The sequence below is a fragment of the Schistocerca gregaria genome, chromosome 1 (assembly GCF_023897955.1).
Source record: "Schistocerca gregaria isolate iqSchGreg1 chromosome 1, iqSchGreg1.2, whole genome shotgun sequence".
NCBI lineage: Eukaryota > Metazoa > Arthropoda > Insecta > Orthoptera > Acrididae > Schistocerca > Schistocerca gregaria.
In genome coordinates, this window is record NC_064920.1 from 537,170,687 (window position 1) to 537,314,865 (window position 144,179).

General features: G+C 41.2%; 1 protein-coding gene and 1 long non-coding RNA gene across 2 annotated transcripts; one reads left to right on the forward strand and one right to left on the reverse strand.

Moving 5' to 3' along the window:
- Positions 1 to 12,174: 12,174 nt before the first annotated feature.
- LOC126355478 (uncharacterized) lies at positions 12,175 to 20,690 on the reverse strand. Its single transcript, XR_007565502.1, has 3 exons — positions 20,604 to 20,690; positions 20,368 to 20,499; positions 12,175 to 12,264 (listed from the first exon to the last, which is right to left on the reverse strand). It is a non-coding gene; the product is annotated as an uncharacterized LOC126355478 (long non-coding RNA).
- A 167-nt stretch (positions 20,691 to 20,857) lies between these two features.
- On the forward strand, positions 20,858 to 112,603 carry LOC126355471 (ras-related GTP-binding protein C). The gene is made up of 9 exons (XM_050005789.1): positions 20,858 to 21,263; positions 53,932 to 54,092; positions 74,565 to 74,793; positions 79,149 to 79,326; positions 81,874 to 82,010; positions 85,180 to 85,322; positions 87,225 to 87,373; positions 93,896 to 94,104; positions 109,315 to 112,603. Exons 1-8 carry the CDS (start codon positions 21,261 to 21,263, stop codon positions 94,069 to 94,071), a joined length of 1,176 nt encoding a protein of 391 aa, XP_049861746.1. The 5' UTR covers positions 20,858 to 21,260; the 3' UTR covers positions 94,072 to 94,104; positions 109,315 to 112,603.
- The last annotated feature ends 31,576 nt before the right edge of the window (positions 112,604 to 144,179 follow it).

Below are 144,179 nucleotides of genomic sequence, written 5' to 3' on the forward strand. Positions count from 1 at the left end.
TATAGGAGGGAGAGCAGCAGGTGTAAGACATAGGAATGTATCACACAGGCACTGGGACTGGTGAGTTCAATCATTGCACAATGATGATAATAAGGGTGAGTGAATTTGGAAGGGATACAGAACAGAGGAAGGAGAGATTGTGGGGAAGAGGGTTTGGGTGCAGGAGGTTAGCAGAGTTTGAGGCCATGTAGTTTACAGGACCAAAGAATGTGCTGCAAGGACAACTGCCATTTCCATAGCTCAGAAAACATGGAGCTGGGATGGAAGGATCCAAATGGCATAGGTTTTGATGCAGTCATTGACATCGAGCAACAGGTTCTCCATCACTGGGTGTCAAATCTACTCCTGGTTAACGTTTAACAATGACCATTTACTTAGATGAACAGATGTTTGGTTGTCATGCCCACATAAAGCACTGTGCAGAGGCTGCAATGTAACTGGTATATGACGTTGCTGCTTTCACAAGTAGCCCTGCCTACAATGGCATTCGATGAGCTTGTGATGCGACTGGAGTCAGACGTGCCGGGTGGGTGAATCAGACAGGTCTTGCATTTGTATCTTCCACAGGGATATGACCCATGTGGAAAGGGGTTGGTAGTGAGTGTGACATGAGAATGAACTAAGTTACTGTACTGGTTGGGTGGGCAGCACAATACCACTTTACGAGGGGTGGGAAGGATTGTGTGTAGGATGTCCATCACTTCCAGGGAAAATCATAGATAGTCCTATTGAAGGACATGGTTCAGGGTGGTGACAGGGGCTAAACCTGTTTGCGGATTAGGTTTAGGGGATAGTGCATGTCTGTCAAGTGCTTAGAGAGATCTTCAGCATATTGGGTAACAGATGCCGGACTATATGGGGCAATTTTTTGTTGTGGAAGGTATGACAGCTGTCAAAATGCTGGAAGTGTCAATGGTTAGTGGCTTAATATGAATAGAAGTAATGATAGAACCATTGGAGACCTATTATTGAGTACTGCTCGAGCGTTTGGGATCCCTATCAGGTCAGATTGAGGGAGGACATAGAAGCAATTCAGAGGCGGGCTGCTAGATTTGTTATTGGTAGGTTTGCTCATAACGCGAGTGTTACAGAAATGCTTCAGGAACAAGGAAAGGAGGCATTCTTTTTGTGAATCACTACTGAGGAAATTTAGAGAACCAGCATTTGAGGCTGACTGCAGTATAATTTTACTGCTGCTGACTCACATTTCCCAGAAAGACCGCAAAGATAAGAGAGATTAGGGCTCGTACAGAGGCATTTAGGCAGTAATTTTTCCCTCGTTCTGTTTGGGAGTGGAACAGAGAGAGAAGATGCTAGTTGTGGTACGAGGTACCCTCCGCCATGCACCGTATGGTTGATTGCGGAGTATGTATGTAGATGATGATATAAAAAGGTATGAGTTTATATTGGGTTGAGGAATAGATGAAGCAAATAGGAAAGGAAGTGTTGAGAGGCTGTGGAGGAATTGCGATAGTATGTATTTGCTCTGGGTCTTGATCATTCAGATGTCATCAATGAACCTGAGCCAGACAAAGTCGTTTGGGGTGTTGGGGGATTATGAAGATTTCCTTTAGATGACCCACAAGCAGGTTGGCATAGGATGGTGCCTTGCTAGTGCCCATGGCTGTACCTTGGGTTTGTTTCTGTATCTCCCTCTCAAATTAGTAGTAGTTTTATTTGTCAGATATTTTACTTGGTTACTTTAGAGTGGCTTTCGTGGTTACACCTTCATTTCTAGGCTTATTTTCAAATTTGACATCATATATTTTTGATAGAACTATACATGAGTGAAAATTACACACACAGTTTTTTCCTTATTCAGTAACAGTGTGTGTTTAAATTTGATGGGTTGGGATAATGTAAGAAAAGCCATTAAAGATTTACACCTTTTTACAAAGTAAGCAATACAGATATTGTGTACAGTTGTAAACCAAACTCTGCAAGGGCATAGACATTAATTTTACATGGTCAGATCAGTCATTTAGATGGTTGCCCCTGTATCTACCAAGATCCATGGGGTGTGTGTAAAAAAATGTGTTTTCATTTCTATTTATGTTCATTTGAGTTAGAAACTTTTTTTTTCCTTTCGTGGAAGGATGTGTAAATTTACTTCCCAATGTTGTTGCTATATGGAAACTGATATGGGAAAATCAAACACTTAGTCAAGACAATGAGTATTTTGTTTTATTAAACAAAGCAATATTTATCACATTAAGTTTTTTACAGAGTAATCAAGGTATACAAGCCATGATTCAAACTGTATATGACTTATCAAAATGCAGATAGAGTAAAAACTATAAAAATAAATATAAAAAATTCAAATCACAATAGATATATGAATTACTGCCTTCAGAGAAAGCTCTTACTCAATATGTCTTTTAAGTACAAATGTGACTATTATAAAAGATTTAAGTACATAAGAAGCAAAACATTAGGCAATGCTGAAATAAGTAGACTTAGAAGAACAGTAAGGATAACCAGCACTGACAATTAAAATCACACATTAAATTATTCTGCAATCAGCCACAATTTGGACACAAATATCACAGACAGCTGCAATATAGGTTTTACATTTGTTGCTTGTTGCAGTGCAATAATAACTATTTGGTGCTACATTCTCACAATATGGAAACTGACTATGGAATATGTAAGAAAACACATCTTAGTTTCACAACCATTAAACATTGGCTTCTCTAAACCCAGCAGAATGTAAATGTTCAAAAATACAACTTCATACAAAAAAAATGTCATTATGAGTATGTAATTCACAACCACCATTTCTATTTAATAGTTTCGGCTAGCCACAGGCAACTGAATTATGAAATTTTCTTAACCCTTTTGGCTCCACTGTCAGACTATGTCCAACATACTGATTTTCCGCTATATGCCAGACACATTTCCATTAGTGTAATAACTATAAATAATACAAGTTCGGAAGAATGCAATGAGTAGAAAAATTGGATTGGAAAGGGTTAAGATGGAAGTTGGGGTCCATACTCACCAAGCAAACAATGCGAAACCACAATCAGCTTAACAAGTTTCTCTTTCTTTGCCTCCAACAGCATCAGGACTTACTTATTTACATCAAGTGAGTAAGTTTATGTACTATACAAAAGAACGCAGCAATCCACGTAGATTTTAATTACTAAAATTTTAATTAGTGAAAACAGCCATTCAGTGTTAAGTGAAGTGGAGGCACCGAGCAATAGATAGGCACATGACAAAAAACTGCAAAAACAGCCAGCCTCAGTTTGCATACTTGTTTACTTCAAAGTAAACGCGCGCAGGCGCACACGCACGCACTGACATAGCAATTTGACAACTGTGTCTTTCATTCTTTCTTACCTACTGCTTAACACTCCATTACACAGTGAGTGGTTTTCTGTTCTCTTTCCATTGTATTCCCACCGGGATTTGGCAGTATTATGTTAGGTAGCAATATCTAAATATGTTCTCTACAATTAAGTTCACTCCTTGTGTCTTATCAATACATTAGTTTGTCATACTATCAAAAAGTGCCACTCCACCAACAAAACAGATGTGTTTTTAAATGAGGTTTTAACAACTACTGTTCTGTGGTACATTATTTTTAAATAATCTAAATTACCAGTAAAATGTGGCACATACATAAATAAATGAAGATAGTGTATCACAATTTAAAATTCTTCAATGTCAACTACTTGGTACTTTGTTTTAGAAGCTAAGGAAATGGTTACACTTAATTGTTATTCTACACATGAACAAATCATTTCATCAAACAGCTCTTCTATGTCGTGAAAATACGACACTGAGCTTATTGAAAAAAGAAACAATTTTCTTCTCAACAAGTAGTAGTGTAACTGCTACATTTAGCTTTCTATAATGGAAATTAATGTACAAACCTATATCAATAAGACTGTGTAACATTATTTAGCTGCATCCAATGAACTTGCTAGTTTCATGTTCTTACAACTATAGTATTGCTGGACTGTCATTCTTTAGAAGTTGCAGAAGAATATGGCACAATTTTCCCTTCTCTAAACCAGCCATCATTCTTCAGTGTGCTGTGTCCCACATGTAACACTTTCATCTAACTTCATGTAAACCACATCTGCAATCTGTATATGCTGCGTCTCTTTCATTACATCATAAATACTGCACAGTTTACCAGCTTCATCTGGCTGACAGGAAATCAAAATGAAAAATACAAAAACAAGATCCTTGTTATGCACACCATCCTTGAAACATTTTTCTGGTGTTGTAGGCTTGATTTATGTGCTATGACTCTGCAAGCTCTGAAATGACTGATGGAGATTGCTAGCTAACATACACAGCAGTGGAGGTAAGTGGATGGGCATAAATCATGTCGAAGCCAGAAGGTACACTCTATAGGACACACAAAAGGTAGTCTGTAGCAACATCAGGCAGAAATGCAGTATGCCTATGCCATATTAATTCACACTGCCTGTGGTACGACTTTGAAGGATTTGGCTGATGTGATGGTGGCAGGAGACATACAAATATTGATCTGTCTAATCACATTCAACATGAGCGCATTTTGAGAAAGATGAACAAATAGATTTTTCACAGGTATGAAGCCAAAGGAAAAGTGAGTATAACGTTCTTTTTTTTATATAATGACTCCTTCTTTGGGTACTAAATGACTTTAGAAAACACACACAATTCTTTACAGAATATTACATAACATGTGTTTTGGGGCTGATCAGAGTTTTGGTGATGGGTTTATATGATTTGCAGACATATGTGACTCAACAGTGACACACTCACTGATTAAGCACCGTTTGCATTTACTGTTCGAGAACTTCATGAAGGTAGAAATTATTGACCTTCAACATTAAGTTCTATAGAGCATAAAGGAAGCCACACTGCTTCAAATGTTATAAAATTAATCTATGGGACTCGCGATTTGTGTGCCATTGCAAACAGAAGTTCTTATTGGCCATTGGTACAAATTCATATTGTCTGCTGTGGCTAGTAAGTGTATGATCTTCAGAGATAATGACATTACTGACACCAAACTGCTTGAAGATGATATGATTGTGTTTTCAATTGTTCCATTCATCTAGGTATAACAGACCCTGTGAAATGAATGAGGTGCTTTATGCCCACAGAAAAAAAGCTAAATTTTTTAATTGTTCTTGAATAATATTAACATATTTTTTTAAAGAACTACTGATGTGTAAGTAGGGACCAGAACCAGAAAATACCTTTCGGCACACTCTCAGCAATATCAATGCACTTTCAATAATGTGCACTACTGACTTCATGACCACCATAACACAATTTTAAAAAATGCAAATTTAGTTTACTGTTGCTGACTTTTACTCTCAACACAATTTTTTAAAGATATGCTGAAATGTAAGTAAGGCTCTGGACCAGGAAATATTGAATATGGCACCATTGGAGAAAACACACATGGAATCTGGTAGAAGAATTCATAAGAAATAATAAATATTCTTTTTCAAAATTTTGAAATACAAAGTAATACACCCCTCCCCCACTCTAAATGTAGAAAAATGTAAGTATATGAGTAGGGGAAAAAATCTGTAATATTCAAATACAGCATTAGTGGTGAAGTTTGACAAAGTCCAGGTGATTAAATATGTAGGCATAACACTGCTAAGTTATGAAATGGAAGGAGCATGTGCAGATGGTGTGGTAAGGAAGACAAAGGGTCAACTTCGGTTGTTCGGAGGATTTTTAGAAAAGTGCAGCTTTGAACCCCACTATGACACATTCTTCAGTACTGCTCAAGTGTTTGGAATCCTGACCCAGTCAGATTAAAGGAAGACACTGAAGCAAATTCAAAGGCAGGCTGCGGGATTTGTTACTGGTAGGTTCGAGCAATACACTTGCATTACAGAGCTGCTTCATGAACTCAAATGGGTATCACTTGCAGGAAGACAACATACTTCTTGCAAATTTAGAGAGAAACAGTACTTGTGACTGCCTGCAGAACAATTCTATTGCTGTTAACATACATTTTGCATAAGGACCATGAACATAAGAGAAATTAGTGCTCCTATGGAGGCATATAGACAGTCATTTTTCCCTCTATTTGTGAGAGGAACAGGAAAGGAAGTGAAAGGTAGTGGTAGAAGGCACCCTTTATCATGCACAATATGGTGGCTTGATAAAAAGCAGCTCGTCACCAATAAAACTGAACTTCTAGTGTTACATCACTAACAACAATACATTCACATCCTTCACTAACATCCACTGAATGTATTAGTCAAATTGTATGTCGTATAAAATTTTATAATTTTTTTCAAAATGTCAATTATAAAGCAAATAAAATATTAACATTATTCTTTAACAATATCATCGAAACTAGTATTGAAAAAATAACACACATTGCAACTGGTGTGCCATAAAAGCAACCATCTAATTTGTATCAACATTTAAGACACAAAAATTCAGTACAATTTGTCACACACTGCAGTGAATTCTCCAGTACATCAAAACAGCTATTTCTGAAAAATGACAGGTTTTTCTCTGTCATACAAAATACTGTGAAAGATTGCGACAAACACAGAATAATCATAAAAGCCCTCTCCATGATGTCCAGTCATCTGTCTTTTGAACCTTGCTAAGGGTTCTCTCTCTGTTTTCTATTGAACAACATTCAAAATTATCTCCTGATTGTCTACTATACATATAGTCCTGTTATATTTAAATATTATTTATTTAATATCATGACATCACTGTAGTGAGAATTATGTTTTACAGAACTGTCAATACTGCAATAATAAAAAAATTTATGTCATGGCAGTCCAGCACAATTGTAACATGCACATACACTGTCTTCTTATGACACCATAGCAGTTCTCCATGGGTAACAGTATCTTTCACGTCTCATCTAGACAATTTAATATTCCATGAGAGGGGCTGTGGAACTGTATAAATAAAAATGGTTGTGTGAGTATAAGAAGTGGGGCGAATCATACCAAAACAAGTCAATAAAATGCAAATAATGAAGCATAATATACTGAATAAAACAATTATTCTTCTGAATGGAGTTGGGTAGAATCAAAAACTAAGTATATGTAGTAAAGACATTACACCTCCACATATAACACAACTGCCAATACTAGTAAAACATATAATAAGACTCTGTTCCAGGACATTGTTACAAATCTGACAGTAGGGTAATTGTGTTCAGCCATTAAGTTACTTCTTCACTTTCCAGTTTGCCTTTTTTTGCATAAAATGGACAAAATTAAGCATGCGACACAAATGTTCCCTGAGTGAAAACAGTGTTTCCAAAGCAGATGTAACAGTCCTAGAAACAAACATCTCCATATAATGTAGGACTTGGAAGGAAGGAATACTACATTATAAATGATCCACAGCAGGGAAGAAAAGATGTTACTTACAAAAGGGCATGTCAAAAGACAATGACATTAGTATTGTACAGATTAAAACATCTTCCAGGGCTGAGGAGTATTTGTTGGTCGGGTAAGTGTTAAGATACATTTAGTGGTGAACAGAGGTCAGTGTCTTTTTGGGCTAATGTATGGTCATTTTCTTAATTTTTCAACACACAAGAATGAACTATGGCTGCAAGAGGCAACAACAAAATTTCCAACTGTCATTTACTTCAACTTATGTGGCAAACATCATTATCCTCTCTTCTCATCTTAATTTTCACCCAATAATTACTCCATTGTGTATCTTCTACTGTTTTCAGTTTTCCATGGTTCACAATGCCTGTTGTGTGTGCAGTGTATAACTTCTTAGTCTTACAGTGCCTCCACTTCACCCTTAGTTCTGAGCAGAGGTAAATCTTCATCTATCTATTTAAATACTATGACTATACATCTCTCTCTCAGTGGCTGTTTTTCATACTCTGAAATAGTGTGTGTACTCAAGGAAAAAAATATCCAATAGGATATTACTTTGGCTGAAAGTGCATTGCTGTGTTTTTTGCCTCAATTTACATAAAGGACCTATCAATTTTCAACTTTAGTTTAGTGGCTAATACATAAATATATTTCAATACTACTACAACATACCATAATCATTTTAACCCCTTCAATGTACAGCAAAATGAATGGTTTCAAAATTATTTTTGGCTTTAACAGAGATCACATCCACCTGTTTAAAAAAATAAACTGTAACACTGTTGTAGCTGTGCATCACTAAATTGAACTGAAACTACTAACCACTTTTTAGGAAACTATTCGGAGTTCTCCGAACTAGTATTAACTTACATAAAATACCTACCTAAACTTCAGCAACTCATAAAATCAGAATCCAGACAAACCATGCAAACGAAAAAGATGAAAAATATAGCTTCAATCCACAAGGAGAAACAAACAATGAGAGGACAAAAAATTGACTGATGGAGGACTTTTTTTTACATATTAGCAGTCTGCCATATAAGTTCTGATACATACAACATCCCCCTTCCAACTGCGGAACAAAAAGTACATTCCGCATATCTAGAAAACATGACTTAAAAATTTCAAGTACAGATCTTTCCTAGAACAACTAGAAGTAAATGTCATCAAAAACCTATAAGTATCAGTACATAATTTACCAGTTACTTGTTGCTCTGGTTAGGATGATTATATATTAAAAGGAGTAGAAAATTTTCTATACTTTTACAATGAAAAATTTTATAAAAACTCTGCTCCTTCAGTTATTGTGATGCTCTTTGGAACATTATAAAACTGTAGATAATACAAAATAATTAAGTACATGAATTGTATAAAATATTAGAAAAATAAATAACTTCAAGAAATTCAGCAAGGAGCGAAGGTATCTGCAATGCTAATAATAGTGTGTACAAACATTCGATACACAAAAAAGAAAACAGCTACCAATATTTATTTATCAGATACCCCATCTCCTGTAACTGCCAAAAGACTAAAAAATTTTAAGTATTTATCAATCTCTGTCTTGGAATCACACGGCTTTGGTACAAAATAACTTATGTGGAAACAATCTCCATTGTACTTTTTTTTTTTTACGTCACACAGTTTATCTTGCACAAACAGAAAAAAAGCTACACTGTGCAAAATGCAGACTGGGTACAATATTGTTTCAAAAATGAAAATTATCAGTCACTATAGTCTTCCTCACCTCCAAACAAAGCATTGTAGCAGCTTACTTGTAGGACTATTGTACAGTTTGTATGCCAAATTTTAAGAAGACTACAATCACAACGCAAAATGTTAGACTGAGATTGAGCTCTTAATATGGTAAAAATTGTTCTCCTTCTTGAATTGCTAATTCTTTCAGTTTCAATTTTCAAGGCTTGATTTGATCAACCACCGATCAAATCTATTACCACTACATCAGGTATAAGACAAAGTCTATCATCCGCAAAAAAGGATGTTCGACTTCTGAACTTACATGCTAAAAACAATTACCTTCGTAATCATTCATCTGTAAAAAAAAACACAACTTAACTAATCATGCTTATAAAAAAGGAGGTTGGTCCAATGAAATAAAATGTAATGTCTTGTAGGAATGCAATCAGACAGCATCTAATTCAATGACATTATATTTCCTTTCTTCCTTGCACAAAATTGGGTAAAAGAGGATGACGTAGTACAGTCCCACTGCAGCAAATATTATTGCCAGCACAATAGCAATAATGCCCCATGCACCAAGTCCAACCCCTGCTCTCATTTTTGGTTTTGCAGCTGAAATGACAGAAATTATCATGTTTACCAGCCTGAAACATAAATCAAGTGTGGAAGAACAAACACACACACAAACAAACACGCACAAACAAACAAACACGCACAAACAAACAAACACGCACGCACAAACAAACACGCACGCACAAACAAACACGCACGCACAAACAAACAAACAAACAAACAAACACACACACACACACACACACACACACACAATTTAATGCCAGTGAACACAATGGAATATCAGAACACAAAGTATACTGACTGACGAAAAGTTGATACATATCAATTTAATAACGTATAGTAACTTTTTTATGTTAAAGTACCCAAGGTGCAAGTAAGGAAGTGGCATTAAAGAATCTCAGAAAATGGAGAACAGAGCAGGAAAATCAGTGAACAGGCTATTTCCTGAAGTTAAAATCTTTGGGGTTATTAGGCCGCATCATGTTTCTTCTAAAATGTTAAATGTTTCCACCCCTCTGCTGGGATCTTCCTCAGGATCTTTTGGTGTCCACTACTGCTAGAGCACTGTCAGAGAAGAGTGTCGCGTCCACTTATAAAGGGGTAATTTTCTGGCATTCGTGCTGAAGAAGTGACAGTATTGGTTCAAATTCATGTGGCTACCATTGGTGGGCCATAGTCATAGGCTAATACAGAAGAAGGGGCATTGCTAGCTCATCTCCTGTGGATACCATTGGTGGTCATCGTCATTGGATAGAAAGGCACTGTTCCACACTTATGTTGGAGAAGGGTTATTGGTTGAAATGCCTGCTACCGCTATTGGCTGGTCGTCATCAGTGGCTAGATTCGAAACGGACAGAGCAAGAGAGGGGGAATGTTTACCCAAAACATTATTATCCGCCTAGGTGACTTGCAGCGCACTGTTTATGCCGCTCACACACCACAGCCGTTTATTTACTTCCTTGATAACGGGGAGCCATGATGCCGAAAGCCTACAGCCGTCCTCTGTATTGAAATTATACGAATTCTTAGAAATTTCAACTGCTTCTTAGACCTTTCTTCTACTTATTCTTTCCGCTACTGCCGATTTTGCACTTAGCGTAGCTAGCAGAACATCATGAGAACTGTGGCTCTGACATCAATTTTAATAACGTACATGTACTGGCTAAAGAAACAAATATTTATAGAAGGAAGGTCCGAGAAGCTGTTGAAATTTCTAAGAATTCATCTAATTTCAATACAGAGGACGGCTATAGGCTTCTGGCATCGTGGCTCCCCGCCATCAAGGAAGTAAATACACGGCCTCTGTGTGCGAGTCGCATAAACAACGCGCTGCAAGTCACCTAGGCAGACAATAATATTTTGGGTAAACATTCCCCCTCTCTTGCTCTGCCCGTTTCGAATCTAGCCACTGATGACACCCAACCAATAGCGGTAGCAGGCATTTCAACCAATAACTCTTCTCCAGCATAAGTGTGGAACAGTGCCTTTCTATCCAATGACGATGACCAAGAATGGTATCCACAGGAGATGAGCTAGCATCGCCCCTTCTTCTGTATTAGCCTATGACTATGGCCCACCAATGGTAGCCACCTGAATTTTAACCAATACTACCACTTCTCCAGCACGAATGCCAGAAAATTACCCCTTTATAAGTGGACGTGACACTCGTCTCTGACAGTGTTCTAGCAGTAGTGGACACCAAAAGATCCTGAGTAAGATCCCAGCAGAGGGGTCGAAACGTCTAACATTTTAGAATAAACATGACGCGCCCTAATGACCCAGAAGATTTTAACTTCAGTGACAACAGCCACGAAAGTCTGCAGACTTACACAAAAGGCTACTTCCTGTTCTTCGACTGGAAGAAGATACCAGCAAATTTGTATAGCAGAAAAAGGGGAAATGAATTAAAATAAAGATGACAATCTATCACCACCTGGTTAAGAGGTATTAGACATATTACAAAAAAAAATGAATGTGAAGAATTAACCAAGTAGGAACATAAATAACAGTGATGAAAATTGTGAATCTGAGTGAAAATAACTGAGACAAAAATGAAAGGGGCAATGAGAACTACAGCACTGATTGAATTTAATAGTAGGTAATAAAAGAAAGCTACCATGGATTAACACTGAATAAAAAACAAAAGGTTGGAAACTCAAACACAATAGTTATATTAACAACACACCAACTAAATGTAAAATTGTTTTATGGCCAGTGGAGAAATGTACAACAGAACATTTTGGAAGCAAACTTTCATTCAATGGAAACCAAGGTGAAATATTATGGAAGGAGAATGTCTGGGAAACATAAGAAGAGCAACATTTTTAGAGCCATTTAAGAAACAATGTTATCATGTAGCTAACTTGAGTGCCATTTCATAACCTTAATGTTATACTGTGCTGCACAGCTGAAATTTATTCGCATAATTAATTATTACAATTTCTGGCTTTTAATTAGGAGCTTTCACTTGCCTACATATATAACACAACTGCCTAATACTTACCAACATTATTATTATTATTATGGTTGTTATTTCTTTTTGGTGCCTGTGTTGTCTCGTCAAATCCTCGATCACCATAGTAACCTCTGAATCCCTGTCTGTTTAGTTTCGAATTCCAGGCTTGACATTCCACTGACAAAATCATACCTAAAAATAGAGATTCTGTAGTAAATTTCAGCTGCAGCTGCAATTATCAGAACAAATTGCAGCCAAGAATAGCACCTTTGTTGTTTTCCTTCTAATTAGACACTGGCACTTAGCATGCCACAACTTACACTTAGCATACATAATGACCTTGCCACCTCTTAGTATCAATTAACACTGATCTGTCTCTACTTGGAGAGCAGATGGTACTTACTACTAAACACAGAGGTGGCTGTATATAGCCACTTTCAGTGATCAAAAGATTACTGACACAGAGCTTTATATACCAAAATCTTTCTTTGGGCAGTTTTATTGGTTACCTGGATAAAAAAATGAAGAATGAACACATAATTAGCACAACACTGGGAGACATAATGATCACCAATTTGTTATATGGTCATCTAAAAACACCATTCATAGCCACTCAAAACCTTAATCCCTTTTACCGGTTTGGATTAGTTACAGCTTCATGAGTTAGAACCAAGACATAATGTTCTCGTTCCTTCATATCAAATGTTTACTATCAATTCTGTTGGGTCTCTTTAGCTCAATGAGCTACTTTCATGGCTGCAGACCTGCATCTTTGACAACACCATGAGAACCTCTATTCATAATGAATAAAGCAATCACCAATAAGAGTTCCACTTATGCATCTACCATGTATACAACACCAAAAACTCTTACCATGAAGTTTTACCACACACAGACATCAGTGATGAGCAGTTTCTCAGCCAGCACTCTGAAGCCCTTGCCAAAGCAATGCCTTCACATGGAAGCTCCAGGGAGCCTACTCAAACTTGGGCAGGTGGGGGTGGAGGGGTGGGGGGGGGTGAATTACAGACATGGGGAGGAAGACGGTGTCACAAAATACTCCTGACAGTGAATCGGGGACATGCCACAATAATGATTTTTCTTTCTTCTCGGCTGAAATATACTACCCATAAGCAGTACTTCACCTACAGTTTTTAATCATCAATAACTTATATTGAATAACATTCATATAATTTACACATTTTGAAATATTAAGTATTTTAAAATTTGTGATTTACAAAACTCAAAAAAATTAAATTTCAATGCTAGGTTAAGAACACTTAAAGCCCCGAGGTTTAATAAAATTCCTAAAATTCCCTAAGATTCTCCCGATTTTTCTAAGGAAAAGGCAAATCCCTGATAATTCCAGGTTTTCCATTAGAATAATCATCATGGGATCTATACTTCGAACACTGCCTGCAACAAATACTCTCTCAATCCACCCACACCCAACAACCAGTTAAAGGAACACCCCCTTATTTCCCATTGCATCAGCAGTGATAAGCAATACTTCGATGCCTTGCCAAGGCCTTGACTGACTGTCACTATAGTCAAGACCTGCTCCACAAATTTCCCATACTCTACAATAACAAACCCTGAACATTTCTACTGAAACTGTTGAGAAAGGTGCAAGCACATGGATTATGTTCCCAGATATGTGAGTGACTTGGAGACTTCGTAAGCAATAGAACCCAATATGTTACCCTCAATGGCGAATGTTTGTCAGTAACAATGGAATCGTCAGGAGTGCCTCAGGGAAATGTGATAAGACTGCTCTTACATGCATAAATGTACATAAATGAACTGACAGAGAGGGTGACCAGCAGTTTACGGCTGTCTGCTGATGAAGCTGTGGTGTACAGGAAGGTGTCATTGTTGAGTGACTGTAGGAGGACAAGAGCATGACTAAGACAAAATTTCCAGTTTGTATGATGAATGGCAGCTTGCTCTATATGTATGAAAGTGTAAGTTAATGTGGATGAATAGGAAAAAGTCCTGTAATATTAGAATACAGTATTAGTGCTGTACCACTTGACACAGCGATTAAATATCTAGGTGCAATGTTGCAAAGTGACATGAAACTCAATGAGCATGTCAGATTCACAGTAGGGAAGGCCAGTGGTACACTTTGTTTTATTAGGAAAATTTTGGGAAAGTGTGGCTCACACATCTATGGAGGAGGTGGCTTATAGAACACTTGGTGACTCATTCTTGAGAACTGCTCGAGTGTTTGGAATCCCCACTGGGATAGATTAATGGAAGACATTGAAGCAATTCAGAGGCATGCTGCTAGATTTGTTACTGGCAGGTTCAGTCACACACGAGCCTTACAGATATGCTTCAAGAACTCAAATGGGAATCCCTGAAGGGAAGACGACATTCTTTTCGTGAGATATCATTGACAAAATGTAGAGAACTGGTGTTTGAGGCCAACTGCAGAATGATTCTACTGCTGCCAATGTACATTTTGTGTTAGGACCACGAAGACAAGATGCAAGAAATTAAGGCTCATACAAACACTTTTAGACGGTCATTTTTTCCCCTCACTCTATTTGCAAGTGGAATAGGAAAGGAAATACCTACTATTGGTACGTGGAACCCTCTGCCATGCATTGTACAATAGCTAGCAGAGAATGTATGTGGATATAGTTACAAGCAACACAAAATGTGCATTTCTGATACTACTGATCATCACCTGGACAGTAATAGCTTAATCTATCATCTGCCAAGAAACAGCTACCTTCCACTGTCCCCTGAAAATAGCAATATCCTCACCAAATCCTTCCCACCTCTTCCAAAGCACTATTCCAGTACCCATAGACCCTATGAAATATTTTGCTTCTTCTTTATGTCACTTCTACTTCCAAATCACTATCACATGACAAAAATCCATGTCTAGGAGCTTGGTATGAGATACATCGCTTCTTCATATTACACTTCAGCCCTGACTCAGTTGTATTATATAGGCACTACCAAGTGGAGGACCCACCTGTGAAAATAGTCATCTTATTGACAATTGCACTGCCACTACTCCAGTCTTTTATGAATGGGTGTCAATATCTGGCCAAGAATAACTATACCATCTAGTGGTAGACATGCCACTGAGCACAACATAGTTAACTGTAATGGCCATTTCACAAACCATTCCACCAGGAAATCACCCTCATACACCATATCCGCTGAAACTTCCTGGCAGATTAAAACTGTGTGCTGGATTGAGACTCGAACTCGGGACCTTTGCCTTTCGTGGGCAAGTGCTCTACCAACTGAGCTACCCGAGCACGACTCACGCCCCGTCCTCAAAGATTTACTTCTCCCAGTACCTCGTCTCCTACCTTCCAAACTTTACAGAAGCTCTCTTGCAAACACTTTGTAGCTCAGTTGGTAGAGCACTTGCCCGCGAAAGGCAAAGGTCCCGAGTTCGAGTCTCGGTCTGGCACACAGTTTTAATCTGTCAGGAAGTTTCATATCTGCTGCAGAGCGAAAATCTCATTCTGGAAGCATATCCTGTGAATCATGCAGATGGGAAATGCACCTAACATATATCATTGGTTCCACTAGCCCCTGTCCCATACCAGTCTCCATCTATTTACAACCCCTGGCCTCACTCTCCCTCCCCAATCATCATCTTACTCCTAGCTCCCTAGTTTCATAGGTCTATGTATCCACTTCCACACTTTTTCTCCCTCTACACTGTATTAGCCACTTGCCTCTTGTATTACCATGTGAACTTCTACCCCAGCCTACATTTAGAGCAAGTTTTCTCTGGTTCTATACTCTTATGCCTTCCCTTGCCATTATATGCTCCTAGCCATTGCCTCTGCCTTGACCATAGCTCCCACGCATGCACTTCATTCAACACAACTCTTCACAACAGTCAGGTAATAGTGCTGGGTTATTGTAGTTGTGAATATGTGGCAAGAAGTGCACGGATTACAGAACTATGAGACTCATGTCTCATACTGGCAAAGCTATTGCTTATGTATTTCTGGTAACAATGGAAAAAGAAAAGATAAAGAAAAACTCATCACAGAAGTAATCTGGATTCAAGAGAGATGGGGAAACAAGAGGCACCACTATATGTGGGAGCTGTTGTTGGAAATAATTACGTAAGTCAACTGAGAGATGTGTGTTTCATTGATTGGGAAAAACCTTTGAGTGAAATGATGTTTTACTCTAGTGAAAGAAATAGGAATAGACTGGAAGAACAATATCTAAGACTGAGGAAGCAGCTGTAAGAATGCAAGATGAAGGAATGAATCAGATAATCTCCATGCAGCAGCCTTGTCCCCAGCTCTTTTTAATGTCTATGGGAACAGATATGGGATGAAGCTTTGAATGAGGGAGGAGGGTGAGGGGAGGGGGGAGATGGGGGAGAGAGGGGGGAGGAATTAGTATAACCATACCAAAGGCAAAAAGTAATTAAAATAGCAGAGACTTACAATTGGTTAAAAATTGGACAAGTTAACTTCACTTATTTGGGAAGGATACCTTATGCTAATTGAAGCTGTACTTGAAAAATTATGAAGAGATTATCGTATGGAGAGCGAGTATTTAGAAAAATAAGAGGGTTACTAGTAATAGTAACAATAGGAATTAATCCAACAAAGAGATTTAAAAGTGTTTTATTTGGCTGAACTTAAACACGTCTCAGAAGCATTGATGTTAATGAAGAGAGGTGTAAAATATGTGGAAAGGTTTGAAATTAAGCTATGAAAAAGAGTGGAAAAAATTACATAGGTTGAAAAAGGAATGAAGAGGAGGAAATTAGTGTTTAATGTCCCGTCGACAAAGACGTCTTTAGAGACCGAGTGCAAGCTCGGATTAGGGAAGGAAATTGGCCATGCCTTGTCAAAAGATACATCCCAGAATTTGCCTGAAGCAATTTAGGGAAACTGTGGAAAATCTAAATCTGGATGGCCGGACCCTGGGTTTGAATCTTTGTCCTCCCAAATGTGAGTCCAATTTGCTAACCACTGCACCACCTTGCTCGGTGGGAAAGGAATGAAGATGCATTTGAAAGAGCAAATGAAACAAAAACTCTCCTGAAGCTTCCTGGCAGATTAAAACTGTGTACTGGACCAAGGATCGAACTCTGGACCTTTGCCTTTTGCGGGCAAGTGCTCTACCATCTGACCTACTCAAGCACGACTCACGGTCCACCCTCACAGCTTTACATCTGCCAGTACCTTGTCTCCTATCTCCCAAACTTCATTCATAGCAGCGCACACACTGCTGCTGAGTGAAAATCTAATTCAAGAACTCTCCTGAACATACCTCAAAAAGGAAAGTGAACTGGGCCAGACATTCTATGAAAAACTGTCTGAAAGATAAAGAGAACCATTGAAGGAAAAATAGAAGGGCAAAGAAGCAGAGTTAGAAGATAATGGGATGCTAGCAGATTTGAGGGTGACATATCTTACAAATAATTACAAGAAACAGCAAAACATTAAGGAATATAACACCGGAGAGGATAAAAGTCAGCTGAAACCTGTCTTTTGACAGATTCATTGATGATGATGATGCTGTAAGCATCCCACTGTGCTCCAGGGGAAAAAAAGAAGTTTTGAAGTTGAACTCTCATTTTCCAGTTGTTTGTGCATGTACCTCCTGATCAACACAGTGAGTGTGAGTGACTGTCTTTACAAATTTCATAATTGGAAACAAGAAATAGCTAGAATGGAAAGTGTGAAGTACTGGTGAACATAAAGCAAGAAATGCAAAAAGATGTATTCAGTAACTACAGTCAAGAAAAGCAAAGGTTACTTCATGTATAGTACAGTAGAGATTTCTCTAGAGAGAGAGAGAGAGAGAGAGAGAGAGAGAGAGAGAGAGAGAGAGAGAGCAGAACCCCAAAGCAATCACACACTGTAAGATGCAGTTAAACTCACTACTGATGAGCTATGAAATGCATTCTGAAATGTTCACTCAATGCTAGTGATCCCATATTGACTGTATTGTAGTGGTCACATCTCTAAATAATCCATTATTCTGACACACACCACTCGGTTGGTGCCCTTACCACACAATGACAAATGTTCTAATAAGCTGATGAAAGCTCAATGTCAAACAGGGAATGAATTGTGCAAACTGAGTGTAGACAAGGAATATGACCAGTTCAAATCAAAATATCATTTTTCTGCATTTTTACACCAATGTAATGCAACATTAACGGTAATATCAATAGGAGCATTTTCAATCAAGTTCAAGAAAGTAGAAGGAGAAATAGACACCTCTCAGAGAAAAAACGTTCCACTGGGCTGATTCACAAGGGCACATAAAAAGTAAATGCCTCCATTGCTGATTCTGTGCAGCCTAATATTAGTCAAGCCCTCCCCCCCCCCCCCCTCCCCTGTACCACTAACACTTAGAGAAAGTGTTTGACAATGTTGACTGGAATACTCTCTTTCAAATTCTGAAGGTGGCAGGGTCAAATACAGGGAGCAAAACGCTATTCACAATTTGTAAATTGTAATAAGAAACCAGATGGCAGTTATAATAAGAGTTGAGGGGCATGAAAGGAAAGCAGGGGTTGGGAAGGGATTGAGACAGGACTGTAGCCTATCACCGATGTTATGAAATCTATTTTTGGAGCAAGCAGTAAAGAAAACAAAAGGAGAAACTTGGAGTAGGAATTAAAATCCTCGGAGAAGAAATAAAAACTTTAGGTTTGTCAATGACATTGTAATTCTGCCAAAGACTGCAAAGGACCTGGAAGAACAGTTGAACAGTGTCTTCAAAGGAGGATATAAGGTAAACACAAACAAAAACAAAATGAGAATAATGGAATGTAGGCTAATTAAATCACTTGATGCTGAGGGAATTAGATTAGGAAATTAAAGAAGTGTATGAGTTTTGCTATTTGGGAAGCAAAATAACTGACGATGGTCGAAGCAGAGAGGATATAAAATGTAGACTGGCAATGACGAGAAAAGTGTTTCTGAAGAAGAGAAGTTTGTTAACATTGAGTACAGATTTAAGTGCCAGGAAGTCTTTTCTAAAAGTATTTGTATGGAGTGTAGCCATGTAAGGATGTGAAACATGGACAACAAATAGTTTAGACAAGAGAATAGAAGCTTTCAGAATGAAGTGCTACAGAAAAATGCTGAAGATTAGTTGGGTAGACCACATAACTAATGAGGATATACTGAACAGAAGGTGGGATTGGTTGGCTGGGCAAGTTCTGAGGCATCAAGGGATCACCAAATTAGTATTGGAGGGCAGCGTGGAGGGTAAAAGTCCTAGAGGGAGACCAAGAGATGAATACACTAAGCAGAGAAGGATGTCAGGTGCAATAGTTACTTGAAGATGAAGAAGCTTGCACAGGATAGAGTAGCATGGAGAGCTGCACAGGATAGAGTAGCATGGAGAGCCGCATCAAACCAGTCTCTGGACTGAAGATGACAACAACAACAGCAATGACAACAACAACATCCGTAACATAGTGACAACAACTTTGCAAAGGTTGAATTTTTCTTACAGTTTAAGGGAGACATTTTGAACTATACCCATTCGTAGTGGATACTATCTCAAATGGGCCTACGCCACTGTTACAAGACTTTCATTCATTCTGAAACATATTTCGCCTAATTTCTTTTGCTTGTTTAAAAGCCAAGTATTAATCAGTCAAAGACACTCATTCATGCCGATTCTGGAATCCCATCATTTTCTCGCCCCCCCCCCCCCTCCCCGGCACTGTTTCCACATTAGCTGTCTTGAAATCTAGTGGAGCTTTCTCTACAATTGAAGACAGACATAACAAAGTTCAATGAAATAACTCATACATGCTCTCATAAACTTGCCAGGTTGCTATACACTTGAACGAGATAACTGATTCAAAATATACAAGGGCAGTAACATTTAAATTAAAACACATGCACTGCTAAATATGTAAAAGTCTAAATACAGAGCAATAAGTGTTTATTGGTACAAGCAATAAAATTAATACTATTACCTTACACAACATGCAACATGAAAATTCTAAGCATAATCTAATTTACTCCACACTATAAAGTACCACATCCATCCATTTCAGAAAGATGAACAGGTGTTTATGTGTAATGCATGATTTTCCGCACGGTGACGTAGCCACCTCTGTTGTGTGGCCACACAGTTCTATTTTTGTTACTAATGTAATTTCGCCGAACAGCTCATCGCAATAGCCACAGCGAGTTCACTCTATTGAATGGCCAGTTGGGAAATATAAGAATGGATTCTAAACACTAATTTTTTTTTCTTTATGGTGTGCGCGCGCCTGACGACAAAAAATCTGACAGAACAGCAAAACATACTTACACATGCATAGCAACAGAAATATAATACTGAAGCGAATCATTCTCCGCTTTGTTAGCGAAGCCGCACCTTACGATGCTGCTAACGCGAACAACTCTCCCGATTAGCGTCATGTACCATTGTTATGTCAAAGTCCTAAAGAAAAAGATATTACAATTAAAACATGTCAGTATTAACATTCTTACAAAAAACAGACTACCAGACTAGTTAGCGTAGGGCAAATTAGTTCCGCTCTCTACCTATGAGTCTTCGACGGTCTTTCGACAACAGCGTTGTCAGCACTCCGTTCTCACGTTGGTACTAATAACTTTGTACTACTACTGTAGCTTTTTGGTGGCGCAGTATGACAGCCTGCTGTATGACGTCATTAAAAAAACGAACATCATGAGCAGAACATCCCGTTTGTGTAGTTAAATAATTGTCTGCATAACAATTACATCAAGCGTGACATGATACGCCTTATTACGAGAGGAAAAGTGAACCAAACACCACTGTCACAAGCACACCGTGGGAGTGTGTGCAGTCAGGAAGAGTAAACGTTGCTTCCGTAATACAACCATAACAAACAAGCACGTGCAAAGTTCATATCAAAATAATGTGAATGAAAATTGTTTCAAATGAGCTATTTGTATTTATGTATTTAGAATATCTCGGCATTGGGGCACGAGAAAGTAAAAGCTAAGAATTATTACTGAAGATAGTGAGTTAGGCTGCTGCTGTGCAGACAGTTGTCGATTCTGCTGTTGATATGGAAAACTGAGTCACCTGTAGTTGCTCTCCGATCATATGACTGTTTGAAGTCCTGAATTCCGTTACTTGGATTTGTTTACTGTTCATTCTATTGGTATCTGGACACTGAGGACGTCTCTGAACGGCTTGTCAAAAGAGAAAGAGGGATGGTAAGTGGTGAAACTGGAATTTTGAAGTAATTAATGACTAGACATTATGTTCTTTTGACAAAAGTTTGGATGCAGCTGGAATATTTTTGTTTTATGTTTTTCGAGCCGAAACGTTTACGAATGAGTGACAGTTTTGGGTTTAGTGTTCAAAGAGATCATTAAATTGTCTTAGAAAACATTGGTGTATTAGCTGTCAAATAAGGAAGCAGTCGGACTTGGAAGGATTGTCACCTTTGCATTACCCCATAAATTTATTGACTCATTGTTCAAAGGTAGACATGGCCGTAAAAACATCTTGACTCTGAAAACATTTGATCAGTTATATTGTTCTGTTTTACAGTATAACGCCTGCCTATCCGTAAGACAGACTTAAAAATTTTGGATCCCCAGATTAATTTCAGAGTTTCAGACGTGTAAAAATTCGTTACTACTAGAAGTTCCGTCGTCGTTCCCATTGAAATATATGAATCATCAGATACAGCTAATTGAAAGCCGAAGATTAATGACAGAGGGACTGATTTTTTGATAAAGGTTTTCAACATCTACTTAAACATGTATTTTGCTGGCAAAGCATGCTAATGGAAAAGGCTGTATAATATTGTAGGTAATTATTCATCGAACTTGTCAAGTATTTAACAGACACTTTTATGTCATAGATTATGCTGACCCAGATATGAGCAAATGGATGCCCTCCATTTTTGTGGTAGAAATAATTTTCTGCGTTCCAATTGGCAATAATAAACATTGTTGGAAAATGTAGTGCCATTTCTGTTAGAAAATACCTTATGACAGAAGTAATTCAATGTTTGTCGTAGACTTCCAATCATTTATTTATCTGTGCGCATGATCTACAAAGTGTCAAACACATAATTGTGATACAATTCCTCAGCATACAGGTGCAGTGGTTGAAATCACCAGCTATTTAACTTAAGCACATTTTAAATGTTGTATGAATGCACCTCCTGGTCAAAGTTTTGAGACACCTCATGAAGGGGTTGTGTATTTTTGTATGACAAGTAATAACTGAGCCACAGTATTCAGTGTTGTAGGATGATTGCATTTAGATGCTGTTGTGTTACTATTGTGTAAAAGACAGTACAGTAAGCAGAGAACTGAAGAAGACACTGTGGACTAATGTTAAGAAGCCATTCTGCTCAAATAAACTACCACAGACTATTCTGAATGTCAGTGCACTGTAGTTAGTTGGTTGCAAAAGCATGGTGCAGTAGCTGTTATGATGTGGAATTTGTCAAGTGCATAAGAAATGCACATGTGAAACAAGATTTTTTTTAATACAGAGTTAAAGAGTAATATTTCTATTATCAACCCCATTCCTTTAAATGGTACAATATGCATATACTATATTTATAGATTTCTTTATTCCTACCCAAGAATTCATCTAAGGTGTAGAAGGAGTTGTCAAGGAGATATGATTTCAATTAATTTTGAAGCTATTACTTCTGTCTGTCAGACATTTTATTACATCTGGTAATTTGTCAAAAATTTTTATAGCAGCATATTTGACCCCTTTCTGTGCCAAAGATGAATGTCACTATTGTTTTTAAACTGGCCCTTGTTATTGAGAACAAATTCCATTAGTGAGTAAATGTACTGTGAGGCTGTTGTAAGAATTCCCAATCTTTTAAAAATATGCCTACAAGATGTGCAACTATGAACCCCACACATTATTCTAACCACTGTCTTTTGAGCAGGGAATACTTTTTGCCTAAATGTTGAGTTACCCCAAAAAATTATTCCACATGACATCAGAGAGTGAAAGTATGTTAACTTGGTAATTTCTATATCCTCAAAGTTGGCAGTTATTCTCATTGCAAAAGTTTCTTAATCTAGTCGCTTTAAAAGATCCAAAATACGAATTTTTCAAATAAGATTGTCATCTATATGTACACCCAAAAACTTAGTATGCTCTACCTTGTCTACTGACTTCTGTTGGGTTATATTTAATGAAGGAACTGTACTTTTTGCAGCAGAAAATTGGGTATAGCGTGTTTTTTTCAATTTGCAGAAAACCAATTAATGACTTTTCCAAAGACTTTATTTGTATCATTTTCAATTGGAGTTCTAGATTAATAATGATGCTTGTATCATCAGTAAACAGTGTCAGTTCAGCTTCCTGTTTCAGATAGGAACGGAGGTTGTTCACATATATCAAGAACAGAAGGTGACCCATGATTGTACCCTGTGGAACACCTAATGTAATTTCACTCCAGTTAGATGAAGTGGCAAACTTATTTAAATTGCTTGGCCCATATAAGGAAATGTTTTGCTTCCTGTTCTGTAGGTTGACTTAAACCACTCATATTCTATTCCATTTATACCGTAGAATTGTAATTTCTATAACATAATGTCATGGCTCACACAATCAAATGCTTTGGACAATTCACAGAAATTTCCTATTGGTGACATTTTACTATTTAAAGACTCCATTATGTGGACAGTAAAAGTGTATTTTGCTGTCTCAGTGGAACAGCATTTTTGAAATCCGAAATGTGATTTACTAAGTATCCCATTACTGTTGATATGGCTAACCACTCTGGAATACGTTTACTTTCTCGAAGATTTTTGAAAATGCTGTAAGCAAGAATACTGGACAATAATTATTGACATCTGTGGTGTCCCCCTTTTGTGTTGAGAGGCCTGACAATGGCATATTTTAACCTGTCTGGGAAAATACCTTGAGTTAGTAATGCATTACATATGTGACTTAGAACATCAGCTGTAATTGCTCGACATTATTTTAATATATTATTAGACATGTTATCAACTCCAACAGAACATTTATTTTTCAAAGATTTAATAATTTTACTTATTTCACAAGAGGCTGTTAGGTGGAACTTAATCTGACTAAATTTTTCCAAAACAGGTTCTTCCAGGCTTTTTCTTTTGAACTATTCTCACCAATTTTTTCTCATACACTTAAGAAATGGTTGTTAAATACATTAGCTACTTGTGTACTGTTGGTTAGGATGGTCTCGTTCTCTGTAATAGTAATACTACCTACCCAAGTGGTTACTTTTCCTGTCTCCCTTCAAACAACATTCCATATTGATTTTATTTTGTTGTTGGAGTTGTTAATTTCTTCTCTAACATACATGTTTCTTGATTTCCTTACAACTTTTCTTGGTATGTTACAATAATTTTTATATTGTAAAACTACTTCTGGATCCTTACTAGTTCTTACTGTCTTGTATAGTTTTCTTTTTCTTTCTGAAGACACTGTGTTCCTAGCAGTGCATGTTCGTTTGCCAGACATGTGATAATGCACAGTTATGAGCTTGGTTTATGGCCATGTAACTTAATTAAATATTATTTTGCAATTATGGCAGTATGCCCTGTTTCAGAGGATCATTCTCAGCCTTCAAGGTCCGGGCAATCGCAGAGGGTGGGCTTATTGGTAGTTGGGAGCTCCAATGTTAGGCGCGTAATGGGGCCCCTTAGGGATACGGCGGCTAAGGAGGGGAAGAAATCCAGTGTGCACTCCGTGTGCATTCCGGGAGGAGTCATTCCTGATGTGGAAAGGGTCCTTCCGGATGCCATGAAGAGCACAGGGTGCAGCCAGCTGCAGGTGGTGGCACATGTCGGCACTAATGACGTGTGTCGCTTTGGATCTGAGGAAATTCTCTCTGGATTCCAGCGGCTATCTGATTTGGTGAAGGCTGCCGGTCTTGCTTACGAGATGAAGGCAGAGCTCACCATCTGCAGCATTGTTGACAGAACCGACTGCGGACCTTTGGTGCAGAGCCGGGTGGAGGGTCTGAATCAGAGGCTCAGACGGTTTTGCGACCGTATTGGCTGCAGATTCCTAGACTTGCGCCATAGGGTGGTGGGGTTTCGGGTTCCGCTGAATAGGTCAGGAGTTCACTACACTCAGCTGGCGGCTACACGGGTAGCGGAGGCTGTGTGGCGTGGACTGGGCAGTTTTTTAGGTTAGAAGGCCTCGGGAAAGTGCGGGATGGGCTGCAATGTCAAAGGGTGCTTGGCAATTACAGGACGTGCTTGGATCAAGGAACAGTCGGAATTTTAGTTGTAAATTGTTGTAGTTGCGCTGGAAAAGTCCCTGAGCTTCAAGCGCTAATAGAAAGCACAGAAGCTGATATCGTTATAGGTACAGAAAGCTGGCTAAAGCCTGAAATAAGTTCTGAAGAAATTTTTACGAAGTCTCAGACGGTGTTCAGGAAAGATAGATTAGGCAGAATTGGTGGTGGAGTGTTTGTGTCTGTCAGTAGTGGTTTATCTTGTAGTGAAGTCGAAGTAGATACTCCGTGCGAATTGGTGTGGGTGGAGGTTATACTTAACAGCCGAATTAAGTTAATAATTGGCTCCTTCTACCGACCCCCAGACTCCGATGATACAGTTGCGGAACAGTTCAGAGAAAGTTTGAGTCTCGTAACAAATAAATACCCCACTCATACAGTTATAGTTGGGGGGACTTCAACCTACCCTCGGTATGTTGGCAAAAATACTTGTTCAAAACCGGTGGTAGGCAGAAAACGTCTTCCGAGATTGTCCTAAATGCATTCTCCGAAAATTATTTCGAGCAGTTAGTCCACGAACCCACGCGAATTGTAAATGGTTGCGAAAACACACTTGACCTCTTGGCCACAAACAATCCAGAGCTGATAGAGAGCATCATGACTGATACAGGGATTAGTGATCACAAGGTCATTGTAGCTAGGCTCAATACCATTTCTTCCAAATCCATCAGAAACAAACGCAAAATAATTTTATTTAAAAAAGGGATAAAGTGCCACTAGAAGCCTTCCTAAAAGACAATTTCCATTCCTTCCGAACTGACTATGCGAATGTAGATGAGATGTGGCTCAAATTCAAAGATATAGTAGCAACAGCAATTGAGATATTCATACCTCATAAATTGGTAAGAGATGGAACGGATCCCCCGTGGTACACAAAAAAGGTCCGAACGCTGTTGCAGAGGCAATGGAAAAAGCATGCGAAGTTCAGAAGAACGCGAAATCCTGAAGATCGGCTAAAATTTACAGACGCGCGAAATTTGGCACGTACTTCGATGCGAGATGCCTTTAATAGGTTCCACAACAAAACATTGTCTCGAAATTTGGTAGAAAATCCGAAGAAATTCTGGTCGTATGTAAAGTACACAAGCGGCAAGACGCAGTCAATACCTTCGCTGCGCAGTGCCGATGGTACTGTTATCGACGACTGTGCCGCTAAAGCGGAGTTATTGAACGCAGTTTTCCGAAATTCCTTCACCAGGGAAGATGAATGGAATATTCCAGAATTTGAAACACGAACATCTGCTAGCATGAGTTTCTTAGAAGTAGATACCTTACGGGTTGCGAAGCAACTCAAATCGCTTGATACGGGTAAGTCTTCAGGTCCAGATTGTATACCGATTAGGTTCCTTTCAGATTACGCTGATACTATAGCTCCCTACTTAGCACTCATGTACAACCGCTCGCTCACAGATAGATCTGTACCTACAGATTGGAAAATTGCGCAGGTCGCACCAGTGTTCAAGAAGGGTAGTAGGAGTAATCCATTTAACTACAGACCTATATCATTGACGTCGGTTTGCAGTAGGGTTTTGGAGCATATACTGTATTCAAACACTATGAATCACCTCGAAGGGAACGATCTATTGACACGTAATCAGCATGGCTTCAGAAAACATCGCTCTTGTGCAACGCAGCTAGCTCTATATTCGCACGAAGTAATGGCCGCTATCGACAGGGGATCTCAAGTTGATTCCGTATTTCTAGATTTCCGGAAAGCTTTTGACACCGTTCCTCACAAGTGACTTCTAATCAAGCTGCGGAGCTATGGGGTAGCGTCTCAGTTGTGCGACTGGATTCGTGATTTCCTGTCAGGAAGGTCGCAGTTCGTAGTAATAGACGGCAAATCATCGAGTAAAACTGAAGTGATATCAGGTGTTTCCCAGGGAAGCGTCCTGGGACCTCTACTGTTCCTGATCTATATAAATGACCTGGGTGACAATCTGAGCAGTTCTCTTAGACTGTTCGCAGATGATGCTGTAATTTACTGTCTAGTAAGGTCATCCGAAGACCAGTATCAGCTGCAAAGCGATTTAGAAAAGATTGCTGTATGGTGTGTCAGGTGACAGTTGACGCTAAATAACGAAAAGTGTGAGATGATCCACATGAGTTCCAAAAGAAATCCGTTGGAATTCGATTACTCGATAAATAGTACAATTCTCAAGGCTGTCAATTCAACTAAGTACCTGGGTGTTAAAATTACGAACAACTTCAGTTGGAAGGACCACATAGATAATATTGTCGGGAAGGCGAGCCAAAGGTTGCGTTTCATTGGCAGGACACTTAGAAGATGCAACAAGTTCACTAAAGAGACAGCTTACACTACACTCGTTCGTCCTCTGTTAGAATATTGCTGCGCGGTGTGGGATCCTTACCAGGTGGGATTGACAGAGGACATCGAGAGGGTGCAAAGAAGGGCAGCTCGTTTTGTATTATCGCGTTATAGGGGAGAGAGTGTGGCAGATATGATACACGAGTTGGGATGGAAGTCATTACAGCATAGACGTTTTTCGTCGCGGCGAGACCTTTTTACGAAATTTCAGTCACCAACTTTCTCTTCCGAATGCGAAAATATTTTGTTGAGCCCAACCTACATAGGTAGGAATGATCATCAAAATAAAATAAGAGAAATCAGAGCTCGAACAGAAAGGTTTAGGTGTTCGTTTTTCCCGCTCGCTGTTCGGGAGTGGAATAGTCGAGAGATAGTATGATTGTGGTTCGATGAACCCTCTGCCAAGCACTTAAATGTGAATTGCACAGTAGTCATGTAGATGTAGATGTATGTTTGCTTACTCTCAGCAATGTAATACAAAATGTTACAACAATAACAAAGATTGCTGTTACCAGCGCGATGTGTTATGGTCTCACAGGTATAGCTTTCAACATGAACACTTATCATTTTTGAGGCTTTTCCTACAAAGGCCTGAACATTCCACCAGCTGTCTGTATAATGTCCCCAGATACAGTTTCGCAATCCTCTACTACCACAACTTTATTTCCATCACATTAATATCCCTCATGTTCCCAAATGTATTTTTCCTCTAGTTATCCCCAATGATGAAATCCTCTGGGATCAAATTGTGACTTCTCAGTCTGCAGAAAATTTATCAAGCAATATGTAACCACATATTTTTATTGAAGGCAATGGATTAGTTAGTCTCTGGTCCATGCTAGTCAGGGATTTAACAAACAGCATGTAGCATTTAAAACAAATAACTTATTTAATAATGCAGTGCCACACTGTTCACTCGTATCTCACTATCAGTCACTGCACACACCACACTATACACACATTGTTTCATAGCACTTCACTCATCACACACACACACACACACACACACACACACACACACACACACACACACACACACACACACTGAGAGAGGGGGGGGGGGGGGGACTCAGCATTCTTCCATAATGAGTGAGATGTTCAACTCAGAAAGAGGAAGAATTGTTAATATTGTGCTATGCGTATTTTAGGGTTAAGTATTTATAGAAAGGAAAAAAACAAAGTCAAGGTGTTATGTGGAATGTTGGATGTTTTATAATCATTATTATTTTTATTTGTATAACATTTTTTTAGCGAACCCCTACTCTGTTTTATCTAAGTAATGCTTCAGTGTATAAAATGTATTGCATAACAGGTACTTTTTTCTGCCTTTTTAAAATAAGTATAGTTTTGCAATTTCTATAATCTCTTTTGGTAATTTACTGTACAGTTTTATTCCTTGGTAGAAAATGTTGTTTTGAGTTTTATGTTTGTTTTTTCTTGGTAAATGTAAGTCGACTCTAGCTCTTGTTTCATGGTCATGGACAGAGCTGTTTGTGCAGTAATTACCAATGTTATTTTTTATCGGTACAACTGAATGGTTAATTGTTAACTTTTCTGTAGCGCCTTGAGACTGTTCTATTTCAAGACCCAAAGTCTACAAGCTGTCACTCATTTCTTTAATGATAATATGAGATTTCAAACACTTCATGAATGTCATAATCATTTCTTCTTCACCAATTGCAACTACATCGTCATCATGAATGCCAATAATCAAATTTCTAGAGAAGAATACACAGGGATCCTTTTCACATTGTTCAAAACCTACTTTTTTCATCACAGAACAGAAGAAATCATTCCAATCTTTGCCTGCCTGTTGAAGCCCATACTAACTGTTATTTAATAAACACACTTTATTACCCACATGAAACAATTTTGGTTGCTCCATGTAAACAGTGCCACTTATGGGCTTTTCAGAAAAGCAGTTTACACATCAATATGTTTAATTTTCCATCCCCTTAATACTGCTGTTGCTAACAGGATCCTCAGGCTACTTCGTCTCATCACTGTGCTACAGCTTTCCCAATAATCAACTCCAAATATCTGACTATAAGCCAGAGCTACTAACCTCGCTTTGAATTTAATAATATCACCCTCTCTGTTTCTCTTCGTTGAGAATACCCACTTACTTCCTATAACTTGGTCAGCTTTTGATCGGTCAACAAGTTGCCATGTGTTGTGAAGTTTTAGGCTACTCACATCTGACTCCATGGCTTTATGCCATTCGTCCCTGTGAATTGAAGCTAAAGCTGCTTCTACTGATGTTGGATCAGATGGATTTACCTGACACAAAGCAGCAAAAAAAACTTTCAGAGAGACACGAACCACACATTTTTGGTTTCACTAGGCGTGAAAACTGTTGTAACCCTACTTCACTATGCGCACTTGAGGTTCTACTTTGCAACACTGTATCACATTCATCACACACACATCAGTATCTTCACTGCCAGGAACATCATCATCTTCTGTGTCATACCTCTCTTCTTCTCCACCACTGGATTGGCCCCCATCTCCCCGAACAGCTATTGATTTGACTGGATCTTCTGTCACTGGTCCTGCATTCCTCAGCGGTGTGTTGTCATCATCTGTTGATGGATCTGGGAAACCCAATTGTACAATACTGGTGTCGTCTGCTGTCACTGAATTGCTTTGTGGCTCAGCTGTTGTCATCTGCCTCAGGTTTACTTCCCCTGGAAGAGACAGTTCTTTGTTTACTGTAGGCTTCAGTGGGAATATTCTTTCGTCAAAGATGACATCTCTTCGCAAAAGTATTTTTCTCTGTCCAAGGCTCCATAGACGATATCCTTTAGATCGTGCCTCCACTCCAAGGTAAACACATTCTTCTGCCAGTTCTCCGAGTTTGTCAGAAGTCAATGTGCTTGTCCAAGCTCTGCAGCCAAACACTCTGTGTGTTCCCAAATCATCTTTAGTTTGTTTTTCCTTCTTCCATACTTCATACGAGATTTTCCCATGAAGGGATCTTGTTGGACATCTATTTCAGATATAGCAGGATAACACTAGAGCTTTCCCCCAAAAGGTATTGGGCAAACCACTCTGAAATAGTAGGCACCTCACAATGGATAAAAGTGTTTGATTCAGGCACTCTGCTTTTCCATTGGATGGAGGAGAGTAAACCGTGCTTTTCCGATGTAGTATGCCCTCTTCCTTGAACAACTCTTCAAATTTGTTGTTGATGTACTCAGTCCCATTGTCTGATTGGAAGCTTTGCAGTTTCCTCCCTGACTCGCATTCCGCACGTCCCTTAAATTCCACAAAAGACTCAAACTCATCACTTTTCTGCTTTAGCACTTTCACTACCGAATACCTTGAGTGATCATCCAGGTAAGTAACATAATAATGTGCTCCATCCAGGGAGGGTCTGTCTAATGTAATCTACGTCACTATGTACTATTTCTAGAATATTATCAGTAGTAGTTTGGCTCGGTTTGAAAGGCTGTCTTTTCATTTTTTCTTGCACACAAATTTCACATTTTCCTTGTAGTTTGTGGCTCCACATACTTCGGGTACGGCTTCTCTGTGTCCAAGTCTTTGGTGCCACAAAACTTCTGCCCTTCTGGCTGTTGCTTCATTTTCAATTTGTTGATGTGTTTTGTCACTGTGTGGCATCACTGTACTGTTGTTCACTTTGTAATATTCACATTGCACTAAATAGGCATTATTTTTTGATGACCTTCCTCTCAATACTTCCTTCTCATCAACAGACACCATTTTTGAATCTGGTGCACATCCCTTTTTGTCCATCTGTTTGACAGACAAAAAGTTCCGATCCAGCTCTTTCACCAAAAGCACTTCTGTTAATTGGATTGTCTTACCACCACATGATTCTGCTGCTTTCATGATAACTGTCCCCTTACCTGTCACTTCAGTAACTTTCCCATCAGCCAGTTTCACTTCTCCACAGATACCCATCTTTAAGTCCTGTAGTATCTCGTGGTGACTAGTCATATGATGTGATGCTCCTGAATCCAAAACCCACACCTTTTCATCAGCACCTTCTTCACATTTGGTCACTGTCATAGCCACTATTTCTTCATCTTCTTTTTCAGTTGCACTTGACGGAACTTCACTGTTTGGGACAGTTTTTAAAACTGTTGAGCTTGTATCCATTTTCCCTGTATGTTGACTTCTTGGTATAATTCTGTTTGCTTGGTGGAGCCCCGCTTGTTTTCCTCGGAAATGTGGACACTCCCTGGCAATGTGGTCTGCTTCACCACAGGAAAAACAGTCTGTTTCTATTGGATGTGTTCTTATCACCTCTTTGGTTTTGCTTGTATCTGTCCTGGCTTCGGAAAAACTTGTTTTTCCGACTTCTGCCTGCTGCTGCATATGCTTTGGCCTCTTCTTGGCAGTTAGTGGATTTGAAATCTGGTTCCAGGCGTTTCTCTGAACCATGAAACCTGCAACTGTCTCCATCAAAGTTGAAACCCCCTTGCTTCACTACTCTGTTGGCAGCAAGGATTTTCGTCACATATTCATCCATAGTCATATCATCATCTTTCTTGATATGTATTAAGCCTCTCATCTTGGATATAGTGTTGAGTAGGCCGTTGTTGCAGTTAATCTTTTCGAGCTTCTCCCATGCTTCCTTTGTTAATTTCAGAGAACCAATTGTTTCTAGGTAGCGGTCTTCGACTAGCATCAGTATGATGGACAAGGCCATTTCATTTTTCTTCCTTTTTTTGCATCACAATGCTGTATCAGTGAACGAACACGGATAGACCATGCAAAATAGTTACTGCTGCACAGGCAATAAATTTTCACAGATTGTTCCGTCATTATGTACTGTTTTCTTCGTCGTCGGCTGTTGTAGAATGTCAAAATACGTAGTCTTCGTCAGTTCCGTCACTTAATGTTCGTTTTCACTTCAAATTTTTAAACACACTTGCCACAGAGTGCCCTGGGCCCATAACCTGTTAACTTTTCTGTTGCGCTTGTCCCCTTGAAATGAGGATAATTATTTGACTAAGAACATAAAGTACATGTCATCACTGTTTACTCGTGTATTAAACCACATGTTTTATTTTATTCTACACAACATACAGTCCACATAACACAAAAAGCCATCACATTTTTGTTCCGCTTAATACCTCAACTCCCCTCCAAAGAGCATCTGTACAAGAAGACAAAACAGAAGGTACAAGCCCTCTGGAAATGGCGCTGTATTCAAACTGATGTCTCACCGAATTAGATCAACTGAATTACAATGTTAATGTATTTACATGGAGCAGTTGAAATCCTCAATGTTTTTAACAGATCTTTACAGAGAGCTCGATTAGTACTTTTGGTTATTATTCTTATGGCTCTTTCCTGGAATCTGAAAATTGTGTGGAGTTTTTTGTTCCCCAAAAAAGAATGCCACAGCTAAGAACTGAGTGTACATAAGAATAATATGTAACTTAAAGACACTGCATGTTACACACTGATGATAGGATTCAAAGTGCGTAACATGCTGATGACATTCTGTTTGCAAATACCTTTGTGTGTTCACACCACAACTGAGAGTCAATGTTCATTGAGAGAAATTTTGCTTTTGTTACACAGTCTGTAGAGGTGCCACCTATAGTTAGTTTAACATTGTCATTTTTCCTCTTCATTGAATTGAAATTCATGGTATTAGTTTTCTTTGTGTTCAATGTCACTTTATTGCTTATTGACCAATCATAAACTTCCTTGAGAGTTTCATTTGCTTTCTCTGCAAGGAGTGCTCTTGTTTTCTCAGCAACTATAATATTGCTGTCATCAGCAAGGAGAATTTTTTCACCATGAGTAACACTACTGCAAAAGTCAAAAGTCATTGCTGTATATCAGGAATAGTATTGGTCTTAATATGCTACCTTGTGGAACCCCTATATTGATGTATTTTGATGTATGTTGATATTGTGGAACACCAGTGACAACCACTGAATGAGATGAATATTCCATATCGCATTTTGTCTTTGTGTCACAGTTCTCTCTGTCAAACAACACAAAAAGAACTTTATTGTAATTGAAGTTATCTCAAGTATGTCCAGCTTGTTCAGATTTTTTAAAAAATGACACAGAATTTTAAATTTTGCCATATTGTCTGAGGAACGTCCACAATAAATTTTCAAGTTTGATCTTAAAAGGTTCAAATCACTATTTATTTATATTGGGTAATGAGTATTGGTTATACAGTTATCCTCAGATGAATTAAGTATCCAGTGTGGTGGAGCATCAGTGAAGTAATGTCTTGAACTAGATATGAGTCTGTCTTGAAGAGCAAAGAACTTGTGTTCTGCTAGAAGGTATTACTTCCTTGATACTGACGATGCTGGCGCACCACTGTGGATATTATGTTATTCTCAGGATTTGAAATATAATCAGATAGTGATTTGTTTTCTTTTAAAATCATTTGTTATACAGAACTGCTTCCAGATGTTTTCTCTTATAAAATCACAGAGAAATACATGCTAGTAGTAGTAGCTGCACTCACTGGACAGTGTGTCTAAGACGTTCAGTCTGACCGAGTTGTCTCCAAACATGTCTCCCACGATTGTCTGATTGAAGGCATATGCGACTGTCATCAGTGAAGAGAATGTGATGCCAATCCTGACCAGTCCATTTGCCATGTTGTTGGGCCCATCTGTACCGCACTGCATGGTGTCGTGGTTGCAAAGATGGACCTCGTCATGGACGTCAGGAGTGAAGTTGCCTATCATGAAACCTATTGTGCACCATTTGAGTCATAACACGACGTCCTGTGGCTGTACGAAAGGCATTGTTCAACATGGTGTCATTGCTGTCAGGGTTCCTTCGAGCCATAATCCATAGGTAGCCGTCATCCACTGCAGTAGTAGCCCTTGGGCAGCCTGAGTGAGGCATGTCATTGACAGTTCCTGTCTCTCTTTATCTCCTCCATGTTCGAACGTCATTTTGGTTCACTCTGAGACGCTGGAACACTTCCCTTGTTGAGAGCCCTTCCTGGCACAAAGTAACAATGCAGACATGATCAAACTGTGGTATCGACCATCTAGACATGGTTGAACTACAGACAACATGAGCCGTGTGTCTCCTTCCTGGTAGAATGACTGGAACTGATCGGTTGTCAGGGTGATGCAAAACTTTTTTGATATGTGTATATAACACAGATGCCTTCACATATGACCTTGTGTTTTATAGGATAGGAAGTGCCTGTGACTGGACTGCAGTAGGTGTTGGAGAGTGGGTGTGTGGAGTAGTTGTTGTACCTGGGTCGACTACAAGGGAATGGCCCATGAGGATAGGATTGGGAGCAAGACTAGAATAGGTATTCTGATTTTAGGTAGGATATCCGTCATCTCAGGACATGATGAGAGGTAGCTAAAGCCTTCTTCATGAATGATGTGGTTCTGCTTTTCAAGGCCACAGTGATACTGGGTAATCAGAGGAGTGCTAGTCAGTGATTGGTTGACAGGTTTCGTAGTGTCAGAGGAGGCAGTGGCACAAAAGATCTGCTCATGAATGAGTTCAATAAGCCCAGCATCCCCACTGCGGGTCCGGGGTAAGAATAGGCCCGAGGTATTCCTGCCTGTCGAAAGAGGCGACTAAAAGAAGTTTCAACCGTTTCGGCCTTCCATGTGATGGTCCCCCTTGGGGTTTGACCTCCATTTTTCAAAATTGTACAGAAGTACGAGCCTTTTGGGGAAGGACGCCTTACGTGGCGTATCACTGGTCCTCAGTGCACTAAGACCTTGGCACTCAGCATTGTAACGGTGTTGTAACCGCACCCACTATTCCTCAAATTGGGTCTAAATGCCTGATGAGTTGCACAAGTTACGCCCATAGTGCGTCCCCATCTGCACCTACGATCATGATGGACTTTCCATGGCACCCGAAATCCAGCACGGTAGCCAGCCCGTTGTGGTGGGGTCATCATGTACCCTCTAGGTTGTAGCCCCCTGACAACACAGGGATCGTACTGCCGATACCTGAGCTGCACCCTCCCCACGTCGGCCAAGGAGTAGATGCCCGTCTCCTTGGGGCATCAGGACACCCGGCAACGGTCATCCTGCCAGGTGGCCCTTGCTGAGACTGGGTGGTGCCCGTGGGGAGAGCCCCTGGTCGGAGTGGGTGGTATCAGGGCGGACGTTTCGCAGATGAAACGTCAACATGTATCAGGTCGATCTGCGGCAGAGTCTTTTAAAAAGAAAGGTACTGTCTCTGGTTCTGGTTCTCCTGCCCTTTCCACCTTGGCCTATCCCTGGGAGAAGGACAGGCCTGCCGGCTTGGGGCGAAGTACTTCCCCCACTATTTAGTCTGTTCTCGCAACGATAGGGGGACGTTCGCCACCTCCAAGCCCATGTTCTTTGTCCAGCACATCGAAGACATCTTCAGGGAAATCGAGGCTCTCAGTAAAATGCGTTCGGGGTCCGTTCTTATAAAGACCACCTCCGCCTCACAGTCGGCGGCGCTCCAGGCGTGCAACCGACTAGGGGACATCCCAGTGTCCATTGTCCCACATCTGGCACTGAATAGGACGCAGGGGGTTATTTTTCATCGGAACCTCCTGCTGCAATCTGATGAGGAGCTCAGGGCCAACCTGGAGCGCCGAGGCGTGCATTTCGTCTGGCGAGTCCAGTGCGGCCCTAAAGACCGTCGGATCAACACTGGGGCCTTTATCCTCACCTTCGAGGGGGACGTTCCCCCAGAGAAGGTAAAGGTGATGTGCTACTGGTGCTACCTTACGTCCCGCTTCCTACGTGGTGCTTTCGGTGTTTGCGCTTCGGGCACATGTCGTCACGGTCTGAGGCTGAGCCCCTTTGTGGCGATTGTGGACGTCCTCTTCGTGAGGAACATACATGCACCCCACCACCTTGGTGCGTCAATTGTCCTGGCCTCCACTCGCCTAGATCTTTAGACTGCCCCGCATATCAGAAGGAGAAGAAGATTCAAGAATTAAAAACTTTGGACCGTCTCTCTTATTCTGAGGCCAGGAAGAAGTATGACCGCCTCCATCCCGTGACGTTGACAACTTCGTTTGCCTCAGTCATGTCCACTCCTTCCACAGTATCCTCACTCCTATCCTGTCCCCCCTCCAACTCCTCACCCCATCCGGGGTCTATCCTCCGCCTCTCAAATCCCTCCCTTCCAAATCCTCCTCCCTCGCGGCCCCTGCACCCTCTGCCCCAGGGGCCACCCTTCCTCCTTCTCTCCCTCCGCCGCCTGAGAAGCGATCCTCTTCTCAGGCGTCCATCGGGGAAATGTTCTGGACCCCGGCTTCCGAGGTCCGGCGTTCCAAAACGGACCCCGCGCATGAGGACCTTCTTTGGGTCCATCCCACCATCCCCGTGCCTCATCGGACTTCCAAGAAGAAGTCTTTATCCCCCTCTCCACCCCGGCGCGTTTCGTCTGACACTCCATCTGTGAGTCGCTGCTCCCGGCCGTCCTCAGTTTCGCCGGGACGCTCTGCTGCTCGGCGCTCAGCTGGCCTGTCGTCGGCGAATGATGCTGCCCCTCCTATGTAACCCAGGAATGCGGCCGCAGCTGACGACGACTGGATGGAACATGATCCGCCTCCCACCGGTTGTAGCATTGTTCCCTCAAAACCTGGCCCTCCGCGGCCGTCGAGGTTACCAGCTCTTCACACGTTTCGTTCCCCCTTTTTTCTGACTAGCGATGGCTTTGTTACATTGGAACTGTCCGCTCGTCCTTGGTCTCCAGGAAACCAAGTTGCGCCCAGCTGACCGTATTGCTTTTACCCACTATACCTCGGAGCGGTCTGACCTCACCCCTGTGGACGGTATTCCAGCTCATGGAGGGTTCATGTTGCTCGTTCGGGACGATGTCTATTACCATCCCATCCCATTGACCATCCCACTCCAAGCAATAGCTGTCCGTATTACTCTTTCTGACTTTACTTTTTCTGTTTGTACTGTCTACACTCCATCGTCATCCGCAGTTAGTCGGGCTGACATGATGCAGCTTCCTCCGCTGTTTTTATTGTTTGGCGGCTTCAATGCCCATCATCCCCTTTGGGGTCTCCTGCATCCTGTCAGAGAGGCTCCCTCTTGGCAGTTGTCTTCAACCATCTCAGTCTTATCTGCCTCAATACTGGTGGCCCGACTTTCCTCTCGGACTCTACTCATACCTACTCCAACTTGGACCTCTCGATCTGTTCTACCACTCTTGCCCATCGGTTCGAGTGGTATGTCCTTTCTGACACCTATTCGAGCGACCATTTCCTCTGTGTCGTTCGTCTCTTGCACCACACCCCATCCCCACGTCCTTCGAGCTGGAACATACCGAAAGCTGACTGGGGACTTTACTCCTCCCTGGCGACCTTTCCGGACCATGATTTTCTCAGTTATGACAGTCAGGTCGAATACCTCACAGCTGTTATCATCAATGCTGCGCAACATTCCATTCCTCGTACTGCCTCTTCTTCACATCGCGTTTCCGTCCCCTGGTGGAATGAGGCTTGTAGAGACCACCCTGCTTTCCTTCCCAGGAAAGAGGCTCGGCGACCTTCCTTCCACTCACTGAATCTGGAAAATTATAATGCCCCCTTTACTATGCGGGAACTCGAACGTGCACTTGCACTGTCCCGGTTCTCTGCTCCGGGGCCAGATGCCATACACGTTTAGATGCTGACTCACCTTTCTCCGGCAGGCAAAAGCTTTCTTCTTCATACCTACAATCGCGTCTGGACCGAAAGTCAAGTCCCCATGCGTTGGCGTGACGCCATCATTGTTCCTATACCCAAACCCGGGAAGGATAGACACCTTCCTTCTAGTTACGGCCTCATTTCTCTTACAAGCTGTGTCTGTAAGGTGATGGAGCGCATGGTTAACGCTCTGTTAGTTTGGATTCCTGAATCTCGACGGCTACTTACCAATGTTCAATGCGGCTTTCGTCGCCGGCGCTCCGCTGTTGACCACCTTGTGACCTTGTCGACGTTCATCATGACCAACTTTTTGAGAAAGCGTCAAACGGTAGCCGTGTTCTTCGATTTGGAGAAGGCTTATGATACCTGTTGGAGAGGAGGTATCCTCCGCACTATGCACAGGTGGGGTCTAAGCGGTCGCCTGCCCCTTTTTATTGATTCCTTTTTAACACATTGAAAGTTTAGGTTACGTGTGGATTCCGTATTGTCCGACGTCTTCCTCCAGGAGAACGGAGTGCCTCAGGGCTCCGTCTTGAGCGTAGCCCTTTTTGCCATAGCGATCAATCCAATTATGGATTGCATTCCACCTAATGTCTCAGGTTCTCTTTTTGTCGATGACTTTGCGATCTACTGCAGTGCCCAGAGAACATGCCTCCTAGAGCGCTGCCTTCAGCGTTGTCTTGACAGCCTATACTCATGGAGTGTGGCTAATGGCTTCTGGTTCTCTGAAGAGAAGACGGTTTGCATCAACTTTTGGCGATATAAAGCGTTCCTTCCGCCATCCTTACATCTTGGTCCCATTTTCTCCCATTCGTGGAAACAACTAAGTTTCTAGGGCTCACATTGGACAGGAAACTTTGTTGGTCTCCGCACGTCTCTCATTTGGCTGCCCGTTGTACACGTTCCCTTAATGTCCTCAGAGTTCTTAGTGGTTCATCTTGGGGAGCAGATTGCACTGTCCTGCTTCGCTTGTATCGGTCCATACTCCGATCAAAGCTGGATTATGGAGGCCTCGTCTGCTCGGCCATCCCTCTTACGCCGTCTCAACTCCATTCACCATCGGGGGTTACGTCTTGCGATCGGAGCATTCTACACTAGTCCCGTCGAGAGTCTTTATGCTGAAGCTGCCGAATTACCATTGACCTACCGGCGCGGCGTACTGCTTTGTCGGTATGCCTGCCAGCTGTTGTCAATGCCCGACCACCCCTCTTATCAGTCCTTCTTCGCCGATTCTCTCGACCATCAGTATGGGTTGTACGTGTCTGCCCTGCTGCCCCCTGGAGTCCGCTTTCGTCGCCTGCTTCGACAATTGGATTTTGCCCTCCCTACCACCTTCAGAGAGGGTGAGAGCCCGACACCACCTTGGCTCCAGGCTCCGGTTCATATTCATCTCGACCTCAGCTGGCTCCCGAAGGTGGGTACTCCGGCTGCAGTGTATTGCTCACTGTTTGTCGAACTTCGTGCGTGACTTGCCAGTCACACCTTTATTTACACTGATGGCTCCAAAACTGACAATGGTGTCGGCTGTGCCTTTGTCATCGGGGCCGTCACCTTTAAATACCGGCTCCTCGACCAGTGTTCCAGCTTTACGGCCGAGCTTTTTGCTCTCCATCAGGCCGTTCAGTATGCCCGCCGCCACCGCCATTCATCGTATGTACTCTGCTCTGATTCACTCAGTGCTCTTCAGAGCCTTGGAGCTCCATATCCGGTCCATCCCTTGGTGCCACGGATCCAGCAGTCCCTCCATTCTTTTGGTGATGATGGCTCTCCTGTCAGCTTTCTGTGGGTTCCCGGACATGTAGGAGTGCCTGGGAATGAGGCTGCTGACTCTGCAGCCAAGGCTGCAGTCCTCCTGCCTCGGCCAGCCTTCCATTGTGTCCCGTCATCTGAAATTAGTGGGGTTGTTCGTAAGAGGCTTGTGTCATTGTGGTGGGATACTTGCTCATTACTTCAAGGAAACAAGCTCTGGGCCGTAAAACAATTCCCAACTGCTTGGACAACCTCCTCCCGACCATCTCGGAGAGAAGAGGTCCTTCTGACCAGGAGGTTGCGGATTGGGCACTGCCGGTTTAGCCACCGCTACCTGCTCTCCGGTGACCCAGCCCCACAGTGTCCTTGTGGTCATGCATTGACCGTGCGCTATGTTTTATTGTCGTGTCCCTGTTTTAGTCAATCTCGTGTTGTCCTGTCTCTGCCATCTACTTTACAGGATATTTTAGCTGATGACGCTCGAGCAGCTGCTCGTGTTCTTCGTTTTATTACTTTGACTGGCTTGTCCAAAGACATCTAACTCTTTCACTTATTTTATCTGCATCTTTGTAAGAACATTCTGGTGTCCCCCCCCCCCCCCCTTGAGTTTTACTAGATTCTATGTGCTCTTACAATTGTGACTGGGTGCTAATGACCTCAGTAGTTGAGCGCCCTTAACCCACCCCCCCCCCCCCCCCCCCCCCCCGCTCCAAAAAAAAAAAGCCCAGCATGGTTGAGCTTAGGTTTTGGGCTAAAGGTGAAGCCTGTAGAAAGTACTGAGACCTGCAGGGGTCAGAATTTAGGCATAAAGGATGACAGCTGTGTTACAGAATGTGTGTTCAGAAGTGATGTGTTTCCTGGAGACTAGTAAGTTTTTGTGGATATGGAAGGTGGAATAAGTCAACAAGGTATGATCGGGGGGCTTTGAGGCATTGGTGGTGTGTGTGTGTGTGTGTGTGTGTGTGTGTGTGTGTGTGTGTGTGTGTGTGTGTGTGGAGGGGGGGGGGGGCGGAGGAGGAGGAGATATTGGATCAGAGTGATACACTGTCCCTTGCCTATAGGTAAACCCAGGCTCTACAGCATATCCTTTGCATTCTTGCAATCCCCCTCCCCCTGGCCTAAACCATAAACCAGCCTATTTCCCACTGTCTTTGCCTTTTCCCTCTTCTCTTCTGTCCGCACCACTTCTTCCTCATCCACTCTTCCTTCCCACCTTCTCCGGTGTTAGAAAAGGCCTGAGGTATTCATGTTTCGGCCTTTTTGTGATAATCCCCTCTAGGGTTTGACCTTGAGTTTTCCAAATTTTCCCACAGAGCAAGCCAATTGGGGAAGGGCACCTTACATGGTGCATCATGTCCATTGTGCACTGAGACCTTCAGCATTCATTGTCATCGTGGCTTTGCAGTTCTGCTCATTCTCCGTCTCTTAGGCAAGGACACCTTCCTGGGCGTGTTTTCCTCCATCCCGTATGCAGTGTCGTTTTCTGCGCTGATGATGAGCATGGACTTCTTTGCACCTCATATGCAGCATGGTAGCCAGTCCATTGTGATGGGGCTGCCATGTACTCTGTTGGTTGTTGCCCCCTGACTACACTGGGATCGCTTTGCTGATGCCTGCATCATTAATTCACCATGTATGCCAAGGAGTAGATGCCCGTCACCCTGGGACATAGAGACTCCCGGCAATGGCTATCCTGCTAGTAGGCCTTTGCCGCGGCTGGGTGGGGCCTGTGGGGAGGGCCCCTGGTGAGAGGGGCGGCATCAGGGTGGATGAAATGCCATGAAGTGTACCACATCACCACTTGCTGGTGGTCAAACACCAGCAGTCTCTAAGTGTTCCAGCTCTCAGTTTAATGCAAGGAAGTATGACCCCAAATCGTTCCTCTCCCTGGCCACGCCAGTGGGAGGAATGCCAGGCTAAAGATGGCACCAAACTTTATTCGTCCCTGTACCTCGTATGGGCAAGAGCTGATGGTGGATCCTTTAAGTTGATGAAGCCTCAGTTTTTTGTGGAACATTTAGAGGACAAGTTTGGGAAAGTGGAGGGATTGTCCAAAATGCGATCGGTGTCGGTCTTAATAAAAACAGCACCCTGTGCCCAGTCATGGGCATTACTTGCCTGTGACAAGCTGGGGGATGTTTCTGTCACCATCACTCCCCAGAAGAGCTTAAATGTGGTCCAGGGTATTATATCCCAGAGGGACCTTCTTGTGCAGTCTGACAATGAGCTGCGCGCCAAATTAGAGTGGCGAGACATACATTTCATCCGGTGCGTCCATCAGGGTCCGAGGAATAATCAGGTTGCCACCATTGCCTTCATCTTGGCCTTAGAGGGTGAGACATTACCTGAGAAGGTCAAGGTGATGGTCTACCGCTGTGATGTCAGGCCATATATCCCTCCCCCAATGCGGTGCTTTAAATGCTGGAAGTTCAACCATATTTCTTCCTGCTGTACTTCCAGCGTCACCTGTCGAGATTGTGGACATCCTTCACATCCCAATATTCCATGTGCCCTGCCTCCCATTTGTGTCAACTGTGTAGAGCACCATTCCCCTTGCTCACCAGACTGCAGGATTTCACAGAAAGCAAGGAAAATCATGGAATGCAAGACCCTGGACCGACCGACCTATATGGAGTCTAAGAGTAAATTTGTGTTCCTACATCTCGTGCATATGACATCCTCTTAAGCCTCCGCTACAACAACAGTTCTAATCTCATCAGTTCACCTGATTCCAGTCAACTCGCAGAGCTGTAAGACTACGCCTGCCCCTTTGATGGTGGAGCGTACTGCCCTACATGTTGGTCACGTACCACCTACCTCGGGAGCAGTGCCCTCCCAACCATCGGGGACATCATTCCCCACTTCTCAGCTGGAGAAGTGTAAGTCTTCTTTGGCGCCTCTTACTAGGAAGGAGTCCCTTGCATCGCTCCCTTCCTAGGTTCCTACCAGTGGCAAAGCAGACACCCGCTAGTGGCTGAAGCACCCACAGGTAGCTGGTAGTAGGGCTTCACGATCCTCCTCAGTCCCAGAGACTGAATCAGTGAAGCCTTTCCAGCCAGAAAAACATAAGGAGCAGCGAGAGAAACCAAAAAAAGAACAGACTTAAGAACCCAGATATTGCGGTGGCACCCACACCACCACTGCCTACAAGATATGCGTCTGAGGATGAGGTGGAGATTCTGGCACCCCCTGTGGACCTAGATCTTGCTGGACCCTCAGACACAATAGACATTGATCGGATGAGTACTCAGTTGCTGATAGGTGACCTTGAGGTGTAAACTGCCTCCTTTATCACTTCATGCCTTCCCAGCCTCACGATAACATAATCCTCCAGTGGAATTGCTGGGTTTTTTTCCACCACCTGGCTGAGCTTCAGCAACTATTACACTTTACACCTGTTTTCTGCTTTGCCCTCCAGGAAGTGTGGTTCCTGGCAATGCGGACACCTGCCCTCCGCCGCTATAGGCGATATTACAAGAACCGTAGCAAATATAAGTGTATCAGGCCGAGTTTGCGTCTATGTTCTGAACTCTGTGTGTAGTGAACCTGTGCCCCTTCAAACTCCTCTTGAAGCTGTGGCTGTCAGGATACGGATGATGCCAGGAAATAACTGTTAGCAACATATATCTCCCTGCAGTACCCCTGAATGTATTGGCTACACTGATTCATCAACTTCCTAAACCTTTCCTACTTTTGGGAAATTTTATCATCCATAACCCCTTGTGGGGTGGCTCCGTGCTTACTGGCCGAGGTAGAGATGTCGAAAATTTACTGTCCCAACTCGATCTCTGCCTCTTAAATACTGGAGCCCCCACACATTTCGGTGTGGCTCATGGTGCTTATTCAGCCATTGATATGTTCCTCTGCAGCCCAGGCCGTCTCCCATGTGTCCACTGGAGCCCACGATGACTTGTGTAGTAGTGACCATTTTCCCATCTTTCTGTCTTCCACCGGACATATACCCAGAAGGGCTTTAAACAAGGGAGACTGGGAAGCTTTTACCTCTGCTGTCACCGTTCAATCTCCCCCACATTGTACCATCGATGTGGTGGTATAGCGGGTCACTAGAACAATTGTTGCAGCAGCAAATGCGATCCTTTGTTCCTTAGGATGTCCCCGGCGAAAGACAGTGCATTGGTGATCACCAGAAATCACTGAGGCAATTAAAAAGTGTCGGTGAGCTCTACAGCTTCATTAGTGGCGCCCTTCCCTGGAGCACCTAATAGCTGTTAAACGGCTCCATGCCCAAATTCACCAGCTTATAAAAGGATGGAAACAGGAGTGTTGGGAGAGGTATGTCTCGAACATTGTGTCCCCGATTTGGATGAAGATCAAACGTGTTTTTGTGAGCAGACCCCAACAGGTGTCCCTGGCGTTAACATACATGGCATGTTATGTACCAATGAAAATGCGATTGTCAAGCACCATGCTCAACCCTCTGCATTGGAGAATCGCCCCCAGCCTTTCACACCCTCAAACAGTGGATGGAATGGAAGGTCCTCACGTTCACTACACACCACAGTGAACCCTATAATGCCCCATTTACAGAGTGGGAACTCCTCAGTGCCCTTGCACTTTGCCCCGACACAGCTCCTGTACCAGATTGAATCCATAGTCAGATAATTAAACATCTCTCGTCAGACTGCAAGTGACATCTCCTCGTCATTTTCAACCACACCCTGAGGGTCTGGGGGTTAGAATAGGCAACTAAAAGGAGTCTCTCACGTTTTGGCCTTTATGTGATAGTCCCCTGTAGGGTTTGACCTCTGTCTCAAAATTTTCCTGAAGAGCGAGCTAATTGGGAAAGGGCGCCTTACATGGTGCATCGTGTCCATCGTCTATTGAGACCTTTAGCCCACTTTATCGTCGTCGCATTGCAGTCCCGCCCATCTCCATCTTTGACGAGGACACCTTCCATGTGTGTGTTTTCCACCATGCACTATGCAGTGTCACTTTCTGTGCCGACAATGACCATGGACTTATTTGTACTTTGTACCCAGCAAGGTAACCAGTTCGTTGAGCCTCCTGGCAACACAGAGATCGCTCTGCTGATGGCTGCGCTAAACTCCCCATGTATGCAAAGGAGTAGATGCCCGTCACCCTGGGGCATCAGGACTCCCAGCAATGGCCATCCTGCCAGGTGGCCTTTGCTGCGGCCGAGTGTCGCCCATGGGGAGGTCCCCTGGTCAGGGTGGGTGGCATCAGGGTGGATGACGTGCGATGAAGCATAGTCCATCATCTCTTGCTGGTGGTGAAACACCAGCCGTCTCTAAATGTTCACGAGCTCAATTCAGTGTGCAGAAGTACAACCTCAAATCGTTCCCCTCCCTGGCCCTACCATGGGAGGAACGTCAGGTTAAGGATGGCAGCGGATCTTATTCAACCCGATACCTTGTATGTTCGAGAGCTGATGGGGAATCTTTCATGATGATGAAGCTTCAGTTTTTTGTTGGGTATTTAGAGGACAAGTTTGGGGAGGTAGAGGGATTGTCCAAAATGAGATCTGGGCCAGTCTTGATCTAAACTGCATTATCTGCCCAGTCATGGACGTTACTTGCTTGCGACAAGCTGGGGGTATTTCTGCAACCATCACACCGCATAAGAGCATAAATATGGTCCAGGGTACCATATTTCGTAAGGATTTTCTCTTGCAGTCTGACGATGAGCTGCACGCCAATTTATAGCATTGAGGTGCACATTTTATCCGGCTTGTCCTCTGGGGTCCGAGGGATAATCAGGTTGCCACCGGTGCCTTCATCTTTGCCTTTGAGGATGATACAGTGCCCGAGAAGGTCAAGGTGATGGTCTACTGCTGTGATGTAAAGCCCTATATCCCTCCCCAATGTGGTGCTTTAAGTGCTGGCAGTTCGGCCATATATCTTCCAGCTGTACCTCCAGCATTACGTGTCGAGGTTGGGGACGCCCATCACATCCCAATACTGCCGCCCCTCAGAGCTGGAAGGCTACACCAGCTCCCTTGATGGTGGAAGGCATTTCCCTCCCTGTTGCTCCTGCACCACCTACTTTGGAAGCACCCCCCACCCCACCCCACCCCCACCCCCTCCCACCAACCATCTGGGACCTCAGACCCCACTTCTAAGGTGGAGAAGTGTAAGTGTTCTTCGGCTTCTCTCACTTGGATGGGAAATTGCGGTGGCACCCACACCACCACTACCTACAAGCTCTGCGTCTGAGGATCAGGTGGAGATTCTGTCATCTGCTGAGGACCTAGATCTCGCCAGACCCTCAGACACAATGGATATAGACTGCTCAGGCAGTAAGTCGGTGGCAGCAGGTGACTCTGAGGCATAGACTGCCTTATTGAATGTTCCATGCCTTCCCAGTCTTATGATGATGTCATCCTTTCAGTGGAATTGGGACGGTTTTTTCCACCCTTTGGCAGAGCTATGGCAACTGTTAAGCTTTACACCTGCTTTCTGCATTGCCCTCCAGGACGCCTGGTTCCTGGCAATGCGGACCCCTGCCCTTTGTGGCTTTAAGGGATATTACAGGAACCGTAGAGACTATAATTGAGTGTCAGGTGGAATTTGCGTTTATGTCCTAAACTCAGTCTGTAGTGAAACTGTGCCCTTCAAACCCCTCTTGTAGATGTGGCCGTCAAAATAAGGATGGCAAGGAAATAACTGTCCGCAGTGTATATCTTCCTCCAGACGGTGCAGTACCCCTGAATGTATTAGCTGCACTGAGTGATCAACTCCCTAAACCTTTCCTACTTTTTGGAGATTTTAATGCACATAACGCCTTGTGGGGTGGCACCGAGCTTACTGACCGAGGCAGAGATGTCGAAACTTTACTGTCTCAGTTTGACTTCTGCCTCTTAAATACTGGGGGCGACACACATTTCAGAGTGGCTCATGGTACTTACTGGACCATTGATTTATCAATTTGCAGCCCAGGACTTCTCCCATCTATCCACTGGAGAGCAAATAACGAGCTGTGTCGTAGTGACCACTTCCCCATCTTCCTGTCACTGCCCTGGCGTCAGGCCCACGGACATCTGCCCAGAAGGGCTTTAAACAAGGTGGACTGGGAAACTTTCACCCCTGCTGTCACCGTTGAATCTCCCCCATACAGTAACATCGATTTGATGGTTGAGCAGGTGACAACAACAATTGTTTCTGCGGCAGAAAATGGGATCCCTTGCTCTTTAGGGTGCCCTCGGCATAAGGCAGCCCCTTGCTGGCCGCTGGAAATCGCTGAAGCAATTAAGGAGTGTCGGCGAGCTCAACAGTGGCATAAGTAGCACCCTTCCCTGGAGTACCTCATATCCTTTAAACGGCTCCGTGCCCGCATTTACCAACATATCGAATGACGGAAGTAGGAGTGTTGGGATAGATAAGTCTCAACTATTGGGTGCCATACATCACCTTCCCAAGTCTGGGCAAAGATCAAATGTCTTTTCGGGTACCAGACCCCAACAGATGTTCCCGGTGTTAACATAAATGGCATGTTATCTACTAACGCAAGTGAGATTGCCAAGCACTTTGCTCGAGCCTCTGTGTCTGAGAATTACCCCCTAGCCTTTCGCACTCTCAAATGGCAAATGGAAGGGAAAGTCCTCTCATTCACTACATGCCACAGTGAATCCTAAATTGCCCCATTTACAGAGTGGGACCTCCTCAGTGCCCTTGCACATTGCCCCGACACAACTCCTGGGCCTTATCAGATCCACAGCCAGATGATTAAACATCACTCATCTGACTACAAGCAACATCTCCTCGTCATCTTCAACTGGATCTGGTGTGATGGCATATTTCCATCGCAATGGTGGGAGAGCACCATAGTTCTGGTGCTCAGACCCGGTAAAAACCTGCTTGATGTGGATAGTTCTCGGCCCATCAGCCTCGCCAACGTTCTTTGTAAGTTGCTGCAATGTATGGTGTGTCGGCAGTCACGTGGCCTACTTTCTCCATATCAGGCGGGGCTTCCGCCACGGCGCTCTAGCACTGATAATCTTTTGTCCCTCGAGCCTGTCATCCGAACAGCCTTTTCTAGACGCCAACACCTGGTTGCTGTCTTTTTTGATTTATGAAAAGCGTATGACACCACCTGGTGCCATCATATCCTTGACACATTGAGTGAGTGGGGTCCTGCGGCCCGCTCCCGATTTTTATCCAAAACTTCCTGACGCTCCATACTTTCCGTGTCCAAATTGGTGCCTCTCATAGTTCCATCCATATCCAGGAGAACGGATTCCGCAGGGCTCTGTATTGAGTGTCTCTCTATGTTTAGTGGCCATTAATGGTTAGCAGCAGCTGTTGGGCCTCTGTATGCAGACGACTTCTGCATTTCGTACTGCTGCTCCAGAACTGGTCTTGCCAAGCATCGCCTACAGGGAGCCATCCACAAGGCACAGTCATGGGCTCTAGCCCATGGCTTCCAGTTTTCGCCATGAACACGTCTGATTCGTTTCTGTTGGTGTCATACTGTTCATCTGGAACCAGCACTTTACTGTAATGACGATCTACTCATTTTGGTGGAAACATCGATTCTTAGGTCTGGTTTTTGATGCTTGTTTGACTTCGCAGCTTAAAAGGAAGTGTTTGCAGCACCTCAATGCCCTCCGCTGCCTGAGCAACACCAACTGGGGTGCAGATCGCTCCATGCTGCTGCAGCTCTGCAGAGGCCCTGTTTAATACCGCGTTGGCTTGAGAGTGTGATTTATGGTTCGGCGAAGCCCTCAGCATTGCGTTTGCTCGACCCATTGCACCATTGCAGAGTTAGACTAGCGACAGAAGCTTTTAGGACGAGTCCGGTGACAAGCATATTGGTGGCGGCTGGAGTCCCTCCATTGAAGATCAGATGTGCACAACTGCTTGCCAGTTATGTTGCACACATTCATAGCTCTCCTGAACATCCTAATTACCGGCTTCTTTTCCCAACGATGGTGTTTCACCTCTCACATAGGCGGCCCAGGTCAGGGCTAACAATTGCAGTTCGGATGCGATCGCTTCTGTCTGAATTGGAGTCCTTCCTTCACCACCTCTCCTTGAGGACCTTTCACGTACACCTCTGTGGTGTAGCTGTAGGCTGAAGCTTTGCCTGGCCCTTTCGCGTGGCCATAAGGACTCAGTTAAACCTGCGGCTCTCCTCTGTCACTTCCTCTCAATTCTTGAAGTGTGTCAGGGCTCTGAAGTGGTTTACACCAACGGCTCGATGGGTGATGGCAATGTTGGCTTTGCCTTTGTCCACAGAGACCATATTGAAAAGCATAACTTGCTCGGTGGCTGCAGTGTATTCACTGCAGAGCTGGTGGCCATATCTCGTGCACTTCAGTATTTCCGTTCATGCCCCAAGGAATTGTTTCTGCTGTGTACTGATTCCTTGAGTGGCCCACAAGCTATCGACCAGTGCTATCCTCGCCATCCTTTGGTAACGTCCATTCAAGAGGCTGTCTATGCGGTGGAATGGTCCTGTCCTTTAGTGATGTTTGTGTGGACCCCAGGACACATCAGCATCCCAAACAACGTACTTACTAACGGGCTGCCCAAACAGGCTACGCGGAAACGGCTTCTGGAGATGGGCATCTCTGAACCTGCCATGCATTCTACCTTACCCTGCAGGATTTTTCGGCATTGGGAGACAGAAAGGCATAACAGCACACAAAAAAAACTGTGTGTCATTAAGGAGACTACGAATGTGTGGAAGTCTTCCTTGCAGGCCTCTTGCAGGGAATCAGTTGTCCTCTGCCGGCTCCACGTTGGCCACGCTTGGGCGACCCACAGCTACCTCTTGCACAATGAGGAGCCGCCTCAGTGTTGGTGTGGCACCCGGTTGACAGTGGCCCATATTCTGGTGCACTGTCCCACTTTGACTGCCCAGCGACAAAATCTTGATTTACCAGACTTGATGCTGCTCATTTTATCTGACAACACCTCATTGGCTGATTTAGTTTTATGTTTTATTTGTGAGGGTGAGTTTTATCATTTGATCTAAGTGTTAGCACATGTCCTTTGTCCCTCTGTGTTTTCCATCCTAGTTCTTTTTGGGTGTAGTTTCAGTGTGTACCAGTGTGGCTGTCTTTTCCTTTTTATTCTCGTGGTCATCCAGCCATTGTAATTTCTTTCTTGGTTTACACTCTTCTGTTTCTAGCATCTCTCTGTTGTTTTCTTGTCCTCTTTTGTTCCTTTTAGTGTTTGTTACCTTTCCTTCATTCTTGTGGTTTTTCCTTTCTTTTTGTTTTGTGTTATATGTCTGGTCTGTTTTATTCTCACACTTGTGGCATTGTTGTATTAGGAACAAGGGACCGATGAACTCATAGTTTGGTCCCTTCCTCCCTGTTTTAAACCAACCAACCATCCATCTTCAACCAGACCTGGTGCGATGGCACCTTTCCATTGCAATAGCGAGAGAGCACCATTATTCTATTGCTCAAGCCTGGTAAAAACCCACTTGATGTGGATAGCTATCAGCCCATCAGCCTCACCAACATTCGTTCTAAGCTGCTAGAATGTATGGTGAGTTGGCAGTTCTGTTGTGTCCTGGAGTCACGGGGCCTCCTGGCTCTATGCCAGGGTGGTTTCTGCCAGGGTCACTCTACCTCCAATAATCTTGTGTCCCTTGAGTCTGCCATCTGAACAGCTTTTTCGAGGTGCCAAAACTTGCTTACCGTCTTTTTTGATTAACAAAAAGCTTACGACATGACCTTGTGACATCGTACCCGTGCAACATTATATGAGTGGGGTCTCTGAGGCCCACTCCTGATTTTTATCCAGAATTTTCTGTCACTCCTTTATCTCCCTGTCCAAGTTGGTGCCTCCCATAGTTCACCCCATATCCAAGAGAAGGGGGTCACACAGGACTCTGTATTGAGTGTGTCTCTATTTTTAGTAGCCATTAACGGTTTAGCAGCAGCTGTAGGGCCACCGGTCTCAGCTTCTCCATATGCAGACGATTTCTGCATTTCGTACTGCTGCTCCAGTACTGTTGTTGCTGAGCGGCACCTACAGGGAGCCATTCACAAGGCACAGTCATGGGCTCTAGCCCACGGCTTCCAGTTTGCAGCTGTGAAGTCGTCTGTCATGCACTTTTGTCAGCGCCGTACTGTTCATCCAGAACCAGAACTTTACCTTAATGACAATTCACTCACTGTAGTGGAGACATATCAATTCTTAGGACTGGTTTTCGATGCCTGATTGGCTTGGCTTCCTTACCTTCGTCACCTGAAGCCAAAGTGCTGGCAGCACCTCAATGTTTTCCATTGCCTGAGCAACACCAACTGGGGTGCAGATTGCTCTACGCTGGTGCAGCTCCACAGAGCCCTTGTCCAATCCCGCATTGGGAGTCTGGTTTATGGTTTGGCGGCACTCTCAGCATTGTGTTTACTCGACTCAGTGCACCACTCTGCTGCTAGACTAGCGATGGGAGCTTTTAGGATGAGTCTGGTGACCAGCGTACTGGAGGAGGCTGGAGTCCCTCCATTGCAGATCAGACGTGCACAACTGCTCACTGTAATGTAACAAAATAAAAGTGAAGTTGTTATTCAATGGAAAAGTTGGAATTTGAGATTTCACTTACTATTTTATCAGTCACAATTGGCGTAAGAATCATGGATTGACCATTGTCATAAAATATTGCATTATGAAATGTGAATGGTCTTTACTTGCAGTTTCACGTGGCTTGAAGCAGTCACAGCTAGCATGCTATTGATTAAGAAATTTCATCAAAATCCGTGATGGTCATGTAGGAACATTTCTCGATATTAGACCACTTGGCACAGAATGGCCCAATTAATTGTATTTGGATAATTTAGTTTAGTTTCATTATGGACTGCCTACTTTCAACAACACTTGTGAAGAATTTGACCTTAATTCACTTCGGTATTCACACAAATAATGTGATAATGCCTTAATCTTGCATTAGACACACTAATACCATTATCAAGAGGCCAGTTACACAGGCACAGAGTTTCGTTAATAAAAGAACGAGTTAGCAAAAGCTCAACATTTTCTGGTGACAATCCTTTAATGACTTGGCATATGAAAGAATCAGAATTTTATTGCTTTCTCATTATGTACATAATTGTGTAAATCATTAATTTAAAGCACGGGAGATTTATCAATATAAATAATGGAACTGAAGAAGAAGATAAGAAATACAAATTTTAATTTACAGAAATCATTACAAAGCTATTTTTCATTCCTCTGCAAACAAACCTTAATCATCATTTAAAAACTACGTGATTGAATAATAACATTTTGCACTAAAATAGTGTGTAATTTTGACTTCATTTAATCTAGTTCCATACTGTGAAGGTTTTTTCGCTTTTAATTTACTATAAATTTTCATGGCAACTTGCTGAAGAGTCTGGGTGGAGAGTTTTACCCCGTGAGATGGATACATGAAATTATCTTTGTTTCTTATGTCATAGATGTATTGAAAATGGTTTTGTGTAAATAATTTTGAATTCGTATGCATAAAGTTCATAAACGTAAATGCATTGAATAGTTAAAATTTTTAGATCCCGGAATAAAGGTTGGCATAAATCTATAGGTGTAATATTACACATATTTCTAATAATAGTTTTGTTGAAGTAATAATATGCTATTTACATTATTTGCATTCCTCTGAAAGATTGTTCCATATCTTACCATTGATTCACAATAGCTGTGGTAAACAACTTTCCTGGTGTCCACATCGCTTTTGTGAGACAACATTGTCATTGCAAATGCAAGACTTTAGCTTTCTGGCCAAGTAGCTTATAACAGAAGACTAGGTTAATTTTTTTTTTCTTGAAATATACCCAGGAATTTGACATAAACTGCTTTTCTATGTTCCTGATTTATATGGATTATTTGAAAGTTATACGATTTTGGTTGTTTAGTTTTAAACTGTGCTAGTTGATGATGCTTTCATGTTTAATTTTAATCCATTTACAACTCGCTATTGATGGGCTTACTAAGAAACAGCTAACCTTTTGTATATTTGCTAATGATGAACTGTTCTGTGATTATGTAAAGCACAAATGAATATTTCTTCCATAAAGGACAGCATTATGAAGGCTGCGATTGTTGATAAATACAAATATATGATGATGGTGTGAACTATTGAAATGCATAACAGCAAAATAAATAAGTGACTGACACAGGAAACTGTTTTATTTGTATTATGTAAAGCAGTTATCATTATTCCTGTTAACAACAAATAGGTTTACCTGTAGTATTTTATTTACTTAAATTTTATCACCTCACTGGACTACCTTAGTCAGTGTAATAAAAAGGGTTTTCATGTATCCTCATAGCCAAGTACTACATTTCCTTGGGTCTGAACTTCCTGACTGAAATCACCCTTCTCATTGTTTATTTGTTGGTCATGGTTTGTAATCCAGCTTATTTGTCTTTGTTTTTCTTAATTTTGTCTGTTTCATTTTTTTTAAATCTTTCTGTTATTTCACATCTGCCTTACTTCCCATTAGCCGTCTAATGTTGCTCTTACTGTTCCACGATTCGCTATTGTTCTCCACAAGATTCTGATTTCTGATGTCCTGGTTAGATGCCAAAAGAACGAAATGAATTTTATGTTATAAAATCCTGCATATCAGCTTTCTTGTTTAAAATAAAAGAAATAGTTATTGTCATGTTTTGGCTTACTAAATGTATTTTACTGAAATCAGATTTAAGAATACATACAGAAGACGTCAGTCTTTACCACACTTTTCCACTTCTCACACATAGTAAGAACAGTTAATCAACAGCATATGATGAATTCGTTATAAAGAGAGTTAAGTCCACCTAAAAAATTTTCAACAATAAAATTTGTAAGGTACAATTAAAAGTATTATATAATTATGTAAGATGTTTTAAAAGTAATCTTATGGTTAGTTAATGGAACTATCTGTCTTGCTGTGCTCATGTGTGCTTTAAGGAAGCTAAGTGATCCACCATTTGTTTACAGTCGTATGAACAAGATGAAGATGACCAATATGCTCCAGGGTATGACGTTGGTTCATTTCCTAAAGATTTTGGATATGGTCCTTTCGACCAGGATGGCGATGGTCCCCCAGGCCCTCTGGCTGGTGAGCAGAAACCGAGAATATTGCTGATGGGCCTTCGGAGGTGAGAAATAAAATAAATTATCAGCAGTAGCATTAACATACTAATTCATGCATGTTTTCATTATGAAAACAAAAATGAGGTACAAACGATGTGGAGTAGTGAAAAACAGGATGCTGTGTATCGATTTTAATAGGTCTGATGTTGGGGTTGTCCTGAAACGCGTCGTGTGAAGAGAAGTAAAACATTATTTGTTCAGGAGGCATTTTAGGTATTGTTGTTCAAAAACTTAATGGTTTCCACTCTCATGTCTCCTGGTGGTCTGTGTTACAATATGTTATCAACAAGTATTCATAAAGGTGAAGATTGTGGGCTGATCTTTAAGAACATCTCTAGTGTATTGCCGTGTTTGTTTGCTAAAAATGTGTTCTAAACTATTGAATTGCACTTTCTAAAAAGAGATACCTTTGTAATATTTGAACGCCAGCGTTTTTCATGATGAAGTGAATTATTGCTCTGTCAATGTTCATCTTACTTAAGTCATAAAATCCAGGCTGCTGCTTGGTTGCTTTCATACTGAATGCTCACCTCAACTATGCTGGTGTTGGCAATATAGCACATTTTCTATGTAGACAATACTTAATTTTTAGGAGGCTATGACACTACTTGAAGCCATAATATTCATGAATGGATCTAGATGATGGTTTATATGGTTTATGCAAGAGACGTTTATTCACCTTTGAATGGAGGAATTATGCCTTTCAGGGATTTGTTTTGTATGTCATTGTATTTCTGATAGCTACTGATAATCTTCAATCTTAAATGGAAAAATGGGACTTGCAAACACTGTTTGTCTATCAACGCACCTCAGGTGGCCTTTCAAGTGTAGATCTTGTGTGCATTGTCAGCACAGGAAGTTGCTCACAAAATTGATGTACAACACAGCATCATCATTTGAATGTTCAAGCACTATCGTATGACTCAAAAAAACTAAAAATTTACCACCTAGAGTTTGCTTGCGGTCAGTAATGCAAGATGATGTTGGTCACTGCATATAAATTATGGTTTGTAGGTGAGAGGAGAATAAAATTTAACTACGTGCTGTCATTTTGGAGGCATCTGGGAGGACCATGTCAATGCAGACAGTACACAAGTGTCTAGATGTGGCCAATTTGGCCTCTAGGCATCCATTACAAGCAATAGTAACCCCCACCACCACCAACACTATTGTGCATAAAGAAGGTGGGTAAAGAAATACCTAAAATGGGACGTTGACGAATGGTGTCAGTTCCTGATCACTGACAAGTGCAAGATTTGTCAGATGTCTGATTACTGTTGAAGAATAGTATGGAGGTAGCCAGATGCCAAGTCACATCCCAGGGATGCAGTCGTACAGTGCCAGCAAAGAGGGGTTCAATCATGTTGTGGGCTGGTATCGTGGACAGATGTCAAATGACTCATCACTGTCGAATGTTCTTTGATGGCTGTGTACTATAGGAACAGTATTCTTCAACCTATTTTCTAACCGTAGAGCCAACATTTTGGCCATTGGTTTGCCTATCAAAATGATAATGCATGCACAAACTGCACCTATCTTGTGAACACCTTCCTCCAAGAGGTAGAAAATGGCTTAATGGTACCTGTAGTATCTGCTAACATGAATGTGGCAGAATGTACTTGGGGCCAGGTCCAACTTCCAGTATGGCATCACAGAAACACTCACCAGATACTGATGATCTCAGTTGGGCTATTGTTGGGAAATAAGGCTGGCTGGAGCAGCAACGCCTTGAACATCATGTGGACAGCATGCCAAGGTGGGTCTAAGTATGTTACCATGCACCGGATGGAGCAACGCAGTACTGATTTAGCTAGTAGCAGTTTTTGATTTGCTCCCGGGGGGATTATAACTGTTTTGTGAGTACGTGTATATCAAGCATGGGACCGGCAAGCCACTGTACTTCTTCCTTTCCTGTGTTGCGGTCTTACTCTCTGACTTTATCTTTTCTCAAACTTGATCTTCAAGACAGATTCCCTGCTGACAAGGTAGTTTGCTCATAGTGCATAGATTATGGCTTTTCCCACCACATATTTTGGTTAACTCTGTTCAGTCCTTACATCTGGATTCGACCTCTATCTTTTAAAATTTTTTTTACACAAGCACAGGCTATGTAGTGATGCTCACTCGATTGTCTAGCATGGTAGCCAGTCCCTGTGGCGAGGTTGTCAGGTACCTGCCCACTCACAGGTGTAGGAAACCTACTATTGATGAGCAAGCTGTTACCTTCTCACATCTGCCTAAGAATAGGTGCCATTGTTCATGTTGGGGCAACTAGACCCTGCGAAATGCTCATCGAGCCCTGTGACCATTGCTCTGGCTGGATGACACATGTGGAGAAGAGTCGCTGCTCGGAGTAGACGGTGGAATGGCAGATATTTGGCACAGTAAAACGACCAAAGTTATCATCTGATGGCTATAACACTCCATCTCTTCAAACAGAGCTGAATTATTCAGTGCAGATTATTATGGTTATTATTAACTTATATATCTTGGCCATGCTGTAGGAGGAAAGCAAAAATAAGCAAGTTGCAGTAACATACTTCCTCCAGGTCCTGGTTTACACCCAGACTGCTGGAGGCTGCATTTTAACTATTGAGCTGATGTCCTTGGAGAAGAAAATTGGAAATCTACCTTAGTCACTGAAGAAGTGGTTCTGTCATTATTAAAATAGAAGTATTACTCTCTTTGGAAACCTGTTACCATAACACCCATAAGAGCATGACCCTTGGTACTGGGCTTAATTTTTCACTGCTCCTTAATGCTGCAAGCAGATGAAGAAGAGATGGGTCTACTCCGTAATCTTGTATGTCAAGATTGACACTAGGGGTATATGTCTTCCCCATGCAAAAAACAGAATGTGTGCCAACTTGATTGGCCAATATAAGAAAACTCGCCTTGTGAGCTACCACCTTCTTGTGTCGAATGTAGAGATGGCTACCCTCCCTGATACCAGAAATGTTTCCTGTATTAAGGAACACAAAATCCAGGAACTTAGTCTCAGATCATCTCTCACATTTTTTAGCTTGGAGAAAGTATGTCTCTTGTATGCTCTCCCAGTGGTATTGGCATTGATTCACACAGGCATTGGAGCAGGGCACATACTTACCTGGAGATGGCCACCTTAATCTGAAAACTCTCCTTCCCTTTCCTCCTTTTTATTTAGGGACTTCGATGTGTACTTTCTCCTGTGGGTGGAGGTAGGGGCCACACATCATCATGTAGTAGTGACCTTTTGAGTGATGATTTTTGTTTCGACCTTGATCTGTCTACTCAGCGATGGTAATCTGTCCTTTTACGTGATACCCAAAGCACCTTCTTGGCTATCAACATTATGATCTCTATCTCCAGTCATGTGGCTTTGCTACATGATGAACTTTTTGCCTGTGACCATGTCTCGGTGACCTTTCCATTTACTTGAAAGCACTCAATGGACCAATTTCCACGTTGGGCTCTCCTGAAGGCCAACTGGCAGTTATGAGCCTCTCCCATTAGTTGCTCCCCTCCACCTGATTGCCTTGATGTGGTTGTGCTAGACATCTCTGACCCAATCACATGTGTTGCTGGAATTATTATCCCACTTTCTACAGGCCTTCTAAACTGGTGACTGGTGCCAAGTGGGACTAACAACATTACAATAGCTATTTGGGATCATTGAAGGGCTATGCAGTGTCTCAAGCGACAGCCTTCACAGAACGTCCTCATCATTTTTAAGCATCTGTGTGCAATGACTCACTACATAATAAAACACAGTGAGAAGAAATGCTGGCAACACTATGTCTCCTCCTAGGAAACATATATGCAGTCATCCCAGGTGTGGTCATGATCTGTAGTTTACTGGGCCGTCAAAGGTAAACAAGTGTTCTGGGTCTCCTCCTTATGGTGGTAAATCTAATGATGCATTGTTTACTGCTGAACAGTTCATGACCCACTGCAACATTGTTGACCCCCATTACTTTGCTCCCTTTCAAATGTGCAAAAGATAAGTTGTCATTCCCCTATACTTTATCCCCATAGTGAATTATATAGTGAACCTTTCACTGACTGGGAACTGCTTCAAACTCTTGTCACATGATACGGCCCTGGACCTGATTTGATTCGTAATCAGATGATCCAAAATCTGAATGTGACTAACAGGCTCCATCTACTTAAGGTCTTTAACCTTATCTTTAAGATGATGTTTTTCTTTCACAGTGGAGAGATAGTGTCATCACACCAACCTGTAAACCAGGAAAAAACCAAACATCGATCGACAGCTACTGACAGATTAGTGACCAACATGTTCTGCAAACTGCTTGAAAGGATGATAAATCTGAAGGCTCCCCCTTTGAATCTTTCCCATAGCTTCCAATTATCTGCTGCAAAAACTTGAGTACAACATTTTTGTCATCCTGCCACGATTTATCCTGACCCAGAACTGTGTTTGGGTACCAAGCACTTGGACATATCAAAATCCCAATTTTTTTCTGCTCTTCTTTGATGAAAAGCGAATTGGTTGCCACATATTTGTCAACCAAAGACTACCTGGATGCATAAGCTTAACATTCAATGCTTCCTAGCATACATCTTTTGGAGTGTGGATCATGCTATTGTACTCCATATTTACTGGGTGCCCCCTGTGAGTTTGGAGGTTAGAGTAGGCCCACAGTATTCCTGCCTGCCGTAAGAGGTGACTAAAAGGAGTCCCAAACGTTTCGACCTATATGTGACGGTTCCTTCTCGAGTCTGACCACAATATTTCCAAAGTCTTCTGAAGAGCGAGCTAATTGGGGAAGGGCGCCTTAGATGGTGCATGGCATCCATCGTGCATTGAGACCTTTAGCCAGCTTTCTCGTTGTCGTATTGCTGTCCCGCTCTCTCTCCATCTCTTGGGCGAGGATATATTCCTTGGTACACTTTCCACTATGCACTTTGCAGAGATGACGACCATGGACTTGCTTGCACCTGATAAACAACATGGTAGCCAGTCCATTGTGGTGGGGCTGCTATGTACCCTGTTGGTTGTAGCCCCCTGACAACACAGAGATCGCTCTGCTGATGCGTGCGCTGTTAACTCCCCACACATGCCAAGGAGTAGATGCCTATCTCCCTGGGACATCGGGACTCCCGGCAATGGCCTTCCTGCCAGGTGGCCCTTGCTGCGGCTGGGTGGCGCCTGTGGGGAGGGCCCTTGGTCAGAGTGGGTGGCATCAGGGCGGATGACCCGCAATGAAGCGTGGTACATCACCTCTTGATGGTGGCCAGCCGCCAACAGTCTCTAAGCGTTCTCAGGCTCAATTCATCGCTCAGAAATACGATCACAAAATGTTCTCCTCCCTGGCCACACTGTGGGAGGAGCGTAAGGCTCAGGATGGCAGTGACACTTGTTCGCCCCATTTCCTAGTTTGTACGAGAGCTGATAGGGAGTCTTTCATGTCAACAGAGCCTCAATTCTTCTTAGAGTATTTAGAGGACAAGTTTGGGAAGGTGGAGGGGCTTGTCTAAAATGTGCTCTCGGTCAGTATTGATAAAAACGGCATCCTCTGCCCACTCACGATTGTTACTTGCTTGTGACAAGTCAGGGGATGTTTCAGTTACCATCACACCCCATAAGAGTTTAAATATGGTCCAGGGTATTATTTTCCATAGGGACCTTCTTTTGCAATCTGACGACGAGCTGTGCGCCAATTTAAAGTGTCGATGTGTTCATTTTGTCCAGCGCGTTCATTGGGGTCCAAAGGATAATCAGATTGCTACTGATGCCTTCATCTTGGCCTTCGAGGGTGATACGTTACCAGAGAAGGTCAAGCCCCGATACCCCTCCCCCGATACAGTGCTTTAAGTGCTGGAAGTTCGGCCAAATGTCTTCCTGCTGTTCTTCCAGCCTCACATGTCGAGATTGCTGATGTCCATAACATCCCAATACTCCATGTGCCCTGCCTCACATCCGTGTCAACTGCAGAGAGCCTCATTCACCTTGCTCGCCAAACTGCAGGATCTTACAGAAAGAGTGGAAAATCCAGGAATACAAGACCCTGGACGGACTGACCTATACTGATGCTAAGAGGAAATAAGAATGACTCCATCCTGTGCGAATGACTTCCTCATATGCCGCTGCTACGACAACCATGATGGGCACTATCCACCTTGTTTTGCTCCTGCGCCACCTACCTCGGGAACAGCCCCCCCCCCCCCCCCAAATCGGGGACGTCCGGACCCCACTTCTAAGCTGGAGAAGTGTCTAACTTCTTTGGCTCCTCTCACTCGTAAGGGATCCCTTGGTTCCCGCCCTTCTCAGGTTTCCACAAGTGGGAAGGATGACGCCCGACAGTGGCATAAGTGCCCACAAGCAGCTGGCCATAGGGCTTCGCAATCCTCTTCTGTCCCAGAGACTGAATCTTCGAAGCCCTCCCAGCCAGTGAAACCCAAGGAGCAGCGAGAAAAGTCCAAGAAGAAGATCTCTAAGACGAAGGAACTTGTGGCACCCACCTCACTGCAACCTTAAAGTTCTGCATCTGGGGATGAGATGGAAATTCTGGCATCCGCTGAGGACCTAAATCTTGCTGGTCCCTCAGACAAAATGGATAGCACTTGCACAGGTACTCAATTGGTGACAGCAGGTGACACAGCGGTATAATCTGCCTCCTCGGTCCCTTCACGATGTCATTCTCCAGTGGAACTGCAGCGTTTTGTTTGCACCGTCTTGCTGAGCTTCGACAACTTTTCAGCCTTCACCCATTCCTCTGCGTTGCTCTTCAAGAAACTTGGTTTTCGGCGATGCAAACTCCCGCCCTCAGTTGCTATCAGAGTTATTATAGGAACTGGGCAGCTTATGAAAGGTTGTCTGGTGGTGTCTGCATCTACGTCCTTCACTCTTTTTACAGTGAGTCTGACCCTCTACAAACACCTTCAGAAGCTGTCGCTGTTCAGGTGTCAACGCCTCAGGCTGTTACTGTCTGCAGTCTCTATCTTCCAACAGATGGTGATGCCCGCAGCATGTCCTGGCTGCGCTGATAGCCCAATTGCCGCCACCTTTTCTGTTACTGGGCAACTTCAACACCCATAACCCTCCATGGGGTGGATCAGTGGCAACAGGCTGAGGCAGCATCGTCGAGCAAGTATTGGCACAACTCGACCTTTCCCTTTTAAATAATGGTGCCTTCATACATTTCAGTGTGGTGCATGGCACGTACTCGGCCATCGACCTTTCCATCTGCAGCCCTAGCCTATTACCATCTGTCCAATGAAGTGTGCATGACAACTTGTGTGGTAGTGACCACTTTCTGACCTTTCTGTCACTGCCACAGCATCACTCTTCTGGGCGCTCCTGCAGATGGGCTATAAATAAGGTTGAGTGGGACTTGTTCACCTCCATTACCACTATTGACCCTCTTTCCAATGACGCCATTGATGTGGGGGTTCACTTGGTCACCACCGGCATCGTTACTGCTGCAGAATCTGCCATTCCCTCTTCTTCTGGGTCCCCTCGGCGGAGGACTGTGCCTTGGTGGTCACCTGAGATCGCTGAGGCGATTAAAGATGGCAGGCGGACGCTCTAGCATCACAAGCGACATCCCTAATTGGAACGCCTCATCGCCTTTAAACTTCTCCATGCATGAGCCCGCCACATCATTTGCCAATACAAGCAGGAGTGCTGGGAAAAGTATGCCTTCACCATTGGCCTCGGTACCTCTCCATGTCGCAAACCACTTAGCGGAGCATTTTGCATATCCACTGTCAGATGCTCAAACACCTCTTGGTGGACTGCCAGCGATGAATGGCAGCTGCATGGTGCTGTCTGCGAGGTGCAGTCTTGGGCTGTAGCATGACCTCCAGTTTTTGGCTGCCAAGACCTGCGTTATGCATTTCTGCTGGCGACGTTCTGTTCACCCTGAGCCATGGCTTTATCTTGACAGTGAACCTCTTGCTGTGATGGAGACGCATTGGTTTTTGGGATTGGTTTTTGACACCCAGTTGACTTGGCTGCCTCATATTCGGCAGCTTAAACAGATGTGCTGGGGGCATCTTAACGCTCTTTGTTGCTGAAGCCACACCAGCTGGGGTGCCGATCGGTCTACCCTTCTACAGCTGTACCAGGCGTTAATTCAGTCCCGTATAGATTATGGGAGCCTGGCTTATGGCTCGGCATCCCCTTCTGCATTGCGGTTGCTGGACCCCATCCGACTCGCCACTGCAGCTTTCCGAACAAGCCCTGTCTACAGCATAATTCTGGAGGCAGGTATCCCTCCATTGTGGTTCTGGTGCCAAAGATTACTGGCCGCTTATGCTACACACATTTGTAGCTTGCCCGGGCATCCCAATTATCGTCTCCTGTTCCCTCAGTCGGTCGTCCATCTTCCGGAACGGCGGCCCCGGTCAGGGTGTACGATAGCGGTTCGCATCAGAGCTCTTCTCTCTGGGCTTGAGATTTTGCATCTTCCACCTCTTTTCCGGGCCCCTCTGTGCATACCCCCGTGATGTGTGCCCCACCCGTGCCTTTGGCTCGGTTTGGCACAGGGCCCTAAGGACTCGGTCCCTCCTGAGGCTCTCCGCCGCCGCTTTGATTCAATCCTTGCTGCGTTTCAAGGCTCTGACATTGTCTATACTGACGGTTGCTGGCCGTGTTGGTTATGCTCTTACTCTAGGGGATCATTATGAACAATGCTCATTGCTGGCTGGCTGCAGTGTTTTTACTGCCAAGCTCCACTTGAAACAGTAGTCATTTGGAAGCTGTCACCAATGGGCTTACCACCTAAGCCACATACCACTGCCTACCACCAGAAGCCAACTAAGCTGTCCCTGCAACCCAAGCAACCAACTACTCCCATAAGTAAAGAAAAAGTCCTTTGAGAAGTGATTCCAAGTCAAAGAAAGTTGTGGTTAAACCTTCAGATTGGCACGCTCTCTCCCTCTGTGATGGGGATTACACTCTTGAGGATATGGACTTCTAATCGGAGGAACTGGAGAGCCAGGAACCGGCTAACATTCCCCCTGACCTCCCCGGTAAAGCTCCACCTCAGAGGAAGAAAGATAAGAACAATCTTTGCTAAACAATGGCTTCCACAGTGACTTCTGTGTTGCAGTGGTATTTAAATCGATATTGCTCACATTTGGAATAATTACAGCTCCTAGTACAGGAGAAACTGTTCTGCATGTACTAACAAGAAAAGCATCTTAGTCACCGACAATCCTGCATTATGGGGTTGCCACCCATACTGGAAGGACAGTATTATTGGAGAGAGGGCTAAAGGTGGAGTGGCTGTTCTCATTGATGACAGGTGCCACTCCTATCCTGATCCTCTTACGACGACCATATAAGCAATTGCTGTGAAAGTTTTTGCACTCTTTAATTTCGCAGTGTGTTCATTGAAACTTCCACCTAATGATACTTTGAATGCAGACCCACTGGCAGATCTCTTCCAGGCACTCCCACTCTCATTCCTCCTTGTGGGGAACTTTAACACACACAATGTGCTGTCCTCCAGGGGCTCTTCCATTCTGAAAATATCTGCCTTCTAAACCTGGGTCAGATGACACAATTTTTCACAGTACAGGTTCTTTATCACCCATTGACCTTTATTTTTGTTCCCCGGCAATTGCAGACTCAGTTCAGTGGGAAGTGGCTACAGTTTTACATTCTAGTGACCGCTTCCCAGTATGGATCTGTCTCCAACTAGGACAGTGGCTGACAGGAGACAATGCAGATAGATGATACAAAGGGAAAATTGGTTGCATTACAGTTGACAGGGTATTTTTGAACAAAAGGATTGTGCAAAGGAGACGGTAGTCCATATCACTTGTGAGATCTGACGGGCTGCCACAGAGTCCCTGGTCTAGTAAGCACCTCAGATGACAGCATGTAGCTTGGTGGAATGATGACTGTTGATTGGCAATCAGGACCAGATGAACAGCTCTGTGGAACTTCAAACACAGTCCAACTACAGAAAACCTTTATGCCTTCAGATCTGCAAGAGCACATGCAAGGTGAGTAATAAAAGAATGGAAGAGAGCTTCCTGGAGGGAACTCACAACCTCCATTAATTGGTCCACCTCTACTGCACAAGTTTGGGACTCTATAAAACAGATTTCTGGCTACGGCACTACATGTCTCCTTAAGGCTTGTGAAGTAATGGGATCTTGGTGGACACACCAGAAGACATAACTCAGGTTTTAGCTGAACACATTTTTTACTGTCACTACATCAACCAGATAAACTCGTGCTTCTCAGGTGTTCCGTAGGATTGCAGAGGAGAGGAAGCTCAATTTCTTCTCGCATAATGAGGAAGTCTACAACCTTCTGTTCTCTATGTGGTAACTGGAATCAGCTTTGACTGCAGCCAGAGACACTGTTCCTGATGAGATCCATTATGCCATGCTTTGTCATCTGTGCACTGAAGCAAAAGGACAGCTCCTCTCCTGTTTCAGTCAGATCTGGTTTGATGGAAAGTACCTAACAACTTGGAAGGAGGCAATATTAATTCCATTCTGGAAATCAGGCAAGGGCTGTAGTGCACCTAAAAGCTACCGAAGTGTAGCCATTACTAATTGTATGTATAAGACTTGAACGCAAGGTCAGCCGCCTCCTCTGGCTGCTCGAATCCCGAGAGTCACCTGAGCCACTCCTAGTGCAGTTTCAGGCGCTACCGCCCCACCATTGACAACTTAATTCTACTGAAGATGGCGATACAGGAGTCCTTCTTATTCTGAAACCATTTGCCTTGTATTTTTTGACCTCAAAAAAGCATATGACACTTCTTGGAGGTGCAACATCCTTCGCCAACTATGTGGACGGCTGCCACTTTTTATCCAATTCTTTCTTGAGGATCGGTATTTTTTTATATCGCATTTTCGATTGCCTTGTCTGACTGCTGTGTTCAATAGAATGGGGTCCCCCCAGGCAGTGTCACATTGTTTGCCATCGCTATCAATGGCATTTCCTCTGCAGTCGGGTGCCCTGTCAAATGCTCTTTGTTTGTGGATGACATTGCAAACTTCTACTCTTCCTCTGATCTTACGACGTCAACGACAACAGTGACGCTTCTATAGCTAACTATCAGGAGGCTGGAAACCTGGGCCAGGACAACTGGTTTTCAGTTCTCACCAGAGAGGACTACATTTGTCAATTTTAACCGTGCTTGTCAAAGTCTTAACTAACAAGTGCTCACAATGGGGGACAATATTTTACTTTTTCAAGAAACTGCACACTTTTTGGGTTTATTATTTGACTCAAAATTAACTTGGTTCCCACACCTGAAACACCTACGAACAAAAGGCTTCCAGTCATTGAATCTTTTGAAATGCCGTAGCAGAAAAACATGGGGAGCTGACAGGTCCCACCTCTTGCAGTTTTATAGGGCATTTGTTCTATTACATTTAGATTGTGGCAGCATGGTCTACGGATTAGTCCGTGCTTTCTACCTCAAGATGTTAGACGCTGTCAACCGTGAGGGCATTTGGATATCGACTGGAGCATTTTGCAACAGCCCAGTTCAGAGTCTGTGTTCAGTGGCTGGTGAACCATCACTCTGAATTTGGTGACTTATCCTTTTGGCTCGACAAGCACTAAAAATCTAAGCGTCACCTCAGTCATTGGCATTTAGTTAGTGGTCCAAACCAGAATAGCTGTTCATGAATTGGCTCTGTGTGACCAAGCCACTTGGAATACGTACTACAGACTGTCTCAAGGATCTGGATCTCTCGGGCATAAAAATACACAGCCAGGGATGGGACGCATTGTCACCTTGGCATCTTCTGAAGCCCAAAGTTATTTTACACTTTACACAGTACAAGAAAACTTGTACTCCAGATTATGTTTTTGCAACTTTTTCGGCCATTTTAAGCACATACCACAGTTCGTTGTTTATACCGATGGATCTCAGCAAGAGAATGTCCTCGGTTGTTCTGCTGTTTTTCCTGATAGGATTTTCAAAGTGCATCTTCTGGAACAATTTACAAATTATGATGCATAATTATGGCGTTCTGATGGCAAGGTTTCTTGTCTGTTACGACTCATGTAATTCACTGCAAGCACTTCACCAAATATATCCCAAAGACCAGCTGATCCAGCTCATCCATGACTCCTTGCAGCGGCTCCGAAACCATGGTAAGGAGGTGATGTTTGGTAGGTACCTAGCCACATCAGGATAGAGGGAAACAACGTGGCCGACAAAGCTGCCAAGGAAGCATGTAGGGCTGGTGTTGTGGCCCATCCTGTTGCATTGCTATCATCTCATTTTCTGACAGACGCATCATGGGAGAATGAATGGTTGTAGGTGACAGAAAACAAACTGCAGTTGCTCAAATCGACCACAAAGGCATGGCAGACTTCATGTCAGCCTAACCACTGGAAGGAGGTTCTGTTTACCAGACTGTGCATTGGACGTAGTGCTTTAACACATGGCTTCCTCCTTCAGTGCGAGGAACCACTACTCTGTGAAGTTTGTGGTGTGCCACTGTCAGTACAGGATATTTTGGCAACATGTGTCCTACATACTGATATTTGGACAACCCTCAGTCTCGTTGGAGATCTGCCCACCATCCTTGGAGATAGCGATTCCAATGTTACAAGAGTGGTGAAATTTTGTGAACTGTCAGGCCTCATCCCTAAATTGGTGGGGAAGGGAGGCAGATTTTAATACATTGTAAACTGCTCTTCATGTGGTGGCAGCCTTCGTCCCTGCCTGTGAGATTAGCATCCTGACTTTACATTAAGGCTCTGATGACCATGATCTTGAGTGATTCTCTCCTCTGATCACCATCATCATCATCATCCTCATCATCATCCTCATCATCATCATCATCATCATCATCACAGAGTCAGATTGGCCACTGGAGTTTTCTCGACTAGTCCCATTAACAGTCTCCTAGCTGAAACAGTAATCTTATCTCTTTGGTTCCAATGCTACCACCTCTTGCTCATGTACGCAATTACCATACAACAATTTTCTATTCACTTGACTTATCAGGTTGTCTTTACATGCAAGGGGCATAAACCTCCTGACACTTACTCTCAGGTGGGATTGTTGTTGAGGTCTTCACTCCAAAGAGTGGTTTGATGCAGCTCTCTGTGCTACTCTATCCTGTGTAAGCCTCTTCATCTTTGAGCAAGTACTGCAACCTGTGTCCATCTGAATCTGCTTAGTTATTCATCTCTTGGTCTTCCTCAACGATTTTTGCCTTCCACTCCTCCCTTCAATTCTAAACTGCTGATCCCTTGATGGCTCAGAGTGTATCCTACCAACCGACCCTTTCTTGTAGTCTAGTTGTGCCACAAATTCCTCTTGTCCCCAATTCTGTTCAGTGATCTACCCACATAATGTTCAGCAGCACCACATTTCAAAAGCTTATATTCTCTTCTTGTCTAAACTGTTCATTATCCATGTTTTACTTACATACATGGCTACATTTCATACAAATACTTTCAGAAAAGACTATCTGGCATTTCTATACTTGATGTTAACAAATCTCTCTACTTGAAAAATGCTATCCCAGCCATCGCCAGTCTATATTTTATATCCCAGGTGGCATTATCAGTTGAAATATGCCTCTGCTGAGACATGGACCCCTCCCCCCCCCCCCCCCCCCCCCCTCAAACCTTTAAAGAATGTGTTGCCCATATAGCCATGCAGTAACTTGTTAGTCCATCCTTCATGGCCCATGGACCTTGCCAAGGTGGGGTAGCTTTTATGCCTTTACAATATCGATAGCTGTACTGTAGGTGCCACCACAACAGGAGGGTATCTAAGAAGAGGCCAGACTAACCCACTGTTCCTGAAGAAGTGTAGCAACCTTCTCAATAGTTACAGGGGCTACAGTGTGGAGGATTGACTGATCTGGTCTTGTTACATTAGCTAATGTGCCCTGTGCTGGTGCAGCAAGGTACAGCAAACTGCTAAAAGCAAGAGGAAACCACAGCTGTTATTCTTTTTTCTCAAGGTCATGCAGCTCAACCCTATGCCTTAATGATGATCACATCACCTTGGATGAAATATTCTGGAAGTAAAATAGTTCTCCATTCAGATCTCCAGGTGAAGAGTGTAGTTATCAGGAAAATCAATTCTGGCGTGCTACATCTTAGAGTACTATGTTTGATCAGGTATGTAGATTAGATAATCTAGAGAGGTAGAGGTATAGGTCAAAGTTACGTATAGTGGGAATTAGTTTAGAATGGTGGCAATAGGAACAGGACTGCTGGTCAGGTGAGTACAGGGTTATAAATACAAAATCAAATAGAGAGAATGCAGGAATAAGCCTAACAATGAATGAGAAAACAGGAGTATTAGTAAGTTACTAGGAACTGTGTAATGAACACATTATCATAGCCAAGAAAGGGTTTTAAACTAAAAGACATTTCCAGGAGCAGATGTGGACTTTAACTGTAATTTATTGTTTGTGAAATGTAGATTAAAAGTGAAGAAATTACAAAAGGTAGGACATGGATCTGAAGAAGTTGAAGGAACTAGAAATTGTTTAGAGTTTTAGAGAAAGCATTAGGAGGTGTTGGACTGAAACTAGGAAATAGAACACAACAGAAGACGAATGGCTAGCTTTGATAGGTGATTTAGGGAAGGCAACAGAGGATCAAATAGGAAAAAGACAAGACCTAGTAGAAATCTGTGGACACTACAACAAATATTGAATTTAATTGTTAAAATTAAAAAAATAGAAGTAAGTAAAACGAAACAGAAGAAAGGGAATAAAGATTTCTAAAAAAAATGAGATAGAGCAAAATGGCTAAGTAGGAATGTCTAGGGTACAAATGCAAGGCTGTAGAAGCACGCATAACTATGGGAAATATTGATGCTGACTGTAGCAAAATTAGAGAAACTTTGGAGAAAAGAGAAGTAGCTGTATGAATATCAAGAGCTCAGGCGGCAAGCCAGAACTAAGCAAAGAAGTAAAAAATGGAATATATATATATATATATATATATATTAAAAATAAAGATTCCAAGACTTACCAAGCGGGAAAGCGCCGGCAGACAGGCACATGAACAAAACACACAAACACACACACAAAATTACGAGCTTTCGCAACTGGCAGTTGCTTCGTCAGGAAGGAAGGAAGGAGAGGGAAAAATGAAAGGGTGTGGGTTTTAAGGGAGAGGGTAAGGAGTCATTCCAATCCCGGGAGCGGAAAGACTTCCCTTAGGGGAAAAAAAAGGACAGGTGTACACTCGCGCACACACACACACACATATCCATCCGCACATACACAGACACAAGCAGACATATTTACAGGCAAAGAGTTAAGGGCAGAGATGAATGAGATAGAGCAAAATGGCTAAGTAGGAATGTCTATTTGTGGACATTAACCACTGGTTCCTAGCCAATTCTTTGTCACTAAACTGCCCTTAACTCTTTGCCTGTAAATATGTCTGCTTGTGTCTGTGTATGTGCGGATGGATATGTGTGTGTGTGTGCGAGTGTACACCTGTCCTTTTTTTTCCCCTAAGGGAAGTCTTTCCGCTCCCGGGATTGGAATGACTCCTTACCCTCTCCCTTAAAACCCACACCCTTTCATTTTTCCCTCTCCTTCCTTCCTTCCTGACGAAGCAACTGCCAGTTGCGAAAGCTCGTAATTTTGTGTGTGTGTTTGTGTGTTTTGTTCATGTGCCTGTCTGCCGGCACTTTCCCGCTTGGTAAGTCTTGGAATCTTTATTTTTAATATATATATATATATATATATATATATATATATATATATATATATATACCCTTCTATAAAGTGGTCGACAAGTTTGTTTCATATATATATAACAAACTTGTCGACCACTTTATAGAAGGGTAAGAGGAAGTAGATGAAGATGAGTTGGGAGATACGAAACTGCAAGATGATTTGACAACCCTGAAAGACCTAAGTGGATTCAAGGCCCCTGGAGTAGACGACATTAACTCAAAAGTATTGAGACGAAAGCCAGCCATGGTAAAATTATTCCACTTAGTGTCCAAGACATAAGAAACAAACAAATTACCCTCAAGAATTCAAGGTGGAAGTCATAATTCAGATACTAAAAAAGATGTGCTGACAAGTGTGAATATTAGAAAACTGTCAGATTAACAAGTCGTGACTGCATAATTGATACAAATTATTTCCCAAAAATTGAGAAAATTAGTAGAAATCAGAATTGTGGAATATCAGATTGGGTTCCAGAACATGCGAAGTGATACTGACAGTATGATCTATTTTAGAATATAGGTCAAAGAAAGGCAAAGTGACGTTTATAGCATTTGTAGCTTTAGATAAAGCATTTGACGCTGTTGACTTGATTACACTCTTTGAAATTTTAATATTTGCAGGGATAAAATAAAGGAAGTAACAGGTTATCTACAACTTTTACAGACAGCAATGTGCAGTTATAAGACTTAAAGGAAATGAAAAGAATGGAAATAGATTAAAAGGTATACATCAGCAAAAGTAAAACAAGGAAATGAAATGTAGTTGAATTAAATCAAGCAATGCTGAGGTAATTAGATTAGGAAATTATATATTATAAGTAGTAAGAGTTTTGCTATGGCTCAAGAAGGGAGGTACAAAATGCAGACTTACAGTAACAAGAAAAGCATCTCTGAAAGAGGAATTTGTTAACATCTGATCAATGTAATGGTTAGGAAATTTCTTCTGATGGCATATGTCGGGATGTAGCCTTGTGTGCAAGTGAAATGTGGTCCAGACAAGAAGCGAATAGAAGCTTTTTAAATATGTTGTTAGAGAATAATGTTGAAGAGTAGATTGGTAAGTAGAATTATAAATGAGGAGACATTGAATCAAACTGGGGAAAAAATAAATTTATGGCACAACTTGACGAAATGGTAATGGTAATGGTAATGGTAATGAAGTCCCATGCTGCTTGGCAAAGCATAGGAGAACAATGCGGCAGACTTGCACATTGCCGTCCTCCGACCGTAATGGGGAGGAATGATGATGATGATGATGATGACATATCACCCAGTCATATCGGTGCAGGTGAAAATCCCTGACCCTGCCGGGAATTGAACCCAGGACCCCATGCTCGGGAAGCGAGAACACTACCACGAGACCACAAGCGGTGAACACTTGACTAAAAGAAAGGATCAATTGATATGACACATTCTGAGGCATTGAGTAATTTTCAATTTGATAACAGGAGGTAGTATGGGGTGTAAAAATTGTAAGGAGTCGTGAAGGTTTGAATGCAGTGAGCAAGTGTAAATGGATATGGGTTGTAGTAGTTATGCAGAGATGAAGAGGCTATTGCACAAAATAGATTAGTGTGGAGAGCTGCATAAAACCATCCTTTGAACTGATGACCACAACAACTGTTGTTTAGTACCCAAACCAAGAATTATGACTAATCTGTTTCAAGGTCATAAAATTTGTCATCCCCATGACCTTTCATCATCTGTTGATCTCAGTTCTTCAGGAGAAATTGTGCTACAAAAGTTTACAGTGACAGTTATGAAACCATGGATAGTATGGGATATGCTTTTAAATCTCCCTCCCAGACCCCACCCCTTCCTCTACTCAGAAACAACATTCGTTATGAGGAAAGTGAAGTGGGTTTTTTTTTTTTTTTTTTTTTTTTTTTTTTTTTTTTTTTTTTTTTTTTTTTTTTTTTTTTTTTGGAGCTGATAGTCATTAACAGAACCCTATCTTTTATTAAACAGACCTCCTCCAAATGTGTTTTAATTTGTAGTGGCATAGTGAGAGATGTCTCTAGGCTGTTTATGTCACTCTTGTTACCGTATGATATTTGCTGTATACGAGCTTCTCTCTGACATTAGTTGTACTACTTGCTCAGTTATCTTCCTCTGGGCCCCAAATCATAGGGGTAACCCAGGGAATGAACGGCCATCCATTAGGCTAGAGAAGCAATTACTTGCCCACCATTTGCTCTGATGATCCCAGCTGTGGATTTTGTGAGTGCACGTAAGGTGTATCCACACTCAGAGGTGGAACATTATCTGATGGGCTACTCCTCCCTCTAACAAAATTCACACTATCCAGGAGACTGCTGCTTCATGGTATTTCTCCTTCAATTCCTCATGGAAAAAATCCATCGTCCTATATTGCCTCTGCATCAGTCATACCATATTAACCCATAGTTTTATTTTATGTAACAAGCCACCATCACATTGTGGTTGCATAGCCTTACAGACAGCAGCTCATATCGTGATGGAATGCCCCCTCCTGGTTTGCCATGTTGTGTATGGTCTTTGCCTATAGCATTGGTGGATGTCTTACAGACAGTTGAACTGATTTTAGCTTTCTCTGTGGAAGTGGTTTTTTTTCTTGGAGAGTAATGAGCTACCCCAGTGTTGCGGTTGCGGAGTGCTCACATCTTGGTGGGATGCTACCTTCTCAAGATGCTTTATGCCAAGCATGGTCTTTCGGATTTTTTGTCTCTAATTTTGACTGATGTATAGACTCTTTAACGGGTTCTTTGTTTCCACAGAGAAGATGGTGTTTATTCTCAAGTATATTTTAAACAGCTTTTGGGATGGGTCACCTCCAATGGACTCTGGGCCAGTGAAGCCCCCTCTACCCTACCTCCTTTTGCTGTCCATCTTCTTCATACCCATTTTCTCTGTTTTAATTGCTTAGAGGTGTGGGCAGCCTTTTTCATCCACACCTTGTTTTAATTTTTAAGGAGTAGAATGCTGATGGTGGCAGGACATAAGGATTCCTTATCCTTGATACTACCCGATGGCAAAAGAATAACTGAACAGATTCTTATGCTTCCTCCGTGAGAGTCTGTCTGTTCCCATCTTTAATGCTTTGACTGTAACAGATAGGGGTGTGAGAAGATTCTACTGCAACAAAAAACGCCTTTGTTTTAATGATGTCCACTCCAAATCCTGTATCACGTCAGCGACACTGTCTTCCCTATTTTGCAATAATACAAAACATGCTGCTCTTCTTTGAACTTCCTGTACTCCGTTTATCTTATCTGGTAAGGATCTCGGACCACGCAGCAGTACTCAAAAAGAGGACAGCCGAACGTAGTGTAGGCAGTCTCTTTAGTACATCTGTTGCATTTTCTAAGTGTTCTGCCAATGAAACACAGTCTTTGATTTGCCATACCCATATCATCCTGTTGTCCACCCCTTCCAATCCATTATGGGACGGTGTTGTTAAGATAACACCACACCGCAAGGTGAAAGTGTGGCAGGGCACCATCATGCATAGAAATGAAATCATTGGAATCTTGTGAAGTTGAGGTAACTACCAATTTTGCAGCATATCCAGGTATGACATTCCTGTCACAGAGTCCTCAAAAAAAAGATAGGTTCATAAACTTTGTGGACAGAAATCATACAAAACACATTCAGTTTCTATGAGTCTCTTATATTTGATGACGACACGAAGATTTTGTGATCCTCAAATTCTTAAATTATGGCAGTTTACTTTACCCGATAGATGAAACATTAATTTGTGCAAAAAGTTGAGTCATTGAGAAAAATTGACCTCCGCCATTTCCTAGAGAGTTGAATTGCAAAATTCGTACTTTCTGTTATGGTTACCAGGATGCAATTCCTGTAGTAACTAAAACTTGTAAGGCTTGACAGGCAGGCGTCATTTCAGAACACGCCACAGCATTGTTTTGGGAAGTTTAAGTTCCTGGCCTGCCCATCTTGTGGTCTTCTGAGGGCTCCATGTGAACACATCTCAGAAACACCTGACATTTTCATCAGACATGTGTAGGCAACTAGTGCTCTTTCGTTTGCATATGCAACCAACTTCCAAGAATTTCATATGCCAGTCACAAATCTGTTTGCGCAGAGGCGGCTTCTTGCTGAATCACATCAGAATGCACATTACGTTTGAATAATGAATTTACTTCATGCATATTCCAACACACGAAATGATTCCTCTTATAATGTAGTCGTCTGGTTGCTACAAACAACTGTGCAATTTTGTGAAAACTCTGAACATTCCTCTATCCAGCGACTTATGCACTGTGTTTCATCTTTTATTGTTTGTTTGTAATAAACAACTGAAATTGTTCTTTCTTTTTGAATGACCTATTACATCTTATGTAAATTCTGGTGTTAATATATGTGGATATCCTTTTTGTATGTGCATGTAATAATGTGAAAACCTCAAACAAGCTTAAACTTTGTATTTGCTATGTTTATTTGTGTATTTTATTCAAAAATATAATTAGTTTGACCCACAGTGGTTGTCAGTGACTGTCTAATACCTATTTTCTTCTTGTTGACTCCATTTTTGGACATGGCTATTCACATTTTAATGTCATATTTTCTAGCACTATCAACAAAGCTATGCACCAATAATGTGCAATTTTCATCTGCAGTTGCATTGTTATGGCTACATTCTTAGTTATTATTGCTTTGTACATTTGTTTCAGAAATATGTAGTGTAGAAGTTCTGAACATGTTTTGTTCTGTGACCAAGTAGGTTTAGCATAATGCTCCTGAAAAAAAAAAAAATTTAAAAACTAACATAAGTAATTAGTTACTTGGAGAACTTGATTTACATGTTATTCTATTTTGTTGTAGGAGTGGTAAATCTTCAATACAAAAGGTGGTCTTCCACAAAATGTCACCCAACGAGACACTATTTCTGGAGAGTACAAACAAGATCATTAAAGATGACATTTCAAACTCAAGTTTTGTGCAGTTCCAAATATGGGACTTTCCTGGTCAGATTGATTTCTTTGACCAGTCATTTGATTCTGATATGATATTTGGAGGGTGTGGAGCTCTGGTTTTTGTTATAGATGCACAGGTAATGTCATTATTTGTAATTGCTTAGTAAATTTAAGAGAAAATGCAGAATGTCACATTAATAGTGTATTTCATTCTAACTTAGATTGAAATATCTTTATGATTGACACTTCAGTTAGTCAAGTGATAACAGCCTGTAATTATTTTTGAAACTCCATGTGCTCACTGCGTTGTCTGGTTTGCAGGCACGTATACAGCTTTGTTCAGTGTGGCTTCCTGGAACCACCAACTCTGTCTCCCCCCCCACCACCACCACCACCACCACCACTACTACTACTACAAACCATCAATCGGTAACCTGCCTTACAGCTCTGTGAAGATCTATATGACTTGATGCAAATAATTATTTCTTATTACGTTCTAATTAAAAGAACCATCAGTAACAGTTACAATGGTAACCCCCCTCCCCCATGTATTTTTTCAATGTGGCACAGACCTAAACAGTATGCTTCGTTACCAGTCAATTTCCCTACCACACCCAAATTTTCTGCTTTAACATTCATTGGCTTCACAAGTTCACAAGCAAATTGTCATCTTCCAACCTGACCTAGACCTCAGTCTGTGCTACGGTTCAGTCTGTCACCGAAAACCAAGATTTCAGGGGGTTCCAGTATATAAATTTGGCTGAACTATCTTAATTATGTTAAATATTTTTTTCTAAAATTGTATTTGGTAGATCTTTGGTATTAATAATTGTTTCCATTCTCAGGTATATCAATATTTTAATTAATATGTGGATTCGGGGTGGATAGGTAGGGTGGTTTAGGGTAGGGAGGACAGAAAGACACCAAATTTTAAGATAGGTTAAGAACTGAGACAAACCTTCAGTTTGAGAAGGAAACCAAAAAACATAATTCTAGCTTATTACATCAGCATAAACAGCTGTTGGTTAAGAATTTTCAACAGTCAGCAGATATTTTAACTCAATCAATGTGAAATGTCAGCTTTGTGTATTGCATCAAAATGTTAGAGGACTGAGAAATAAAATTAGTGAATTAACTATCTGCATAGATGACTTAGTCTTCAAACGCAGCTGACATAATCTTCCTCTCTGAACATCATGTGACCACTGGTCTATAACTTTTAAGTGTTACAGGGTTTAGCTTAGCATCTCACTTTTGTAGATCAGAAATAGAGAAAGGAGGAGTTGCCACATTCATCAAGAATTGTCATAAATTTAAGAACATAGACATTCATATGGAAGCATGTGCAGCAGAAGTAGAATTCCTCAAAAAAATCCTACATAATATTAAGTTTATATTGAGCACCTGCAAGTAACTTTAATCTGTTCATAAACCACCTTGAAGCTGTACTGGCCCATTTAACAACCAAAAACAAAGAAATAGTGGCTGCTGGTGATTTCAATGTAGATTTCCTTAAAGACTCTCCCAATAAGAACTCATTTGAGTTAGTAACACTATCACTGAACTTAATTCCCACTGTAAAGTTCCCCACTAGGGTAGCCAATTGCTCACAAACAGCCATTGACAATATCTTTATAGAAAAGTCCAATGAACACAATTATACTACAAAACCAATAGTCAATGGTCTCTCAGACCATGACATGCAGTTCCTTCTGTTAAATGTTAATACTGAACAGGATATAAAATCTGTTAAATCTGAGTTCAAGAGGGTAATCAATAAGCCAAAAATTGATTATTTTAGGACACTCCTCGGAGACATTCGCTGGACTGACATTTACAGTGCTCATGGCATGAATGAAAAATATAACACTTTTGCCAATAAAGTGCTTATCTTATTTGAACACTGTCTTCTCCCAAAACTAACCAAAGTTAGAGCAAAGTTTACAAAGAAGCCATGGATTACTCAAGGAATAGGGGTATCTCGTAAAACAAAAATACAACTATCTGTCAATCCGAAATAGTTCTGATGACGTTGATGCTATGGCACATTACAAGAAATACTGCAAAATGTTGAAGACTGTAATACGAACATCACAGCAAATACACTACAAGGAAAAGATAGTCATATCAGATAGGAAAATAAAAGACAATATGGGATATAGTGAAGGAGGAGACTGGTAGAACCAGACATGAAGAGGAACAAATAGCATTAAGAGTAAATGATACTTTGGTACAGATGTGTATAGTGTTGCAGAACTAACATTTCATAACTGTTACTGAAAAGATAGGGTTGTCAGGTTCAGTATGTGCTCCTATGGAATTCCTCAGACTAGACATTTCAAGTAACTTCCATAATATGAATTTGACCCTCACTACCCCAGCAGAAATAATGTCCATCATAAAAACTTTAAAATCAAAAACATCTAGCAGGTATGATGAAATATCAACAAAGTTAATTAAAGAATGTGATTTTGGGTTAAGTAACATATTAAACTATCTGTGTAACCAGTCGTTTATCAGTGGAATATTTCCTGAGTGGTTGAAATATGCTGAAGTTAAACCACTGTTTAAGAAGGTAGATAAAGAAACAGCATCAAATTTCCATCCAATTTCATTGTTGCCAGCATTCTCAAAAATTCTAGAAAAAGTAATATACAATCGGCTATCTAACCATCTTATCTCAAATAATATACTGTCAAAGTCACATATTAGTTTTCTGATATTGAGAAGGCTATCTACACTTACAATGAAAATGTGCTTAATTCATTAGACAAAAAATTGCAGGCAACTGGTATATTTTGTGATCTGTCAAATGCATTTGACTGTGTAAATCACAATATCCTTTTAAATAAATTAGAATATTATAGTGTAACAGGAAATGCTGCGAAATGGTTCAAATCTTATATCTCTGGCAGGAAACAATGAGCGTTTATTAGGGAAGAGACATGTATTAAACTATCAAGCATCATCCAACTGGGAACTAATTACATGTGTGGTCCCACAAGGTTCCATTTTGGGGCCGTCATCTTTTCTTGTGTGTATCAATGACCTTTCATCAGTAACATTATCACATGCCAAGTTTGTTTTGTTTGCCAATGATACAAACATTGCAATAAATAGCAAATCAAGTGTAGTCTTAGAAAGATCAGCTAATGAAATATTTGTGGACATTAACCACTGGTTCCTAGCCAATTCTTTGTCACTAAACTTTGAAAAAAAAACACACTACATGCGGTTCAGAACTTGTAAGGGGTGTCCCACGAGTACATGCCTAACATACTATGACAAGCAGATAGGAGTGGACAGTGTCCAATTCTTGGGATTACAGCTTGATAATAAATTCAACTGGGAGGAGCGCACCACAGAACTGCTGAAGCATCTTAACAAATCTCTATTTGCAATTCCAATTCTGTCAGACATAGGGGATATAAAAATGAAAAGCTGGCATACTACGCTTACTTTCATTCCATAATGTCATATGGAATTATTTTTGGGGTAATTCATCAAGCCAAGCTAAAGTTTTCTGGGCACAAAAATGTGCAGTAAGAGTTATATGTGGTGTGAACTCAAGAACATCCTGCAGAAGCCTGTTTAGGGAACTAGGGATACTAACTACTGCTTCCCAATATATTTATTCCTTAATAAAATTTGTCATTAAAAATATATCACTTTTTCAAACCAGCAGCTCAGTTCATGGAATCAATACTAGAAATAATAAAAATCTTCACAAGGATTTAAAGTCACTTAGGTTGTGCAAAAAGGTGTGCATTATTCAGGAACACACATTTTCAATAACTTTCCAGCAGCCATAAAAAGCTTAACAACCAATGAAATTCAGTTTAAGAGAAGCCTAAAGGGATTTATTGATGGCCAACTCCTTCTACTCCATTGATGAATTTCTCAGTAAAACCAACTATATAACTTCTGCACAATTTCAGTGCAGTAATGTGTTCATTGTAAGTGTGTGTGTGTGTGTGTGTGTGTGTGTGTGTGTGAGAGAGAGAGAGAGAGAGAGAGAGAGAGAGAGAGTACAATTTAATTTCTGCACCATTTCTGTGCAGTAATGTGTGCATTGTATTATAGTAGTTGTATTACATAAATAAATTAAAAAAACTTTATTTTAAATTCAGTGCATTAGTATTTATAAAATGACTCTTTCATATAGTGTTCATTAAAAATGACAATAATTCCACTTGGGACCTGTGGAATGGTACATTAGCTTATTTGTTTTAGTTGTAAATATTTGTCATGTATTGTTGTTTTTCTGACATGTTCTACATCCTGGAGGACCTCCTCACTATGGATCAATTGGAATGAAAGTAAATCTAATCTAATCTAACCAAAGTCTGTGTTCATGCTTCACTTAAGTCAGACACTTACTTGTGATTCTTCTTTGTGTTTCATTAGCACTTCAATTTTTACAATAGGTTTGAATATTGTAACTTTTAATTTCAAAGTGTATTTTTTGTGATCCTCTCTGTCACATTTCCAGGATGATTACATGGAAGCACTGATGAAATTAAATCTTACTGTTACAAAAGCCTTCAAAGTTAATCAAAGCATTAAATTTGAGGTTTTCATTCATAAAGTAGATGGATTATCAGATGATTATAAGATGGAAACACAGAGAGATATTCATCAGAGAGCTAACGATGATCTTGCAGATTCAGGTTAGTAGTATGCTGAACGAAAAAGCTCATAAATATAATGTGAAACTATCTGTTTCTTAAGCTATATTCTGCAATATACTGTTCACTACAAAACTCACTACAGGTAGTTGCTTTTTAGTACAAGTTGGATGGTAAAATATGGAATGTGTACACTAGTTATATTACCTGCAGTGTTTGTCTTTGGTTCTAGTGTAAGGTTTATGGTGTTTATATTTACAGGGGGAGATGATGAACAGTATCTACCATTCGCTAGTAAAAAGTATAAGTTTTCATAAATTGTTGATGGAGTACAGCAACCAGCCACAAATTGGATTCAGATTACTTTATTTTAAAAAAGTATCCTTCTGGTTTTGAATTTACAAGGTTCATCATCTGATGACTTTTGTGCTCTCATCAAAACAAATTATACAATGGTTTACTGATTGGTTGCCCTAGAATAAACAAATATTCACAGTTACAAAACTGTCATGTAGATGGTTGCACTACAAATTTGTGTTAGAATGTAACTTATGTAAAGTGTTCATCTGTATTTTATAATGAAAAGCAACGTGTGTTACAATGAAAATGTGAATGTCTTTAGAACCAAATGTGCCAGGTGGACATTTCATATCAGTTACATTCTAACACATCCATAGTGCACCCATCTGTGTTACATGTTTGTGACTGTGTATTATTGTTTATTGTAGGGCAACTCACCAGTAAACCAGTTTATCATTTGTTCTGGCAAAGGCTTAAAAGCCATTTGATGATGATTTGTATAAATTTTAAATCGCTAATTGTACTTTTTGAATACAGTAAGGTGACACCAACTTGAGGCCCGTTGCTGTACACTAGAACAGTTTATTTCATGTAACAGCCACAGTCTCCTACCATGTGTTTATTTGACAATATTGCAATAATTTTGCAGACTACCAGGCATACACCTTTGTTTTATGATAAGGAAATTGCAAATTGTTTTTTGTTTATTTGCAACATAACTGATATTATTTACAACATAACTCATATTTTTGCACGAAAAAATTATATACACTCTCTCCAGTTAGTATCTGTAATTGAAAACCATATGTGGAATGGGGCATTCTAAATATCATTATAACATGCTGGATCCGATTTAGGAATAATGGATATGAAATAAGTACAGATTTCAAAAAAATGCAAGGCAAGTTATTAGGATTTAATGCCCATTGACATGGAGTTCCCTAAACACTGACTTTCAGATTTCATTTTTCAGCAGTTTTCTTCTGTGACTGTGGATATTAATTCATTTACAGGTCATTTCTCAATAGCAGCAGTGTAGTTCAACATTCTAGAGACTCCCTTGTGATAGATTGCCATGAGCTGGGGTGCATGCTGCGTGGATATTGGTTAGTGTCACTGGCTGGCATGCTGCAGCTCACTAGCTTAAACCCAACCACCAGCAATTGTACATAGCATCCTCTGCCATCATCGTATCGACCATACTGCTAGATGGCCCATCGTTTTTTACTCTGCAGTGAGCCTTCCCCACCCCCACCCCCACCCTAGCCCATCGTTTTTTACTCAGCAATGAGCCACTCCCCCCCCCCCCCCCCCCCCCTACTCCCTTGTATTTGCAGACCCCCTTACAATGATCAATATTTTCCGAAACTGCTTTCGCCATTTGGCCCTCTGCACTAAATATGCCCTTCCGCCTTCCTTGTCCTGGATGTTGATGGATGTCCCTCACATGGTTATGTTTGTCCTCATCCCCTCCCTTCCCCCTCACTTACAAAAGTCAGGTTTAAATAGCTGAATTTCTCTCTAGAATTGAGGTCCCTCGGTTAGTGTTGGCGTTGGTTATGGGACCGTGCTCTTGCCTCCACACTTTCCAGGTTCTTCCCACCCTTTCCCTGCATTTTGTGTGGTCTTTTGTGCCATTTTGTTTTCCCCTTTCTTGTGTCTTCTTGCTCAGGTGTTTTCCCCATTGTGTCATGATCATGGTATGTTGTGGGGATCGGGAAGAGGTGCTGGTGCCCCAATGTGTGTAGCATTTCTGGGGCACCAGTACCCACCGCTTCCCATCCCCATCCCCACCCCCATCCCCACCCCCACCCGACCCATCCAAATTCTTAACTCTTCCTGCTGCTGCCACCATTACGTTCCTTTTGCTTCTTTGTTTGTCCATTTTCCCTTCCCCGAGACTGGACTATGCTGTTTGTGTTGTTCCTCCCTTGATTTCTGTCACCTGAGGTGATGGGACCAATGACCTCGCTGTTTGATCCTCTCCCCCAGCCAACCACCCACACACTGCCATCATTGGAATTCAGTTTGATGTACAGTTATTATCATCATCATCATCATCATTTTAATTTTGGGACGTCTAAAAGGAAGAGATTATGCTTACAATACGATGAATCTATCCTGCATGAAAGCACAGATTAATTATATGAATACAGTGACACCAATAAGTTGTTGTTGTTGTTTTTCTTAAGTAAATTAATATTATGTCATTCATTTTTATCATTGCAATAAATATGTTACTAAATTAAGCAAAATAAACTGCTAATTATGTTCCTTTGTGTATTCTAGGATTTGATCAGATTCACTTGAGTTTTCATCTGACTTCTATTTATGATCACAGTATATTTGAAGCATTCAGTAAAGTTGTACAAAAGCTGATTCCACAATTACCAACATTGGAAAATCTGTTGAATATATTGATTTCGGTAAGTAGTGTGAAATATTGTCTGTCGTTTAACTCAATAACTGCTTCTGCTTCTTGTTAGCAGAAGAAAGACAAAAAAAAGTCAAATTTGACAGGAGGATTGTAAATCAGGATTAGATTGTGTTTCTCTATTTTGATCACTCACACTGTTTAGTGCTTCAGTGCAATATATATATATATATATATATATATATATATATATATATATCACTGGTACTTAGTCACAGTGGGTGAAAACATTTGGAAAATTCCTGAGAATCTTAACAAAGCACCAAATGAGGTTACGAAGTCTTCCCCATTCCCTTCTTCTCCCCAGTACTTTCATATAATTGCCAGAACCAGCTTCTGCCATTCACTAACTTTTATTACATATTTGTAATACCTGTGATACCTCTATGTATGTCAAATTTCTTACAGCTCTTACTAAATAAAAACTCATTTACTTTAAAATCTTCCCTATTCACAATGACACCAGTCCACTTTTACAGAATCATGCATCCTGAAGGGAAAGATAGCTGAGAGTTCACAAATGTTGTTTGTCAAGTGACCTGAAGTTGAAAATTGTTTCTCCAATAACTAATTTGACATTTTCCATTTACCTGCTCATCATTTAGGCTACTTTTTATGCCTCTTCTCTTCTCAATTCACAGTTTAGTGCAAGTTTCCTTTTTGTCCAGCACTTAGTTTTTTTTTTCTTTGCTCAGCCTGTCAGTTTGTCTTCAGAGCTACTGTTTTTAAATTTGAAAAGCTTTTGATTTAAGAATGAAGATTTATACCTCAGAAGTTAATTGACTTTGAGAAGTGGCAAGATATTTAATTTTGCAATGGTGTCCAGTTGAATTTCGTGTCAGACTCTCAGGCCTTAAATTTGGTATTGTTGAGTCTGTGTACTAACAGGGATTGGACTGCAGATGTTGTAGCTAGAGTGTATAAGAAATTTATTATACGGTCTCTGAACAGGCTCAAGTCTATCAATCTTCTTTCTTCACCATCCCAGCAAGGTGAAAATATCCAGTCTACGAACAGGTTCAAGTCTGTCAATCTGCCGCTTTTTCCACTATCCCAGCAAGGTGAAAATGCCCTAATGTGCTTCTGTGTATACCTGCAATACTGTCAGGATCTTGTACTGTTGACATAGGACCCACTAACACTAATGTTCACAGTGATGTTAGGGTGCACTGAACTGTGTTGGCACCAGTGTCTTAAACTTTACATCACTTTTTTGCTTCAGTTGAGGCTCAAACTGCACTTTTCAATAGTGCTAAAGGATACAGTGGAAATAGCTCAGATTGAGTGGGGTTATGTAGAGGTGGTGATTATTTAGGGGGCAAAAGATCGTGGTAAGCTATCTACCACTATATAATGAACAAATTCTCTTTGTCCTGCTATGCTATACGTGCATCAGATCTGAGTTCTGAGTCATTTTTCTATTTAGCAAGGTGTCTGTATTTTCCAACTCTTACTTCTGTATTTTGTCATATGGAGGAACATGCAGGTATTTGCTACCTACTTCATTCTGTTACAAACAGTATATACTCCCAGTTACTCACTTCTTTCAGCTTTCAACCACATTACAGTTCTTTAAAGTAAGGCTATCTAACGTTTAAGGCATTATTCATCAAGTTACATCACCCAACCGTAATTTTGGTTAAAGGTAAAATTAAGTTTGAGATCATCTTGTGACCCATAACACTGGGTGAAATTTTTTTCTGTAATTAGTGCAGTGGTAGTGGTATTTGTTCACAGTTGATGAATGCAATGTTCATTTTGATGATTATTTATGGATAATTTATTAGTATTATGCAAGATAAGTAATTTGCAAACTAGATGTGACTATAAAACAACACATGAACTGTAACTTACTTTTGATGTGACATTTAAAAATGAATAAATAATGTAAAATCAAACAATGGGAAATGTAGAATGCAATAACAACAGTATGAAGAGGATAGATTGTTACTTGCCATATACAGGAGGCATTGAGTGGCAGACAGGCACAGTGAAAAATGACTGCCAGGTATTATTAGCTCTTTGAGGAAATCCTTCATCACACACACAAACACGCACGCGCGCGCACACACACACACACACACACACACACACACACACACACACACACACATATACACACATATGGCCACTGTCATCTCTGGATGCTTAGGCCTTTCTATAACTGCATCTAGGGTGAGTAGCAATCAATCTTTGCTGGGGTGGGCAGTGGGGATGCAGAAGCAGCATGGCAGGAGGAGGATGGCAGAGTAGGAGTGAGGGAAGATGCTCATGCTGCCTGTGAGAGTATTTAGGGATGTGGTGAGCAGAGGACAGTGACTGCTTAAGTGCAACATTGGGAGCCTGTGCTAGAGGAGGAGGAGGGGGGCAAAGGGAGTAGTAGAGAAGGGGAAAGGACAAGCAAGTGCACCGATGGGATAAGACATTTCTAGTGCTGGAGTGTGAACGAGGGAGGAGATAGGCAGGTGGAGGGCAGGGACTAGCAAGGTTGTGGAAACAAAGGATATGTTGTTGGAGGAGTCCCTACTTGCACAATACAAAGAAGTTGGTGGTCATTTTCCCTATTCTATTTCTCTCCCCTCATCTTTGCCCTTCCCCTGCCCTCCCCAGTACAGCCTCCCAGTGCTGGACCTAGCAGCTGCCGAACCTGTCCCCATCATGTCCCTGCATACTACCCGCAGGCACCACTAACTTCCATTACCCCTACCCTGCTATCCCGCCCCCTACCCAACACATGCCTCATTTGTACCTCCACAATCCACCCCAGCAAAGATTGCTGCTCACCTCAGATGCAGTCAGTACCCAGAAATCAATCTCTCTCTCTCTCTCTCTCTCTCTCTCTCTCTCTCTGTCTGTCTCTCTCTCTGTGTGTGTGTGTGTGTGTGTGTGTGTGTGTGTGTGTGTGTGTGTGTGTGTGTGAGAGAGAGAGAGAGAGAGAGAGAGAGAGATGTAGGCCTTAATGCGATAGCTAATAATATCTACCAGCCTTTTTTCCAATGTGGGTGTCTGCCACTCGACACCTCCTGTATGTGGTGAGTAACAATCTATTCTTTTCATATCTTTAATAAGTACTTTTGTCAGAAATGTTTTAGTGGAATCAACTTGTATAATATTGTTGTTTCCATTAAGTCTCGTTAGTTACTTCCTCATTTATATTACAGAATTCTGGTATTGAAAAAGCCTTTCTTTTTGATGTTGTGTCGAAGATATATATAGCAACTGATTCTTCTCCAGTTGACATGCAGAGCTATGAACTTTGCTGTGATATGATTGATGTTGTTATAGATGTCTCTTGCATTTATGGGTAAGTATTGCAATTCTGTTAATATGATATTTCCTTCGCTCACTGTAAATATTTGTAACTACTCTGAGTATAACAGATATGCAGGTTACACCTGAACTAATACATGAAAGTTAGCCAAACATTGGAAACTTCAGGCAGGAATATCAACAATGTAGGAAAAGATAAATTGCTACTCACCATAAAGATGACACATTAAGTTGCAGACTGGCAAAGTTAAGACACTTGCACGTAAGTTTTCGGCCACAGCCTTCATCAGAAAAAGAGAAATACACACCATTCTCTCACCCAAGCAAGCATACCTCATGCACACATAACTACCAACTCTCGAAGCTACAGTGGAGAATTTGATCTCCAAAGAGGTTGTAAGGCTTAAGCCTGTAACATATTTGTTCTGTTCCACAGCAAATTAATGTCAGAGATACAGAAAAAAGTGAAACAATACTTTCTGCACAAACAGACCATTTTCATAAAGGAAAATCCCATTGATATTTGAAGAAATCCCCAATAGCAGCCAGTGATGGAACTCGGAGCTTTATCTCATTGATACAGTGATGAAAAGCACTGTAGTTTCCAAAAAAAATTGAGCCTTTATAGCATAATGTTTTGAGGCACTGGACTTGGATGTGGCAGGAAAGGGATTCTCTCTCTCTCTCTCTCTCTCTCTCTCTCTCTCTCTCTCTCTCTCTCTTTTTTTTTTTTTTTTTTTTTTTTTTTTTTTTTTTTTTTTTTTTTTTTTTTAACAAATGCAGGATGGTTACTTTGGAAAGGACACATCTGTTTTTCTGCCTCATCTTCATTCATTCTGACCTTGTGTAGTGTCTGTTGAGTTTGTAATCTTCATTCTTCCTTACTATCTTCGAAAGGGTAACACACAATAAAATGCTGTGCTGTTATGTCCTTACAATTTGAATGACTATAAATATTTAAAAATCGCTAAATAAGGAAAAGTCAAGTGAATATTTTTTTCCCCTGTTATCATTGACACCAAACAACGTGACTTGCTCATGTAACGTCACATCAGCATGCTAGCTTGTGAGGCATGAAGATGAATTGAATCCATGTGGCAAATTAATGACTGTGGCTGGTGCACCGTCCAACCTGACTATGGTTTTTGGGTAGTTTCCCATGCTTGTTGAGCCAAATGCTGGGCTGTTTCCATCCCCAGTTTCCACCTCAGAAAACATGATACACGAACAGTTAAAATACGATGACACATTGAAAACAGTCTACACAGTTCACAAACAGGAGGTTCACATGACTTCCGTCCTTTAGGTAATACCTTTAGCAACAGGAAGGGCATCTGGCTGCAAAGTTAAATAAAATAAATTTGCCAAATCTTGAATACAGTGTATGCCGTACTACACGGGATTAATATGACGATGAAGAAGATAGGCTCCAAACAAGATGGAAGAGCGGTTAAGGAACTAGAAGTGCCTTTGAAGAGCATGTTGGTTCTGATTCCTGTCCGATTCAGAGTCGTGTCTGACCGTCCAGACAAGTTTTCTGTGGTTTCAGTTAGGCCAAATACCAAGATGATTCCTTTGAAAAGAACATAATTGTATTACTTCCTTAACATTAATTCAGTATTGTCTGCCATCTCTGATGACCTCATCACCAATGGGGCATTTTTTGGAGGGTTGTCAGAGCGAACATTTATCATGAATCTGTCTCCATTGTTTTTCATTCAAAAAATAATTAGTTCATCATGAACAGAGAAACATATTAGTAATGAAAGATAGTAATGCTTATAGGGAAAAATTTGTCTATTAGTGTAATTGTCACATAAGAAGTTAACAAAAAAAAGAGACTAAATAATATTTTAACTTATTAGCAATTACAGTAAATCACATTTTTGTGTATACTTAGTATGGTACCTTTATACCACTGTCACTTTGTTTGCAGCCTCAGAGATGACACAGATGCAGCAGCATTTGATTCTCAGAGTTCAAGCTTAATTAAACTTAATAATGGTACTATTTTGTACTTAAGAGAAGTGAATAAGTTCCTAGCTCTAGTGTGTATACTAAGAGAAGACAACTTTGATAGACAAGGTAAGTATGAATGGGTTTGATTTGCTAATATTATCTATGTGTAATGCCAACAATTTGATTGGCATAACATGTAAAATTAGTTTCCTTGGAAGGCAGTCCCACTGCATATTTGCATCTTCCTCATTGAAAACAACATATAACAAAAGCTCCATTAGCACTGCTGCTTTTTATGTTTGAACTGTGAACAGCGATGAAGCAGGAAAGAGGGATACCAGATAAGAATGTGAACCAATGGCAATAAATTAAAATGCATCATAAATAACAGAAATGACAATAGGTACACACATATGCAGTTAAATTCCTGTGTCTTTAACTCGTTCGACAGATTAAAGGTGGGGAAAGAGGAAATGAAGTTATTCCAACAACTGGACCAACAAAGGTGCTGAGAATGAAAGTAAGTAAGTCAGCCAACAGCCCATATTCAAATTCTAGAGTGTTGGTAATAATGCACTGTTGTCACCTGGAAATAAACAGAGAAGAGCTGGGATCAGAAATAGATAGTGAAGGAATAAAATTTATAAATGCAACCAAAAGAAAAGCAAAAAGTGAAAGAATGTTAGATGATAATGGTGGAAAGTGAAAGTAATAAAAAAAGGGAGAAAATGAGAAGATATATTATAAAGAAAAGAAAGAAAAAATAGGTGTGCACACATGTGAAATGAAATGTGTACTCCTGATTATTGGTGTAATGTTGGGAGATGGTGCATGGATAATCTAAAAAGTCAAATAATTGAGATCTTTTCAAATGTGTGTTTTTTTCTAATAAATTTGAAGTTCTGTGGGTAGGTACAGTAGGCCTGTTTATTTTTTAGAGTAGTTTGCCATGCTGGTCTGCTTCTGAGAGGTTCTGACTTTTTTTGCACAGCCCTTTGAAATTTCATTGCAGCAGTACTGTCATCATACTGAAACCCCCTCTGGCCCATATAATCTAGGAGAATATCAACACATTACGATGCAGTACAGTGACAAGGTCACTGTCTTCATCTCCACTTTCACATTCGCAGTCGTTAAACGTTGCTGCCTCTGGATCGTGGGGTCCCGGGTTTGATTCTCAGCTGGTTCAGGGATTTTCTCCATCCGGGGACTGGGTGTTTGTGTTGTCCTAATCATTTCATCATCATTCAAGAATGTGGCAAGATGAGAACATGAAAAGATTGGGAATTTTTACAGGCACTGACCACCATGCCATTGAGCACTCCACAAACCAATAATAATAATAATAATAATAATAATAATAATAATAATAACATTCGCTGTCTTCTTCTTTATATTGTGAAGCAGCAGCCACAATTTTGATATCACTCATGTACTGAAAGCCAGAATCACCTGCATCAGTTTTCAGCTGCCCATTCAAATGTTCATCAACATCTTCAGAGCCATTTAAACTCATTGCCAGACACAGTATTTATGCAGTGGTTATATCTTGATCACTGAAATGTTGAAAATCGCCTTCTACATCTGGAAAAATTGTCATCATGACCAAACTAGTGTATATGGCTTGACTTCCTGCCAGGCATCTAGAATAGTCCATTTTTTTCAGAATGCCACCAGATCATTCTCATCAGCTAACAGCACCGTGAAAACGAAAGTTGCTAGTCACCATATAGCGAAGCTTCTGAGTCGCAGGTAGGCACAACTAAAAGACTGTCAAAAATATAGCATTTGGCCAGTAAGGCCTTCATCAAAGTCAGACCACACACACACACACACACACACACACACACACACACACACACACACACACACCAGGCAGTGACGTGCTGTTGGGGAGAATGCAGGGACAAGGTGGAAAAATGGTAGGGCAGCTGTGTGGCAATCGGGAGATTAGGCGGAGGGCAGGGGAGAGGTGGAGAGGGGGGGGGGGGGGGGAGATAGCAGAAAAGAGGAGAAGTAAAAAGACTGGATGTGATGGTGGAATGAGGACTGTGTGGAGTGGGAACAGAGAAGGGACTGGATGGGAGAGGACAATGACTAACGAAGATTGAGGCCAAGAGGGTTACAGGAACGTAAGATTTATTGCAAGAAAAGTTCTCATCTCCGCAATTCAGAAAAGCTGGTGTTGGTGGCAAGGATCCATATGGCACAGGCTGTGAAGCAGTCATTGAAATGAAGGACGTCATGTTTGGCAGCCTGCTCAGCAACAGGATGGTCCTCTTGTTTCATGTCCACAGTTTATGGGTGGCCGTTCATGCGGACAGACCAGTGGTTGCAGCTTAGCTTGTAGATCACGACTGGTTTCAGAGTTAGCCCTGCCTTGGATGGGAGAGTTGATGTGTGTGACTGGACTGGAGTAGGTACTGGTGGTGGTGGTGGTAATATGTAAGGGACAAGTCATACATCTAGGTCTATTACGTGGATAAGAGCCGTGAGGTAAGTGGTTGGGAGCAGGGGTTGTGTAGGGATGGACGAGTGTGTTATGTAGGTTCAGTGGATGATGAAATACCACTGTGGCAGGTGGGAAGGATAGTGCGCTGGACATTTCTCATTTTAGGCACGATGAGAGGTAGTCAAAACCCTGGCGGAGAATGTAATTCAGTTGCTCCAGTCCTGTGTGGTACTGAGTTATGAGGGAAATGCTCCTCTGTGACCGGAAGATGGGACTTTGTGCGGTGATGGGAGACTGGAAAGATAAGGCATGGGAGATCTGTTTTTGCACATTATTGGGAGAATAATTATGGTTTGTGAAGGCATTAGTGAGACCCTCGGTATATTTCGAGAGGGCAGTATTTTTGATTGTAATAATGCACAGGAAGGCCATTAGCTGTGATTCCTTGAACCTCAGGGTTTTTTGATATTCCAATCACTAGTAGTTTCACTTTGTGGTTCCCAAAAACATTACTGGTGCACAAAATCGTAATGCATTCCTTAGGCAATAATATCCAGGAGCACAAATTTCATTCTTAAAAGCAAGAGATCTGATTGGTAGACATTTCCTATACAGGCCACTTTTATGTGCATTGAAAATTGATCTGGCATGAAATTCTCGTCCTCCACAGATTTCTTGAACTCTTCGCGGAAGGAATCGACTGCTGCAACTTTTGAACTGAGGCGTGCACCTTATGCAGCAAGTTTGCGAATCCTGTGATGCTTGAATTTGGTTAGCCATTCAGATTGAGGCATTAAATTCTCCCTGAAAACCTAGCACTTCATGAAAAAATTTAGTTTTTTCAGCACACTTCACGCCTGACAAAATTAATTCTTCTGCTCATTTTTGACTAAACCATTGCACAAGAATAGAATCTAAGTCATATTATATAGATCTCTTCACGTTTTTTCGTGCAGATGGTCTAAAACTAGACAAAATCTTGCATTTTTTGCTTATTCTTTTTAATGTCCCAAAAACTGCATTCAAATACCGTAATCAGCACTTAGTTTTGCAGTTTCCCCTTTCTCAAATCTTTCATTTAATTCTTTTTTTAATGTAATCACCTCTCTTTTTTTTCCATCATCTCTTTTCCACATCTTATAACTTGCTTCATCGACACTTACACACTGATCAATATCAGTTTTTTTACACAAACAGGCTGGCTGACAACAATGGAAACAGTATTTTATTGGCACTTACTGTTATATGGCGGCTTGTTTATTGCTATTTGGTACGGAAAAAACTGCAGTTTTTTAATGCACGAATAATCCGCAAACTGGATAACCCATGTCTGACTCTGATAATTTGCACTTGAATCATCAAGAGTTGCACTTGAATTATCAGGAGTGCCATGAATCATGTAAAGCAATGTAAGAGGTACAAAGAGAAAAGGGACTAGCCTCAATTAATACCAAGACAATCTTCTTTATCTCTTTATGTTAAAACTGCAGCAAAATAACACAAAAGTAAAATACAGGAAAATATTAACTAACTAGTATAATATTACAATTAACGAAAATTTAGAGAAGTTATTAATATGACAGTTCCATCAGAGCTCTGTGTCTAGGGAACATAACCGTACCGTAGACTTTGTCAGAGTCTGTATGAAGTTTTCCCAGTTCCCTTGAAGTATTCTTACAAGGTATTCACTAGTAATATATTCTAATGTTTCTTGCTTAGAACTGCAGCTGCATTATAGGCTTTGTAGATTACCCCATTTACATACAGATATTTTGCCTCTTGCATGCTTGATTCTGATGTGATTGATGTGGCTCCATATTTTTCTTGGCAGCTGCACATCTGTAGACATTGTATGGAAAAGAATGTACATTTGCTTTCCAGCATTTTTGTGATTTACAGAGAGTAAGGAGTAGTTTGGTGAAAGCTGTTGAGATCCCTTAGACATATTCTGAATTTAACATTCATGCGAGGAAGATGTGAGAGGATATTATTGATCGAGATTTTCTAAAACCAGACTAGATGCATGTCTTCCTCCATTCTCGGCCCATTTCCTGTTACAGTTGGAGATCTTGTGCTGTTACATTTGACAGGTAATGAAATCGCAGTTCTGGTGTTGGATTTAGTGTGCCAATGACAATTCTCATTGCGTTAATGCACATGCACAAATAACTGAAAGCTTGAGACGTATGCAAGTGCAGGCATGCACAAAAATCCTTCTTCTCCACACCGTCAAAGCATGCTTGTACATGCATCAATCTATTCCTTTGAAAGTAGTGGAGATCAGATGATGATGATTTGCGCATTTTGACCGGTTTTACTGTTGTGGGACGGGGTGGGAAGCATGGAATAAGAAACAGGATGTGTAGTGTAAAGATTTGTTAATGAAGCAAAACATTTATTCTCATATTAAGGTACTTTTGTATCTGCTCAGGCACGATGACATCACAAGCCGTCATGTTCAGCAAAAAGTATTACTATATTAGCCAATGGCGACTCAACAGAGAGCCAAAACTGTGCTTGCAAGTCAATCTTTGAGGGGAGCACAGAATCTGAACACTGTGTAGAGACTAGCACAGAGCAAACATAACATCACCAGCTTGAGTGATAGGATAAACTAAGTACACGAAAAACAGAGCGCAGAATGAGGCAGAGGTTGGGCTTGAGGTAGTTGACGTCCCACGTAAGAACTGCTGGACCAAGCTTATTGCCGCTGGCTGATAAGCACCTGGGTCAGTGGGCCTGTCCATCAGTGCCTTACATATGCGTCCCGTGGCAATGTTCCAAGCTACTCTGCTGCTATACCCATGCCTATCTCTATCTGCTGGCGGTGGTGCTAAATCTCTCCCCCTAGAAAAGGCAAACTAAGGCAAAAAAATAGCCAGGTTTGTGCCATGACCTATTGGCACACAACCAGAGAGGGTGTGAGATTTCCCGCAGTAGACTCACCACCAAAGGAGACAATGCTAATGAAGCTGGCTCCACCAGAGGGCTGGATTATTGCAGGGTTACAAGACTTTATTTTCTGTAGGTAATTGCATCATCTATCCATAAGGATGCCATCGGACTTATTTGTATATTTTCAGGTGTGATTGTCTTATTGCATCATCTTTTGGTGTAAGTGGCCATTGATGAAAAGAGTTTCGCCACTTGAAAGAGAATTATATGCATAATGACTACTGTTTATCTAAAACACCGTTGCAGAAATTGGTTCTTGAAAATACAGCTTCTTAAAATTTCTCTCAGTATGTCATCTCCCTTGTGTGTTTCACTAACAAAACCATTCTATTTTTAAAACCAATAGTGCCTGTCATGGCTACAGTACAAAGTGAAAACAGAGCTTCATAATAACCGCATGAACTTCACATTTTTGCAGAAAGGAGTAAGTTACCCAGGCATGAGAGTTTTCAGTGCTCTACTTAGAGACTTCAGAAGTCTTACTCTTGAAACAACTAAATAAAAGAGCAAATTCATAGAATATCTGTAGCAAAATTAATTCTACTCAATTAGTGATTTTTTAGCATAAATGAGTGTACATACATGTACTTTCGTTGTATGACTAGAATGTCCCATTTAGTGTGAACATAAATGTAAATTATTATTTATCATAAAAGATGTCATATTGAGTTTAAAGTATTAAGTCATTGCTTATATGAATGAATGTCTCATAATGTATGTGTAAATGTTAACTCTGAATGTGTTGTTATATAATTTATTTTCTTGCATTAAAATTCAACATTAGTTGATATGATTACCGTCGTGAATCTTAAGTTTGTTGTACCCTACTGTATACAGTAGTGTAAATTTTTATTTTCATAATAATTCATGACTGTAAATATTATAAGAGCACTGACTCATTCCATTTTCTAGCAACTCTAATGCTGTTGGGATCAACAGATTTCAGAATAAAGTGAAATAAATAAATAAAGAAAACAACACAGAAAATGTTGTTGAGAAAGAATATGTGATTTGTTTAAGGAATTGTAAGTGGCAAGATAGTTGCTGTATTCGAAACATAATAAACTTATAATAAATATAGCTCCCCCCCCCACCCCCCCTCTGTATCATATGTTTTATGGTGTCCACTCTACATTTGAATCTCTCAATGTAGGTGAAATTAATGTGTGTTTGGACTATTGAATAATCCTGTGTCAAGTTGCTTTTCGAGTGATGAATTATTGTTAAATATTATTTTTCAGGGGTAATTGACTACAATTTTCTTTGCTTCCGAGAAGCCATACAGCAAGTGTTTGAATTGAGAAATAAGAGCCAGGCGTTAGGAAATACAACAAACAGCCATGTAGCAAACCATGTGAATAGCCTGTCAGCAGGCATGGAACAGCCACAAGTAAATGGTGCCAATATGAAAAGCTGAGGCAGTAAACGGAGTCTGCAAGGATTGAAACAGGCAAGCTACTTTCTCAAAATAAAAAAAAAAAGTGGAAAAATACAAAAATTGAATTGACTTGTTAGTCATTGCAACTCAAACAAATAATTCCATTTTCTGAAACCGTACGTACCTTGTTTTGAAATAGTCTGTAGGACCTTAGACTCTTCCAGTGATTTCAGTTTAAATAATTCTCCGTATTCAAGGAATGACACAAAGCAAGTAACAATTACATGACTACAAATTTATGACTCGCCAATCAGTAATGGATCATAACTGGAAGCAATAACATTCCAATGCAAAGAGGGCAGTGTTTCTGTTTACCATTTCTGCTTAATAATTTCTGTTTTTTAATTTTATAATTACTGTAAAACATACAAACTACGGCTGAAAATTCCTCAGATTTGGCCTTAATACAAAGCCAACATGAGACACTAAGTTTTTTCATTCCTTATTGCTTATGCTAGTATACTTTTGTGTTTCCTTAGATTTAACTAATTAATGGAAAATCTCATATAAAGATGTGAAACAATTACTAACAAAGAGATAGAGGGGCTGACCAGTACTTACCTCAGCTCAGTACAGCCGATAGAAACACAAAAAACAACCAAAAATTTAAGTTCCTAGCTTTCGGAATAAATGTTCCTTCATCAGGGAGGAGAGAGGGGAAAGAAAGGGAAGAAGGGAAAGTGGATTTAGTTACTCACAACCCAGGTTATGAAGCAACAGGGAAAGGAAAACGGGGAGGGTAGCAAGGATGGAGGCATGGTTGTCAGAGGGAAGCCAAAGATATTCTACTGTAGGTACTGTGCCAGCTTCAAACCAAAGAGGATGCATACAGAAGTAAAGAGGTGTATAGTATAAAGATGTAGGATGAAAAGATGCATGAATGGCTAAAGAGGAAAGGAAAAGAGGAGAAGACTGAAAAGTAAATGGGAGTGAGGTTGTTTAACGTAGGTTCAGTCCAGGGGGATGGCGGGATGAAAGGATGTGCTGGAGTGCGAGTTCCCATCTCCGCAGTTCAAAGGAACTGGTGTTGGGTGGGAGAAGCCAAATGGCACATACGGTGTAGCAGGTTCCTAGGTCCCTAGAATTATGTTGGAGGGCATGCTCCGCTACTGGGTATTGGACATCTCCTAGGCGGACAGTTCGTCTGTGTCCGTTCATGCGTTCAGCCAGTTTAGTAGTTGTCATACCAATGTAAAAGGCTGTGCAGTGCAGGCATGTCATCTGATAAATGACATGTGTAGTTTCACACGTGGCCCTGCCTTGAATTGTGTATGTTTTACCAGTAGCTGGGCTGGAGTAGGTGGTTGTGGGGGGATGCATGGGGCAGGTTTTGCAGCGGGGTCAGTTACAGGGGTAGGAACCGCTGGGTAGAGAAGGTAGTCTGGGAATATTGTAGGGTTTAACAAGGATGTTACGGAGGTTAGGGGGACGACGAAAGGCAACTCTGGGTGGTGTGGGGAGAATTTTGTCAAGGGATGATCTCATTTCAGGGGTTGACTTGAGAAAGTCATATCCCTGGCGGAGTAATTTATTGATGTATTCGAGGCCAGGATAATATTGGGTGACAAGGGGGATGCTTCTGTGTGGTCTGAGGGTAGGAATATTGTTGTTGGACGGGGAGGAATGTATTGCTCGGGAGATCTGTTTGTGGACAAGGTCTGCAGGATAGTTGCGCGAGAGGAAAGCACTGGTCAGGTTATTGGAGTAATTGTTGAGGGATTCGTCACTGGAGCAGATACGTTTGCCATGAATACCTAGGCTGTAGGGAAGGGAGCGTTTGATGTGGAATGGATGGCAGCTATCAAAGTGAAGGTACTGTTGTTTGTTGATGGGTTTGATATGGACAGTTACCCACTATGTACCCTAATCCTATACCACATTATTTACATTCATTCCGGAAACATGCATTTACCATAGCCAAACTGCAATCCCACGTACTTTTCCTCCGTTTCTGCTTAACCTTTGGAATTACCCCTAAAGGACTTACCTTAAAAGTTCCCACCTCTGGGTGCAATTCCTCCTTCCACCAATCTCTCCTGGACGTCCAGAACCTTCAATCCTTAGCCCTTACCCAACTTGTCCTGAATCTCTACACTACTTCATGTAACCATCACTCCCAACAGCTCCTATCTTTCTTCAAAGTCCTCCACCTGTCAAACCCTTGCTTGGAGAACACACTCAGGAACATCATCCTAGAAGCCAGCCGCAAACTTGAGTCCCATGCCACACACCACCTGAAAAAACTATCCACATTGCTAGTGCAACACCTAAGAAGTGGGGTCCCTCTCCCTATCCCTCACAAACACCAACCACAACAGAACCGTCAACAAACCCCCCTCATAGCCAACAAACCTAGCCTAGCCACCCTACTCAATCTCCCCATCCCAGCACATACCCCACACAGACCAAATCTCAACTATAACCACAGTCAAATGCCACATATCACCAACCCCAATTCAGTTCTAAACCCCTCATCCAGATCCCTCTCTCCTCCAGAGACATCTGTTCTATCAAAAGGCTTAACCTTTAGCCCCACACCTAAATTCAACCACACTGCCCTGGTTAAAGATCTCCTCTCATTCACCCGGAACCTCAACTGGAAATATCACTTCACTACCCAAACACAGCCCCCAAATACTAGACCCAGTGTTGAACCTTGTCTCGAACAGTTCCGACCGCCTTCTCAAAGGAATCCTCCTCCCCTCCCCCAAAACCACCCCTTGCAGACATTTCAGGAATTCCTCACATCCAGTGTTGCCTCCCAGTCCTCCTTGAAGAACATCCCGACAACCCCCAACATCACCCCAGCTGAATCCCGTGCCATTAAGCATCTGAAAACAGACCGCTCTATTGTAATCCTTCCGGCGGATAAAGGCTCCACAACTGTGGTAGTTGACTGTGGAGTATGTGGCAAAAGCACTGCGTCAACTCTCCGACACCTCAACCTACAAAGCTGTTACCCAGGACCCCATTCCCTCCATCCAGACTGAGCTGCAGAAAATCCTAAAAATCCAAGGTCCCTCACAAGACCTCACAACGGCTTCCATAGACTTACTCACTCCACCTGAGCCACGTACACCTACCTTCTACCTATTACCCAAACTCCACAAAGAGAACCATCCTGGCCGTCCCATTGTAGCAGGCTTCAAAGCCCCAACAGAACGTATCTCAGCTCTGGTAGACCAACACCTCCAACCTATCACCCGCAGACTCCCATCCTACATCAAGGACACAAACCACTACCTAGAATGCCTCAAATCCATTCCCACTCCTCTCCCACCTTGTCACCATAGACGCTACATCCCTTTACACAAACATCCCACACACCCATGGTCTCTCTGCCCTTGAGCACTACCTGTCCCAACGCCCACCCGAAGATCTTCCAAAAACCTCGTTCCTTATCACACTTAGCAACTTCATCCTCACCCATAATTACTTCACTTTTGAAGGCCAGACCTACAAACAAATCAGGGGAACTGCCATGGTAACCAGGATGGCTCCGTCCTATGCCAACCTCTTCATGGGCTGCATGGAGGAGGCTTTCCTGAAGACACAACTGCTACTTCCCCTGGCGTGGTATAGGTTTATAGATGACACCTTTGTGGTCTGGACTCATGGTGAAGAAACACTCCTTAATTTCCTCCATAACCTCAACTCCTTTTCGAATCTGAATTTCACCTGGTCCTTCTCCAAAACCCAAGCCACCTTCCTGGATGTTGACCTTCATCTTGTTGAAGCTCACATCCACACCTCTGTCCATATCAAACCCACCAACAAACAACAGTACCTTCATTTTGATAGCTACCACCCATTCCACATCAAATGCTCCCTTCCCTACAGCCTAGGTATTCATGGCAAACGTATCTGCTCCAGTGACGAATCCCTCAACAATTACACCAATAACCTGACCAGTGCTTTCCTCTCTCGCAACTATCCTGCAGACCTTGTCCACAAACAGATCTCCCGAGCAATACATTCCTCCCCGTCCAACAACAATATTCCTACCCTCAGACCACACAGAAGAATCCCCCTTGTCACCCAATATTATCCTGGCCTCGAATACATCAATAAATTACTCCGCCAGGGATATGACTTTCTCAAGTCAGCCCCTGAAATGAGATCATCCCTTGACAAAATTCTCCCCACACCACCCAGAGTTGCCTTTCGTCGTCCCCCTAACCTCCGTAACATCCTTGTTAAACCCTACAATATTCCCAGACTACCTTCTCTACCCAGCGGTTCCTACCCCTGTAACCGACCCCGCTGCAAAACCTGCCCCATGCATCCCCCCACAACCACCTACTCCAGCCCCGCTACTGGTAAAACATACACAATTCAAGGCAGGGCCACATGTGAAACTACACATGTCATTTATCAGATGACATGCCTGCACTGCACAGCCTTTTACATTGGTATGACAACAACTAAACTGGCTGAACGCATGAACGGACACAGACGAACTGTCCGCCTAGGAGATGTCCAATACCCAGTAGCAGAGCATGCCCTCCAACATAATTCTAGGGACCTAGGAACCTGCTACACCGTATGTGCCATTTGGCTTCTCCCACCCAACACCAGTCCCTCTGAACTGCGGAGATGGGAACTCGCACTCCAGCACATCCTTTCATCCCGCCATCCCTCTGGACTGAACCTACGTTAAACAACCTCACTCCCATTTACTTTTCAGTCTTCTCCTCTTTTCCTTTCCTCTTTAGCCATTCATGCATCTTTTCATCCCACATCTTTATACTATACACCTCTTTACTTCTGTATGCATCCTCTTTGGTTTGAAGCTGGCACAGTACCTACAGTAGAATATATTTGGCTTCCCTCTGACAACCATGCCTCCATCCTTGCTACCCTCCCTGTTTTCCTTTCCCTGTTGCTTCATAACCTGGGTTGTGAGTAACTAAATCCACTTTCCCTTCTTCCCTTTCTTTCCCCTCTCTCCTCCCTGATGAAGGAACATTTATTCCGAAAGCTAGGAACTTAAATTTTTGGTTGTTTTTTGTGTTTCTATCGGCTGTACTGAGCTGAGGTAAGTACTGGCCAGCCCCTCTATCTCTTTGTTAGTAATTGTTTCCTTAGATTCTATTTTTGTCTCTTTTTATATTTTCATGCATTCAAAACACCAGTCACCATTTATATGCTAGTTATATATTACTAAGCAATGGGGAGTCCAAGTTGGAAGATAACATGAATTGGGATAGATTGCTAATCTCCACATAGAGGAGGCATTGAGTGATGGAAAGGATTTTGATAGATACTAACTCTCAGACAGTCCTTTATCAGGTCTAGAAAGACACACATTCATATCATCAAGCTATAATGTCTGCAAATGACAGTGGCCATGTATGAGTTAGTTGTGCATATATGAGCATGTTTGTGTGTTTCTAGATCTGATGGAGAACTTTTTCCAATAGCTTAATAATGACCAACAGTATTCCTTCAAATGGGCGTGTCTGCCACTCAACGACTCCACTATGTGGTGAGTAGAAGTCTGTTTCAATTCATAATGTTAACATGTTATTAATCTTATTCTAAAAGGATAATTTAATGAAACTGCAAAATTATAAGGAAACAGAATAGTGGCAAGTATGTACTTCCAGGGGACAAAATTTCAGTATTGCCAATAGGTGTATCAAAAGTTGGGTAAAACTATTTCTAGCTTATGGAACTTCTTTGCCAGTGAGGAAACAGGGATAGGTGAGGATAGGTTGGTAAACAGGGATACCATTCACAGACCCTATGTTGAGAGGGAACCATTTATTTTGATGACAAAGGAAGATGAAAATGAAAGCTGGTATGCAAAAGAGAGTAGAAGATCAAAGTTAGTACACTGATAAGCACTGAACCAGCTGTAGACGAGAGATAAGAGGTAGGAATGAGAAGAAAAAAGAGATTGAGAGAAAGAGAAATAAGAAGTGGGATTGATGTTGCAATGCTGTACTAAGAGTAAAGCAAAAAAGGGGATGAGGAAAAATCAGAGAGTGGGGGATGACAAAAAACGAAGGAAAAAGGGGTAAATGAAGAAAGGAAAAAACAAGTTATAAATAAGATACAAATTTCAGGAAAAAATACTAAGATTTAAAAAATGTATAAATAAGAAAATTGTGGAGGTTAAGTCCAGGACAATGAGAGGGCATGAGAATATGTCTGAGAGCAAGTACCCAGTATTGAAATTTAAGAAACTAGTGCTGGATGGAAGGATCCCAATTGCCTCTGTGGTATGGACCCCTCGAGTGAAACTGTAGAAAATTAAAGGTAGCACAGTGCTTACCAGATAACGACCTGTCAGCTGCTCCTCAGTCTGACACTGCCCCCTCATTGTTACAATTGGCTACCACTGCTCCATCTCAACCTTACCATATGTATCCCTCTTTCCCCCCTGATGAAGAAACCAACAGTTCCAAAACCTAGGAATAATATTTTCCCACTTTTAATCTCACGCAAGTACTGGAATTTGTATCTACTGGTTCTATGTGCTGGCTAGCCATTCAGCCCCTTTGTTATTTTAAACTTCTAATTGCACAGAACAACAAATGTGGTAATGGAAACTCCTTAGTGTATGTTAAGAGTAGTTTTCACAGGTGGCCCTGCCTCTGATAGAGTATGTCTACACCTAGATGTAGATGTAGCAGGACTGGATTAGAATGTACTGGTTGGATGCATAAGATATTTCATAGATTGAGTCGGCAGTGGAATATCACTTTAGGAGGGACGGGACGGGACGGGAAGGGAAAGAGATTATATGGGATTCCTTCATGATACCATCATTGTTGATGTGCAAATTGCCGAAGTGGTGTCAAATAAAAATACTTGCACTATGCAGCAGAACAACCACTCACTGATTGTGTCTCCTGACCATTAATGCCACATGATCATTTAATTTTCCTTTTTCTTTTTTACTGGTATTAAGCTGTGGTTGAAGACATTTCATTTTCCATTGGTGGACACGTCACTGGAGTCTCAGTTAGAAGCGCAAATTTAAACAAGCTGACCGAGCCGAACTTTGTGTACAGCCGAACTTTGTGTACCATGCGACTGTTGGTTCGTGACACCATCAGACTACTGCCTAAGATTGCAGAGTCATGCCAACATGTGTTACGGAGTTTGTAATGCTGAAGAATTGGCACTCATTGCTTGATTTAGCATTAATGACCATAGCTTGTCTAATTTAAGTCCTTCATCTTTTGTGATCAACTTGTTTTTGTGCTTTTAAATTTATATGTCCTCTTTGTACATTCTAGAACATTAATGACTGGATCTTGATAAGATTATAGTATTGGAGAAATGAATTTAGTGGTTCCCTGCTCCCAGTGCATGACATACTACTGCAAATTTATCCATGTTCCTCAGATAAGAATTGCTCATGCTTTCCCCAAGTCAGGTGTTAATGCTTCTTTTTCTAGTTCCTATTTACACTGGACCACATATACAGGAGATTTTATACACTCCTGCTGTGGCAAGCATCAGCTGTAGATCCTTCACAGTGTTTAATTATTTGGGCACCTTTCTTGTTGGTTTCACCTTAAGCTTAAGGGCTATCCCAACTACTTCTGTCCTCAAGATAATGAACAACCTAACAAAAGCCTTTTCTATTTCTCTCGTTGATAAAGAAGGATCGCATCAAATCAGGAACATTGCCGCAAGATCATATATTGCTAAAAAATCATAAACTTGGCATTCCATTCTACATCTGTACTCTGCAAATCACTGTAAGGTGCATGGCAGAGGGTACGTTCCGTTGTTGGTTCCTTCCCATTCCATTCACTTATGTAGCACAGGAAGAATGATTATCGTTTTAATGCCTCTATGTGTGCAGTAATTATTGTAATCTTATCCTTACAATCCTTATGTGAACGATACATGGGAGGTTGTAGTATATTCCTATAGTAATAATATTAGAAAAAGGAAAGTTGCCACTCACCATGGAGCAGATATGCCGAGCCGCAGATGGACACAAAAAAAAGACTGTGACAAATAAATCTTTCAGCTCGTAAGGCCTTCATCAAAAATAAGATGGCCCCCAATCCCCCCCCCCCCCCCCACACACACACACAAACACAAACACAACTCTCACACACACATGACTGCAGTTTCAGGAAAATGTAGCCACACTGTAAGCAGCAGCAGCACCAGTGCATGATGGGAGTCGCAACTGGGTGGGGGTAAGGAGGAGGCTGGGGGGAGGGGGAAGGATAGGAGGGCAGGGGTGGCGGACAGTCCAGTGCTGTTGGGGAGTGCACAGGGACAGCCTGCTAACCACCAGCAATACCTTTGCTTCGACAGCTGCCACTTGTTCCATACCAAGAAGTTCCTTCCATACAGCCCAGCCACCCGTGGTAATTGCATCCGCAGTGATGAGCAGTAACTGTCAAAATATACTGAGGGTCTCACTGAAGCTTTCACAAACTGTAATTATCCTCCCAACCTTGTACAAAAAAATCTCCCATGCATTATCTTTCCAGACCCCCACCATCTCCCAAAGACCCATCGTTTGGCCACAGAGGAGCATTCCCCTCGAACTTGGTACCACCCAGGATTGTAGCAACTTAATTCTCTGTCAGGGTTTCGAGTACCTCTCATCATGCCCTGAAATGAAAAATGTCCTGCCCACTATCCTTCCCACCCCTCCCACAGTTGTATTCCACTGTCCACGGAACCTGCACAATATACTCGTCCATCCTTACTCAACCCTTACCTCATGGCTCATAACTCTGTGATAAACATAGATGCAAGACCTGTCCGACACATCTTTCCACCACCACATACTACAGTCCTGTCACAAACATCACCTATCCCTTCAAATGCAGGACTACCTGTGAAACCAGTCATGTGATGTACAAGCTAAGCTGCTACCACTGCGCTTCTTTCTATGTGGGCATGACAACCCACAAGCTGTCAGTCCGCATGAATGGCCACCGACAAACTGGAAACATGTGGACCACCCGGCTGCTGAGCATGCTACCAAACATGACATCCTCCATTTCAGTGACTGTTTCACAGCCTTTGCCACATGAATCCTTCCCATCAACAGCAGCTTTTCTGAACTGTGCAGGTGGGAACTTTCCCTGCAATATATGCTATGTTCCCGTAACCCTCCTGGCCTCAGCCTTTGTTAGTCATTGTCCTCACTCATCTAGCCTCCCTGTTCCCATTCCAGCACTGTACAGCCCTAATTCCACCATCCAATCCAGTCTTTTTACTTTCTTACTTCCACTGCCCCTCCCCTGCCCTCCGTGTAACTTCTCGATTGCAACTAGCTGCCCACCCTATCTCCACCTCATCCCTTGCCCACTCCCCAACAGCATGCCACTGTCCGGTACCTTTACTCTACTGTCCACCCCCCTCCCCGCCCCAACCTCTTCCTTACCCCCACCCAGTCACCACTCCCATCATGCACTGGTGCTGCTACTCACAGTGTGGCTACAGTTGCCTGAGATTGCAGTCTCTCTCTCTCTCCTCTTCCTTACCCCCACCCAGTCACCACTCCCATCATGCACTGGTGCTGCTACTCACAGTGTGGCTACAGTTGCCTGAGATTGCAGTCTCTCTCTCTCTCTCTCTCTCTCTCTCTCTCTCTGTGTGTGTGTGTGTGTGTGTGTGTGTGTGTGTGTGTGTGTGTGAGAGAGAGAGAGAGAGAGAGAGAGAGAGAGAGAGAGAGAGAGAGAGAGAGAGAGAGAGAGAGATAGAGAGAGAGAGCTATTTTTGACGAAGGCCTTATGGGTCGAAAGCTTTATTTGTGATAGTTTTTTTGTTGTGCCTATTTGTGACTCAGCATCTCCACTATATGGTGAGTGGCAACTTTCCTTTTCGTAATAATCATACATTTCATCCTGGATTTACCATTGTTTTAGTTGGTTCTTGAAACTCTGTTAATAGATTTTGTTGGGATAGTTTATGTCTATCTTCAAGAGTCTTATCAGTTCAGTTGCTTCAGCAACTCTCTGACACTCTCCCATGGATTAAACAAACCTGTGACCAGTTGTACCGCCTTTCTCCATATATGTTCAATATTTCATGTTAGGGCTATCTAGTACAGGTTCCATACACTTGAGCAATATTCTAAAAACTACTCGCATGAGTGGTTTGTAAGCAATCTCCTTTGTAGACTGATCGCACTTTCCCAGTAAACTGAAGTCTACCACCTGATTTAACCACAACTGAACCTATGTGATCTTTCCATTTCATATCCCTACAAAGTGTTGGACCCAGATATTTGTATGAGTTCGCTGGTTCCAACAGTGACTCATTGATTTTATTGTCATAGGATACTACTTTTTTTTTCGTTTTGTGAAGTACAAAATTTTACATTTCTGAACATTTAAAGTAAGTTGCCAGTATCTGCACCACTTTGAAATCTTATCAAGATCAGACTGTATATTTATGCAGCTTCTTTCAGATAGTACTTCATTATAGATAACTTCATCATCTGCAAAAAGCCTGATTGTACTGTTAGTATTATCTGCAGAGTCACTAATATACAACATGAAGAGCTAGAGTCCCAACACGCTTCCCTGGGGCACACCCGAAGTTACTTCTACATATGATGATGACTCTCCATCCAAGATAACATGCTGCATCCTCCCCTACCAAAAAGTTCTCAATCCAGTCACAAATTTAACTTGATACCTCATCTAATTGTACTTCTGAAAATAAACGTAGGTGTGGTACTTAGTCAAATGCTTTTTGGAATGATCCATAGCTTTCAGTATATCATGTGAGAAATGTGTGAATTGTGTTTCACATGATCGACATTTTCGAAAGCCATGGTGGTTGGCATTGAGGTGGTCATTTTGTTAGAGGTACCTTGTTATGTTTGAGCTCAGAATATGTTCTAAGTTTCTACAACAAATCAGTGTCAAAGACATTAGATGATAGTTCTGTGAATTACTTACACTACCCTTCTTGTAGATGGGTGTGACCTGTGCCTCTTCCCAAGAACTGGGCATGGTTTTTTGTTTGAGGGATCTACGGTAGATTATAGTTAGAAGAGGGGTCAACTCAGCCGCAAATTCAGTATCGAATGTGACAGGGATCCCACTGGGTCCTGGAGCTTTGTACAATTTTAACGATTTCAGATGTTTCTCAACACAACTGACACTAATACTTATTTCAGTCATCTTTTCAGTGGTGCAAGGAGTAAATTGGGGCAGTTCTCCTTGGTGTCCTTTGTAAAGGAAGATTTGAAAATGGAATTTAGCATTTCAGCATTTCAGCATTTCCTTTGCTGTTCTTAATTTTGGTTCCTGTCTTATTCACTAGGGACTGGACACTAACTTTGGTACTGCCAGCAATCTTTACATATAATGAAAATTTCTTTGGGTTCTGTGGAAGGTCACTTGACAGTATTCTGCTACAGTAGTCAGTGAAGGCACCACACATTGCTCTCTTGACACCCAAACATTTCATTCAGCATCTCTCTATCTATAACCCTACACTTTGTTTTACACCTGTTGTGCAGTAATCTGTTTCTTTAGAAGTTTCTTCCCAATGACTGTATACTGTTGTGGTTCCCTCCCACTATAAACTGTTCTACTGGGTACATATCTATCCAATGCATGATCAACTATTCTTTTAAACTTGAGCCAGAGTTCCTCTGCATTCTCGTGCCCTCTGCTGGAAGTTTCAAGATTCTCACTGAGATATGACAGTACTGATTTTCTATCTAATTTACTGAACATATATATTTCTCTGCTTGTTTTAGTTGTCCTTTGTACCTGGTAATCATTGTTTTTACAACTGCGTCATGGTCACTGGTACCAGTTTTGATGTGGACATCCTCAGAGAGATCAAGTCTGTCTGTTGGCATTAGATCCAATATATTTCCAGCATGAGTGGGGTTCCTAATTCTCTGTTCTAGGTAGTTTTCAGAGAAGGCATTTAGTAAAGTTTCTCAGTATGTCTAATCACGCCCACCACCAACACAACTGTAATTTTCCCAATTAATTGTTGGATGATTAAAGTCTCTACAGATGATTACAGTATGATTGGGGAACTTAACTGCAGGTGAACTGCGGTTTCCTCTAACGTTTTCTATTACATCAAGAGATGAGTCTGGTGGGCAATAGAAGTATCCAGTTATCATTTTTTGCCCACCCGTGTTACGGAGTCTTGCTCCAACAATCTCACATGCAGCTTCAATGCCTACCTGAGTAGATTGGAGTTTCTTGCTCACTGCACAAATATACCACCTTCGCTTCCCATTTGCCTAGCCTGTACACTTAAATAATCTCCAAGAACCTCACTGCTATCAATTTCATGTTTCAGCCAACTTGTTGTGCTTAGTATTATGTGAGTTTCACTGCTTTTCATGAGTGCTTCAAACTCTGGTACTTTGTTGTAAATGCTTTGCCAGTTTACCGTTAGGATTTTATTACTGTCATCTGTGGGAGGCCTTTCTTTTGATCTTATTCTGATACTTCTGTGTTTGTTATAGCTATTGTTATTTTGATTGGATGGAGAGTCACCTAATCTTAAAAACTCTTTTGTGCATCCCACACACAGTCAGCTACCTGAGTAGCAGCCTTTGGTGTCTTCTGCCCACCTGACTCGTTTAAGTGGACCCTACAGATCTCAACTCTATGGCACAAATTCAGGAAGTTGCAGCCTAGCTTGTCACAGTACTTTAGAAGTCTCTGATTCAGTCCTTCTACTCGTCTCAGTCAAATGGCCATGATCAGTTCTGGGTACAGTGTTGCAAATTATAAGCTTCAGTGAAACTGTGCATAAGGTTGGTCTTCTCAGCCTTCTCTGCCATTTGCTGGAATCACCCAAAAATGACCTCGGACCTAGACGACAGGCATAATTTGTTCCACCGTTCGTCACAATCTGCAGTTGGTTGCACCATGTTCCCTCAGCAGCTGCTGAATGAGGCCCCCAGGTACACACATGGAGTGCACCTGTTGTGCTTTCCTGTCCCTTGCTGCCTATCTTTCTGTGTTTGCCTCTTCCAGACACGGGACAAAACAGGTGAAGTGATTTCCACTGGCTCAGCTTCAGTTTCAGTGAAAGACAGCACCCAGATTTGTTGGTAAGGGGGATCAGTACAACACCCTAAATCCTCCCTGGTCCCCATCCACACTGCACAGCTGTCAGCACTATTGTTGATTGTCCAACCTATGGGATTGCCAAACACTGGCCACTCTCCCACAGCTGCTTAGAGGAAAAACTGGCACTTACATTAAAGACAGTGGTCATTTTAACAAAAAGAATCTAAAATGCTTCAGGCTGAGTCAGTGATATAGTTAGTTTTGGCATTGTATAACTGTTTACTATGGTTCTTCCTAATGAGGTGATGTCACAGTTGGAAAGTATTTTTGCAAAGAGTATTGCAGATCTCTTTAAATGTTGCTTCACATCAACTTACTTTCTGTGAGACAATAAACTCTATGAGCAAACTGATGATGTGGCATTGGGGAACCCACTCAGTGCAGTTGTAGTGAATTTTTGTATGGGAAATTTTGTGTAAGCAGCCCATCAGAGCTCACTTTGAAAAAAGAGAAACAAGATTGGATTTCAGTTTTGGATGTACAGGTGATCAGAAAACCTAACGGTACTTTAGGGTATAAAGAAATCACTTTCCCAAGCAGAAAAGAGGAGTGATTAGCACATCGAAGACGGTGGCTTGTTGTGTTGAGGAGGACCAGGTGAAGTGAATAGGAGAGATGGTGTTGATATTGTCGAGGAATGAGGATAGGTTGGTCAAGATCATGAATTTTTCATCAGTGTATCTGAACTGTGGGAGTGATTTGTGATTATGGTTGGTTTGGAAAGATTCCTCCATAAGGCCCATGAATAGACCCATGAATAGGTTGTAATATGGTGGTGCCATGCAGTTTCCCATAGGTATACCACGGATTTGTCTGAGAGGCATTGTGCCTGTCTGCGACTCTGCATCAGCTCAATGTGGTGGGTAGCTACCTGTCCTTTCCAGTTGTTGTTAACCAGTCTGGACTTTCCAGAGAAAGTTTTCCTCCCATTAAAAAAAGAAAAAAAAACATCTCAGGTAGCATCAGCAGAGAAGTAAGAGGACACAGTATCAACACAGTATTTAAACCAACAAGAAAAGTGTGTGTATTTGAACATCCCCAAGTACATATCCTTGCCACTTGCCACAGCAAGAGTATAAAAAAATCTCTTGCACATTTGGTCAAGTGTACCAAGGAACTATGAAAATAAGTATTGACACCTGACTTACAGAACACAAGAGTGCTATGTTGCATGGATATGTATAAAAAGTTCAGCTTGCTTAGCCTGTTAGAGTTTGTATTGCTGCTTGAGTCTTTACAGCTTCTGATGATGTCTCCAACATTGGAAGATAAAACATTAGGTAGAATGTGGCCTAAAGCCCATAAAACAAAAAAATCGCCAAGGAATCAAATACCGTACATGAAACTGCGCATTGTGTGTAGGATGTTCCTCATTTCCTGGCACCACAATAAGAAGTCTAAGCCCGTGTGAAGTACGTGGTTAAGCAGTTCCAGTCCTGTGATATTGTGTGCTGAGAGGGGTACTCCTTTGCATTTAATTCCTTAGGTGTTCAGATGATTATAGATATGTGCTTATGGACAGACCATTTGGGAGAGATATTTTAGTGTGGAAGGGATGACAGCTGTCAAACTGCTGGGACTGTTGATAGGAAAGATGGCATGCTGATCTGAATTGAAGCAGATTTGAGAAAATGTGTTGAAGTTGCAGAGGGGTGGGAATAGTGTCTAGGTCCTGGAGCTGGATTGTGAAGATTTCATCAGTGAATCTGGACCAGAGAAGGGTATGGGATTTTGAGTGGCTGGTATGATTTGATCTGTATGATTGATGGAGCAGTTTGAGATAGGATAATGCCATATGCAATGTTAGTGCCGATGGCTGTGTTACAGATTTATTCAGACAAATGAAAAATTATTTGCTGTCCTGATGCATGTGTGATATTCGTAACTCTTGAAGGAAACATTGCATTATGTGATGATGACGACACTTCACACACATCTTTTTCATGCAGACACCGTTTAGTTTAGAACATGTTTTTATCATCACATTGCTGTGGATTATTTTAATCTGACTAAAGCAGAATAAAATGTTTTGAATATCAGGCAGTAAGAGAGTAGCTAAAATACTAATTGTAATGCAATAAATAGAAAAAAATTATTCTGATTGTCATTGGTTTATCTGAAAATTATTAAAGCTTTCTATAATCTTTTATTGCAATTCCTCTTACAGGGCATATGGAAGATGAAGGTAATGCTTACAAGGATGTCTTGCATCACAGTTTACTGTACTTTGCCCCTGTTAAAGTATTGTTTAGGACATTCTAGTCTAGGAATGCAGTTTAAGAACAAGCAAGAAGAATGTGGCATGTGACAGAATTTGCTGATCTGCAATTATGCCATGCATTCTCGTAAGATTTTTTTGGCATAAAACATTGTTGTGTATTGCCATACAAGGGGCACAGTGAATGTCTTACTTCTTTGTTACATATCTGATCGCGTTGCTAAAATATGTACATACTACAGAGTGCAGAGATAATTTTATATTTTATGAACAGCCGACAAGACATTTATTTTTAAAAATTTGCCGTCTTAGATAGGAAAAAATAAGGCTGTATCAGATTTGTAGAATATTGTGCATTGATAGCCACTATAAACTAGCTAATTTTAAGAATTTTGCAGTTATTTTATATGCTATTTATAGACTTCTTGTATAAGATGTTAAACTGAAAGACTTGTTTTCAAAATAAATGTAAGGAAATGTTTTAGTTTTATCAAAGTTGTTCATTTAGTAATCTCCTGTGTCAGTAAGAAATATGAGAGGATTTGTGACACAATAAAAACATAAATTTCATTGCTTAAACAGATATTAGATTTTGTGGCACTGTGCCATTATTCAGTTCTCACTACTATAGCATTGTCAGTACAGGAGGATCTACTAATTCAAATCTGAAACATAATGGAGGAGTGTTTTATATTCAGTATTGTTTATAAACAACACTGATGAAATGTGTTTCCGCATAATTTATTACATCTTAGCATGAAAAAGCAAACTGGTAGTGAAGTTTCTTACATTTATATTATTTGTCTGGGGCAACCCTGCTGGAGAAGAACTTTCAGTGCTGATTAGCATTTCACACACCATGTGTGCCAATCGCTTCTGTCATAAATATTGCAATATTTTATAGATTGTCCATTTACTACTTCATTTTGTATCACCTCGTGTAATAAATTGTTGTACAATGCAACTGTATATAGAATTAATGGAATTTGTTATTGCTCATTTTACAAAACTCTTAGCATTGAAGAACATAAAATTTGTGATAGAAAATTGCACTGAATATTTATTTTTCTGATTCTTATGGAAAATCCTCACTAGTCATTTGGGAGCTAATTTGATCACCACATTGTGTGACTGTTGTGTAATTGTGTATAGATAGTGATGCTTTGAAAGGGATAACTATTGCAATATGTTTAACATTCACACTGCCTCTGCTGTCTTATATCTGTAAATCACTCTGTTGCAAATACATGGTAAGATAAACGAATGTCTATGTAATTTTAGTTTATAAGCACATCCGTGACCACAATACTATTGCACTTGGCCTCCTGTGGCTGTTGTCAGAAACATGTGGTGACATTACAGTAAACAAGTGCCGTGGTGACTAAGGAAAACACATCACACTGCGATTGATTCCCAGACAGTTGTGCATATTCTGTTGTGTGTTTCAGCATGTCCTCTTGAAATAACATTAAAAAATCTCACAATAACGATGTATTTTATTCTTTTACTTCATGGGTTGTATCTTGTAGTAATGTCTTTTGTATTTAAAACTGCCAATTAATTGATTCATGATCCTGTAATTTTTCAGCAGTCAGTTTTAGAGACCAAGAAACCAGTCCCATATGCTACTAAGCATCCATTTCGCTTAAATAAAAATGTTACACACACACACACACACACACACACACACACACACACACACACACACACAGTTTACTGTTCATTAGTATAGTTTGTAGATCTACAACCTGTCACAATACCAGAGAAACTATTTTTATGCCAGAAAAATGTGCTTTATTAATTTTTTCATTGTTATTAAAAGTAATAAGTAGCTGTGAGTCCCCTCTTTGATTACTATGTTATACTGCTCGTATATGGAAATATGTTAATACTGTCATTTATTCATAATACTTCTGAATAAACTATCTGTTATATAGTTTATTAATGTGTAATTTTTTTAAACTTTAATTTTGCGTCCATCAATAAGAGGGTGGTGCGAACTATTCTCAACGTGTAACACTGGGCGTATCTGAAAAAGTAAATCTTTGGAAAGTGAAGAGTCAGCTATCATGATTTAATTCATATAATGAAGAATAGTTTTGATTGCATATGTGTGTAAAACTAATAAATTATTACATGACAGTGTATTCTTGAAAAGTTACCTTAAATGTGTATGTTCTTGTTGTCTTTGTGAGTGTACAGTATGTTGCGTACTTATGATTTACAAAAAATTATAGATACTATGTAATGTTCTCATTGTAACTAGGAGAAGAGCAGTTCATTATGCATATTTTATGTTTGGTTTTTCCCCCTTTACTATTTAATTATAAAGAATTTGAAATGTGTTCAGTGTTTAGTTGCGGTGCTTGCTCTTTCTTTTTCTAAAATATGCGGTGTTATTTTTTTTTTATACTGAAATAAGGGTTAATTCCTAAATTTCATTTTATCATTTTAAAGGTTTCATTAGTTAATTTCATTTTTCTCAAAGATACTGACATTGTAATTCTGTTTCATTTTTAACTGTCCTTTTTAATTAAGCTCCAGGAAACAATTGTCAAAGATTGTGACGCTCAGCAGTGACGTCAATCATAAATCGCAGTTTTCACACAGACACTGCATGAGTCATTTTTTTCATGGTTTAATACATTACATAACTCACAGTCTCTGCCAGTTTTTTTTAAGTTAATTTTTCCATGACATTAACGGCAGAGATCGAGTGTCTTCCATCGAGCATATACCAAAAAAAATTCATGTTCGATTGCATAATTGTCATCAAGGGTACTGTGCCATCTGTGTGTTGTATGCTATACAAATAAATAACTTTATAAATTTTTTGTTTGTGTTGTCATGAACTGTAGTTATTTTTGTCTTCCATGTATAATTCTGGGTTGTTCAATACCTATGCACAATAAGCCACATTTTTTTACAAATGAAATTTACTCTGCCAGTACAGGAAGCTATTCAGTACTTAATTCAGTTTACAGTACACATAGTGATATCATTGTAGATATCCTGATTTATTTGTTGTACATCACTGTGATTCTGTATAGTATTTACATAATATCTGAGGCAGATAAGTCTTTTGAGATCAAAATCTGATGGTTTCATGTGTATAATTGTTACTACATATGCCTTTTATTTATATCTCATATGTTTGAGAATGGGTAAATTATGTACTTCTGTGCTATGCAAGCTATAAAAATATCTTTGTTTAATAAAACAGGAAACATTTATCTAAGTATTTGATTTTTATTTTGTCCATACCTTGAAGAAAAGTTTGAAGAGTTCCACTTGTAATGAAATTCAGATTCCAGAAGTTATGATTGCTGATTGGAAGAAAAGTTGATAAATTATTTGTAACACCATTGGAGGAATTTTAATTTTGCCAGCAGTACCAAAATATCTAAAAGATTAAGGAGATATTATCTCTATGGGACATATAGATCTTACTGGTTCCCCCCCACCCCACTGTTGGAAGGTTGTTACCATGAAAGAATGCCTGATAATAACTCTAGCAATTCCTATGCCGGCAATATAGTTGTGTAATTTATACTTAGAAATCTTGAATCTTCCAGATTCTATAATAGTTTTAAATTTTTCAGTTTAATTTAATCCAAAATTTAAGTGTTAATTAAGAGTTCACAACAAATGTCTTATTAAATAAATAATAGCATTAAAAGATATTTTCAGGTTCTGGACCATGCTTACACATTAACAACAATTAAAGATTTCTTTACTATTTTTTTGTTTCATCCTAAACTACCCCCCACCCCTCCCTCAACCTTCCTGGTAAATAATGTTATCAAAAATGCTTTGCTATTGCTAGGCTAATGACATTAAATGATTGTTAGTTCCCCCCTCCCCCAGGGTGATCTTAAACAATCCATTGTTACTTGCATTTATTCACTTATGTGATTTCTGAGGTTATTTAGCGTGATTGATTGATGGCATGTCAGATTGAAGCAGCCAAGCAAGTTAGTTGTGCTGTTTACTTTTTGGAGTGTCGTCTTGAAATGAAGTGTGACAAAACTAAAGTCTTTAAGTTAGTGTGACAGGGTAATTATGAAGTCTTTTTGAAGTAAGGATGCCAAAAACTTTATGAAGGTTGCAGTTTAAGCAAGGTCTTGGATTTGGCTTAAAATCTGGAAACATACCACCAGTTCGGCTCTTTTTGGTTGTAGAAGCCCTTTCTCTGTGAAACCAAGTAGTCAAATTTTGGATGTCCACATAGTAACAACTAATATTTTATAGTTGTGCCACTTGGCTCAATTCCATGCTGTCCCTTATGTCCTTTGTTGCTATCTTGTGCTATACTTCTCTGTTCTCTTCTTCTCTCGCATTGTCCATCCATATCTTTCCTCATGCCATCCTTCTCACGTTTCTTATGTTCATCCACTGTTGTGAGCCCTGATTAGTGCAGTCATCCTACACTCTTGTGGCACTGTCTAGCACAAGTAGCAAACACTTCTGCTGCAGTGCATGTTCTTTACTTACTCACCAGACCTCCAAATCAGTGCAATATAATTTACATATTACCTAATTTTACCTATAAATCTATCCAGCCTCTTCTGGATAATGTTCCCACCATCATTTCACTTGATGTGATTTTTCAGTTTCTCCCAGCATGTTTGTTTATTGAACAGTCCATGGGTGTACTGCTGGTTCATAGCATCCATTGGGCCATACGAACTGGCAGTACACCTATGGACTGTTCGATCATTTCACTTGATATTGGGAAGGCACATTTGTTTCTTACAAGCAAAAAACACAAACACACTATTAAATATCCCCACTCTACAAAACCATTCTACGGCCCACAATAAAATTTCTCCCTGCATTCTCATTTCTCAAACCATCAAATTTTTACATGCAGATCCTTTTACAGTCATCTCACATATTCATATACCCATTTCCCACATCTATTTTAAGTGTTTACTCCTCATTTTTCCTTTCTCTCCTCAGCATATACCACCCAGTGTTACTTCCAGTATTTCCCTGTAGTGTTTACCCACACTTACCATTCCCTGACATTATTTGTATTCTCTGTCTCTCCCAATAGTGACATCCCATGACAAAGGTGATCCAGCTATCTACATCAGTTCAAAAAAGTATCCCTATATCTAACAAAACCCAGTCCCACATTCTGTACCTTAAGTGGTGCCTAAGCTATGGAATCCCTCTCACCAATGGCCTAAACATAAAAATTCTCTTCTCTGGATTTCATGCCTTACTAACACAATGTTCAACAAATATCCATGACATGGGCATGCAACCTCCACGAGATACTGTTGATGTGCAACACCAAGTTGTGCATTCTTTTCTTCCAAATTGAAAACCTTGCCTTACAACATCTACAAGAGCACTCTAGGCACCATCTGCCAATTAACTGGCGTCCTACTCCCATTTAAGAGCACCACTGCCCATCAATAGTTATCCTACCCAATAACCCATCTCCTCAACCTCTCATAGCACCTAGACCCTTCCACCCTGACTCCCATCAGCCGCATCCACCAAATCTCACTCACAAAATCCCAGAAGCTACACAAACCCAAAACACTGTTATTGACTTATCTACCAAAAGCCTCAATCCTGCAGAAGTTCCAGTGCTATACAAAGACCTCATTTAGTCCTCAAATTTGTGTTTCACTGAAGGCTAAGAGTGCTCTCAGTCCTGTTCATTTTACTAATGACCACTCAGCCTAAGCTATTCAGCGAGTTGTTACCTTTACTCTTTAAATTATTTACACACCACCAAGGACTTTCCGTTATAAACATCTTTATCGGTAGTAATGTTACTAGCTGAAGAGGGCTCACTTTCATTAGTATTTTTTTCCCATTTGTTTTCTGAATTGGCAAAAAATGTAATTATCAGTTATCATCTCAGCTGTCTAACATCAAACTTATTCAAAGTATATTTGGTTGCTTTGTTTTGGGTCCAAAGACTCAGTTTTTTATGGTTGTCCAATATACTGCATATACACTGAAGCACCAAAGACTCAGGTAAAGGCATACATATTCAAATACAGAGATATGTAAATAGGCAGAATACAGTGCTGCAGTTGACAACTCCTATATAAGACAAGTGTCTGGCGAAGTTGTTACATCAATTACTGCTGCTGCAATGGCAGGTTATCAAGATTTAAACGAGTTTGAACATGGTGTTGTAATTGGCGCACAGAAGCGATGGGGCACAGAATCTCCAAGGTAGCAATGAAATGGGGATATTTCCGTATGACAATTTCATGAATGTACTGTTAATATCAGGAATACAGCAAAACATCAAATCTCTGACATCGCTGCAGTCGGAAATAGATCCTGCAAGAAGGGGACCAACGATGACTGATGAGAATCGTTCAGTGTGACAGAAGTGCAAACTGCTGCAGATTTCAATGTTGGGCCATCAACAAGTGTCAGTGCGTGAACCATTCAACGAAACATCATGGATACGGGCTTTAAGAGCCAAAGGCCACTCATATACCCTTGGTGACAGCACAACACAAAGCTTTAGGCCTCATCTGGATCTGTCAACACTGACACTGGACTGTTGATGACTGGAAACATGTCACCTGGTTGGACGAGTCTTGTTTCAGATTATATTGAGCAGATGGATATGTATGATATGGAGACAATCTCATGAATCCATGGAACCTGCATGTCAGCAGGTGAATTTGCCTGTAATGGTGTGCGCAGTTGGAGTGATACGGGACCCCTGCCATGTCTAGATACGACACTGACAGGTGACACGCACATAAGCATCCTGCCTGGTCACCTGCATCTATTCATGTCCATTGTACATTCCGACAGGCTTGGCAATTCCAGCAGGACAATGCGACACCCCACACATCTCAGAATTGCTACAGAGTGGTTCCAGGAACACTTCTGAGTTTAAACACTTCCGCTGGTCACCAAACTCCCCAGACCGGAACATTATTGAGCATATCTGGGATGCCTTGCAACATGCTGTTCAGAAGAGATCTCCACCATGTCATACTCTTACGGATTTATGGACAGCCCTGCAGGATTCATGGTGTCAGTTCCCTCAAGCACTACCTCCGACATTAGTCATGTTGCGACACTTCTGTGACCTCGGGAGGGCCCAACACGATATTGAGCAGCTGTACCAGTTTCTTTGACTTTTCAGTGTAGTTATCCATGTAAGAAAAGTGATTCTTGTAAACAAATTCCATGACATTGGAATGTTTAGCCTTGACCTCGTGTTAACTGCACTTTCTGCTAATCATGTTGGAAATTGGAGCCTCTTAACACTTTGGCGACCAAGCCCGAGTGCAGCTCGGGCCACGGCACTGAGCTCTTTGGACCACGCTCGAGTGTAGCTCTGGACGCAATTTTTCACATCGTGCAAGCCTCCCGTCACTCGAAAACTACTTGTTTCGTGTGAGAACATTATATAGACGTCTGGCTGGCTGTCCCTTGACAGGTGCCGCCCTCTGTTGTCCGGTTTTGTAATTACTTGGAAATAAGCAATAGTGAACTTAAGCGTTGCTGTCACGTCTGACTGAGCCTTTGTGTGCTCGCGTTGTCATCGTCAACGCGCGCGGTTTCGTTCGATTTTATCGCTCTCCCGCTACAAACATGTCACATTTATTGAGTGATCAAGAAATTTTAGAGGCACTGTGTAGCGGTTCACCTACTTTGTTTCTTCATTTGTTGTCCTCGGTGTCGACGTACTGGCTGAAAAATGGGTTGTGGGACTGTGACTACTGTAAATGATGTAGCCGACAGATGCACATTTGCATTTCACACTACCGGTACTTTACTTCCACTTTTCACAACCACACAGTTATATGACCAGGGGCAGTGCAGTACTGTTTAACTTTCGATAAGCCTCATTGATAGGTTGCAGGCGAACATCCACATACTGCTACAATAGTTTACTGTTTAACATCTACGAGAAGTAATAGCCTAACCAAACAGTTCACCGTCTTTCATATAAATCGGACACTGGTTTCTTTAACAAACAGCCTATTCGTGTTACGCTTTAATTCACTGTTAAGTTGATGCATTGTTGACGTTCTAACCAACACAGGTTCCTTACCTGAAACTCGGCCGTGGACTGACGGTCTTGTGACCAAAAATCAGGTCGTTATATATCCTCACAATAATAGGGGCCGAAACTACACATTGTTCGATGTTAAATTTACAGAAATTACAATTAAAACTTAACTTATTAAATTAACTGAATACATCGAGAATATGGTTCTTTTTAATAGTTTCTCCTACTGCAAGAGTTAGGGCGAATTATTTGTTTGTCATGAAATTAACAACTATAGTTTCGCAATCAATACTTTCGACAAAACTGTTAATTATATTGGAATTAATTAAGAGCCGGCTTTGCAAACATGTTTTCGAATAGTCAAATAGATCCTTTAAGAATACTATTAGTTGTTCCTCCAAATGTTTATAATTAGTACAGAATTTATTTTTGTTTAAACGTCAACAGTAGAATTTAAGTTGTGAAACAATTACTGATTCCGCTCTATAACAAAAGATATTAATTGGGCATAGTCAAAATAAATTTAGAAAATCAATTACCTACATAAAACTAAGCACAAAATTAGATCTTCTGTTATATTCTTCGTCACATTTGGAAGAATAATTGATTGATTCTGCATCAAAGGGAGAAAATCTGAGTGGGAACAGTCTGAAGAAGATTCAAATTCAGGTAAGCTACAGGCTGATATAACTTCTTGTCGCTAGTACTGTTGCTTCAATTACTGGCGCTGCAATTACAAATAACTTTTATTTGTCTTCATCTCGTCTTTTTTTTTTTTACAAGCGAAACCGATGACGAATATACTGCTGTTCAAAAAACTTCCAAGCGACAATGTTCTTCTGCTGTAACACAGTCTTCTGCACCGCCACGGAAGAGGCAGAGGTCTTTGCAAACGAAATCAAAAGATACTGATTTAGGTAGGAGATCCAAGGACCTACAGCCTCCATTGTCACAGTTTTCCGACATAACTGGAGTAAAAGCTGCAATTGCTGAAAGAGCCACTCCACATGACGTGTTTTCTATTTTCTTTCCTCATTCTATGGTGAAACACACAAAAATCCGAAATGAACAGGTATGCAAAGTGTGTGATAAACTGAAGGCAGGCTCCAAACTAAAGCCACAGTGTTTGGTATTCATCGGTTGGAGTGAAACTTCACGTTGGCAGGCTACTGGTCTGACAATAGTTTTTTTTCAACCCCTTTCCCAGGATCTATAATGAGCAGAAATAGGTTCAAGGTCACACTTTCAAATTTACATTTGAATGACAATTCTACCCACATTCCGAGAGGTCAAACACAGCATGATTCTGTGCCTAAAATCAGACCTTTTCTCGATTATCTGTTACGAGAGTGTAAGAAATAATTTTATTCCTACGAAAACCTCACCATTGATGAAGACATGTGTGGATTTCGTTGGCGACTGGTCTTTCGTGTCTACATAAAAAATAAACCAGTCAAGTATGGAATAAAACTGTCTATTGTTTGTGATTCAAAGATTGGTTACGTTCTGGAATTCGAAGTATACTCTGATAAACGTTCGAAATACAATTCCATAATACCACTCTTTCAGAGGTTGCCTGCTCATTATTTGGGTACAGGTCACACTGTTTATATGGACAGATTTTACAGGTCACCAGAAATTTTTGATTTTTTTGGTGACAAAATGAAACGAAAGCTGTAGGCACATGTATGGCTAATCGAAAGGAACCGGCAAAACAAAATGTTGTTTTGAAGAAATTCAGAAGGAATCAGTCGGTGTCAATAAGGAGAAACCATCTGTTATGCCTTTCCTCTAAACAGAAAATGGCAACCTATAACATTTCTGTTTGTACGAATCATGTCAAAACCGCATGCTATTCCTGATTGTAATACGAACAAAACAGGAGTTGATAGAAGTGATCAGATGAACTCCTATTATCCTTTCAAGTGGAAGCAAGTGAAGTGTTGGAAAAAAACTATTTTTTCACTTGTTCACAATGGCAGCAACGAATGCTTTTGTTTTGTATCGCAAGACTACAAACCCTAATGAGAAGAAAAACTGTCATTTTTCCACTTTTTTGTGCCACATTGGTGAAAGACTCTTCCAGAAAGACTCAACTGTGACTCAAGAAACTGTCCCTAGTGCAGCCATGAGCAACAGGCTTGTAGAACGACACTTCCCTAAGAAAATTCCTTGAACGGAGAAGAAGCAACAACCAACAAGGGTGTGCAAGATTTGTTCGGAGCACACCAAACAATAAACTGGCAAAGCAAGCAGGAAAGAAACAAGGTGCCATTGCCCTGACTGTAACTCACCTCTTTGCATGTCAGAATGCTTCAGACTTTACCATACAAGATCCAGTTACATGTGAATGTGATGAAATCCACACCTTCCACTTTTCTTTTTTGAGTGAAAATTATTCTTTTGTGTAACCATCATTGCATAGTTTGTAATGTGTCAGAGGACTGCAATGAGGTCAAAAGTAAACCTTGAATCTTGATCTTTTTTTTAATTATGTATTGCCCTTTAAGATACACCAAGCACGCACGTGCCTGTAATAATTTAAAGACTGGTTTTTCTGGGCGCAACATTTTCCTAAGTGGCTGGACCTCAAGGTGTTAAAGCTGAATGGGAAATTAGTTAAAATGAATGGAATTTGTTTATCCTTGCCTAGTTAGTATTTCTGTTATCTTTGTTGGTTAGAAGCTTTTTGCGAGGGCATACCAGGAACGTCAAATGAAGTTAAAAATTCTGTTGGGAAGTTTGCACTTTAGTCTTGCTTCATCAGCGCCTCAATGGACAATATCTCTTACTTCCCCACGGATAATATCTTTCGCTTCCCCATTATCATATTCTGTATTTTCTGACTTGTACATGAGCTAAGCCATTTATTGTTTCCAGAATGAGATTTTCACTCTGCAGCGGAGTGTGCGCTGATATGAAACTTCCTGGCAGATTAAACTGTGTGCCCGACCGAGACTCGAACTCGGGACCTTTGCCTTTCGCGGGCAAGTGCTCTACCATCTGAGCTACCGAAGCACGACTCACGCCTGGTACTCACAGCTTTACTTCTGCCAGTATCCGTCACCTACCTTCCAAACTTTACAGAAGCTCTCCAGCGAACCTTGCAGAACTAGCACTCCTGAAAGAAAGGATATAGCGGAGACATGGCTTAGCCACAGCCTGGGGGATGTTTCCAGAATGAGATTTTCACTCTGCAGCGGAGTGTGCGCTGATATGAAACTTCCTGGCAGACCGAGTCTCGGTCGGGCACACAGTTTTAATCTGCCAGGAAGTTTCATATCAGCGCACACTCTGCTGCAGAGTGAAAATCTCATTCTGGAAACATCCCCCAGGCTGTGGCTAAGCCATGTCTCCGCAATATCCTTTCTTTCAGGAGTGCTAGTTCTGCAAGGTTCGCAGGAGAGCTTCTGTAAAGTTTGGAAGGTAGGAGACGGATACTGGCAGAAGTAAAGCTGTGAGTACCGGGCGTGAGTAGTGCTTCGGTAGCTCAGATGGTAGAGCACTTGCCCACGAAGGGCAAAGGTCCCGAGTTCGAGTCTCGGTCGGGCACACAGTTTTAATCTGCCAGGAAGTTTCATTTATTGATGCTAAAGTTGTTCACACATCAAAGCATTCTTTTTGCTAAAATTGTGCACTCACACAACTATTCTTTGTTTAAGTAATTCTTCTCAGTAAGCAGATAAACTTTTACGATGAGTTTTTCTTCTGTCTTTACTATGTTGCGGAACTCATCAGTCAGACAATTTTGCAGGAGTATGCATCAATATGATGTTCCCATTGTCACAAAAGTTCCAGGACAAGTTTGTTGAAAAACAGAAATTGCACTTCACCAAGTAACTGTCTTATCTTTTATCGAAGTAGTGCCCTTGGCTATCTGTACATGTTTACCAACGTTTTTGGGGGTCTTGGAAGCAAGCAGGGAAATTGTCAACTTTAATGCTTGTAAACTCATTTGTCACAGCCTGTCAGATGTCTGTGATATGTTGGTGAAGCTTTCTTTTCAGTCGTCTTTTGACTTGTGGAAACCAGGAAAAATCACAAGGCGAGAGGTCGGGTGAATATGGCGGATGTGGGATGGCAATAACAGAATGTCTGGGCAGAATCTCAGTAACAGATGAAGCAGTATGTAATATTGAACTGTCATGCAGTAAGAACCAGTCTTGAGAATGCCGCAAATCAGGATGGCGTTATCGAATTGCTTGTTGCAAAAGTTTCAAGACTTCGATGTAAAGATTTGGGTTCACTGTTTGACCTGGAGGCAGATAACCTGGAGGCACATGCTCATGGTAAACTAATCCTTTACAATCAAAGAATGCGATCAACGTTGTCTTTGCTGTTGAAGGTTGTTACCTGACTTTTTTCAAGACTGGTTATCCAGGATTTCGCCATTCAGCACTTTGTCACTTCATGTGAGGTTCATAATTGTGGCACCAACTTTTATCCTCAGTAATAACCTTTGACAGAAATGTGGGATCACGTCTGACACAACACAGTTGTTCAGCAAAAATTCTTCATCTTTCCTGTTACTATTTGCTTGTTAGTGTGTGAGGCACAAGTTTTGCATTAGGTTTCTGTTTCCCTAAATCTTCGCGTAAAATCTTGTGAAACACATCACAATTCAAATTCACATCTTCTGGTGTGGCACACACAGTTACATGACTGTCTTCTTTCAATAACCACCTTAAATGTTCCACATTTGCATTAATATGTGCTGTAGACAGGCGATCAACTCTGAGATCATTTTGCAGTAAATTTCTGCTTCACGAAATCTATTGTGACACTCAAAAAAGGAACTTCTTGAAAGTTCCCCGCCTGCATATGCTTGCTTAATCATTGTCCATGTTTCGCTAGGGGTTTTCCCGATCTTAACGCAGAACTTAATGTACACTCTTTGCTCACAATCAGCATCCATTGTGTCACTGTAACTAATACGCCAGATAGTGAGTTTTCGCGGAAACATTGCCAAGGTTATTTCAAGGATGCACACATACCAGGTAACATAAAGACAATGTTTGTTCCTTTTTAGTATTGCAAACTCAGAAATAAAAATAACTATCCTAGAACTTTTCTGACGATGGGAGTTAATGCTGTTTCCAAGTTGTGTTCCAGAATATTCATAAAAGCTAGAGAACATTATAGAGCACTGTCGAATTTTTCCCTTGAAAAATACATTTATGAGAAAATGTTCTGGTGACCAACTGCAAACACTCATTTCTCTACAGCCACAATAGCTACACTGTAACTATTATAGTGCATTGAGCGGATTGAGGTACAAATTCCTTTTGACCATCCACATTTAAATTTTGCCTGGTTTCTTCAAACATTGTAATGATTTCTTTCAAAGGTCTAGGTGATATTTCGTCCCATCCTTGTCGAATGAGATGTTATATACTGCCTCTAATCACCTAGTTGTTGACATCTCATTAAGCACTCGTATTCGTCCTCCTTAGTTAGTCTTATGGAAATATTCTGTAATTGTGAAGTAGTTAACAGTTATTTAAACACTATGAGACAGAAATGAAGTAGTTACTAACACAAATAATATGAGAGAGATATGAATCAGTTAAGTGGTGTTATGTATGGGTTAGCATCTGTGTCTCCCATGTAATACGTGAAATGAACTCTGATTACTGAATGTGCTAAGATTTATCAAAATCATTTTTCATTTTAAAATACCTCCTGCAATCTATATGAATCTGGCGTGAGCACGTGCCAGTATGTGATGATAATAGTACACCCCTGTGAACTGCCCTGAAACTGAATCCCAAGGATGGTTTCTTTCAATTTTTCACAAGAGATAAATTGCATACGACCAATCAGTCTATGACATAGTATACAGAGATAGGGGCTCCTCAGAAATGGATGGTTTTTTTGGCCCCTCTGTAAACTGGTGAAACAAAATCCCAAGTAGCTCCACCTATGATCATTACCAGATATTTTTGAAAAGTATAGTATACTTCATATACTAACCTGGGATTCCTCTGTGTGACTTATGGCCACAAGAGAATCCATAATCTGAGCTACAGAGGAAGGCAACTCATATTGATTTTGTGGAAGGAGATGGGGAGAAAAATTTTTTTACAAAAAATTCAAAACTATTGAAAATATTTGTTTATTAATCATTAGACATATTGATGCTATCAAATTAAATTACACACCTTCAATATATTTAAGTTGGAGAATATAGTCTGTACATGATTAGTATGTATTATTTTATATGTGATTTGTGTGTATTGTTTTGCTGCCAAGCCAATAATGTTCAGATAAATGCCAGGCACCTAAACGTGATTTGCAGAGTATCTATGCAGATGTAGTACTTTCTATATTAAATTTTCGTTTTATACTGTTGGATAACAAAATTTCCCAATGCTGGCTCATGCTGCTAAACAATTAGGCGATTATCATTAAACACATTTAATTTGTATCTGTTGAGTGATGATGTTTGTGATAATGCACAAAATTTGGGCTTTCTGTTTGTATAATTGGGGTCTCTCTGCCTATTCTAAAGTTATAGAACCAGTCTGTTTCTTTATTTCTTTCTTAGTTCTTTGGGACTTGAATATAAGTACTCTTGGCCAAGTTAAATGAAAGTCAACAACATTGTTTTCGTGTTAATAATTTTATCAAGTAGTTGATTAGTTGTTTTTCTTGATGGGTATCAAATACCATCTGGATTTTATGGTAGCCTCAAACAATATATGTTTCAGTATTCTCACCTGGTTTACATGATTTTGTTAGGCTGTTCGTTCTCTGGAAAGTAGGAAGTATTTAGTAACTCTATAAGCAAAAAGGGAAACTCAAAGTCTGTTACACGATGATTTTTTGTGATCACCATTGCACATGTGCATAAATTTCCAACAGCCCAATTATGCATAGTTTGTTGAGGTTATGTTGTGAAGCCATTTATGTGCAGTAATGTCTGTCGACTCGAAAGGAAGCACGCTTATGCATATGGATGCTTACAGATAAAGAAAAAATTCGTATGGGACGCCATTTCTGAAGATTATTTTAAGAAAAATTTTTGATGTGTTGTTGTGATGGTGAAGTATTAGATAAAAAGTCGCCGATCATATAACTATAAGTTTCGTTGTAGGGAAACGGGAACGAATATGCCAGACACTTATGAAAAGTATATATGAAAACTATGGTGATTTAAAAGCACAAACCAGCAGCCCGACATTTCAACAAGGGAACCGATTGGGTATGTGTAATAAAAATAGCTCCACAACAACCTACTACAAATAGAGATGAAGCACACTCGTGGCAGAAAATACAAAATTGAAAAACACAACCTCTGTTCTGCTGGATTCTGGAGGCTGTAAAATTCCCAAATATGTCGAGTCCCAGTATGTTACCCTAAATATCTTTCACGATTAAAGCTGTGAAAAAAATGAAATATAAATTACTTACCGAAAGCTAATTAACCTTGACGGTTAGAACCCTTCCTTAAGTATTTATCTGTTTCAGGAATAATAACTGAACTGCTTTGTTCTGAAATGCGGACTTAATATATACGTATAAATACATAAGTCGTCGGTTACTAGCAAACGAAATTTTTTAGCCTCTTCGCTGCAGTTTCCCCAAGCAATAAATATAAAATCTTATTGCGATCTTCTGAAATTTGCAAACAAAACGTTATCATCACGTAGTATCTCGTGTACATCTGTTACTTAAAAACTTTATTTATCCACCGCCGCTTTGGCATTTTTTTTTTCGCCTTTTAATCACAATAAACGCAACTCTACCTCCCATGCCAAGAATGAAATTCACAGCAGACTGCCCGAGCAATGAGGCAACGTGTGGACAAGAGAACGCCCGTGCGTAAATGCGTTCTTTCACAAATTTTTGTGAATGCCTTTTTATTTATTCCTGTGCGTCTGCGACTGCGCAAGACGAAAGAGACATAGTGTGTACTCACCTTTATTACTACTATTATTTTTAGTACCTACACAAGTAATAAATAAAATTAATTCCCGTAGACATTACGCAAAAAATAATTAAGGAGTACAGTGAACAAATGGTTCATTGTTCCTCAGTACACTAGTTAGAAGGTTATGTAATAGACTGGGGCATAAGTGGACTAAAAATGTCGTAACGCATGTATTCAAAAACATAAATATATCACATAAAACATAACGATTTTCAACGGAACAAAAACAGAAAAGAAAGATACAATAAACGAAAAACTTCCTGCCTCGAAATCTGAAGGTGAAAGCAGTTGTTAGATGGTGAGAACAGTATCTTCCAAATTCAGTGATAGTACTCACTAGTAATACTCAATTTACACAGACTGCCAACATCACTCGTACAGCAACATTGAATTTCCCTGAATAGTGATCTAAATATTATCGTTGGTTCACTGTCCCCGTGGTTCATTATTTCACCTTTTTTCCTAAAGCTTAATTAATTACTCTTCCTACTCATGTAATCTTCAATACCAGTATGTATGTTTCATGGTCCAGTCTTTCTGCTGAAATAATAGCAAAATGATATTGTTTAGGCATAGTTTGTGAACAGCTGTCTAGCGCTGAGGTGCATTCATTACTCTGTAGTCAGTCTGTAGACAGTGTAATGAACTTTTTGTAAAACATTACGGAGAATGCACCTAATAACTTTCGTTTCTTTGAAAAGCAGTGTCTTTACTAGGTCGCCAATGGCAAAACTCTAGAAGCTCCTGATTCGGTGATGGTGCCTGAGTGAATGTGTCGTGACTGAGCGTTTCCAAAATCACCTACCGCTTTAGCAAATGCCAGAATGGCTCCTTTGGAGACTTCACTCTGTGGTCAGTAAAGTTGAAACTTCCAGCACGGAACAGGACCATGTAGAGGAACCACAGTTCAAGCTTAAAAGAATAATCGACCACGCACTGGTTAGATAATAACCAGTAGAGCAGTTCATAATGGGAGGGACCCTCCATGGTATACAGACTCTGAAAAGAAACAACTAAAGAAACAGAAATCACTGCATAATGCGTGTGAAACAAAGTGTAGGACTACAGACGAGAGATGCTGAATGAAAGGCGGTTGATTGTTAAGTGATCTTCCACAAAATCCAAACAAATTCTGGTCGCATGTAAAGGCTTTTAGTAACACCAAAGTTAGTGTCCAATCCCTAGTGAACGAGACAGAAACTGAAATGAAGGTAGCAAAGCAAAATCTGAAATGCTTAACTCCGTTTTCAAATGTTCCTTTACAAACCTAAGAGACTTACCCTAATCTAATCCTTATACCACTGAAAAGATGAGTGAAATAAGTATTAGTGTCAGCGGTGCTTAGAAACAGCTAAAATTGTTAAAACTGGACAAAGCTACAGGACCACATGTGATCTCCGTTAAATTCTATACTGAATTTGCGGCTGAGTTGGCTTCCCTTTTAATTGTAATCTGTCCTAAAAGGCACAGGTCACTCCCGTCTACAAGAAAGATAGTAGAAGTGATCCAAAAAAATTACTGTCCAACAACCTTGACATCGACTTGTTGTAGAATATTATAACATAATCTGAACTCAAACACATTCTGAAAACTTTGGTTCAAGGCAGCCGGGTGTCTCGATTTCCGAAAAGCATATGTGTCAGTACCACATCTAAGCTTATTGTCAAAAGTACGACCATATGGGGGTATCAAATTAAATTTGTGACTGGACTGAGGACTTTTTGGTACAGGGAACGCACCAGGTTTTCTTGGACGGAGAGCCATTGTCAGATGTATAACTTCAGATGTGTCCCAGGGTACTGTGTTGGGATCCTTGCTGTTCATGTTGAATGTTAATGACCTTGCAGACAATATTAATAGTAAAATCAGATTTTTGTAGATATCTGTGATGAAATAGTGTCTAAAATAAGCTTCGTAAACATTCAGTCATATTTTGTTACGATTTCAGAATGGTGCAGAGACTGACAACTTATTCTAAATGTTCAAAAATGTAATACTGTGCACTTAAGAAACCGAAAACACGTAGTATCCTCTGACTATAGTATCAGTGAGTGACTGCCGGAACCGGCCAACTCATACAGATATCTGTGTGAAACACTTTGTTGGGATATGAAATGGAATGATTATATTGTCTCAGTCGTGGGTAAACCAGTTGGTAGACTTCAGTTTATTGGTACAATACTGGGAAGTGAAATCATTCTACAAAGGAGATAGTTTACGAATTACTCATATGAACAGTTCTAGAATATTGCTCAAGTGTGTGGGACCCGTAGTTTTAACGATTTAGAATAAAAAAATTAAATCTTTCTTCACCAGTTAAATCGACGCAGTTCTCAAGCACTTCTTCACAAAATACGTCGCAGCATTTCGTCCACTTCAAGAAATGGCTGTTTCTCGATCGCCGTACATAACACATTTCGTGTCAAATATAATAATAAAATCAGTAATGAACCTGTAGAAAATGAGGAGTAGGACGAAATATATGAACCGAACATGGCACGACATGACAATGCAACGGTCGGTTGCTTCTATAGAACATGCATTCACTATGGGTTAAAGCACTTACAGAATCTGCACCATCTACTGCCGTTACGCAATTCGAGCGATGTTAATGTACGCGTGAAAACACGACAAATGGCGCAGTCTTCCAGCCATATCGCAGCATCAACTGTTCGTTTCAGGATTCCATTATGCACGTACAACATAGGGCGAAAGACGAGCCGTTGACAGCTGGCAGCAGAGGGTACGTGACTGTAAACAATAATCGCCTATGGAACTGCGGCAAAACGGAGATGTTGCCAGAAAGATCTATTCAAAATCTAGTTAGGCAATTGGTGTGGTAGACCCGTGAAGCAGCCACTCCAAGCCCGCTTACTAAAGCCTAGTTTACACGACGACACTAGGTTGCAGGCAACTGCACTACCGGCCACTGCGCATGTGCGCCGCGCGTTTGCGCAACTCGTCAGTGAAACTTAACTGTTTCGGCCTGTTCCAACTTCGGCGACACTAGTTGCATGAGTGTTGAGGTTATGAGTGTTCATTGAGTGTAGACAAACTGAAATATGAAGTGGGGAACGGAGAATACGTTCGCTGTTGGATATCTATGCTTTGCATAGGTGTTTGTGGGATTTCAGTGGTGCTGATTACAAAATACAAAAATAAGCAACATATTGCTACTCCTGAGACTGTCACATGCGATCACAACATTGATAGTTTGACAATATCTGAGCTGCCGTACAAATTTTATTGAATTAGGAGTGTTCTCGATTGAAATGCATGCAAAGTGATATGTAATTTCAATTGTGGCGACCGTGCTTCAAGCATTACAATATCTTTATTCCTTATCGCATAATTAACTTTATTTAGAAGAAACGTTAAGAGTTCTGGTGACTTTCTAAGATAATTAAAAGAACTTCTTGGGCCTTCGATTACAAATTATTTCAGCAAGGATTCTGAGCAACCGAGCTGACGTCTTTTCTTCACCCAGTCACGAATCGAAACACGTTTCTTATTTCTTATTATTTTTTTTTCCTTGTGAAGCGGTTCTACGTAACAAGCTTTAAACCCATCACAACTCATGCGACGTGCAGCTGCCAAAACTTTGATTTCAGACACGACTCAGGAACGACAAAACGACGAAACTGAAGTGTGTACTGGTTTCGCTGTCTACAGTCGAAATGAAAACATATGCGTGCAACTCATTCTACGCAACGAGTGGCGCAACCCAATGTCGTCGTGTAAACTAGGCTTAAAGCGAGCTATATCTGGCCCATTTCACAGATGCGTGTAATCGCTGCCCCATTATTATTTGCTTGCTCGTTACTAAAGTTAAAAATTGTCCAGAGTTGTAAGGCGTTGAAATGGAGTGGAGTATAAGTATGTAACAAAAGTAACTGTATAGGTGGAGATATGCTGTGACTCCTGAAAAGACTTACCTTCAAAAGCATGAATAACCAGCTTCTGCAGCGCGGGCCGCTACGAGACTTGCACGGAGACAGTTGTGAGGTTCTGGAAGGTACCGATAGAGATGTGGAACGATGCCGACTCCGGTGCCTTGGTGAGCTGCGTTTCTCGGTTGAGGATCTAAGGCACATACAGCCCCATCGAAGAGGTCTCATAGATTCTCGATTGGGTTAAAATTTGGGGTGTTTGGTGGTCACGGGAGTACGGTGCTCTCCGAAGAACGCACGTACACTGTGAAATGTATAACATGTTGCATTGTCTGCTCGCTGGTGCACACCATCGCACTGAGGACAAACAAAATGCATGTTAGGGTGGACACGGTCCCCAGGGATATATGCATACTTGTATTAATCCATTGTGCCTTCCACGATGATGAGGTCACCCATGGAAAGCCCAGGAAACATCACCCAGACAATAATGCTGCATTCTCCGGCCTGGACTCCAACAATTGTTACAGGGTGTTTGTTCTCAGACTTTTCACGCCATGAACGCTAACAGCCACGTGTCCTATTGAACTTGAAACATTATTCATCGGAAAAGGCCACCTGTCGCCACTCACAAGGGAACCTCCCCATCGCACCCCCCGCAGATTTAGTTATAAGTTGGCACAGTGGATAGGCCTTGATAAACTGAACACAGATCAATCGAGAAAACAGGAAGAAGCTGTGTGGAACTATGAAAAAAATAAGCAAAATATACAAACTGAGCAGTCCATGTGCAAGATATGCAACATCCAGGAGAATGTGACTTCAGGAGCGCCGTGGTGCCGTGGTTAGCGTGAGCAGCTGCGAAACGACAGGTCATTGGTTCAAGTCACTCCCGCGAGTGAAAAGGTTACTTTCTTTATTTATGCACATTACGATCTGTCCGTTCGTTCATTGACGTCTCTCTTCAGTGCAATAAGTTTAGTGTATGTGTTTTGCGACCGCACCTCAAAACCGTTCGATTAGTAGACGAAAGGACGTGCCTCTCAAATGGGAAACGAAAACATTTGATCGCAAGGTCATAGGTCAACCGATTCCTCCACAGGAAAACACGTCTATATATTCTATACGACACTGGTGACGGCATGTGCGTCACATGACATGAATATGTTGTCGACCCACCTAACTTGTACACTTGGCGAATGGGTAGAAAGATTCTTCTACCTTGCCCGATTTAGGTTTTCTTGTGGGTGTGGCAATCCCTCCCAAAAAAGTGATGAAAACATAAGAGTTTGTCACATAAACTGCAACAAATGAATGCAACAGTTTCACAGTCGCACAGTTTTCCCTGTGCTCTGTCAAAACATATGTTTTTAACGTTTTCAAATTTTTCCGTGTGTAGACCGTCAAATTCTGCATATGTCCAAGAAAATCTGAACATGTCCTGGAATTTTGGAGAGCGAAGTTGATTATGTGTGAGTGCCTGAACTTTGATAATTGTCTGAAAATAAAAAAATTAAACTTTTCACTCGAAGGAAGACTTGAATCAAGGACCTCTTATTCCGCAGCTGCTCACGCTTACCATGGGACCACGGCGCTCCTGAGTTTACACTATCCTTTGTATTGCCTATCTTGCACATGGGCTACTCAGTTTGTATATTTTGCTTTTTTTTTCATAGTTCCACACAACTTCCTGTTTTATCGATCGATCTGTGTTCAGTTTTTCAAGGCCTATCCACTGTGCCAACTTATAGGTAAATCTGAAGGGGGTGCGATGGGGAGGTTCCCTTGTCAGTGGTCGTCCAGCTGCGGCATTGGCGTGCAAATTCCAGCCTTCGTTACGGATGAACAGCAGTCAGCATGGGTACGTAAACCAGACGCCTGCTAAGGAGGCCCATACGCAGTTAAGTTCGCTGAATGGTTGTTGAGGAGACACATTTGGTAGGCCTTTTGTTCATCGGGGCGGTCAGCTGCTCAGTACGTGCACGTCTGTTCGCCTGTACACATCTCCGCAGTCGTTGTTCAGTCCTGTTATCTAAGGCTCGTGGTGCATTACATCTGCCTCGGCGCCGGTTAGAGAGCGCCATTTTGCCACGCACGACATACTTTAACCACGTCGGATTGCGAACAGTTCACAACTTTGCTGCTTGGGAAATGCTTCTAAGCCCGAAAGCCAGTGATCATTACTTTTGGACGTCAGATTAATTGCTCCGTTTCCGCATCACAACAACTGGACTGTTTTCACGCCCTTCACCTTCCCCAGACATACTTTAGATACCCTCCACTGAGAGTGTTGCCACATGCTGTCTTGAGTGGTTAGTGAATGTCGACATCGAACTTAGGCGGCGGTCGCATTACTGTGACCGGGCCATGTAAAATTCAGACTTTCAATATTAAGGAAATAATTTATGAAAATGATAACTTTGTTAAAAAAGCACATATATTTAAATGTTAGGACGTCTTTTTTTAAGCTGTTTATCTGGCATGTGGTTCAGACAAAAACAGAATAAAAGCTTTTGAAATATGGTGCTACATAATTATTTATTTATTTATTTATCTCTTGTTCCGGTGATCCATGTTGTGACACTATCACAGGATATGGAACGTGTCAATTTTACAAGCTTTTGGCCAGAATTTATGGTAATACATAAAACAAAACAGTAAACAGTAATTTAGGTCCCACTACAAAAATTCCATTTTAGAGATAGATAGAGATTACAAAACAAAAAACAGTAAACATTAACTTATGTCCCACTACAAAAATACATTTTGGAGATAGATAAAGATTACAAAATAATAAGTGCTACAGAGGAATAAATATTGCAAAATATATGTTTACAATAAAAATATTCGTTATTATAAATACAAATTTGGGCATACATTTGCAATTTACAATACAAGAAATGTTAAACACTGTAGTTCAGGAACTCTTCCAATGTATAAAATGATTCTTGCAATAGGAACTGCCTTAAGGTCTTTTTAAACAAGATATCATCATCTACCAAACATTTAATTCTTGAAGGGAGGGCATTAAAAATCTTACAGCCACTGAAATGGACTCCTTTCTGCTGCATACTTAGATTTGGCTGTTCATAGTGGATATCATGTTTCCTTCTAATATTGTGACTGTGATATGCACTATTCAGCTTAAAGATTAATGCTGAAGATTAGATGGGCAGATCAGAAACTAATGAGAAGGTACTGAATCGGACTGCTAGAGAAAAAAAATTAAAGTCCTGGATTAAAAGAACGAATCGATTGATAAGACACGTCCTGAGGCGCCAAGGGGCATGATGATGAAGTGTGTAGGGAAGGAGAAGTAGATAAAATGCTGTCAAAGGTTACTACAGTAACCAGGTTCAAATGGATGTAGTTGCAGTAGTTACGCAGCAATGGAAAGACTTGTACAGCGTAGAGGAAAGTGGAGAGCTGCACCAAACCAGTCTTCGGGCTGAAGACCTCAACAACAACAAACTCTCGACATCTGTTTCCGATGTTCACATTTCTTCATGTTCGTGCGTTTCAAAGAAGTTGTGAACCACAGAAGACGGTTATGTAGATAGCTTGCACTCCCGTTGTGGAGAATATTTAATAACGCTCCCAATTAACTAACTATAGTTAGAGACAGCAAGGGACTTGGAAGAGCAGTTGAACGGAATGGATAGTGTCTTGAAAGTAGGATATAAGATGACCATCAACAAAAGCAAAACGAGGATAATGGAATGTAGTCGAATTAAGTCGTATGGTGCTGAGGGAATTAGATTAGGAAGTGAGACACTTAAAGCAGTAAAGCAGTTTTGCTATTTGGGGAGCAAAATAACTGATGATGGTCGAAGTAGAGAGGATATAAAATGTGGACTGGCAATGGAAAGGAAAGCGTTTCTGAAGAAGAGAAATTTGTTAAAATCGAGTATAGATTTAAGTGTCAGGAAGTCATTTCTGAAACTATTTGTATGGAGTGCAGCCATGTATGGAAGTGAATCATGGACGATAAATAGTTTGGACAAGAAGAGAATAGAAGCTTTCGAAATATTGTGCTACAGAAGAATGCTGAAGATTAGATGGGTAGATCACATAACTAATGAGGAAGTATTGAATCGGATTGGGGAGAAGAGAAGTTTGTGGCACAACTTGACCAGAAGAAGGGACGGGTTGGTGGGATATGTTCTGAGGCATCAAGGGATCACCAATTGAGTATTGGAGGGCAGCGTGGAGGGTAAAAATCGTAGAGGGAGACCAAGAGATGACTACACTAAGCAGATTCAGAAGAATGTAGGTTGCAGTAGGTACTGGGAGATGAAGAAGCTTGCACAGGATAGAGTAGCATGGAGAGCTGCATCCAACCAGTCTCAGGACTGAAGACCACAACAACAACAACAACAAATACATTAAAGTGTATAAGTGCTGTAATTGGTAGGAATGTTCCCCAAAGCATAAATCTTCTGTAATTAATGAAAATAATAAAAATATTTTTAACACTCGATACCTAAGCGTTTGTACACGCTTAAATTACTACACACACTAAGATTCAGTGGTATGTTTAATATAGAAGGTAAATATAATTAATGAAATGTTGTACTATTTCTGATAGATGAATTTTCTTTGTTATTTCATTGAAAAACCATTTACAACAATACAAAGGATTGTTTAAAAACATATATATAGTGGCAGCCATGTTGGCATAGGCGCGCAGTATTTCGTGTGATTTTGGATGGAAAGCGTGTAGCTTGTTAAGTAAGATTCATTTCAGTATTGTTAAGTATGTTAGAAATTATCTGAGTCTTTGTAAAGATGGTTGGATTTTTCGAAATTACTATAAACAATATTTTGAAACTTAATACTTGATTAAATATTCATTTGACTTAACAGTCTATTTACAGTTGTTGTCTAAGAATCCAGGACCATGGCTGCGACAGATAATATGGATGCGTACAAACCCCGATATAATTCTAACTAGAACCAACAAACTTTTCAGTGTCTTGCTTTATTCCCTGAGATCGAACGTCTTCTGGTCACGTTTGTTCCCCTGAATTCATATTCTGAATCTAAAAATATATGGCCATTTGTTCTCAAATAGTTTTTTATAGTCCTTTACGAAAATCTTGGCTATAATTTCTTCACAACCTAGCAGCAACTTTTCACACTGTAGTTCAAAGAGTAGCGGGTGAAATAATTACAGTTTTTGAAGTAACTTCTGTGGTAACTTATTTAAAAGCAAATTTAGTTCCCAAGAGTGAAGACTGTTTCCGAAACATCATGTGCTAGATCAGGTAAATTGGAAAAATGAAGGCTTATTACCAGAGATTGAAAAATTGGAACAGTATGTCCATACAGTTGATCAAACAGCAGCCGAATAGCTACTTTTATCTATCTCACCTCTCTGCGTCTAGTATTATCCCACTGGAAAGGGTGAAATTATTTTCGAAATGTTTGTCAATAGTGCAAGTGAGCGGGACGTTGGCACCAGTCCGGTATTCACGGCACACCGGCCCTCGTCGTTAATCCGCCGGGCAGATTCGATACGACGCAGTCGCCGCTCCCCTAATCCCGGAAGCGGAAGCGGTTCTCCTGGGAACCTCAGTGAAGCTTTATAAATTCCTGTGATTTCACGGAACAGTACGGTAATCTAACGAGAATTAATTCCACTAGGGCAGTATCAAAGACACCAGTGGGGTAGTCAAGGTGTCGTAGAGGTAAAACTCTGGGCCCATTCGGGAGCATGGCGGTTAGAATCCCCGTCCGATCATCCAGATTTAGGTTTTCTTTGGCTGGCCTAAACCGCTTAAGTGTAATACCAGAATGGCACCTGTGAAATGGACCCAACTGTTTCACTCCTTCCTCACCCAACCCTAACTTGCGCTCCGTCTCTAACGATCTCGAATCCGATGTGATGTTAAACCCTAATCTTCCTGCCTTACTTTTCCAGTGAGTAGCAATAGTACAGCTCTTTGTGCGCTCTGCAACGTTTTCCTACTCATGCGAGGGAGAACTACGAAACTAGTAAATGCAGAAAATATGGTGTTATGCCATGCTGCTACCTCTGTAAACTGTGAAGCATAATTCACATTAACGGTAAGTAAAGAGAAAGGAAATATATGACTCGTACGGAATTGTTGGTTGGGAGCAGCATGGAGAGCCGCTTGTACGAGCGAGGTGGAGCAGCATGGAGACCTGCACCAAACCAGTCTCAGGATTGAAGACCACATTGGACTCGCATTCGGAAGATTTAGGTTTTCCGTGATTCCCTGATTCCCCTAGATCGCTTCAGGCAAATGCCGGGATGGTTCCTTTGACTATCTTAATAGCCCCGGTTTGTGTTCTGTCCCTCTCTTCATGCAATACGATGATTGAGCCCTAGGCTAACTAAAAAGCGCTATTTTGCTTCAGTTCGTGTTTATTCCTCTTTTATTTCTCCAAATAATAATTGCAACTTCATGCTTATTGCTGTTTTACTGTCTTTTCCTAACTGTAAGTAAAGGTTTATCTCAATAGGGGTAAGATAGATACTCCCTACAGGAAAATTAAAGAGACCTTTGAAGAAAGGAGAACCACTTGCATGAATATCAAGCGCTTTGATGGAAACCCAGTTCTAAGCAAAGAAGGGAAAGCAGAAAGGTGGAAGGAGTACATAAAGGATCTATACAAGGGCGATGTACTTGAGGACAGTATTATGGAAATGGAAGAGGATGTAGATGAAGATGAAATGGGAGATATGATACTGCGTGAAGAGTTTGACAGAGCACTCAAAGATCTAAGCCAAAGCAAGGCCCCCGGAGTAGACAACATTCCATTAGAACTACTGACAGCCTTTGGAAAGCCAGTCCTGACAAAACTCTACCATCTGGTGAGCAAGATGTATGAGACAGGCGAAATAACCTCAGACTTCAAGAAGAATATAATTATTCCAATCCTAAAGAAAGCAAGTGTTGACAGATGTGAAAATTACCGAACTATCAGTTTAATAAGCCACAGCTGCAAAATACTAACGCGAATTCTTTACAGACGAATGGAAAAACTGATAGAAGCCGACCTCGGGGAAGATCAGTTTGGATTCCGTAGAAATGTTGGAACACGTGAGGCAATACTGACCCTACGACTTATCTTAGAAGAAAGATTAAGGAAAGGCAAACCTACGTTTCTAGCATTTGTAGACTTAGAGAAAGCTTTTGACAATGTTGATTGGAATACTCTCTTTCAAATTCTGAAGGTGCCAGGGGTAAAATACAGGGAACGAAAGGCTATTTACAATTTGTACAGAAACCAGATGGCATTTATAAGAGTTGGGGGACATGAAAGGGAAGCAGTGGTTGGGAGGGGAGTGAGACAGGGTTGTAGCCTATCCTCGATGTTACTCAATCTGTATATTGAGCAAGCAATAGAGGAAACAAAAGAAAAGTTTGGAGTAGGTATTAAAATCCATGGAGAAGAAATAAAAGGTTTGAGGTTCGCCGATGACATCGTAATTCTGTCAGAGACAGCAAAGGACTTGGAAGAGCAGTTGAACGGAATGGACAGTGTCTTGAAAGGAGGGTATAAGATGAACATCAACAAAAGCAAAACGAGGATAATGGAATGTAGTCGAATTAAGTCGGTTGATGCTGAGGGAATTAGATTAGGAAATGAGACACTTAAAGTAGTAAAGGAGTTTTGCTATTTGGGGAGCAAAATATTTGATGATGGTCGAAGTAGAGAGGATATAAAATGTAGACTGGCAATGTCAAGGAAAGCGTTTCTGAAGAAGAGAAATTTGTTAACATCGAGTATAGTTTTAAATGTCAGGAAGTCGTTTCTGAAAGTATTTGTTTGGAGTGTATGGAAGTGAAACGTGGACGTTAAATAGTTTGGACAAGAAGAGAATAGAAGCTTTCAAAATGTGGTCCTACAGAAGAATGCTGAAGATTAGATGGGTAGATCACATAACTAATGAGGAGGTACTGAATAGAATTGGGGAGAAGAGGAGCTTGTGGCACAAGTTGACCAGAAGAAGGGTTGGGTTGGTAGTACATGTTCTGAGGCATCAAGGGATCATCAATTTAGTATTGGAGGGCAGCGTGGAGGGTAAAAATCGTAGAGGGAGTCCAAGAGATGAATCGTGCAGATTCAGAAGGATGTAGGCTGCAGTAGGTACTGGGAGATTAAGAGGCTTGCACAGGATAGAGTAGCATGGAGAGCTGCATCAAACCAGTCTCAGGATTGAAGACCACAACAACAACAACAACAACGACAACCAACTACAGTCACAGAATATTTTAACGTTTGATTGCTTATGCATTTGATTTACTTGGATGGATCCAGGATCATCATATCATAATGCTATACTCGTTATTTTATGTCGTTGAGTACTTCGATATGTCAAGGAGATTTTGTGCCATAACTCTTTCGATGTAACTTATAATTTTTTCTTTTTCATATGTTAGGTACTATGTACCGTATTTTACTCCTGATTTTGTTAGTTACTTGGTTAATGTCATCTGGCGGATCTGACACGTATTACGACTGTCGTCTCACTTGCGCGCCTGTAATTCGTAAGAACTAATCGCTGTCGCAATTTTGAAATCGGCTCCCGTGAACACAGCGTCACCTCCACGCCGCTTCGATGGTAACTAGTGTCATAGGTCAAGCATTATTTCCAATGGCACTACGATTTAAGAGCAATACGCAGTTACGTGCATGCATTTCTGCTGGTCGACCTGCATGCCAGTACGTATTTGACATTCAGCCACAGTTGCAGCCCTGAAATCCTCTTCTGCTGGATCGCACATATCGATATGATCACGCCGTCTCCATGGGAAGCATTAACGTCGCCTAACTGCAAACTTTGCTGCCATACAATCTACGAGTTTCCGATAATTCCTCACAGATGTGTTCTCACGACCGATTATGATTGATTATCTCTTCCACATGTTTTATCACCGATTAACGAAATACTGTTTGTAGCATTTGCTTTATACAATATAAGACACCTATTTCTTAATTCATTTGCTTTCGTACAACCGTTCTATATATACTTTATTGTAACAACTGTTTTGTGTCATGTATGCCTGATTGGCTATCGCTGACGTAATTCGGTGTACTGTGGGCGGAGCATCTCCGCTCGCCTGTGAATTTGCCGTTGATTGTGTAACGAAAAAAAGATGAAATGGAATATGTGGAGTTAAGAGAGGTTAAAAAGCAAAAACATCATTCCCGTATTAACCACTTGTTGTAGACACGCTATGAAAACTATTTCATAGAACTGTTGATTTTCTTCTCTCTTTCTCCATGCAATATTGTATTCTTTGACTTGACCTACAGTACAGTACCATCTTTTTACAGAATGTAATGTAACAGGATCAAATACAAATTAAATTAAATCAGATGCTGATAAATGCTCGCCAAAGCCTCCTTATTTCTGGTACACACGCACAAGCATACACACGCTTGCATAAGCATGCATAATCGAAATACAATCAAGCATCAAGCTGCTTGTACAGTATTGATGATCGTGCAAATTTATTCTCCACACTCTCAAGCATGCCTGGGCAAGCACGGTTGCGCAAGGGTGCTTGCCAAGTGTGCCATTACGTGGGGGCCACCTTAAACGATCCTTTCACTCCAGAACAACTCGTGTGTATTTTACAAATTTTCACCTTAACAATTAAATAATCACTGAATCGTTAGCCGATCGGTTCGGGTTTAAAACAACCAGCGATAAAATATCTTGAACTAGCCCACGATCGGGCTGGAATATTATAGTGAAGAACAATCCACGGTACAAACTAAATGTGCGATTAACAAGGCCAGGTGCCAAACACTTGACTGCCTTCCATCTTCAGTAAAACCATCGATTTCCAGAACAGCAACAGTCAACCCAGACTCCTATTCGGAAACAGTCACGTGGGTAAAAAATGGCATCGTGTATAGAGTCAGCAAAAACTTTGCAAATCGATCATACAAGGCACGACCTTCTTTCCACACAAGCGTTCTTATTTGCATGTGCGAATCAGAAAAAAATCAAGTAGCTAGTCAAAATAAACTTCCTGACTTCGAGGACATGTCCTTTCGCACTTCTTAACACTTACGACATAGTCCCCTGCATGAAGAATCTTATGTAACGATGAACGAAGAGGAAGTAAAAAAGGCGAGTTAACAAACAGAGGTTGGCCAAACACGTGGGAATACCGCGAGAAGTGCTTGCCTGAACATAAATGCAGATACTATGCAAGCCTGCACGTTGTGCTGTTGCATTTGACGACGAACGGCACCTGTACGATGGCCTCGATACGTTGAAAGGGTCAGGCGTGATCAGAACAGCGTTCTGCGTAGTTGTCGAGAGCATTATGTCGGAGCTAAGTGACTTCTAACTTGGGCAAAGTGTTCGCGCTCGTGTGGTGAATGCTTCCGTAACCAAGGTAGCGGAAGTGTTTGATGTTTCAAGGCGCTTCGTATGGAATGTTTATACCGCATACAGGGAAAGCGGAGAAACATCATCAACGAGTACGAAATTGTGTGTTGAGTGAACGTGACGGACGGTCGTTGAAGAGGATTGTGACGAGAAATAAGACGACAGCTGCAAAAGTCACTGCAGAACTGAAGTCGCACTCCCGGACCCTCTCTTTCCCTTTGAAGGCATAAAGGGAAAAATAAACGTACACTCGATCGCAGTGTAAACGAGGCACAACACACACTGCTGATCGACCCGCCACCTCCCAGACAGTCTGAGAAACAGCCGGAGTGTCATGTGGTAGTCAGCAGGTGAGCGAGACTGAACAGTGGGTAAAGATCGTGTGGCACTACAGAAAGATGTAGTTTTGCGAGACGATCAGGGCGATATTGGAAAATTAAGGATTATTCGAAAGTGCTGTTAGTTAATAGCATGTTCCATAGATCATTTGAACGTTTCTGCTATCGAAATGATGTGGAAATGGTTCAAATGGCTCTGAGCACTATGGGACTTAACATCTTAGGTCATCAGTCCCCTAGAACTTAGAACTACTTAAACCTAACTAACCTAAGGACATCACACACATCCATGCCCGAGGCAGAATTCGAACCTGCGACCGCAGCAGTCGCACGGTTCCAGACTGCGCGCCTAGAACCGCGAGACCACCGCGGCCGGCGAAATGGTGTGGAACGAGTCAGTTTACACGACATGTATACATCATTAGTATTAACATTAATGAACCTATTATCTTCTAGTCCTACTCGTCTAACTACACATAAAAACAAGTTTTTTTTGTAGGTTACCAGATTTTATATAAAAATTCGTCTATGGAACGAAGGAGTTATCCAGGAGAAATGATTTTAGGTTACATTTAAAACTTTCTTTGCCAACTATTGGACGTTTTATGTTGTTGGGCAAATGATCAAAACATTTTGTCGCCGCGTACTGAATTCTTTTGTGAGCCACTGACAGCTTCAATAATGCGTAATAAAACTAATTTTTTCTCTAGTTTTGTAGGAAAGAACATCACTATACTTCTCAAACTGTGATGGATTATTTATGACGAATTTCATTAATAAATATGTGTAGTCTGATGGCGCAGTTACAATGCTCAACGCCTTGAAAGGGGCCTACATGACGACCGTAGGTGAACACTAAATATTACTCCTTCCTTTCTATGGAAACATGCAAAATATGTCAGGAGGTTGATTCGTTTGTTCCCAAGACTAGGAGCTATACAAAAAGTAAAAGTACCTGAACTTGTTCGAGTAGTTCAATAATGCATTTTCTTCATAGAGGGTATAACAGCATTGAATTTATTAAAAGACGTTGTCTTTTCCACTTTTTCTGTATTAATTTTATTTGTTCTGTGCTGATATTCATGAGAGAATACAGAATAACCTTGGCCAGCACTATCTTCCTTCAATGAAGCGGATCGATGGGTGGTTTGAGGTAAGAACCTTGATATACAAAGTATGTAATATTCGTATCAAAGCAAACGTAGGTAAGGTATATTGGGTCATAATATCGAAAATGAGTATATCTGTGATATGTACAGTTTTATGGTAGAAATAGTATATACTATGTGTTGTCATTTCCTTCTGTAACATGGCTTCGAGGACGCTGGAGCAACTGCGTCGGACTTGCTGCAACAAGATACGTCATTGAAAGCGCGAAGCCAACGGCCGTGCCAGCCTGAATGGCGTCGTCGTTGGGATAGGGGCCTTATATTACTATTAAAAAAGATGTTGTACTCATGTATTGTAGAAAGAAAAAAGGCGAAAAGCTTTGTATGATACTAATTCATGTATCAGTTTTTGCCTGGTTGTCTTCGCATTATTAAGTCTCACTTATACATTGATCAACCAGAGTTTCTGTTATTAGATTAACGATACAAATATTTTATGAAAAACGAATAAAAACTGAACAGAAGATGTCGCTAACGGAAATTTAAAATCTGTATTGGGAATTTATTTGTTGCAAAAGAGTTTATCCTAGATGCTCAACGTGTTAAATCTTACGCAGATCATGTTGAATAGAAGCCGAATCATTAACTGAGTGAGGCTGAGAAAACGGGAAGTGGAGTACCTCCGAGACTGATGATATTCGGTGAAGTGACTTTGGGTGTTGGTGACGGCAGTAACGTCCACGGTTAGTTTTGAATGGCTATTACATGCTCTTTAAGGGATATAGAGTTTTCAAAAGCGAAAAGTGGCATAATTTTTGACATTGGCGTACCGTTAGCCCAGAGACTGAGTTACATAGTTCCGTTCATGACTGATTAGATGAATGTGTTTATATCGCTAGTTGTCCTAGCAACGACCGACAACAACTATATGCTGAGCTGCGGAAAATCCGTAATTTCTTGAGGTTATGAGCAGATTTATTCATAACAGTTACGTAATTAACGCCTGCTAGCCCTCTTAAACAAGAACGTGCTAGAATAAAGCATTTCTTCGAAAGAGGCGACGTTAACATCGACCACATTACCACTGGTGGCTGGTTGGCAACACTCTAGTAAAGTTAAGGCCTTAAGTAGAAAAATCTTATTGTAGTCCGATTAAATTTGCTTGATACATGACACTTCACGTGTTGTAACTGATTTTCTCCAGTTAGAGCGCTCAGCATTAGGGCCCAATCGTTAACCGTTGCCAAACTGCCACAACAATCGGTCAGTGCACTTCCAGTTCCTTGTCCGGCATTCTTTCCTGATGTGTTTGATCCTGAATCCTGGGTCTGACACTTTTGTTTCGTATTTCATCACATATGATAACCACGCAAAAGAAAAAAAAAACACAGACACACAACGATTCTAACGAAATACACACGTTTTCATACGCAGCACTAACAAAATACTACTCGATAATTTCGAGCAAGTCACGATTCAGCTTCACATACACAGTTATCATAGAAACAGAGAGAACTTATATTGCATAATCTTAAAATGGTTCAAATGGCTCTGAGCACTATGGGACTTAACATCTGTGGTCATCAGTCCCCTAGAACTTAGAACTAGTTAAACCTAACTAACCTAAGGACATCACACACATCCATGCCCGAGGCAGGATTCGAACCTGCGACCGTAGCAGTCGCGCGGTTCCGGACTGAGCGCCTAGAACCGCGAGACCACCGCGGCCGGCGCATAATCTTCGCACGACATTCCGTGAAGCCGAATTTTTGAAGGCAGCAATTCATCGTTGTGATTGAAATACCACAGTCACAAACCGAAGAGCCAAAGAAACTGGTAAATCTGCCCTAACATCGTGCAGGGCCCCCGTGAGCACGCAGAAGTGCCGCTCACGACGTGGCCTGGACTCGACTAATGTCTGAAGTAGTGCTGGAGAAACTGACACCATGAATCCTGCAGGGCTGTCCATAAATATGTAAGAGGGTGGAGATCTCTTCTGAACAGCACGTTGCAAGACATCCCAGATATGGTCACTAATGTTCATGTCTGGGGAGTTTGGTGGCCAGCGGAAGCGTTTATACTCAGAAGAGTGTTACTGGAGTCACTTTGTAGCAATTCTGGACGTTTGGAGTGCCGCAGTGTTCTGCTGGAATTGCCAAGTCCGTCGGAATACTCAAAGGACAGGAATGGATGCAGGTGATCAGACAGGATGCTTATGTACGTGTCACATGTCAGAGTCGTATCTAGACGTATCAGGGGTCCCATGTCACTCCAGCTGCACACGCTCCACACCATTACAGAGCCTCCACCAGCTTGAACAATCCCTTGGTAACATGCAGGGTCCATGGATTCATGAGATTGTCTCCATACCCGTTCACGTTCATCCACTCGATGCTATTTGAAGCGAGACACGTCCGAACAAGCAAAATGTTTTCAGTCATCAACAGTCCAATGTCGGTGTAGACGGGCTCAGGCGAGGCGTAAAGCTTTATGTCGTGCAGTCATCAAAGATACACGAGTGGGCCTTCGGCTCCGAACGTCCATATCGATGATGTTTCGTTGAATGGCTCGCACTCTGACACTTGTTGATGGCCCTGCATTGAAATCTGCAGACATTTGTGGAGCGCTGCACTTCCGTCAAGTTGAACGATTTTCTTGCGTCGTCGTTGTTCCCGTTCTTGCAGAATTTCTTTCCGGCTGCAGCAATGTCGGAGGTTTGAATTTTTACCGGATTGCTGATAGTCACGGTATAGTCGTACAGGAAAATTTTCACTTCATCACTAACTCGGAGTTGCTGTGTCCCATCGCTCGTGCGCCGACTGTAACACCACGCTCAGCCTCAATTAAATCTTGATAACCTTCCATTGTAGCAGCAGTAACCGATCTAACAACTGCGCCAGACAGTTGTTCTAGATAGGCGTCGGCGATCGCAGCGCCATATTCTACCCGTTAACATATCTGTACGTTAATACGCGTGCCTATACCACTTTCTTTGGCGTTTCAGTGTAAATATAATTGCTTAATTCATTATGTTGCCGTATCACAACTGTTAGCATATTTATTTGCCGTGTAGATCGCAGGTTTGAATTTCATAAAATTTAGCATGTTCTTTTTATTTCTAAATCCAACCAAAAGAGTTTTTTACTTTT

What these genes read in the sequence shown, in the direction of transcription:
- LOC126355471 (XM_050005789.1), top strand. An exon ending in TTGCTGATGGGCCTTCGGAG is followed by an intron (nt 54,093 to 74,564) that starts GTGAGAAATAAA and finishes ATTTTGTTGTAG; the next exon opens with GAGTGGTAAATCTTCAATAC. An exon ending in GATGTCTCTTGCATTTATGG is followed by an intron (nt 85,323 to 87,224) that starts GTAAGTATTGCA and finishes CTTTGTTTGCAG; the next exon opens with CCTCAGAGATGACACAGATG.